Below are 129535 nucleotides of genomic sequence, written 5' to 3'. Positions count from 1 at the left end.
CCATGCCAAATAGACAATCACCCCATTTTCATTCAAAATGTTCATTAGTTAAAGGAGATGATGAATTTAACACTTGTTTTATGTTATTATATATCTTATAATATAAAATGAAAATTTGAAGAAAAATAAGGAATTTATGGAAGAAGAAGAAATTTAAGATTCAATTTTTGTTATAAAGTCATAAAAAGAGTGAGGGTAATATAAAAATTATGAAATTATTCAACCATAACTTAACGGAATTTATTAATGAGGGTATACCATTGAGAAATTTAAGAGACAATTTAAAGTTTATATGCCAATTTGATATATTTTGGGGGTATCTGTGCTTTTAACTAGTTCTCTTTGGGTGTTTCTAATTTTTTTTCTTCTTTTTATTTAGAAATACTTTATGCTTGATTGAAGACATTAATAATCACATAAAATCCATGTAGATAATCAAAATGTTTATGTCAATTGTCTCAATTATTCTATGTATTTAATTATATTTTAACACAATAAAATATAATTTTTCCTTTTTAAGAATAAGTTTGATATATTAACGGTAATTGAAATACTCTAACCTACAAAATGAAGTCACAAGTAAATTTGTATTTCTAATTTCATAATAATATGAATTACATTATACTATTTATTTTCAATGATATTATCCAAATCCCTCAATTAAAAAATTCATATAATTTCTCATACGTATTAAATAGTTCTTGAAATGTTTTTTTATTATAAATAATAAATTTGAAATATTATTATATAAAAATTAGCTAAACAAGGTTACAATTTAACAATTGTAAAAAAAAAATTGTATTGAAATTGTTATGGTGTTAGGTCTATTTTTTTTTGAGGGGATAAAGGTATTAGGTCAATCTAATAAAATGATTTTTTAATATTTATTGATATCCTAATTTTTTTTTTTTTTCTTCCACGGTGTTGTGCAAAAACTTATCTTATTCAAATAAAAAATAATAAAACAAATGCATTATGTATTACAAAAATTAGTTAACATAGATATTGAAAATTAGATTGCAATTAATATTGACTATTATTATAGTGTGAAATAAAATTATTATTTTCTGTATTATTTATTATTGTATGCAAATGAAATGGATTAAGGACTTTTATAGAAATTGAAATATAACTATTTTTCTTAAGTTCATGCTTTTATTTATTTGTTTATCTTTTTATGTTTTCTTTACTAAAAGTTGAAAGAATAGTTTCTTCTGTGCTCACTGCGCGGCTGTGTGTTTATTTTGTGATGGAAGAGTCTAACTCTTGACTCCCGTGGGTGAACCCAAATATTTAGAATCTTAGATAACACAGTCCAGTCATAAAAGAGAACAAAATAATATTTTAATTTTCTGTAAGAGAATATATCCCATATGAGACCTTTGTAGTTTCTATAGGTTTCTGAGAGCTTGTTTGATAGATAAAATAAGATAAACAGAAGAAGAAGAAAAAACATGTATTTGCAATGAGTTGCAAAAATTGAATTTGTTCACTCCACTATGGTCAAAAAAGAGAGAAAGTTCCTTTGCAAGAAACTGATGTGATGATGTATTTCAGAAAACTTATCTACTGATCCAACACTCATATTTTTAAGAGAAATGATATAATTCATGTAAAGCATATTATCTAAAATAGGATCTTTGAAATCTTCAGTAAAAAGTCATATGATTCAAACTGGGCTAACTTTTTTTTGGTTACCAACTGGTCTAACTTAAAAGACTAGAAAAATAGACCTGATACATTGATACCTTGCATAGTATTATGAATCATTTTGGACAATTTAATACGCATCCGTGCCTTGGGTATCACAGCAAGACAGACTTTTTCATTGGGTATTTTGGTAAAGCAGAAATCAAAATACAGTAATACAGTAATTTTGACTTCTAAATACTTAGGAATTGAATGTTGTTGGCTTAACTTAACTACAACTGAAAATCAATCGGACTCAAAACTTTTCACTTTTAACTAACTACCCATTTCACTACATTAATATTTACAAAACAATTGACATCAAGTTCAACAAAGAGTTGAGAAAGAGGAACAATACCATTTTTCTTTAGTCTTCTTTTCACCCATTTGTCCTTCCAATTCATGTTGCAAGGACAAGAACTTTGATAGTGCCTTGACTATTAGCAGTTAACATAGTTGCAGTGTCACTTTTCCAACAAACGGCACTAATGAAGTAGGATCCGGCATCGTCATCGGTATCATCCAGATCAGATGAACCAAATCTATGCCAAGCTGCAGGTTTGGATATTGCCTGGAAATAAAGCCCCAAGATCCAGTTATTAAGAAATGTATAAAGATACACCATATCTCAGAAAATAAGCTTAAGGTTAAGCAAACCTTGTGGTAGACAAAAACTTCATTTGTTTCACTGCCACAAGCAATGTATTCATTGTTAACTGTGAGACCCACAAAGTTCTTCTCGTTCGTATGGCCTCTAAATGTGCGCACCTGAAGACATTCACAAAATCAGAATGCAGTCTACATGTCCCTAAAAAGCATGCTTAAATAAATCTGGGAGTCAAAATTCAATCTTCAAAGTAAATATGAATTTGCTAACCAGGACCCCAAGACTTAATCTGGATGACACCACCACCCAGATAGAATATGCGATTTTAGATATGATGGCGGAACAGTTGTGCTAGCATTATGCATTTGAAGATGAAGATTCCAACTTCTTGCAACAAGAAGGCAACATACGAGGGGGATATTATATGTGAGAGAGAACTTTCAAGATTTCTATGTCCATCTAGGAGGATGCTTATTATTAATACCCCCAAAAAGAGGAAGTTGGGGGGAGAAGCAAGATGGAAACAATGTTTGGTTCACAGACTGATGCAGATACTCAAAAAGCTTCCAGCATGCATGAACTATAAGTTTCTCTCAGGAGTTTTCACATATCCAAGTCAATGGTACTTGTCACGGACTTTGCTTCAGTCTTGCGCATTTAATGCGCAGGACCATCAAGCGGAACACCTTGGGCCGTCAGATTGAGATCGGGATTTTGGATCCGACAGATCAATATCTCACTTGACGGTCATGCGCATGACTGAAGCAATTTCAAATTGTCACTTTGATCACATATAGCAAGTAGTCAAATCACTGCATGACAGCTAGTTCTTGTATCACTATCTTGAATAACAGAAAACGGTCAGTTATGCACATTCTATAACCATATTATGCCTACTCTGCGCAATGATTCCTAATATGGTTAATTATGCAAGTTTTTATAACCGCAGACTTGGATGTATAGCTCCACTATAACATGCTTGACTATCAAACCAAAAATGTTATCCATCTAAAGCCAAAATTATACAAAAAGAACCAAGGGTGTATAAGATGTTGTAATGACAAACTAAATGGACATTTAAAGACAACCACCAAAGTAATCTCTCACAAAAGTAACTTTCTTTTTTCTTTTTGGTGATAATTGCACAAAAGTAACTTACTGGTAAATTTTCCTTTACATCCCATAGTCGCAATGTGCTGTCAGTAGATGCAGAAGCAAGCTCGTTGTTAGACAAGAATTTCACATATGAAACAGCTTTCTTGTGCCCATTAAATACATGGAGTGGACGGCTATAGTTTCTCAAATCATAATAGTGAATGTGATGATCAGCTGAACCAACCTGCATAATGCCAAACTACAGTTGAGTTCACACATGATAATGCCAACTTAATCTTTGGAAGGGGGTGAATTTTAGGGTGACCTCATAGTACATTCATACAAGGGATAATTTTCACAAATTCAACTCATTTTTGGGAAGAAAAGAATTCACCCTGAGGAGTTGCAAAAGATTTGTTAAAGCCAAAGAAATGCATACATACTCAAACCTGTACCGCCACTATGACTGAGCCCAGTTCTCAAACAACCAAATTAATTGCAATGGAACACCAATAATAATACTACTACTACTACTACCACTAATAATAATAGAGAATATGAGTGAATTCGTAAAAACCATATCAGTAAACAATTTTTATATGTTTCCCATTACAATGCATCATTTTTCTGAAAACAACCCCCCCCCCCCCCCCCCCCCCCCCCCACCAAAAAAAAAAAAAAAAAAAAAAAGGGAAGAAGAAGAAGAAGAAAAGAAAACAACCAAAAGAAAGAAAACCAATCCCAGGGAAAGAAAACAAGGCTTTTCTTCTTACAAATGTAGGCAGGAAAAATCTGTTTCAGTGAATCCAAATTCTAGGGTAAATGTGTGAGCATACCGCCACATAAATGTTAGATCCAGGATTATACTTGACACAACAGATATTCGCTTTCATGTCAATGTTGAGTACACTAGCTTCCTGCTTTGTGCACCAGACTTTAACCTGTTTATACAACAATAGATGCACACTGTCAGATAGGCCGAAGGCAGGGCAGAGAAAACAGGAGAAATTTAGCTTACAAGAAACCTCAAAACATAAAGAGAGATCAGAGAAACCAAAAAATCTGTTCTACGCAGGGTCCCACATAGATAATAAGTTAACCATATTTAAAGAAAGAAACAAATTCATCCATGGACAACTTCTTCCTACAGCAACCTTCCTTCGTTCTTCTATCCTCACCCAGCTGACTGGTGTCTTCCATTAATGATGATCCACAGTTTTTCATCATAAGGGTTTTACAAGGCACACTAAAATAATAGCATACATAAGATGCCTGTAGGAATTACAAGATGAAATCCCTAACATTTGAAGCATGGAACAAACGCAGACAGTCAAAGATGACCTACAAAAATCTTGAGCCTCAACAAATTCTTCCATGGCTCTAAAAAATTTAGTAAAGCATGTTACTATGTTAGACAAGGGGTTATTTCAATTATTTTCCTGTAATGCTTATGTATGAAAGGTATCACAAAGCAACCCTAAAGAGAGGGGGAGAAAAAATAAAAAATAAAGAGCAAATTACATATAGAACTTTTTATTATTACGTTTCCACACCCAATGTATCAAATCATATCAACCGTACCACTACCGTTAGGATAAAGGGGTTAAATAATGACTTAGCATCTATTGTATTTTCAAAATTTCCATATTACCCTCCTTTACTTGGCAAGAAGTATGGAATATCTTTTTTCTTTTTAAATCAAGAAGTTAAGGAATTTTGTATGTGGCATTGTGTATTCTGGTTATTTTTAGAATTTTTTTTCAATTTTTCCGTCAGTCATAAGAAGATTCAATTAGGTAAATATGTCCTTTTTAATTCAAAACTAGTGGTGTTAGGCACAAGGAACATTTGTAATAGAAAAAAATTTGGGGGTGTAAACAAAATAGTTTGCAAATCCAAGGGGTAATATATATCATGTGCTCAAGAATAAAAAACTGAGAGTCTGCCACATCAAGGACTGAATGAACATCATGCTACCAAGCTGAACTCTTCCAAGCATATCAATCTTGTTTCTCTTCAAGTGCTAACATGTTGACACATACCAATGCCTTTGCCAGCAACACCCAAAAAAAACCACACAGGGAGTTCAACATATTGCTAAATTTTTTACTGAAATAGTTGAACGATCAAGGATGAGGTCCCCTTTCCTTGGGTGGAACACGTTAAAGCCAACCTTTTATGGGATTTTATGCATTGCAAACTCCAATCTTTACACATCAGTGGATATAGTGGATTAATGAAAGTTTTAAGCCAACTTTACATTAGAGCTGATTCAGTTGAATCTGTTAAACCAATAATATTTTGTGTTTTATTTTCTTTCGGCTGTACATAAGTTTATCAATCACTCGGTCAAACAAGGACATTGATTGTTTGACTAAGAAAATGTTAAAGAGAGTACCTTGCAATCATCACTACCAGACACAAGCATAGATGGCTCAGTGCGTGAAAAATCAACACTCCAAGCTCGTTTTTCATGTTCTTCATATTCCATCACACTCTGCAAAGTCCAATAACAGTATGTAGACATGGCTCAGGGAAAGTATAGGGTTAGACAATTATTAAGAAAACATTTGGTCCTTTCTGCCAAGCACCAAAATCAAGAGAACATTTGGTCAAAAAACATTGGCTGGTTGGACCAACCAGTCCTCAGCAGCCACTCAGTAAGAGCCATTTGTCATTAACTGGAAATCAAGACATAGGCATTAACACCAAGAACTTCTCTGAGGAAGACCCTGTTGTCTTATCCTATTTATTGGGCACAATCTAGACCATCAGCCAGTGATCGCTCAGTCAGAAAGGTCCAACCTCCACTACATTTGTAAAACAATGGAATGAAAGAATCTTGAGGCTCAGAAGAAATTATTATTTACCTGCCGGGTATTTACATCCCAAACAGTTACAATCCCATCATAATCACTACTGGCAATATGGTTCTTAGTGTACTTGTTCCAACTCAAGCAACTGAGTTTGGAACGTGTGGACATCTCCACTATAGGACAGTGGACATCAGCGGGTTCATTCACCACCTGAAGAGCACCCAGACAAGCAATGATCAGACAAAAAGGTAAAATTAAACATTACAGTTGAAATTTTAAGCTTACACACTACAGCCGATGCATAAGACACATCTGCTGGTTTCCAAACTTAAAAGAGTAATTAGCAAAAAAGTATTAAAGATGACCATAATGTAATACAAAAGATAACTGCATTTTCCAAGAAATTTGTTAAAACATGACAGCTTTAACTATCCGATTAGAACAACATGCTTCAAGATTGGAGCCTGCATACATAAGAAGGCTTCAGGCCTCTTATCTACTTTTACATGTTAATAACCAGGACTTCACTGTCATTTGATAACCATCAGCAGTGAGACTGAACATCAGTGAAAGGTCCTGAGATCCAGCCTGGAACACATATTATTTCACCCACCCACCAGAGACTCTAATAAAAAATAGAAGACCACCTGATACTTACTGAGGAAAATTCAAAAACTTTAATGTGTCGGGAAACTCCAGCAGTAGCAAATAACTCATCATCACGGTCAAACTCTATGCTGTGAAAGGCATTTACAGTGTCAATTTATTTCATTACTAAAGAAGGGGTTGGGAAAGGCAGATGATTGGATGAAACCTTAAGTGCACTGGATTTCACCTTACCTGGATACAATATTTGCTGAGTGAAACAGATCCCCATGCCTGACTTCTGCTATGACCCTCAATCGACTGAATCATACAGACAGGGAAAAGGCCCATATTAACAACTTGGCTGTAGAAGATACACCAGTTATCCAGCAATAGAAAGAGCAGGAAAATTTTCTTTAAAACCAAAACCCAGAACATACATAGTCATAATCATGTTTACTTGAATACCTATATCGTGTGAAGGTGGTCAAAACAGATTGGAAATCCTCAAGACCGGCATGATAACCTTCTCTGCTTGTGGTATGTGTGTTCTGTTCCTCCAGTTTATGTGATTGACTACTCCAGAACCGCCGCTTTTGCAGATAACACTCTTGCAGGTCATTGAACTGTTGTGGAGAGGACAGTAAGAAACCAGAGACCAACAGGGTTGTACTTTTCTAATTATGATATATAAAGTACACATATAATTGGTGAATCACCCCAGGTCTCTTCAACAGGCTCTTTAACTTCAGTATCATCTATGACACTCAATTTGAAGTATACATTGATGGGAGACCCTCTAGATTGGCACATGTCCGGTCTTAGTGACACCTCAGTCAATCTGGACAGAGGTGTCATTTAACAAAGTAGTTGAAATTAATTATAATACATAAAATACAGATATACTTGGTGAACCACCTAGATCACTTCATCAGGTGGTCCCTCAAAAATTCAGAAAAGTTTATATACAGTCAATTTGAACCATCCATTACTGCAGGATCATGTGGATTGGCCACATATCCCAGTCTCAGCCACAATCCTTCAGACTTAAGATTCCAAATGTCAAGCTGAAAAAATATAAAGGAGACGGCTCTCATTTGACAGGAGATTAACTATTATTTAGAAGAAACCTGACAGAAGAGGGTGCTGTGGCAGCCAACAAATAGAGCCCTTTGTTCTCTAATAGAACTGCCACAATGAAGATTTTGGTGTCACCTACATATCTTGGTTTCAGATAGAAATCAATAAGGAGCGAAGAGATATCTTCAAGATGACAAGTTGCATGCAATTCGGTTCAATAAATTAGGGGAGACATAAATGCTTTGGCAGTGCCAGATCATAGATATGTTTATCGGGATGAAGACACAATCTGAGGGAGGTGATCAGCCAATAGAGATAATAATTGGTGGGTTGTAACTTGTAAGGGAAGTCTCCCATCCTTCTCTCGTTGGAGTGGAAAACGAGACTCTCGGATCCACATTATGTGCTCCATCTTTTAAGTGGTTACATCTCTTCATCATGAGGTAGGCATAAGTGTCCAGCAAGCAGTAAACAAAACTCCATCACTCACTCATATTTTTTATCCACTACCCCTTCTCTGTCATACATCTGAAGCATCTAGAAAGAGATGGTCCATATAGGTTACCAGCTATCATAATTCATAACTTGGGTGACCAGCTAGAGGTCCCAAAAAGCCAAGACTCCAACATAAACTGTTAAATTATGCCATTTTCTAGAGCTGCTAGTGAAAGGAAGGAACCGCTGCATATTCAAGGACCTCTATCAGGCTAAAACACAGATGTCAAGTAAAACTTTTATTTTTGGCTCTTGTAAATGTTGGGATCCAACAATTCAATAGCATGACATAATGCATGGTTAGGAATGACTAGGAATCTAGGATACCAAATGCATATGAGGAACTTTCTCCACATAAGTATCTGTGTAGGCCATAGCTTACAAACTTCACCACCTGAATGGATTAGACAGCATCATACTGGACATAAATTAGTGAACAGAGGTTGTTTGTATGTCTAGGACACAGATCAGAACTTACTGACTACTTCAGCTGTTTCCATATTTCCTAAGTAAAATGTAATTGTTCCCAAAGAACCCCCAACAAGAAAAGGCAAAAGATTCCATAACCTTGTTTCTCTGCGATAATATCTCACATGAACTAAAATCCTGAATGGCAAGCACCAATAAAAGATTGGCATGTCATCACTCATGGGGCACAGGCTAGGGTATCTTGCAACTCTTTACATATCAGATGAGAGTAACCATGTAGTCTTACAAGCATTTATTTATCAAATATTGCTATTGGAAATCTCTGCACTTTCTGTTGTTACTGATCTGGAATTCTGTTTCTAGAATCCCACCCCAGTAGGATTAACCTATAACTACAAATCTGTCCATCAGATTCTAACCAAACATGAGCCTTGTTTGGATTATAAATCAGAACCTTTAGTGATCTGTTATTATAGATCTTTTCATACTAAACCTGTCACCACAAGTCTGGTTTCATTGGATTTTTTAACCTAGTAAAATTAGGCATCTAGACCATTAGCTGAGCACCAGGCCCGACCAATACACTATCATTATATTGTCTATAATTACACTAAAAGAACCTTATATGTTCACAATTAATTATTTCAACTAGCAAGATTTATGCCACACAAGATTACTGACCTGTGCATGGACCCTCCTTTTTCTAGCCACTGCAGGTCCTGAGTGAGTAACAACATTTTGTGGGTCAGAACCACTAACAAAAGCATCCTTCCTTTGAAGTCCCTGAGAGCTCACTTGAGCTTTTACATCAGCTTTTTTGTTCTGAAAATTTCCTGAACTCATCCCACCTAGTGCACTATGAGCACTTGATATAAGACCAGTGGCATGTTTATCCATCGATGAAGGCCAAGCTTTTTTTGCCATAAGATCATCGTTAAGCATGCGCAATTTCACTGAGTGTCTCTCACTTGCTTGATATAACTCTACTCTATGTCTCTCTACAGCACAAATGTCTTCCTTAATATACTGGAGGTCCTTTTGTACCTACAAAAAGTGCATCAGCCATTAATTCCATACTTTAGTGAAGTTGTTCCTAACTAATAGGTATAAAAATAGCAAATAAATGGCAAGATTATATTGCACATGCAGCAAAGAAGAACACACCAAGAAATGGGTAAACTTTGTGGGCAGAACTTCATACAAGGATTGCCATGGAGTAGAGGCTTAGGTCTTACCCATAAAGAAAAGGAATCATTGGCCATAATTCCGTATACCCATCAATAATTGTTGGTGGCCAAGTCTATCAATCAATTTAAAGGTCACACCCAGTGCATAACACTCCCACATTAGCAGGGTCTGGGGAGGGTCAGATGTCTATCATCAAGTTATCTTCATAAAATGTAATAAATATTATTTTAATGGTCCCTGAAAAGACTGTTAGTTTTAAACTTAAAATCTCATCATCAAGAACAATTCAATAAGAAATATGTCATCTGGTATCCTTCTTTCGGAATACACCTAACAATATTACATTAGCACTGTAAATAAGACTGAACAATAATCTTGAAGAAAGATAAACCATGAATACTTTCAAAAGAGATAATTACAAGTTCACAAGTACAAACCTCATTAAGCTCTTCCAGTTTTTGCTTCCTCAGGCAGTTCAAGAAGTCAAGTAGAATTTGCATATTTGTCTCAGCTTCTTCTTGCTCCATCTTCCTTTTCTTCTCTGTAAGGATAGACAATAGGTTGTCTAGCTCCTTAAGTGGCACTTCACATCCCTGTCTAAGGATCGTCAGAAAGTGTCATCTTTTAAAGTTTACTACACATGCAAGCAAGGTTATGAAAAGAAATACATCAAAATTAGATGTGCTTACATTGATTCTTCAATAAAGATAAGCAACAAGATTTGTTTACTGGCTAAAGCTGGTTCCCCAATGGAGTTTTCTTTTATCATGGTCTACAAGTGAAGCAGGATGTGCAATGCCAACATCCGTGAATTAAACTAGCATCACTTTGTTTCCTGACTAAGTATACATTCAGATACTAAATTTGTACAATTAATCATATCTCAATATGAATTCAATAATTGTATTTCTATCTTGCTAACAACAACATGTGTTGTACATTACCAGTGGTTACCTTCTACCTCTCTCAACTATGTTATAGTAGCTAGAGGAATAGGAATTTAATTTCCTTTTGATAATTGGCCATTCATCATATAGGGGAAGAGTAGTGCAATACTGTTCTATTTGTTCTACTTCTACCACACTTCCCTCTTTTTGCTCCTCTTCTTCTTCTTCTTCTTCAACTGTTATCTCCTCTCCTTTTATCTTGCCCTCTTGCAATCCCCAGACTCTAACTGCACATACATGATTGGCATCCCAAACTTGAGTTCTTCTTTTCTACTCTATTCTTCTTCTTCTTTTTCTCTTCTTCTCTTTTTGCCTCCTCTTTCCTCTTCATTCCAATAACGTTGATTTCATCTCATCTCCTTGCCCTCTATAAACATTGATCTGGCTTCTTCCCTTGATGACACAGTTGTTTCCTTTTAACTCAGAGCTGATCAAGATTTGATAATATTAGGTATTCATCCATATGAGATCCAAAATCTGAATTTTCAAATTGCATAACAAAGAGCTACCACATACCAAGGCCAATACAAGATGTTCAATCCCATCTAAATTTCATCACAACCTCAAAACAACAATGTGTGTTGTAATACATCCTAATTTCATCTTGCTCTATGGTCCTTTCTAACCAAACAGGGCAAATTCCTTCCACAACTCAATTTTCGTAAGACACAACACTTCTTCACTGATTTTATGACCTGCAGACAATATCCCACACCAAAGGGCCCCTACTAGTATTTTCTGGCAAATCCTTTTACAGCAACTAATTGTGAACTACAGATCTTCGAGGAGACTGAGCAGTCATCACTATGATTAGATTCTTTCTATGGTAGTGGCAAAAATAGAAACAGCAAAAGAAATTTCCTTACTTCATCTTGTAAATGCAGCCTTCCACTGAATAAGCCACCAATAAAAATGTATGAACCCTAATATCCTATTTCTATAAGTCACAAGGTAGTATATTTCAACCATAAACTATTGACCTGAAAACAGTAACAGATGAGGAGAAAAAGCAAAGAGAAAGACCAACGCTCCCTACACTTGGATTAGTGTGGTCCCAATGGTTATAAAGAAAAGGCATATACACATAAAAATACTTGTTTCAGGATTTTACATAAAAACAAGAATCCACAGTTATGATAATGAAACAATAATTTGAACCACAATATTAAACATGGTAACTTAAAAATAATAAAACTCATATCAGTGTATATTTCAGCCACAATATATAAAAAAATATCAAATACACCAAACAAGGTTCTGAAAGGTTCTCAGACTTCAATGGATTTTAGTGTTGACATGGCTACAATCTACTATCAAATAACAGTTTAGTGTAAAGAATATACTTCCAGGAACTGGATAGAACTTCAGACTTAAACAGGAACCATGAACTTTGTTCAGCATTGTGGTCCAACTAACTCTTCATTTGCTTAGAGTTGCCTCAGCATAGGCAAACATGATGGAAAGATCCTCATATTCATTGAGCTGATTTCCAGACTATGCACTAGAAAACTATTTGACTAAAATTTTTCTGAATATCTAATATCAGTTGTCCTAGGTCGTGAAATAAAAGCTGACTTTACCTTCATAAGGCTATGGTATCATGATCAAGGTTTCATACAATTTACTGCACATAAAAATATGTTTGAGAAAGCATAAGCACTAGAGCATAACAAGAAGAGTACACATGATCATAATCAACTGATGACATAGAGCTTACAAGTCTTTCTCAAAACTTTCCAGACTCAGAAGTGATAACGACCTGTTGTAATGCCCGACGAAGATGCTCCACAGGGGATGTAGTTTTAGATATTTGACGAGCAGTAGTCTTCTTCAAAAGCTACAAAATAAGTTACAGAGAATAAGTTGCATGCAAGGTATTCAAATCAAACCCCCCCCACCCCCACCCCCAAAAAAAAAAAAAAAAAAAGAGATAGTTTTGCTTAAAGAACAGAGAGTTAAACATTGCTCATATGTAAATAGGCTCCATACCCAGTACCCAAGAAAAAGGATGTAGAGAAAACCCAGTGCAAAAGGTTCCTGCCACTGCTGGGTCCGGGAAGGGCCAAAATGTAACAGCTTTACCCAAGGTTTTGTAGAGAGGTTCCTTCCATACTTCAACCTATGACCACTATGACCACTCTGTAATGATGGAGCAATCTAACCATTGTACGAGGCCCACTCTCATCAATAAAAATGAATTTGGCTGAGTTATAACTAATTAAAGAAAGGATTAGTCTTCTTCTTCCTTTTTTCCCCCTCTTCTTGGGGTAAAAGAAAAGGAAAGTTATCATGCAAATATGTGCACTAACGAGACAAACAACAGAAAAAAAGGGGGGGGGGGGATTACAAACAAAACTGCAGTGTCTTTCTAGGTGTCACTATGCCTGGTAAAGTATATCACTTCACTATTTGCCATTTGGCAATAAATGAGTTAAGTCCACGTGAATATGTGATAGACCCCATATACCACGGTAACATGGGAAGCAAGCAAAGTTGCTCAAACTCTAAGAAATTACCAAAATGCCTTCAAGTGGAGATGAATAATAAATATAAAATGACATCTTTGTAATTTTAAATACTACTTTTTTGGGATAATTACTATTGGCCCCTTGTACTTTTGTTTTATTACTAATCAAACCTCTTTCTTTATGAAATTACTGTTGCCCCCCTCACTTCTAACGGTGTTAAGTGGTTGTTAACATCAAATATGTAATGTCTATTTTGCCCTTCATTAAAATTAAGAAATTAAAAAATATGACATTACCCTCATTTTTAGAAACTATATCCATTTTAAGCTGAACTTGCCACGAATGAGATGTTTGTTGGTCATCTATCACATGGACTTAGCCATGTACTACTCTGTGCAAGATGGGAAAAGTTATATTTCAACAGCCACACAGTGGTCAGGACAGTACCCTATATTTTATACAGCACAGGAACCATTAACCATTCTAAAGAATGCAGCTGAAAGTATTACTATTTGAAAACTATTGCATTCTATCAATAGAAATTTGAACAAATGTCACCAGCTTTGATTTTTTCAAAAATAAAGTTTTGAGACAAAAAATAAGGCCTTTTATCAGATATTCCATTTCGGACAAGACAGAGATCCAAATGAATGGCCTGTTCAGATAGTGTGATCACATGGAACCATTATCTTTAATTCTTTGTAGTGTTAAGTTGGAACCTATTCTCTATATCGGAAACTGAGTTTTCTTTTTCTTTTTAAATTTCTTGAATTATACCAACAATCCCCAAAAATTTTCTGAGTAGTTCTGAATTCATCAAGAACGTTACATGTTAACATAATGTTTCAAGGAAATCCCTGCTGGCACCTTAGCAGTAGAGTTTGCAATGAGTAGCTTCCTTATCCTTCAACTGTATTTGAATTGATTAATCCTTTGCTGTTATGTACACGAACAAGCGGATCCCTCATCTATCAGTTATTTATAATGTTGGAAAAAGGGAAATGCTGGATATGCCCCAGCATCCAACAACAGCCCATAGCGTCTCAGAATTTTTAGGAGCTTTCAGTTCTAACTTCTAACACTTTTTCCTTCAAAGATCTGGGTCCACCGTAGTGTTCGTACGGGAGCCACAAAATGGCCCGAGTTCGAATCACGGAAGGGGAAAACCTCCGAGGCTGCAGCAGGACCACAAACTGTACCAGCGTAGGGTAGCCAGTGCGGGAAAGGAAGGGATGGTAAACTCTTACAGCCCCAATTAGTTAAAGTCACATTGATACTTCATGTGTTTAATTTTGGCAAATTTGGTGCTAATTCAAGCTGAAACAAAATTTAATAATATATACATAGAAAATAAAAATAAAAGAGAAAACAGAAAAATCACCCAACTGTTTAAATTCTTCCCATTAAACCGTCTTACTGATCTGAAATGTTGGCCACTGACCGGTTTTTAAATTCAGATTCAAAAGGGCTGTGATATTGACAATTTGATAAAATAAGAACATAATTGGAATGCAAACAGAGAAGACATTTGAGAGTGATGGAGGAAGGAATCTAACCTTGTCGAGGAGAAAGTTGGGAAAGAGCTGATTGTTGGACAGGTATTGCCCGCAACAAGGACAATCGTTCTTGTTGTGAAGATGAGTGATAATACACATGTAGCAAAAGCTATGACCACATGCGGTGAGAAAAGCGTCTCTGATGATCTGCATGCATATCGGACACAGGAAGTCCTTGTCGAACTCAGCAGACACGCTTGTCTCCGACGCCGCTGCTGTCGCTGTTAATGCCGCTGGTGGTGGTGGAGCTCCTTCACCTCCTCCTATTGCTGCAGTTCCGTCAGCTGCTTCCAACGACACTGCCTCCTCTGACGAAGATTTCGGCTCCGACTTCACTGATGGCACCAGAGCCCCCATTGATGTCTCAGCCATTAAGCTCTCTCACTCTCTGTGTCTCCCCTCGTGACCTTGATCCTCTTGATAAAAAATTGTTCAGGTCGCAGAGTTTCCCTTCAATCCGTCCCCTGAACAGAAATGGTGAGTTGGAGAGCTTCCCTTCAAAGTTAACACCTCGACGAGAAAGAGAGAGAAAGCGCGAGCGTGTTTACATTGCAACACTTGTGGTCGTTTATGGTGGAGAGAAAAAGGAAACAGGAGGGAGAGGAGGAAGAGAGTCTGGAATTTGTGAGGGTGGAAACGCCCCACGTCGGGTACGGGTCTTGATTCGTTTTCTCGAGCCGTCGACCTTCAAACAATCACAACTTTAAAAGCGTATTTATTAATCTTTTCTAATCCTAACCACGTTTCGTAACTCCATTATTAAAGACCTACCTCTCGTTTGGCCCACCTCACGAAATCCCGATCGTCAATGTTTTGGTCAAGGTTTGAACGGTGATGATCACACGAGCTCATCTTTACCATATGCTTTTGATGGTTGCGATTACTTGTAGTGTGCATGTATATCGGAGTTTCTCTCCACAGCAGTTGTTTCGAATCTTTTCCTCAGTCAGGCGTTTCAGCTGTTTGTCGTGTATGTGACCACGTTTGTCAGTCCAAAATTCCGTTTTAACGGATAACGGCATTTATTGTTTTTAAGCGTGACAATTTTGCTCGACCTTCCACGTCGTACGAAAACTGTAATTTATACGGATGAGTGAAGTGAAGTGAAGTGATGTATTATACCTAACAGCCACGTCGGTCAGTGACGGTGGATTCTAGCGTTCACGATCGTGTACGTGGAACAAACCTCCACTCATGAGTCATGACTCATCACTCGTGAATCGTTCAATACAAGCGGAACATTTTTTGGCCAGTAGGGACTGACCCCACAAACTCTCTACAGAAAAGTGGATCCCTCCATTGACAGAACATCTTGCAATTGGGAGCCGTATTAAAATATAATTGTTTAAAAAAATTATATATATCCCGATTCCAGAAGGCTCCTAAGGGCACGACCTTCACAAACAAACGGAGGTCCCTCATGAAAAGTATATTACACCCACCCCACCTCTTTTTTCAAATTAACGGTACCCTCCCTTGAACGACTGCTGGGCACGGTCCGACATGTTGCCGTGTCAAACCCTGGCGACACAGGCGACTTGTCGTCCGATTTTTTGGTGCAAGGTTAACACTTGACACCGAGTCGAACGGCATAGTGAAATGGAGTCTCTGCAGTTCCATTCCTGATAATTGCCATTCCCGTCGGACGATATCCTCAATGATTTGAGAAGCATGAAGGCTCTGAAATTTAGGGATAAGTTGATGTCTTTCTCAATGAAAGGTTGGTTTTTTTTTCTTCTTTTTCCTGAGGTTCCACAACCCCTGTTGGGTGTCGTAGAGAGAATCAACACGTGGCCTCAACACATGGCCTCGGCGGGGTCTTCTTATTGGTGCTACATATGCAGTCGTTTCGTTAGGGTTTGGGGTCGAGAACTCGAGATGCCATAGTCTACCCCGATTGTAATGGAGGATTTGTTGAAGAGATCTGAGAAACCTTCCGTGGCGGCACAAGACGAGTCTCAGGGTCGTCGGTTGCCTGTTGTGGCTATGTACATGCTTGGGAATCGATCAGACTCTTGTTTTTCTGTTTTCATACTGTCCCTCATATCTGAAGAAAGAGAGAGGAAGGAATCGGCGGCACAAGACGAGTCTCGGGGTCGTCGGACTCTTGTGGCTATGTACATGCTTGGGTAGATCGGCTCTTGTTTATTTTCCCTCATCCCCTATGAAGAAAGAGAGAGGAAGGAATCGATCAAACTCTTGTTTTTCTGTTTTGATATTTTCCCTCATATATGAAGAAAGAGAGAGGAAACAAACCTCTCTCTCTCTCTCTCTCTCTCTCTCTCTCTCTCTCTCTCTCTCTCTCTCTCTCTCTCTCTCTCTCTCTCTCTCTCTCTCTCTCTCTCTCTCTCTCTCTCTCTCTCTCTCTCTCTCTCTCTCTCTGTGTTTTGCTCTCGAAAGTTTACTCTTTCCTTTCAGCTCTGCAATAGTGACCTTATGGGTTCGGGAGACGGGAGGGGGAGAGGAAACAACCACCACAGCTGGAGGAATGGTGGTGATCACTCGACTATTCGATCGTGGCGATATATCCCCAATTTATTGTTGGTTTCATGTCGCCCCCAGCAACATGGCAATTTTTTGCAATATAAAATGCAAATAACCATTTGAGAGAACCACAATCACCAATTAGGGTTGGGGAATTAGGGGTTTGGGTTTTTTTTTTTTTTTTGTTTTTTTTTTTTTGGAATTTGTAAAATATTAAACCTTATAATGTAAAATGAGAATATCATAATTACAAATAACCCCACCATTTTAACGGCATTAATTGTTGTTGTTGGATTGGTAAGACATAACTACAAACAGCTTTTTTGGCTTATTAATTAATGATAATGAAATTTCACTATGATCGAGTTTCTATTCCAACTGATCTCTTCGTAATATAGTATTTGTGATTTTTGAAGCATTCAGCGGCTGGATCTTCACATGATCGGGGGTCGTGCCCTTCCCAGTTCTAATTTCCTACATCTTCTTAATGATTTTTAAAAAATAAATTATAGTCCTCTTTCTTATAATTACTTGACCACCCTCCAATTGAGAAATTTGTAATAATAAAGGAATGGTCAGAAGAGTCATATTGTTTTATAGATTTTCACTTGTTCTTATTATTATAATAAATTTCCCCACTTGTTTTGAATAAATTTTCAGTACTAACCAACCAAAAAAAAAAAAAAAAATCAAGTCAAACTTGTTGCTGTGATAGACAAAAGATCAAAGGCACGGAAAAGTTTTTGGAAAATAAAAAACTTATGAATTAATGATAATGAAATTTCACTATGATCGGAGTGATTCGATTCCCAAACATGCTATCATTGAGATATAAGACCTTGAGATCGAAACACTAATAGTGTTGACCCAAATGTTGATTTTTGCCAACTCGCCCAAAACCTTATAGAATGAGTGGTTTTAGTGCTTGACACCAAACAGATCACCTGGATTTCTCTGTCTCTTCTCTTCAATCCTGAATGGGATGGAAATTTTAGAAAGTGGCCTGTAACTGTGTAAATGGACAATTTGAAGAATATGAAGGCAAAAAATTACTTAGGATGGATTAAGAGATCTGAGAAAATAATGATTCAGATGAAAGTTTCCTTGAAACGTAAATCAAACATAAATATTTAGGCGTTTGGTTGGTTGCCAAAGAAATACAATTATTTTGATGAACAGTTAATTTTAATTTTCAATTATATTTGAAAATATCTATTGTTTTTCAATTGAAAAAATAAGATTCATTTTTCTAAGGTGAAATTGCAAAATTTGTTATATTTGGCTACTCTCTTTAGAGGAAATATTCCAATGAATGTCTAATGAGTTATAAAATTCAATCAAATGTAGTACTCTAAACTAGAGGCAGCCAATGGATTTATCCTATCTAATAGATTGGAATATGTCACGTAGTTGAATCCTATAACTCATTGGACTCTCACTAGGAGAACCCCTCGAAGTGGAGGATCCAAACTCAAATTTATTTACCAACTAGAAATGGAAGAAAATATAATCATTACTATATCTCTCTCATCTTGATGAGATTTTTTTTCCAACGTCTCTCTGGATTGATTTTTAAGCTCAAACCATGAGTTCTCTCTGAAATTTGAGGCGTGGTTATCTCTCTGAACCCGGCAACCTAGATTCTCTTTTTCTCTTTGAAGCTTGAAGCATGATTCCGTCTCGGCATGAGAAACTCATCAGATCTCAGGTACCTTATTTGAATTTTGATGTAGATCCTAATTCATTTGTTCTAGTATTTCCATCCTTAGCAACTCCCATGCGAAATAGGGAAGGTTGAAGGAATCTCTCCCGTTGTAAGTTAGTGATGCAAGTTCATCTTCACCAACTCCGCCTTACATGTCACTTCACTTGTTCCTCTTTTTATTTCTATATTGTGACAAAACCAAAGTTTGGTTACATCTATTGTTTTGTCTTTGTTTGTTGGTATAATTTATGTGAAATATATTCATGAGAATATTGTGATGACCTAGAGGCCTTGCAGGAGTTTGAGATAAACTATAGAGGACAACATATGGTGGTTGGGTATCTTGAGAGTAGAGGTGACGAGAACATAGACAAAGAGTGCTCACTTTGCGCCCAAACCAAACCAAACCAAACCAAGGCTTATTGATCACTGGTCAGGTTATGGGATGAGGGTTAGAAAATTGTTTGGTTTTGGGCTGGTTTGGTCCAATGCATTAGTGGACCATTAACTAGAACCACATGAACTGAACTACTACCAAATCGCACCAAACCATAATTGTAATTTTGCTAATGGTCCATATTTGAGCTCGTTATTTCAACCAAAAATCATTAAGCCCAAACCGAATCTTTGAATCCCAAATAAAGGTAATGGATACCCTCAATCAAACTACTAATTCTTACCAATATATTTTAGGTCAATTTGATACGGTATCAATACTTGGTATGATATAAAATAATTTTAACTCATACCAATACCAATATACCACCAACAAGTACTAGAACAATATAAATATGTCACATTAATACCTTACCATATTTATTTGATGAAATATGGTACAATATAAGTAGCATGATTTCGACTTTCCTAAACGACACATGGTATGAATTGACACCCTTAGTCTTAGAGGAGCAAAAATCTCGTGATTGATTCTCGCTTTTGTGTTTAATCCATGTAATTAAGGAGTAATGAGTCTTGATATGATTTCTAGTTCAAAGCTTTGTATTTTCCATTAGTTCATGAGAGTTTTAATTCTAGGATACATTCAACATTTATGAATTTGCTTTGGAAATAAAATAATTTATAAACTTTAAACAAATTTACATTAATTTTGATGTCCAATCAAGAACTTGATAAAATTAATTTCACGCAACTAACGACATAAATGATAAAAAGAATTATCTTGGATTTTTGTTATCTCATCCGGATTTCAATCACTAACTTCATGAATCGGAGATTTATACCTATTTGGTTGTAAAACATACATAGATTCATGAAACATGAATTCGTAGATTTGAAATCCCATTTTATTTGACATTCCTGAACATTAACTCATCCATCTCATTTTTCTTGCAACCAAAAATACCCTAAATTTTACTTTCTATGCTTTTGGGGAGCTGGCTTAATACAATCGGGAAGTGAGTGATTTATTCTGATTAACCAGTTTGGGCAAAAAGCAAGTTAGTTTGCTTTGATTTTTATTAATTCGTTTCCTTTTATAACTCTTTTTCTTATTGCAATTAATATCTTTTCGCTTGTGCCTCTTTATAAAGGGAAACCCTAGAATATTAATTTTGTGGAAAATTTACACTGCTACGCGCCGTACGCTTAAACTTTAAAAGTGTTCTATTCTTATTTACGATGGAGAATCTTATTTAAATGAACAGTCATGATCGACTTATCTGTGGTGTATGTAAGTCAATAGGATGAGAAGAAAAGCACAATTAATTTATTCTCTATTTATTCTCTAATTTTCGTTTTAAACATATAAAGTCATTGTGTAATGGTTTGATTAGGATTTGGAGTTCTCTTTGCCTATTTATTTCCCTCCACTTCTGTTACCACTTTTGTTTGCTTTCTCAAGTCTCCGTTCTCCGCTTCGAAGTAAAAGTTGAATCGTCTGCTGTAGTTTTATTGTTCAAGAAAGAAGAATTCAGTGTAAGAGCCGGTGCTCGTAACTATTGTAATGTATACAGTTTTAATTATATTTTGTTTTCCATTAACATAGCTATCGAGAAGTACAGCTTACGAAGATTTGATTGAATTTTTTTTGCAATATTTCTCTGTGATCAACTTCAATCCTGTTGTTGTTACTAAATAGGTGTCTATCGTATAATTTTCCATGTTTTATATGTTTACTTCACTCTCCGTTCACTATTTTCCAAGGTTTTTTGGTTTTCCGACTTCAGGATGCAGTTGTATTAGCATCTGTATATCATTACTTATACTCTCTGGAACTGCGATAGAGTTTTAATTTATGCTTTCACTTCATATCATTCGGCTCTTCAATAGAAGTCTAAGTTGGTTTTTCATCTTATTTCCATCTCTGCCTGCGGAACGGTAGCATCCTTTTGCTTTAATTGAGAATATCTAGCGACATTGATTTATTATGATTGTTTTCTTGTTTATTGGGAGAATGCGTGTCTCTGGGGTTCTGAAGCTATTTCTACTGGCTGGTGATGTCCTCATTCGACAAACCTCTCCCTAGAAGACATTTAACTACGGATACTGAACCGCTTTCAACTTTGTAACTTTCTGTGAAAAGGCACTTGCTATATTTTCATGACATTTGGTTTAATTTACCCTTAAGAAAACACATATTATTATTATTATTTATTCTTAATAATTCTATTGGGTACTTCTGCTCTAGTTGTTGATAATTTGTGTAGGATCTTGATGCATGACTCTTGAACTTTGATTTTTAGGGACCTCTTTTCCCGTATCTTGACTCTGCTTTTAGGGAGTCTGCAACTTATTTATTGATTTCCTAGATATGGTGTTCTATTTAATGCTGGCTCCTTTTTGTGCTTCCTGCTGATTATTTGTCCTGCTTTTCTCTAAGAATTTTTTGGTTTTATTGTCATAGGTTTATTCTCTGGTTGATCTGTTCTGTCATTGCTTGACTTCTCAATTGTTGTGGCATCAATTAAGGATATGTATTGATGTGTACAATATCTTGTTCTTCATTCATAAGCTTTTTGGTTGGTCTGATCATTTTGTAAACATCTAATAATTTTGTACTGCAATCACTGCATGGTGTTTGAAGTCTGATCTTTTTATTTGAGAACAAATTCCCTTTCTAGCATATTTGATATCTGGCTCTATATTAAAAATTTACTATCCCTTTCTTTTTGGATAGAAGATGGAGAAAGCAGGGATACAGGGCAAAGGAGAAGACACATCTCTGCCTCCTCCACCTCAAAGTATTCCTCCAAATGTTAATCCGGAGAAAGTGGAGCTACCTATAAATGTAAAGACTGAGAAATTGGAACTTACGAAGCGTTCACCCATCACTAGACCTGGTTTTGGAAGTAGTGGACGGCGTATACAACTGCTTACAAACCATTTCAAAGTTAACATGAAAGTCCCAGATGGAGTTTTCTTTCAGTATAGTGTACGCTTATTACATTTTAAATTCGGTATTTTATTTGGGGTTTCTCACAGTTCTTTACAGAATTACAAGTCTGTAATTTTTTTTCAGGTCTCTATCTCCTATGAAGATAAACGGCCTGTTGAAGGGATGGGAATTGGTAGAAAAATTATGGATAGACTCTACCAGACATATAATTCAGAACTTGCGGGGAAGAACTTTGTTTATGATGGAGAGAAAAGCTTGTATACAGTGGGTCCTCTTCCCCAAAACAACTTTGAGTTCACAGTTGTGCTTGAGGATTCTTCAATTAGGCGGTTAGTCTTCTCCCTGTGATAACTGTATCTTAATTTTGTGTTCCTTGTCTGTTTGAGACTGGTGATTTTATGTTATTTTATTTTATGGTAGCAGTAATGGGAGCCCTGGGTTGAATGGCAGTCCCAGTGAGGCTGACCATAAACGATCAAAGCGTTCATATCAGTCCAAGACCTTCAATGTAGAAATCAACTTTGCTACAAAAATTCCTTTGAAGTCAATTGATTTGGCTATCAAAGGAAGTGAAGAGGGTAGCACTCAAGATGCACTGAGAGTGCTTGATATCATTCTTAGACAGCAAGCAGCTAACAGGTGCAGAATCAAACCATATGTTTTTTCCTGCTTTTGGGTTGTTTTTAGTCTGACCTGATGGAATTATTGCTTGTTTGACACAGGGGATGCCTTCTAGTTAGACAATCCTTTTTCCATGATGATGTGAGGAACTTCACACAAGTAGGCGGGGGAGTTAGTGGTTGCCGAGGGTTCCACTCAAGCTTCCGTACCACACAAAGTGGTTTATCCTTGAATATGGGTGTGTCCTGGATTACATAGTTATACCCTTCACATTTATGCTTCTTTTTATTTTATTCTTTCTAATATATTGAGTTTTTTTTTCTTTTGGTCCTTTGGCAGATGTTTCCACAACAATGATATTGACTCCTGGTCCTGTTATTAATTTTTTAACTGCCAACCAGAATGTAAGGGATTATGGCCAGATTGACTGGGCAAAGGTAAAGAACTCTTGATGCTGCCTTCCCAGATTGACTGGGCAAAGGTAAAGAACTCTTTAACATCTCTCATTTCTGTATCCCAGGCCAAAAAAATGTTAAAGAATATGAGGATCAAAACGTTACACAACAATATGGAATTCAAAATTACAGGATTGAGTGAGAAGCCCTGCAACCAGCAACTGTATGATCCTTTCTTCATTGCTTTTAGCTACGAGAAAACTTTTTATTCCTTTAGATTCTTTCTTTTTCTTGGCATTTGGTGGCAAAAACTTCTAATCTTGTTTTGTTCTTTGATCAAAGTTTCACGCTGAAAGTGAGAAATGGAAATGATGAGGACCAGGAGATGGAGGTTACAGTTTATGATTATTTCACGCGAATCCGTAAAATTGAGCTAACATACTCTGAGTACATGCCATGCCTTGATGTTGGTAAATCAAAGCGGCACAATTACCTTCCATTGGAGGTTTGAAAGTGTTTTTTTTTATTTTTTTTATTTTTATTTTTATATATATATATATATTTTTGGTTTTGGGTTTATATATTTGTCCAATGCATTTATGCTTTCTCCGTCTGTAACCTTTTCTCGTTGACCTTTTATTCCAGCTCTGTTCGCTTGTGTCATTGCAAAGATATACGAAGGCACTATCTAGCTTACAGAGATCTGCCTTAGTTGAAAAATCAAGACAAAGGCCTCAGGAACGCATTAAAGTTGTGACTGATGTAGGTTTTCTGTCGCACTTGGGTTCATGCTTTGCTTATTCTTTAGTGTTGTCTCTTTTCTCACACGCATTTTATGGTAGGCTGTGAATAAATACCGATACGATGAAGATCCAGTACTTGCTAGTTGTGGAATTTCCATTGAGAAAAAGCTAACTGCAGTTGATGGTCGTGTTCTTAATGCACCAATGGTGAGTCCCCCCTCCCTTTGTTGATAATCTCTTGTCATATTTTGGTTAATCTGGTGTCCTCTTCCACTTGAATTATCACTTTCATTCTTGTTGTATACCTGTGTTCCAGCTAAAGGTTGGCAATAATGAAGATTGTGTCCCTCGAAATGGACGATGGAACTTTAATAATAAGGTGATGTCTTTGCATTGATTCATTTGTTTTTTTGTGTTACTGTATCAAATAAATATATGTCACTTTGATTCATCTTTCCTACAGAAACTACTGAACCCCACTCAAATTGACCGCTGGATAGCTGTCAACTTCTCTGCCCGTTGTGATATGAGCCTTCTCTCTCGGGAACTTATCAACTGTGGAAGAAATAAAGGGATTGTAAGTTACTTTGTGATTGTTTCAAACAGTTTTAAGTGTAGCAAGGTGCTTCCTTTTATTGTTGCAATTTCTTCTTGTTTTTCAGCAAATTGAGCGTCCATATACATTGATTGAAGAAGAACCCCAGTGGAGGAGGGCTGGCCCTGTTGTAAGGGTTGAAAAGATGTTTGAACAGATTAGGGCTAAGCTTCCTGGGCCACCTCAATTTATTCTATGTGTACTGCCAGAGCGGAAAAATTCTGATATTTATGGTATGTTTGTGTGCTTATTCTGAACATTATACATTCTTTCCATTTGTCTTCTAAAAATTGTTGTTTTCCATTATCAAGGACCTTGGAAGAAGAAAAACCTTCATGAAGTGGGGATTGTTACACAGTGCATTTCCCCCACGAAGCTCAATGATCAGTATCTGACAAATGTTCTTCTGAAAATCAATTCCAAGGTAAACTTGATTGACAAATAATCTCATTCCTGCTTTCACTTTTTCCTCTTTTGAAGTTTCAGGTTATTAATTTATTTGCTTCTGTTTGATTTCATACTACCCTCCCTTTTCAGCTTGGAGGTACAAATTCTTTATTGGCAATTGAGCATTCTCCATGCATTCCATTCATAAAGGACACTCCTACATTGATCTTGGGAATGGATGTTTCCCATGGTTCTCCTGGTCGTTCTGATGTCCCATCCATCGCTGCGGTATTCTTACTATCATGTTGGTTTATATTTTGTATATTATGTTTGGCTCATCCTGATGAATCTGTTGGCTGTTGCTGGTCTCAATATTATGGAATTTTCAGGTTGTTGGTTCCAGATCTTGGCCATTGATATCAAGGTATAGGGCAGCTGTAAGAACTCAATCTCCAAAGGTGGAGATGATTGACTCTCTGTACAAACCACTAGCAAATGGAGATGATGATGGCATTATGAGGTGTTTCTTTCTGTAACAATATCCCTATTATTAATAGCCAAAACTTTACTGTTTTAGTAGTCCTATTTCTAGCCAAAATTAAAAGAGAAATTTGTTTACCCTCTCAAATTTCCTTAGAGACTGTTGTAGATTCATTAGGGCTGTTAACATATTTTGATGCCTTAATTTTTTTCTTAGTGTTGAAAGATGTGCTGTCTAATGGATTGCAGGGAGTTACTGAGGGACTTCTATGAGTCGAGCGGATCACGCAAACCACAGCAGATCATCATTTTTAGGTATGTCTACTGTGTTGGTGAATTTCGATATTACCTGTTTGTTTCTATCCAAATCATTACATTTTAATCTCAAATTTATAGATTTATTTCATTTGACTGAAAATTTTGCTTTCACGGATTGATGTCTGTAAATTTCTGCAAAATAGTATCTACTGTAAAGTTCTGTAAAATAGAAAAGTTAAATGCTTCAAAATTTAGTTTTATTTCTTCTTCACATGATGTTGAATAGAGATTTTGAAGAGAAGACTGAAGTTGGCCAATGGCATAGTTGGGATGTTGTCCCCATCTTCACTCATATTGGTCAAGTCATCAATCATAAATAAGAGAAAAGCAGTAGAATACATGTTAAATCTTTTAAAAAAAATTAAGTGATCGTGGATTCAAGTCTGTAACAGCCTGTCTGCAAAAGCAGGGTTAAAAGCTGCTTGCATTATGACCCTTCTCGGACACTGCAGTGTTGCGAGTCTCGTGCACTGGGTAAACCCTTTATCATATGAGAAAGAATCAAATGGGCTTGTAAAGTATTGAGTTTGTAGGGTTAAAAACTGCATTCACTTTCTATTGAATTTTGAGTTTTATTATCCTTTTGTACTTGGGTCTAATCCGTGATGGTACTCTCTGATCATCTCATCTGGTTTTTGGTTTGACTATTGAACAAGTTTAGTTTGACTTTTGATGGTTTTGAACCAAGTCAGTGGTTTTCAAGGGAGAAGGGAGCATGCATTTACAGTGTTGGTATGACTGTAAAATGGAGTAGTTTGATGGTGGTCTTGAACCAAGTCAGCGGTTTTGAAGGGGAGAAGGGAGCATGCATTTATAGTGTTGCTATAACTGCATTGATGGTTATAGCAGTTTGTGTTCAGAGTTGGATTTCAATGTACTGAGTGGGGCGATAGCAAGGTCCTTGGTATTTGGACAACTGGAAAATATAGAACATCAAATAGGATTTAGATGGATATAAAAGTCTTGAACCCTTTTAGTTACCTCTTCCTCCTTCATAACAAAAAGCATAATGGTCTTTTGGAACTGACTGCACAGCTCCAATTCTCTTCATCTGATTCCCGAACAGCTGCAAACACTTATGGTTTCCCCTCCTTTATTCAGAAACTAAGGCAGTGGAATCACATATGGTGTTTGTGACAGAGTTAGTATATGAGTTGCAGCTCTTGGGGAGACCATAATGCTTTGGGTGCTGGAAGGATTGTCTGTTTGTCCAAAACTTGGTTTTTATGGGCTTAGGAATCGTTAAAAGAGTTACTTGGTATATTTGGGTCAGATAACACAAAATTTGGTGTGTGGTGGGATTCTGAGCTAAATAGTTGAGGTTGCATCTCTTCACGGGACGTTCTGATATATGCGTTGGGTTTTTTTTCAATTGGTATAGCTTGAATATGATTTTATGGTTAGCTATTGGTTTGGTTCTTATGCTTTGAGGGTAGAATATCTGGTCAAATGTTCTTTCACCTGGAAATTTGTGTCCTACAAACTTTTTTGCATTGGGAGTTGTACAACTAAAATTATTATGAATAGTTTTTTAATCCTTATGTTTTTTGTTGTGACTTTTTTTGTGGTACCAAACAAGTTTTGTTGTCTTTGCTTCTCCATCAAGATTGGAGCTTTTTTTCCCTTGCCTTTCCCCTTTCTTTTTTCCTTCTTTCCTTTACCTCCTTTAGTGAATTTGAAATTTGCTCATGTTTTCAGGGATGGAGTGAGTGAATCACAGTTTAACCAAGTTCTGAACATTGAGCTGGAGCAAATCATAAAGGTTTTTCCCTATCAAGCTAGATGTTTTCTTCCTCTCACATTCATTCTGTAGCAAATGTTAAATCCTGCAAATTTTCATCCTGAGGAGATCTTTTGTGGCCATTTTAAGTGGCATATGAATAACCCTACTATGAGAGATCTATTAAATTATGTGCCTGCATGAGAGTTGGCCATGGCTTTGGTCTGTTAAACAAGAGTTGAAATTATTTTGCTTTTGAATGATTTGGATTTTTAATAATCAAGTTTGTCACAGGCACTTGAACATCTGGGTGAGACTAGGCTTCCCAAATTCACCGTGATTGTGGCTCAAAAAAATCATCATACAAAGATCTTCCAAGCTGGTGCCCCTGAAAATGTGCCACCTGGTTAGTATATTCAAAAGATAATGAGGTTAGATATGCAAGTTGTGCAGAAGTTAGTTCACCTTTCACATCTTTGTGTTCTTTCTGTACAGGCACAGTTGTGGATACGAAAGTGGTACATCCGAGGAACTATGACTTCTATATGTGTGCTCAAAATGGAATGATAGTAAGTCTTTCTGTCAATGCATATCTAGCAGAATTATTGTTTTCTATAAAGTATACAAGACTTAAGATTATTTGAAGTGAAAATATCAGTTGTTGTCTTGAAGGAAAAGGATTGAATAAAAAACAAAATTGTTCTGCTTTTAAATATCTCAAAGGCCCCCTCCTTCCCCTAACCATCTGGAAAAAAATGTAAAGAAAAAGAAAAAGGTGACAACATCTTTGTCTTATTTTCATGCAAATGTAGGACACTAACCCGTTTATGGTTTGGATTCTTTCCTTGTCATAGATATAGGGGAGTCCTGAGAGTCTATATCTTCTTCTCTCTTTTTTTTCCCCCCTGCTATATTGGTGATGTTGGAAGAGAAAACAACAGCACACCATTTTACTGGAAGGACATTAGGCAGTGCCTTAACAACTGTTGTCGTTACGTTTTATCTGAAACAATGAAAATCCAAAACCCTTTAAAATTTTATTACCATTCCATTGCTTTTCCCTGATATTTGTGTTTCTGTTGAAACGATTTTAGCCAAGGTAAAGGCATTCACCTTTCACTGAAGTGGTATTCATCATTCTTGTGGAATTATTGGTTGTCTCAAAGATTTTCACGCATGGCTGATGTTTTTCAGTAGACAGTCCAACTTCCAATGTATCTAGATGGGGTGATGACCAAGGGGATGTAATCACAGAACATATTCTAGTGCAACTGTGAAATCTTTGTGTTTAGATCTTCTATAAATTTGATATCAACCTCCTGTTATTTATACAATGTTTAACGCTTCACCAGTAGGCTGTACCTTTAATTTTATTGTTCTTCGGTTTCATTGTATCCCATGACTCAATATCTTTCTTTTTCATTTTATTTTATGATAAAAAACAAAAGGGAACATCACGTCCAGCGCACTACCATGTCTTGCTTGATGAAATTGGTTTCAATGTGGATGATCTGCAAAGCCTAGTTCATTCACTGTCCTACGTGTAAGCTTACCATCATTTTAATCCCAGTATCTTTCTTTACATCCTGTAGATGGCTATGTTAATAAGCCCACCAAATGGTTTAATTATTATTATTCTTGTGGATTAATTCAGGTACCAGAGGAGCACAACTGCTATATCAATTGGTAAGTTCATCCTATTCCATTCTTTTTTATAAGGCCATAGATTCATATTGATACAGCTTAGCCCAGTATATGCAATCAGATACGGTGTCATGATCCTTTCTAGTCATCATCAAGTTCTACAATGTGAACCATGACTAGTGAGGCACTGTTAAACCCTGATGATGACTATCAATTGAAATTTGAATGGCCAATATATGCTTTATGGGATCAAAGCTGATCAGTTTTGTTCTCAAGGCAGAAAAAAAGAAGGAAAAATAGCTGGCAAGGTTAATGTAAAAATTTACTTCCCCTGTATCTGTCGTGTAATTTTCACACTGTCTGATTATTCATTTGGCTTTTGTTTGTTTCTCCAGTGGCGCCAATCTGCTATGCCCATCTCGCTGCTCAACAGATGAGCCAGTTTATCAAGTTTGAGGATTTCTCAGATACTTCCTCAGGACACGGAGGTATAACATCATCAGGGAGTATCCCTGTTCCTGAGCTCCCTAGGTTGCACGATAACATTAAAAGTAGTATGTTCTTCTGCTGATCCATTGGAGAGTGTAGCTAGAGCTGGAGCTGTTCTATTGTTGAGATAATATTACTTTGTAAATGTAGATACTTAGATGATGGTATAGGAGAATGGTTGCCCCCAAGTTGTTCATTTTTGTAATCTGGGTTTTCAGATTTTGGGTGGGGGTCAAACGGTTATATATGTAAATCCTTCCTCTGATAGTTGCTAAATCGTGCAATTTTGAAATGCTAGGAGTTTTAAGTACATCTTAAGCGAAGACACTGAGATCTTTCCCTTCTTATTGGGATATTGAGGTGTTCAATGTTCATATCTGTTGAACCGTGAAGATTTGATAATTAGCTCAGTTAAGCTTTGTAACTTTTGGTTTCTTCAGTGTCTTGTCTCTGCTTTTCATATTAACTTCTCAGTTTGTGTTGCTTGTCAGAGTGTTTGTGCCTTGTTAAAATCACAAGCCAATTTGGGGGGAAATAATTTTATTTTCTCATACCCTAAAGGGAAAGTATTGACTGCTGCTCTTTCTTCTTGTTTAGTTGTGTAAGGCTATGGCACTGGTTAGTTTTTTTTTTATTAATTTGATGAAAAAATAAAATAAAAATTTATCAGTTCAATGAAAGATTATAGAACGCAGGTCGTTTCGTCTTTTAAACACAGATTAAAGAACCATGTAGCAACTCTGCATCTGCTAAAGCAAAGCAAGGCCCCAAACACTCTTGTGATTTTCCTTTCACGCGGGTTGATGTAAAATTCTAACCTCACTTTCTCTTCTCTCTTTTTGTCCCGGGCCCACAACAAATATTGAAACATTTATTTTAATAAATAAAATATTTTAGGTGTTGAATTTTTATTCTATGATCAACTAGTAAACAAAAGCTGGAGTCTTTATTTGAACAAATTTGTTCTATTATCAATGAATCTGAATCATACAATTCCCAATGTCTTAAAAAGGAGTTTAGGTATAAGAAAGTGATTTTATTTTCAAATTTACTATTCTAGATTTAAATATTTACAAAGAAAACCAATCGCTCAACCAACCTTATTCATGTGTTATACATTTAAATGTCATGTTCAGAGAGTTTGAATTATTGTGCGGCTTTACTGATTGAATCCCTTCAGTTTCATCCAGGAAATTCATTGTCATCCTCAAGCTTTGTACCTATGGAAAAATGTCAATGATAAAAACTTAATTTTATCTTATTATTCACAATTAATAAATTTCTAATTTCTAAAAAAAAAAATCAAAAAATTTTTATCAAACCAATGATCAGCCCATCCAGTTAAGCTGTCAATTTGGATTCATCTAAAACATTGATTTGGTAATAATATTGGATCTTTGTCTCACTTGGATTCAGTTTTTTTTTTTAGGGTAATGAAGTCATATTTATAACGGCTAAGCCAAGGAAACAAGAGAACAAAGCGCTTGAATTCAAGGATCAGATATAGGCCATTTTGTAACCATAACTAACTGGGCCCTCTTTACTAGTTGGTCAGCAACATGGTTGCACCTCCTAGAAACATGAAAAAACTTACAATCCAAAAAACCACCACTAAGATGACAAATATCATCTAAAATGGGCTGAATGTCGTGGGCCGCAGAGTGTCTTCTTTGATTAATGGACATAACTAGGTCCAAAGCATCCGATTTCACCTGCACATTGTCCATTCCTTTGGCCAAAGAATAGAGTAGGCCTGATTGCATAGCGAGGGCTTTTGTCATTAGCGCCAAAGAGGCTGCTTCAGGTTCTAATACAGCGAACACGGGTGTGTTGTCACAATCTCTAAGAATGAAGCCCAACACTGTATTTCCGTTTTCTACGATAATAGAGGCATCTGCATTTAGCTTCATATAAGGCCTAGCTGGGGCGTCTCCATACCTGATGGACATTCTCAACATTAGAACTTTGGGCCCTTTGAGAGGTTATAGTAGATGAATGGGACTTTATAGGCTTGAGTCCCCACTTGAATAGGAGTCCATAAGCTGCTTTGAAAAATTAGATCATTTCTAGTAGCCCATAAACCCCAGCAGGTATAAAAGCCCAAACTCACCATGAAACACTTGTCCTTTGTTGAGCCACCTTGAAATGAGAGAAGTTGTTGGAACCAGCAAACAAAACCAAATGACCTATCCTCTGGTAATTTATAACCAAGCATGCTTGCAAACCATGTACTCCTTGCAAATTGGCATTCAAAAAATAGATGTGCAATGGTCTCTTCTTCTTTCCCACATCAACAACACATCGGGTTGACTTAAAAATTATGTCGTTTCATGGCAGCCCCTATTGCTAAACCTTTTGCTAGCATCCTCCATATAAAAATTTTAATCTTTGGAGCAACTCTCATTCACCACATACCCTTCCAAACCGCCTCTGGAATCATAGACCATGAGGGTCATTTGCTCTTCTTGAGTCTCTCTCATCACATAGGGCCTGATAAACAACATTAACAAAAAGAATTCCATTTTTTGCTCCTATCCAAATTAGAGAATCTTGAGAAGGGAATAAGTACAACTGTACTTTGCGAATTGCTTGTATATTTATTGGTTGAAACCAACGATTAAGTAGCATATCATCCCATCTTCTTGATACTGGATCAATTAACTTAGATACCCAATTTAGTGAGCACTCAGACGGTTTAGCTCATTGTATTGTATAGCCATGAGCCGATGGTAACCAATGGTCCAGCCAAATGTCTATATGCTGCCCAGTTTAAACCCTCCAAACTAGATTTTGTTTTCATAATTTTTTGGCCCTCCATAATCCCTCTCCAGGCCCACGAAGCTCGAGTCTTCACAATGGCTTCCAAGAAAGAACAATTAGGAAAATAGATTGCTTTGAAAAAATTAGCCCATGAAGAATTGAGATTTTCCCACAATCTATTAGCAACTTTGGTCGAAAGGACCAAATTTTGAAGTTGTGACTCTTTGAAACCAAGACCACTTTTACATTTGGGTCTACAAATCCTCTCCCACAAAACCCAATGGGTTTTATTTTTCTCACCGAATTCTCCCCAAAAAAAGGTTGCCTATGCATTTTTATGTTGTCATGCAAGGATTTGGGAAGTTTAAAATGAGAACTAGCATATTCTTACAAAAAAAAAAAATGAGAACTAGCATATTGAGGTAGTGCAAAAATCACCGATTTGAGAAGTATATCCTTACTCGCATGTGATAGTAGCTTGACTTTCCACCCTTCCATCTTTTTTGACACTCTATCCATCACCTCTTTGAAAACTTGTTTCTTAGATACTCCAATCACGGATAGCAAACCAAGATATCTTGTTGGTCCAATGGTATAAGAAACCTTGAATATAACTATCTCCTAAATTTGACATGGGTGTTGGGGCTAAAGAAAAGATTGGACTGCTTCAAGTTCACCGCTTGGCCACTAGCTTTACAATATAAGTCCAAACATGCCTTCAAATTGCATACCATATCAAGCTTTAGTTTAGAAAATAATAAACAATCATCTGCAAAAAGCAAGTGAGCTAAACATGGGGCCCTATTCTTTACCTTGATACATTTGATCAATTTTGACTCCTCCGCTGCTTGGATAATTGCACTCAATCCTTCAGCACATAATATAAATAATTCCAGAGACAAAAGATCACATTGTCTAATGTCTCGAGAGGGTATGATTTGGTGATTAATTGTGCTATTAAATAGGAGCTATAAGACACCGATGTGATACAACTCATCACTAAGAAAACCCATCGAGTAGAGAAACCCATCTTCAACAAGATTGCTTTGAGGTATTCCCATTCAATGCGATCATACGTCTTCTTCATGTCCAACTTGGACTTGATATGATTATTAAAAAGCTTAATTGTTTCATGATTATAAATCGAGATTCTATTTTTAATAATTTGAGATATTAAAATAATAATTAATCGAAATAGGGATCAGGTGATCCATTATAAAATTATTAACAATTTCATGCTTTGGGTTGCTTTCTCTTTTTATATATTTCTATTTTATTCCCAATGATGGGTTAGTAAAGTGGTTAAAGGCCCAGCCTTCCTAGAGGAGGTTTTGGGTTCGCACTCATTCGGCAGCATTAATTATATAAAAGCTCCCTTGAGGATGTAATCGTGGTGCAGCTGACCCGGATAAACCTCATATCCAAATAAAAAAAATTGATATTCTATTATTTTAAGTGGGTGAATTTTTAGGTCCAGATTTCCACATTAAGAATTAAAATATTTCATTAAAACTTTTAGGCTAAAATTGCAGTATCAAATTTTTGGAAAACTTTCAATTTGTATTTGAGACATGACATTGTTATGAACTAGTAGGAGTATGAAATATAGAGACTTATTGAGAAAAGGCATATATTTAATTTTTATTACATTATGTGAAAGTTTAAAATGAAAGGACCTACAAAGGGATGAAAACTACCATATTGTTATTTTGTGTAAAAAGCAAGTGAGCTAAACATGGGGTCCTGTGTAAAAATAATAATAATAGACCAACCGAGTCGAACAATGGTCGGTCGGTTTGTTCTAGTCAAGACCGGAGCGAATGGCTAACCCAGAGGTTACTTAGAGTATGAAGAAACTTAATCATTATGGAAGACCTAACCGCTATAGTAAGAGAGATGATCCCACCAAAATCGAGATAGGCGATCGTGCCGATGAAGGAATGTGGAATAACACGGATTAGGAAAGTAAAACCCTAAGATCATACGGTCACAGACAAGACTCAAGGATTAATCCGACGGTTGATAATGATAGGTAAACCCTATATAATCTATAGGTTCACACCCAACAAAGGTAATTGAATCGTTCTTCTTCTATTATATCTCTCAATTAAGCTCTGCAACTAGCCAAGGCTCTGTGGTGTTCCAACTACTGACTCAACCTTCAAAGGTGACTTCCCGACCACCGAGTCGATCCATGTCTGACGTTGTTTTGCAATAATCCGAGGGCTGAACGATTTTTGGACGCATCAGGAAAATTGGAACTGTAGTTGTTCCATTCAGAGTGTGATAAGTAAATCTTGATGATGGATTAGTTGTAGTCTTGTAGACCATTAGTTTTAGATAAAACTCCAATAAGGATAGAAATATATAAACCCTCAAAAGTTTGATTCTAAAAAAAAATCCTACATACATGAATTAAAGAGATCTAATTGGTTCAATCTATTGGATCTAAATTGGTTATTTGTCAAATTTCACAAGAAAGTCCAATTGTTTCTCATTTTATTGTTTTGACAATAATATTATTCTCCATTGACATCAATCAATCGGTACTGATCTAATATGAATTATGGTTATTATAGCCACTCTTTTGAATTGACCATTTATCTATTATTGCATAGATTGTGCAAAACGGTAGGACTAAGTGCAATGGTCAATGAACCAACATTATAGCTTTAGGTCAAGGCAATATAACAACGTTGTTGGGGTAAGGCTACAAGGAAAACTTTCTCCCCTCAAACTCTGGTGTGCATAAGTCTTTGGTATTAGGTTCTTTCTCTCTTTTCTTTTCTTTTCTTTTTTAATATGAATGAAAATTATGAAAAAATTTCTAATACATATATCGAAATGTGTTCATCAACATTGATCGATATGATTACATGACTGTAATAGTCAACCAACTTGATATATCAGACTATGACCTATATATAGTCAAGCAACCCTTGATGATATTGGTATATATCAACCAATATGATATTGATATTGATACCAATACCTAATTCTATTGATTCTTTTTTAGTAGAACTAATTCGTGAATTAACTTAAAGTTTACAATAATCAAAATTACATGAGATCTTCCGACCCCAAAATAAGTAAAATAAAAATTTATAGCAAATTACACTGGCATCCCAAATGGAGGCCTTAAGGCACTGATACCCCACTTTATGTTTTAAAAGCACATAGACTGTAAAATTGGATTTTCATTGGATATATTTGTCAAACTTATCACTGAAAACATTAAATCACCGTTTATTTTAAAAAATATTCCTATAATAAAAAGTGTCTAAAAAGTTTTCAATGACAAATTGGATAAATATATCTAATGAAAACCCGATTTTGGGACCTATGTGCTTTTCAAACATAAAGTGGGGTGTCAGTACTTAAAGGCCTCCATTTTGGGGTGCCAGTGCAATTTGCTCAAAACTTTTTGTGAGATCAAACTAAAATAATCTACCACATTTTCATATCAAGTAGGACAAATATGATGTAAAAAAAAAAGGACACTCAAAGGTATAAAAGCTAGAATATTGATATTTGTTGTAAAAGGATTGGATACAAGTGGTTTAAAGAATGGCAATGGCAGTTATGAAATTGGAAGTGTGGTTGGTCCATTCAAGACAAGTAAATCTGACGATGGATTATTTGTAGACCATTTTATATCTAAGCACTACAATAAGAATTTATTTATTATTAGGGATAATTACTATTGCCCCTTGTACTTTGGTTTTATTACTAATCAAACCTCTTTCTTTATGAAATTACTGTTGGCCCCCTCACTTCTAACGGTGTTAAGTGGTTGTTAACATCAAATATATAATGTCTATTTTGCCTTTCATTAAAATTAAGAAGATAAAAATATGATATTACCCTCATTTTTAGAAACTATATTGAATGTCAATTATATCCTTAAAATCTTATATTTTACAATAAATTTTGGCTTTGGTGGGACCACACACTTTGTACAATGATTAGCATATATTAGGAGATTTTCAATTTCCAACTTTGAATTACATTTGATATTTCCTAATATTTTAGTTTCTATTTTAAGTTTTATTTAATCACATATTTTCTTTATTCGACGATTTCTTTTTAGAGAAGAAAAATCAAGTACGTCTTTTCTTTATTCGGTAGTTTCTTTTTAGAAAAGAAAATTTAATTTAAAGTTAATTTTTCTCCATAGTTAATTAAGGATAATATCACAACTTGCAAAAGAGTAAATAAGTAAAGAGATAATTGTAGGATTATTTTTGGGTTTTTTTAAAAAATATATAGATGCCACATCATCAGTAAACTAACTGAGCTTAACGGAAGGGGGCATTAATAATTTTATACAAAGTTAAAGGCTGAATTAACAATTTTAAAAAGTAGAGGGGATAAAATAGTAATAAATTTAGAGTACAAGAGGGCAACAGTAATTATCCATTATTATTATTATTATTTTTGGTTTGGTATAAAAGAAAAAATATATATAAAACCCTCCAAACTTGATAGACGTGATAACTTAGGTCAACTTTATGTGATCAAAATTGGTAATTAGTCAAATTTCACAAGAAAGTCAAATAAATTCTCCCTTTTAGTTTGACAATAATATATTAAAAAAAAATTGACAATAATTTAATTTGTGGTTGACATCAATCCCATATTGATCTAATATAGAATTAGATTATCAAAGCCATTTTTCTAAATTGGTCATTATATTGATTATTGCATATATTGTGCAAAAGGGTAAACTTTGGTGCAATGGTCGGTAAATCACTATTGTAACTGGAGGTTAAGAAAATACAACAACATTATTGGGGCAAGGTTACATGGAAAATTGTCCCCCTTAGATTTTGTTTGTAATATGGATTGTGCTTTTTTACATATATGAATGAAAATTATGAATTTTTCATTAATAAATGAATCATCAATATTGTGATCAATACAATTACACAACTGTAATAGTCACCCAACCTGATACAACAAAGATTGTAACTGATATGTAATCAAGCAGGTATTGATCGTGTCGCTAACCAATCAAAAATAAAATCCTATACTAATCTAGCAAGCAGAAAGTACGGGGTCGAACTATGGGGAACTAAAAGGCTAAGTTACTAAGATTGAATTTAACAAAACTAAATTTAAACTAAATCTATTAACTAATGTAAAACGTTAACTGTGAATATGTGAAGATCTTTGGGATTTCGAATCCCCAATGCTTTTCCCTAATCGATATAACTCTACACTTCAAAGTAGATTAGGGATGGTCTTCCTAGATATGCCCTATCTTCGCAAGACTATCGTCATTCGCGGAAGCTTGGCACGCTTAGTTCGCTGAGCTATAGAACATCTTTGGCCAAACTCAAACACAATCAACTAGAAGAGATAGAACAATCAAATTAATGAAATAAGCACGGTTCATCTACATCCCAAAGAAAAGGAACTAGCTACTCATTATTACAAAGTTCATAAGAAAAATAAAGATGAAACATAGGGAGAGAGAGAGAGATGTGGTCTTCTTCTTCAGCAATGAGAGATGAGAGCCGCATTCGCCGTCTTCTCTTCTTTGTGGTTGGCTTCTCTTTTATGTCTCCCACACACAATGAATCCCCCCTCTTTATCCGTCGATTTGACCTTTATTCTTTCGGAATTTGGAAAAACTCAAAACTGGAAAGTTGTAGCTATTTTCAATATCGTTTCATAGCATCTTGAAACATCGAAATCCAAACTCATACGAGAGAGATATGCCCAAAATACTGAAGGTAGGTCTGTTTACCCGATTTTCAGATTTATTACCAATTTTGTTCCTTAGACCTCCACCTATTTCCAATTTGGCTAAGATCTCACTTTTCATGATTTCTTGAGCAGCAAGATTGAATGCCATGATTTAAAATCCACCAATATTTAATATATTTGCCAACTTTACTCCATATTATCTCTAATATCCAAAATCTCCTTATTCCTGAAAAATACACAAAAATACTCAATTAGATCTCTTTAATTAAATAAGTATGGGAAATTAAATCAAATAAATAATGGTAAATGCATGCTTATCAGGTATTGATGATATCAACATATATCAACAAATATAATACTAATATTAATGGCAATACCTAAGTCAGTATTGGAGATTTCAAATCCTTGAATTCATGAATCTGATATTTATATCTTTTTTATTGTAAAACATCCATAAATTTATGAAATACAGGGATTTCACTTTTTGCCTAAAAACGTGAATTAAGTCATTACTGAGTATTGGATGAAATTCATGGACTCTACCATAAGTAAGGGTGTCAATCGTACAGTTTCAGAAATTCAATACGGTTTCGGTACAGTACTAACTTTAAATACCGAAAACCAAAACCGTACTGTACCGAATTTATACTGTACGGTTTCGGTATTTGCAAAAATGATTCGATACGGAAAAACAGTTTAAACACGGTATCTAGTGCGGTACACTTTTCGTACAAACAAACCCATGCCACTTTTGTTTTTAGTTCATTAAGATCCTAATGAAATTGCAACCAAACAATTGATAGAATTTGATATTAACAGGAAAAAAAATAAGTAAATCTAAGAAGAGGAGTGAAGGACGAAACAAAAAACTGAAATAGGGAATTATAGATAGGGGAAATGTGAAGTGTTTTCGTTATAAAATTATATAAATATCCCTTAATTTGGTACAATACCAATTCGGTACGGTTTTGGTACATACTAACGGTATGAGTACCTAAAATCGGAACCATATCGAAGAAATTCGGTTTCGGTACGGAATTTTGAATGGTATGGTACGGTGCGGTTTTAGACGGCGCGGTTCGGTACGGTTAAACAGTTTCAATACGCAATTGACACCCTTAACTATAAGTATAAAATTGATGAAATTTGTGGATTCACGTAGAACAATCAACGGAACTCTATGAACTTCAATTGATTTGAAACCAACCAAACAATTAATTTTTTGAACTATGAATCTGTAGATTTGAAATTCTATTCATTCCAAATCTTTGAATTCATGTAACCAAAGAGACCCTCAACTCCCGTGTCTCATTTTTCTTGCAAGCAAACAAATTCTAAATGTTACTTTTTAACCTTTTCTGAGCTGGCTTGATACAAACGGAAAGTGATTGATTTATTCTGATTAACCACTTTCGGCAAAAAGGACAACTTGTTAGTTTGTTTTGATTTTTATTAATTATTGTTCTTTTATAACTCTATTTTTAAATGCAATTAATATATTTTCGCTTGTGCCTCTTTATAAAAGGAGATTACTCAGGGGTTGTATGGTAGCGATCCTGGCACATTTATTTTGTGCCATTTGCTCACTTTGGCACAGAATTCAGCAAAAACATGTATGGTAAACTGGTTCAGCTTTTTGTGTGCTGGTTAAGCAAAAGCTGAACCAGGCATTTGGCACAAAAATTTCTTGTGTCGATAGAAGCAATTCTCTATGATTTTGCGGGCACAAGTGATGCTTGTGACGCTGATCAGGGTTCACTGCCTGCTTTGTATTGGAGGTTGAAGAAGAGCATCAAGTCGGACACACCGATTTCGCGAGAAGAGGAGCCCTTGCATTTGTGACTGCCCTCCTGACCTCTGTTTGTGTATTATGCTCTCAAGGTCCAACTATTGAGCTAGTGTAACCTCCAATTTTGCCCAGATTCCTATTTCTGGAATCCATAATGGAATGCATACTATTAGCAGTTTTTAGGCATAAATTTCCAATGCAGTATGTGTCTACAAGACTACAACTATTGATGGGAAGTTTTTTTTTTTGCCGTAGGAGTTGAACCCATGACCTCTTCACTGAGACGTCAGGTTCCTAACCATCCTACTACTCCTCCATTGAATAACAAGAGTCATAAGACAAATGTGTCTACAACTGTTTTATATTTATCTTTTTAAATATTTTATTAAAAAATGTGCTCATTTTGGCAGAAGTCATAGATACCATACAAGATTATGTGCCGAGATGGGCAGAGAAATGTGCTTATTTGTGTCAAACCATACAAGATTTCAATGCAGATTCTATGCTAAATTTGCCTACTTTAGAAGCATAAAAAGTGAATTATGTGCAGAAGTGGGGAAATTGACACAGAATCGTTACCATACAACCCCTCATTTCCTTCCACTTCTTTGTTATCTTCTCTGTTATCACTTGTTGTAAATATGTAAGGGGCATATTTGTCTTTTTATATTGTGTTAGGACAGTGTCTTATTGATTTGTTTTTTGCTTTTTTTTGGTAAAAGTGTCTTATTGATTTGTTTGAAAGGTCATTCAGATCATTCAGGGTTTTATATATATACAATTTGGGGCTTAGGGTTAATACACGATTCACTCTCATTTCTCTCATTCGTTTTCTTCTTCTGTAGCGTGGTTGGAGCTTTGGTTCTCGTATGACCTAGTTTCTCTTGATCTTATTGGTTGGATCTTACATGGAGGATTAGATGCCTTGGCTTAGATGCATTGAAGACACTGCTGCTGTTGGTGTTCTTGGTCTGCGCATAAAGAGAGAAGGAGCTGATTCGGTTCTTGGTTCACTCCTGTTGTTTTCTGGTTTCAGAAGAAGAATTCAGGGTGAGAACCGGAGCAGTTCTGTTTCTCGTAACAATTTTAATGAGGATACAGTTCTAATTCTATTTTGTTTTCTGGTTTCAGAAGAAGAATTCAGAGTGAACCGGAGCAGTTATGTTTTTCGTAACAATTTTAATGAGATACAGTTCTAATTCTATTTTGTTTTCGACGAGTACAGTTTTAAAAGCAACCGAAAAGCAAGAAACAATTAGTGTGAATGGTATAACTAGTCAATATCATTGTTGTGGAAACATAAGAAAAAAACTCATTATATTAGAAAGAAACAAATATAAAGAAGCATAAATGTGAATTATATAATTATGTAATCCGGAACACACATCCATATTCAACATAAATTACTTTGTGTGGTACGAAAGCTTGAGTAGAAACCTCGGCAACCACTAACTCCCCTGCCTTGTAACTTCACAAGTCATCATGGAACTTGTGTAACTTCACAAGTCATCATGGAAAAAGGATGCTTCCAAATAACTTGTGTAACTTCACACAAGTATCCAGATAATTTGTGTTACATTTGTGTAACTTCACACAAGTAGGCAAGGGAGTTAGTGGTTGCCGAGGTTTTCTTTGCGTACCTCACACAAAGTGGTTTATCCTTGAATATGGGTGTGTCCTGATTACATAGTTATACCATTCACATTTATGCTTCTTTATATTTGCTTCTTTCCAATATATTGAGTTTTTTTCTTTTGGTCGTATGGCAGATTTCACAACAATGATATTGACTCCTGGTCCTCTTATTAATTTTTTAACTGCCAAGACAACCAGAATGTAAGGGGTCACCCCCAGATTGACTGGGCAAAGTTAAAGAACTCTTGATGCTGCCTTCCCAGATTGACTAGGCAAAGGTAAAGAACTCTTTAACATCTCTCTTTTCTGTATCCCCGGCCAAAAGAATATGAGGATCAAAGCAATACACAACAATATGGAATTCAAAATTACATGATTGAGTGAGAAGCCCTGCAACCAGCAACTGTATGTTCCTTTCTTCATTGCTTTTAGCTACGACAAAACTTTTATTCTTTTAGATTCTTTCTTTTCCTTGGCATTTGGTGGCAAAAACTTCTAATCTTGTTTTGTTCTTTGATCAAAGTTTCACGTTGAAAGTGAGAAATGGAAATGATGAAGACCAGGTGATGGAGTTTACAGTTTATGATTATTTTACGCAGTCCATAAAATTAAGCTAACATACTCTGATTACATGCCATGCCTTGATGCTGGTAATCGAAGTGGCCCAATTACCTTCCATTGGAGGTTGGAAATTTTTTTCTTTTCCTATTTGGCTTTGGGTTTATATATTTGTGCAAATGTGCAATGCATTTACGCCTTCTCCTTGTGTAACCTTTTCTTGTTGACCTTTTATTCCAGCTCTGTTCGCTTGTGTCATTGCAAAGATATACAAAGGCACCATCTAGCTTACAGAGATCTGCCTTAGTTGAAAAATCAAGGTAAAGGCCTCAGGAACGCATTCAAGTATTGATAAATGTAGGTTTTCTCTCTCACTTGGATTCATGCTTTGCTTATTCTTTAGTGTTGTATCTTTTCTCACACGCATTTTATGGTAGGCTGTGAATAAATACCGATATGATGAAGATCCAGTACTTGCTAGTTGTGGAATTTCCATTGAGAAAAAGCTAACTGCAGTTCAGGGTCGTGTTCTTAATGCACCAACGGTGAGTTCCCCCCCCCCCCCCCCCGGTGATAATCCCTTCTCATATTTTGGTTAGTCTGGTGTCATCTTCCACTTGAATTATCACCTTCATTCTTGTTGTGTACCTGTGGTTCCAGCTAAAGGTTGGCAATAATGAAGATTGTGTCCCTCGAAATGGACGATGGAACTTTAATAATAAGGTGATTGTCTTTGCATTGATTCATTTGTTTTTTCGTGTTACTGTATCAAATAAATATATGTCACTTTGATTCATCTTTCCTACAGAAACTACTGGACGCGACTCAAATTGATCACTGGATAGCTGTCAACTTCTCTTCCCGTTGTGATATGTGCCATGTCTCTCGGAAACTTACCTACTGTGGAAGAAATAAGGGGATTGTAAGTTACCTTGTGATTGTTCTAACAGTTTAAGTCTAGCAAGGTGCTTCCTTTTATTGTTGCAATTTCTTCTTGCTTTTCAGCATATCAAGCGTCCATATACATTAATTGAAGAAGAACCCCTGGAGGAGGGCTGGCCCTGTTGTAAGGGTTGAAAAGATGTTTGAACAGATTAGAGCTAAGCTTCCTCAGCGGCCTCAATTTATCCTGTGTACTGCCAAAGAAAAAAAATTCTGATATTTATGGTATGTTTGTGTGCTTATTCTAAACGTTATACATTCATTCCATTTGTTTTCTAAAAGTTGTTGGTTTTCCATTATCAAGGACCTTGGAAGAAGAAAAACATTCATGAAGAGGGGATTGTTACATAGTGCATTTCCCCCACTAAGCTCAATGATCAGTATCTGACAAATGTTCTTCTGAAAATCAATTCCAAGGTAAACTTGATTGACAAATGATCTCATTCCTGCTTTCACTTTTTCCTCTTTTGAAGTTTCAGGTTATTAATTTATTTGCTTCTGTTTGATTTTATACTACCCTCGCTTTTCAGCTTGGAGGTACAAATTCTTTTTTGGCAATTGAGCTTTCTCTATGTATTCCATTCGTAAAGGACACTGCTACAATGATCGTGGGATGAATGTTTCCCATGGTTATCCTGGTCATTCTGATGTCCCATCCATCGCTGCGGTATTCTTACTATCATGTTGGTTTATATTTTGTATATTATGTTTGGCTCATCCTGATGATTCTGTTGCTGATCTCAGTATTGTGGAATTCTCAGGCTGTTGGTTCCATATCTTGGCCATTGATATCAAGGTATAGGGCAGCTGTAAGAACTCAATCTCCAAAGGTGGAGATGATTGACTCTTTGTACAAACCACTAGCAAATGGAGATGATGATGGCATTATGAGGTGTTTCTTTCTGTAACAATATCCCTAGTATTAATAGACAAAACTTTACTGTTTTAATAGTCCTATTTCTAGCCAGAATTTAAAGAGAAATTTGTTTACCCCGTCAAATTTCCTTAGATACTGTTGTAGATTCATTAGGGCTGTTGACATATTTTGATGCCTTAATTTTTTTTCATAGTGTTGAAAGATGTGCTGTCTAATGGATTGCAGGGAGTTACTGGATGACTTCTATCTGTTGAGCCATTCGTGCAAACCAGAGCAGGTCATCATTTTTAGGTATGTCTACTGTGTTGGAAGGATTGTCTGTTTGCCCAAGACTTGGTTTTTATGGGCTTAGGAAGCATTAAAAGAGTTACTTGGTATATTTGGGTCTGATAACACAAAATTTGGTGTGTGGTGGGATTCTGAACTAAATAGTTGAGGTTGGATCTCTTCACAGGATGTTCTGATATATGCTTTGGGTTTTTCCAATTGGTATAGCTTGAATATGATTTATGGTTAGCTATTGGTTTGGTTCTTATGCTTTGAGGGTAGAACATCTGGTCAAATGTTCTTTCACCTGGAAATTTATGTCCTACAAACTTTTTTGCATTGGGAGTTATACAACTAAAATTATTATGAATATTTTTTTAATCCTTTCTTATGTTTTTTGTTGTGATTTTTTTTTGTGGGGCCAAACAAGTTTTGTTATGTCTTTGCTTTCTCCATCAAGATTGGGGCTTTTTTTTCCTTGCCTTTCCCCTTTTGTTTTTTCCTTCTTTCCTTTACCTCTTTTAGTGAAATTGAAATTTGCTCATGTTTTCAGGGATGGACTGAGTGAATCGCAGTTTAACCAAGTTCTGAACATTGAGCTGGAGCAAGTCATAAAGGTTTTTCCCTATCAAGCTAGATGTTTTCTTCCTCTCACGTTCATTCTGTAGCAAAGGTTATATCCTGCCAAATTTTCATCCTGATGAGATTGTTTGTGGCCATTTTAAGTGGCATATGAATAACCCTACTATGAGAGATCTATTATATTATGTGCCTGCTTGAGAGTTGGCCATGGCTCTGGTCTGTTAAACAAGAGTTGAAATTTTATTTTGTTTCTGAATGATTTGGATTTTTAATCATCAAGTTTGTCACAGGCATTTCAACATCTGGGTGAGACTAGGCTTCCCAAATTAACTGTGATTGTGGCTCAGACAAATCATCACACAAAGATCTTCCAAGCTGGCGCCCCTGAAAATGTGCCACCCGGTTAGTACATTCAAAAGATAATGAGGTTAGATATGCAAGTTGGGCAAACGTAGTTCACCTTTCACATCTTTGTGTTCTTTCTGTACAGGCACAGTCGCGGATATGAAAGTGGTACATCCGAGGAACTATGACTTCTATATGTGTGCTCAAAATGGAATGATAGTAAGTCTTTCTGTCCATGCATATCTAGCAGAATTATTGTTTTCTATAAAGTATACAAGACTTTAGATTATTTGAAGTGAAAATATCAGTTGTTGTCTTGAAGGAAAAAGATTGAATAAAAAACAAAATTGTTCTGCTTTTAAATATCTCAAAGGCCCCCTCATTCCCCCAACCATCCGGAGAAAAATGTAAAGAAAAAGAAAAAGGTGACAACATCTTTGCCATATTTTCTTTCAAATGTAGGATGCTACCCCTTTTATGGTTTGGATTCTTTCCTTGTCATAGGTATAGGGGAGTCTTGAGAGTACATATCTTCTTTTTCTTTTCCCCCTGCTGTATTGGTGACGTTGGAAGAGAAACCAACAGCACACCCTTTTACTGGAAGGACACCTAGGCAGTGCCTTAAACAACTGTCATTGTTACGTTTTATCTGAAACAATGAAAATTCAAAACCCTTTTAAATTTTATTACCATACCATTGCTTTTCCATGATATTTGTGTTTCTGTTGAAAAGATTTGACCCAATGTAAAGGCATTCACCTCTTATAGAGGTGGTATTCATCCTCCTCGTGGAATTATTGTTAGTCCCTTGGATGAATCTTGGTTGTCTCAAACATTTTCATGCATGACTGATGTTTTTCAGTAGACGATCCAACTTCCAATGTATCTAGATGGGGTGATGACCAAGGGAATGTAATCATAGAACATATTCTAGTGCAACTGTGAAAGCTTTGTGTTTAGATCTTCTATAAATTTGCATCAACCTCCCTTATTTATACAATGTTTAATGCTTCACCAGTAGGCTGTACCTTAATTTTATTGTTCTTTGGTTTCATTGTATCCCATGACTCAATATCTTTCTTTTTCATTTTATTTTATGATAAAAAACAAAAGGGTACATCACGTCCAGCGGACTACCATGTCTTGCTTGATGAAATTGGTTTCAATGTGGATGGTCTGCAAAGCCTTGTTCATTCACTGTCCTACTTGTAAGCTTACCATCATTTTAATCCCAGTATCTTTCTTTATATCCTGTAGATGGCTATGTTAATAAGCCCACCAAATGGTTTAATTATTATTATTCTTGTGGATTAATTCAGGTACCAGAGGAGCACAACTGCTATATCAATTGGTAAGTTCATCCTATTCCATTCTTCTTTATAAGGCCATAGATTCATATTGATACAGCTTAGCCCAGTATATGCAATCAGATACGGTGTCATGATCCTTTCTAGTCATCATCAAGTTCTACAGTGTGAACCATGACTAGTGAGGCACTGTGAAACCCTGATGATGACTATCAATTGAAATTGGAATGGTCAATCTATGCTTCATGGGATCAAAGTTTATCAGTATTGTTCTCAAGGCAGCAAAAGAGAAGGAAAAATAATTGCTAAGGTTAATGTAAATATTTACTTCCCCTGTATCTGTTGTGTAATTATCACACTGTCTGATTATTCATCTGGCTTTTGTTTGTTTCTCCAGTGGCACCAATCTGCTATGCCCGTCTTGCTGCTCGACAAAGATTAGGGATCATCTCCCCAATGGCTTTCCAACCACAAGAACAGAAAAGCTCCCAAGTATCTACACTTAAAGTATTAGTGCTCCCCCGACAGCTTTCCAACCACAAGAATAGAAAAAACTCCTAAGTATCTACACTTCAAAGTATTATTATTTTAGCAACAGAAAAGTTCTAGCTATATTTTCAATGCATCAGCAGAAGAACATAGAGTTTGAACGTCTGGGTGCAACCTAGGGAACTCGGGAAAACGGAAATCCCTAGGTTGCACCCAAATGTTCAAATTCTATGTTCTTCTGCTGATGCATTGAGAGTATGACTAAAACTTTACTATTGTTGAGATAGTAATACTTTGAAGTGTAAATACTTAGATGGTATAGGATAATGGTTGTTCCCAAATTGTTTGTTTTTGTTTTCCTATACCATTTAAGTATTACACTTTAAAAGTACTACTATCTCAACAATAGAAAAGCTCCAATTATACTCCCAATGCATCAGCAAAAGAATATAGAGTTTGAACATTTGATGCATTGGGAGTATAGTTGGAGCTTTTCTGTTGAGATAGTAGTACTTTAAAGTGTAGATACTTAGATGGTATAGAATAACCAAAACAAACAATTTGAGGGCAACCATTATCCTATACCATCTATGTATCTCCACTTCAAAGTATTACTATAGAAAAGTTTTAGTTATACTCTCAATGCATCAGCAGAAGATACTCACTTATTTTAATAGTTTCAAAACTATTACATTGTAAAAAGAAAGCCATTGGGAAGATACTCACATAATAGTAATGAATTTTCCACTATTGAAAAAAGAATTTGGGGGCATTTAAAAAAGGAAAGAATATGGATCATTCAATTCCCAATGTCTTAAAAAAGGAGTTTAGTTATAAGAAAGTAACTTTATTTTCAAATTTACTATTCTAGAATGAAATATTTTCTGGGGGGAGATAGAATTACAAAGAAAACCAATCGCTCAAGCAACCTTATTCATGTGTTGTACATTTATATCATGTCGAGGAGTTGAATTATTGTGCGAATTTTCTGGTTGAATCCTTTCAATTTTATCTAGGAAATTCATTCTCATCCTCTAGCTTTGTACCCATGGAAAATTATCAATGATAAAAATTACAGTAAATTTGTAATCTTATCTTATTATTCACAATTAATAAATTATAATTTCTCAAAGGAAAAAAATCACAAATTTTTTATAAAACCAATGATCAGCCCAACCAGTCAAGCTGTCAATTTGGATCCATCTAAAATGTTGATTCCGGTAATAATATTGAATCTTTGTCTCACTTGGACTTAGATATGATTACTAAAAAGCTTCATTATTTCATGATTATAAATCGAGATTTTAATTTTCAAATATTATTTGAGATATTAAAATAATAACTAATCGAAATAAGGATCAGGTGATCCATTATAAAATTACTAATAATTTCATGAAGAAGGACCCATAAAGGAATGAAAACTACTATATTGTTATTTAGTGTAAAAAGATTGGATTCAAGTGCTTCAAATAATGTCAGTGGCAGTTAAGAAATTGGAACTGTGGTTGGTCCATTCAAAGTGTGACATTTAAATCTTGATGATGGATTAGTTGTAGTCTTGTAGACCATTAGTTTAAGATAAACACTCTAATAAGGAAAGAAATATATAAAACCCTCAAAACTTGGATTTTTTTTTTTCAAAAACAAAAAACAACAAAATTCTTACATACATGAGTTAAAAAGATCTGGTTAGTTCAATCTATCGGATCTAAATTGGTTATTTGTCAAATTTCACAAGAAAGTCCAATTGTTTCTCATTTTCTTGTTTTAACAATGATATTATTCACAGTAGACATCAATTGATTGGTATTGATCTAATATGATTAGTGGTTATAAAGCTTTTTTTTTTTTTTTTGGGTAAACGATGAAGCCACTTTTTTGATTCGGCCATTTATGTATTACTGCATATATTGTGCAAAAGGGCAGGACTTAGTGCAGTGGTCAACAAACCAATATTGTAGCTTGAGGTCAAGACAATATAACAAAGTTGTTGGGGTGAGGCTACGAAGAAAAGTTTTCCCCTTGAACTTTGCTGTGCAGAAGTCTTTAGCATTAGCTTCTTTTTTTTTTTTCTTCATATGAATGAGAATTATGAAAATTTTACAAATACATATATTGAAATGTGTTCATCGACATTGTGATGAATATGATTACACGACAGTAATAGTCCACCAACCTGATATACCAGAGACTGACATATATATATATATATATATATATAAATATATATATATATATATATATATATATATATATATATATATATATATATATATATATATAAAGATATATATATATATATATATATATATATAGTCAAACAAGTATTGATGATATGGGTATGTATCAACCTGGTATATATCAACCAATATGATATTGATACCGGTACCTAATTCGATTGATTTTTTTTTGTAGAATTAGTTTTTTTTTTTTTGGTAAATTAGTATAACTAATTCAATTGACTTAAAGTTTATAATAATCAAAACTAGATCTTTCGACGCCAAAATAAAATAAAAAAAAAAATTTACATGAGATCAAACTAAAATAATTTACCACATATCAAATATCAAATAAGACGAATATATTGTAAAAAGAAAATGACACACAAATGTACAAAAACCAGAATATTGATATTTGTTGTAAAATGATTGGATACAAATAGTTCAAAGAATGGCAATGGCAGATATGGAAATTGGAACTTTGTTTGGTTCATTCAAAGTGTGACAAGTAAATCTGATGATGGATTAGTTGTAGACCATTTTATATATAGCACTCCAATAAGAATAAAAATATATAAAACCCTCAAAACTTGATAGATGAGAGAACTTAGGTCAATCTATATGATCAAAATTGGTAATTAGTCAAATTTCTTAAGAAAGTCCAATAATTTCTCCTTTTCTTAGTTTGACAATAATATCTTAGAACCAAAATAAATAAATAAAATTGATAATAATATCATTTGTGATTGACATTAATTCGATATTGATCTAATATGAAATGTAATTATCAAAGCCATTCTTTTGAATTGGTCATTATATCGATTATTGTATGTATTGTGTGAAGAGTAGACTCTAAATCACTATTGTAACTTGAGGTAAAAAAAAATACAACAACATTACTGGGGCAAGGTTACGAGGAAAATTCTCCCCCTTAGATTTTGCTTGTAAGAAAAACTTTGATATGGATTGTTTTTCTTTTACATATAGTAATGAAGATTATGAATTTTTCACTAATAAATGAATCAAAATGTGTTCATCAATATTCTGACCAATACAATTACACAAATGTAATAGTCAATCAACCTGATACACCAAAGACTGTAACCCATATATAATCAAGCAAGTATTGATGATATCAACTAATATAATACTAATACAGATGGCAATACCTAAGTCAATTGACTTAAAAGTTTACAATAATCAAAACTACATGAGATCATATAAAAAAATAAAAATTAAAATAATCTACTACATGTCAAATATCAAGTAGGACAAGCATGCTTTAATGGACCACTAAACCAAACCCAAATCCCAAAGGTTTACAAAATATAAAAAAAGAGATTAGCATTATAGTATCTCTTTTGTCCACGTGTTATTGAAGGAATGTGTTAGAATTTTTTTTATCAAAATAATGGTTTGAAAATAAATATTTTCCTAAATAATAGGAAGATATAGTTATTTTAAATTTTTTAAAGTTTGTAGTAAATGGCCAACTATATAAGTTATGATATCCCTATCGTGTGGTTATAAATATTTTATTTAGCGTATCAAAACTCTACGTACGGTTTTCTATTAAAGGACAAAAATAGAAATACACAAGGAAAGAAAGAGAGATATTAAAAAAGGAGTTCTTTTTTTCATTCATATTTTTGGGCATCAGACATCAGTTTCTTTGCGAATTTTAATTAAAAAGGAAGACAGAGGAAGGAAAATAAAAAGATCCCACTTTTCTCAACTTTGAATCCGAAGTGAAAATTTCTAATTTAATTTTCAGTTTTTCGTGAGTCGAGAGAAGCGAGAAGCGAACATAGTTAGAAGTTAATTTTTTTTTTCTTTCTTTCAATTTGGTTAGATTCCAGGATTTTCACGCTTTCAATTCATCGGTTTTGGGCTTTGATTTGGAAGTTCTTTGGTTGAAATCCAGTTTTTCTGATATTGTAAATGGAATGTTGGTTGATGAAGTGAAGAATCGATCAAGGTGAGGTGAGGTTATCCTCGGTAGAACTGTTTAAATGCTGTTTTAGAAGGAAGATTTTGAACGAATTTAGATTACTTTTCAGCGTCGCTGTTGGTACTAGTGAGGGATTCGTTTGATCTTGTTCCGAAAGGGAATTTGGTGGGTAATCGCTGTGGTGGGTGATCCAGGGAAGAGGGTTTTTAGTTTAGGATTAGTATTGTATCGATGCCGGATAATTGGCAGGTTCAGGACTCCAATGGTGTGTCCACTTCTTCTAATGCCTCTGCCGAGAACCTGGAAGGTATAATTTGATCTCAATTTCCATTTTTTTCTTTCGGGGTTGATCTATGATTGCATTGATCGTTTTATGTTCCTAATTACTGGTTAGAGCTGCTATGCGTTTATTGTTGAAGCTCCAAATGCCAATTTCTTTTTGAAATGCGGTTGCATGTTTAGTTTTTGATTTGGGTTGATTGATTGTTTGTCCTCTTCTGTTTTTTGTGGTATTTGCATCTCATACTGCTACTACTACACATGGTGATTTTCATTATTGTCATCAGCAGACGCCATGTGGCGCTTGAAAATTCAGCCCGGTGACAATCACGAGGGAGCTGCTGCCTTCTCAGGTCCTTATCCGGATCGTCCCGGTGAACCTGACTGCATATATTACTTGAGAACAGGGTTGTGTGGATTTGGAAACAATTGCCATTTTAACCATCCTGTTTATCATGGGCAGGTAAAGAAGACAGTTTCGCCATTGCTAGTATCACATACTGCAGTTCTTTGTGTATTTCAAGTCTGCCTTCTAAGTGCTTTTTCTCTCTTATTTATATCTTGTCTAGTGAGCAATTAGTTCCATTAAGACTTATTGTTTATTTATATTTTAATGTTTAATGTTGTCTGATGTTCAAGTGATTACCCACTTTGAACTTGCTTAAGTTACTTTGTGCTTTCTAACAGTGATTTAAATGTTCCAACCTGTTATAGTCATTCTGTTCCTGCAGGATGCTCAATACAGAGGTGAACTGCCTGAAAGAGTTGGAGAACCTGATTGCCAGGTATGTTAATTTTTTTCTTCTTTTCCAACTGAGGGTGTTCATGTTCTCCCAGATTTCCAAGTGGTTGGTATGTTATTGAATGTTTTGTTTGTATTATTTGTAAACATATATATGGCTATGGAGCTATGGTTTTAAGACAAGAAATTAATTCAATGTAAAGTCATAATATAATAGGGGAAGAGAAGCGTCTCTGAATCAGGAGCCAGATTAGATAGAACTGACCATTTGCTGGGCTAAGTAGGAATAGACAACCAACCAGTTGGTTCAAGGTTGAAATCCTTAGTTGATGCCGAAAGTGGTTCCTGCACTGAAGCTAACACTGGAAAACACTGTAAATAGACCTCTGCCCCTTTTTGTCATAGTATATTATCAGCAATGTAATGATTCATTTTTTATTAAGAAAGCTGAATTCTAGATTAAGAAACTGTAATTTAACTCACTCTTATAAATTCTGTATTAGATGGAAATGGAGAAAGATACAATTTGGTAGGGTACCTTAGCCCCCAAAAAATAAAATAAATTTGGTAGGTATGGTATAAAGTTTATTTCCTGCATTTTCATTGGGTTGTTTGGAAATGCAAACATGGGTATGGCTCATCATCCGAATTGTCCAGGTAACATAGATGAAGTTTGACGAAGCAGAACAGGAGCACTCATATGCCTACCCTATTTGTAAAAAAAACAACTGTCTTTCATTGAGAAAGGAGCATAAATCCTGGTCCATTTGAAGAAAAAAATGGAACGTTTTTGTCTCCATGTCTTGAATTCTTGATTGAGGGCATAGTCATCCTGTTTGAAGGTGATTGTTGTGTTTGGAAGTAGTTGGCTTTTATTTTCTGGAACTATTTCCTAAACTTTTATTTTATTTTTCCTCTAAAAATTGTTTTTGTTATTGTTTTATTGAATAAGTTATTCTGATGTCATTGAAAAGTAGATTTTACTCATGTCATCAGCCAGCAAGTTGACCTGGACAAGTCCTTGCTTGCTGAATCCTTGGCATGCTGGTCAAGTGTTTGTTTGTTGATTAGGGGTTTGACCCTCACCAGAACCTGATGAATGTCGGAACCTTGGGCACTGGGTATGGCATTATATCAGCCAGCAGGTTTTTCTGGGCAGTTGAACCCCTGGCCTATGACTTGCCCCTTTCTTGGTCTGCCAACTCTCATCCTGAAATATGTAGACACTGAATTACATCATATGATTATTCCAGTTGCAGTGAGATAGATATGATGTGCATTTCTTCTTCAAAATGGTTTGACAGATGACCCCAATTGGGTTCCTATTTTAAGAACCTGCTCATCAAAGATCTGGACATGTCTGGCATATGCTGTAATTCTTTCTCTGTTCTAATATTCTCCTATATAAAGCTTGTGTTGGCAATGAAAAGGAAGAACAAAGATGGTTGTACGTAGTTCATTTGATAAATGGATGTCTATTCAGATATCTCGAGTATAACAGTTGTCCTATACTCTTTGCCCAAATCCTGTTGATAACTCATATGTCCTACACAGCTGAGTGGTTCTCTGGTACCTTTTGGCTTTTCAGGCAATATGATGTGTATCACTTTTACTGGGGTTGTTTCTAGGGTAGATAAGAGTCTTTCAGGATGGTCTAATGTAGAATAATCATGAATCAAGGAATTGGTTTGTTCTATTTTATTCTTTCTTTCAAGTATTTAAAACTGCTTGGGACATGGAGAAAGAGTTTTGTTGCTTCTTATTCCTGAAGATACTTAAATGTAACTGAAATGATTCTTTAGGAAATACAATAATGGTAATCTGTGGCTCTTTGCTTATGTTTTTTGCAGTATTTCCTGAAGACAGGAACATGCAAATTTGGAGCGACGTGTAAATATCACCATCCACGTGAGAGACTAGATGCAGGACAGGTCCCGTTGAATGTTTTAGGTCTACCTATGCGTCAGGTATCTATTTTAGTTCAATATTTCAGTCTTTGTTTGTCACCAGCAGACATGCTAGTGCTTGAATTATCTTATCATCCAATTTTCTCTTAATGAACTATTTCATATCGTTTCATTATGGTCCTTGTTAATTATTGTTTTGTAGGAGGAGAAATCATGTTCATATTACATGCGAACTGGGTCTTGTAAATTTGGACCGGCCTGCAAGTTTAATCATCCCCAGCCTGCACCACTTGGGGCTGTGTTACCTCTAACTGGGCCTGCTGCGTATGGATCTACAGGTTCATCTGTGGCTCCTCCATCAGGCTTACCTTATGTTAGTGGACTTCCAGCATGGTCCTTACCACGGTCACCATATGTTTCTGGTCCACGTGTGCAAGGTTCTCATGCCTACATGCCTGTTGTTCTTTCTTCCCAGGGCATCATGTCTACACCACAAGGATGGAACACATATACGGTCAGTCGCTAATCTCTTCAACTTAACTCGTTGACTTTAAACTTCAATTCCTGATATTAGACTCCATCTTCTGATGAAATTGGTTTCTCTGAAATGCATCTTTGCTTTTATGTTCATCATAGAACCCTGTCTGTCTATCGCTTGCCTCCTCCCATCGATGTCTGATGCGTGCATTTTTTGCATTTTTCCGTATTGTTTGTAATTTCATAATAAGTCAGTTTCATTAGTTATATGGCCTTATTAATTTTAAATTTTTTTTTTTTTTGTTTGGGGATGGTGGCTGTAAAAGAGATTTTGTAATGATTCTTTTCCATAAATGTCTGCTTCTCAATAATTAAAGTCCACATCTTTTTATAGGTATAATTTGAAAGGATAAGCCCAAGTAGTTGGGATAATCATTGGTTAGTTTACTTAAACCTGTAAGCTTGATGCACCATGGCTGTCACCCCAGGCACTTCAAGACTCTTGTCTAACACTTAAAATGAGTATTAAGAGTTAACAAAGTCAAATCCTTTTGCTCATCTGAAAAAAGTTCAACCATTTTCCTTGTCTAGGTAACATGGCAATTATTCCTGATGTAAACTATCACTAGTTTTAATTAGTATAGTGAACTTTAGCTTTTAAAATTTCATATTTCATTCTGGACTAGAAGGAAACATCTGAATTTTAAGTTGGTTAAAAGTTAAATTGAACCATAAACTAAAAGAGTTTTTAGAAATTATATTTGTCTTTAAATGGATGTAGTACTTCATACTTTATGGACTATAGAGTATGAAAGTTTCAGTGAAAAATTATTATTCTTTAATTGAAATAGAAATATTAAATAATAAGTGACAGTACAACATTTCAATGCCTTAGTAAACATAATCCAAGATCGTTTTGGGACAAGTTACAGAAAATTTATCCTGCTGTTTCTGTGTATTATTTTTATTGTCTAATTAATCCTCATCCTTGTCTATTCGTCCTTGTTCTTTTGTAACCTCCAATGTGCATGATATCGAGCACAAATCATCTTACTGGTAGGTCAGGTTTTCTTGCGTTTGCCCAATCATCTCAATTAGGTCCCCTTATTATGACATCTTAACTTTTAGCTTAAACTCCCAATTGATTTAATTTAGTTATTGTATTTTCTTAACTTTGCTATTTAGCCATCTCAATCAAAGTTTAAAGTGTCAGGATTGGCTGACACTGATTTTTCCAATACTTGCCAATACACTACAATAGTGGCCTTACGCATGAGCCAACTAGACTAGCTGTTTTAGATCACTATCCGTACTGTCCAATCTCATCTTCAGAATCACCGTCTTAAGCTGCACTTATTTCACGGATATACTTAAAGATGTCTATGATGGTGCACAGATAATTGTAAGAATGGTTTCTGTATTTTGTTGGGGGGTTGGGGGAGAGCTCGTGAATTCCTGATTGCACTTGGACTACATCAAGGATCATCTTTAAACCTTTTCCTTTTGCCCTTGTCATGGACTCAAGATGAGGTTTCTTGGTGTATGCTGATGATATTGTTTTGGTGGATGGATAAAAGGAAAGATTAGTGCCAGGTTAGAGTTGTGGAGAGTCTGGAGACAACCTTGGAATTAAAAGGTTTTCAGCCAAGTGGAATAAAGATGGAGTGTCTAGTGTTTAACTCTGGTTACACTAAGATGGATAATGATGTGGTATAAGCTTGATGGGAAGGAGATTCTGCAAAGTGATCATTTTAGGTATCTTGGTACCATCATAAATAAAGAAGTTGATATAGAAGATGGCGTTTCACAAAGAATTGAAGTAGGAATGTAGGATGGATGAAGTGAAAACATGCATCCGAAGTGCTGAGTGATTTATGTATTTCTGTAACTTTTATATGGAAAATTTTATAGAACAATCCTAGTGACTGACAACTATGATGTAGGATCTGTAATGTAGTAGTTAAGAAGCTTAATTCAAATGTAGTAGAAAATAAGGATGTTGAGAGGGATGAATTGCAAAAGTTGGAAGGTTAAGGTAAGGAATGATCTCACATTAGAGTTGGTTTGGAATTAGCTAGGATACATGATAAGCTATGAGAAAGTTGTTTGAGGTGACATGACCATGTTCAACCAAGGCATTTGAGACTGATTTAAGGAATTAAAAGAATTACGGGCAGACCTAAAATAACCTTGAGAAAAGTGATGCATGGCTTAGGCCTTGCATCTATTAGGACTTCAAATAAAGTTGACAGGAGGATAAGGATCCATGTAGCTGGTTCCATTTAGTTAGGAATGCTGAGTTATTGTATATTTTTACTTGCTGATGGAAGGGTTGGAGTCACAAAAAGGGGAAGAATGATTTTGTAACCAAGGAATTGCGGAAGGTATAGGGTGTTTGAGGATATTATTTTAAAAAAATTTCTGTCTTGTTTTAATTTGATGAACAATTGCCTCTTTAATTGCTTCCTCTTTATTTATGATTGAATTGAGAAATTGTCACTTATACATTCAGTCTGTGGTAAACTGACCAACCAAAATGCATGAATTGGCACTTGCAACTTGATACATTAATATTCTGTTCATTTCTGATATCATTAAATATCTGATATAATTAATTCCGTACTAATGAAAGTTATTGCTGTTCGTATATGCCCTTCATTTCGGAAAGCATCATAACCTTTTTGTTGTGTTTACACTGTATATCCCTTAGTACATTCTTTTTCCTTGCTTTGCAATTTACCTCCCTCACCTTGTTTGGGTAAACAGTTGGCTTCTGTCTTTCTTGTGAAGATCAATAATGGTTAGGCATCTTTCTGTGGTCTTAACTGCCAATAATATGTTGTTGATCTTTTTGCTTTCCCTGAGAGGTTCCTTTTTTTTTGCATTGGCTATATTACCTTGCTGTTCGTGTTGCCCAACTCCTCCCACCACCATAAGAAGTGCTTTCTTTTATTTCTTCACATTATTCCTTTCATATTACTCTTACATTTTCTTTTCCACACACCAAGAGATTCTTTCAAACTGCCTCTCCAAAAGACAAAGACCCTTTTTCCTTGAGCGATTAATCTTGTCCAATATGTGTTTTAGATCCCTTTCTGAAATAATTTATATGTTGAAATGATGGGAAGTGGTGCTCTGCTATTTGTCTGAGTTGGATAATGTTTTAGTGCTATTGTTTGCTTTGGGGAATGTAAAAATGGTACCAGATTAAGGAAAATAATCCTTAGAATCCGTGATGGAAATGGTGTCATTTGAAAGAAAAGTTCTCTTTGGAATCCATGTAGGGCCTGAAATATGAAATACATGAATAATAAAATCCATATCTATCCAAATAGTTATCTGATGCCCTAATCATCCCACAGCCAAGCTCTCAGATGCATACATTGCAGTTTTTGGTTGAAGTCTCCATGCTCTTAACATGTCTCGGACTTGTAAAATTAAGAACATTCCATACAAAAGCTGGACTCCCTCTGAAATTGCTCACCTTTTGGAATTTAGACAACTGCTGTGGGAATTGATGACCGAGTGGGGGTAAGTCCAAAAGTGGCAAACCTTATAAATATTCTAACCTGTGACATTCTGATGATCTTTTTCCCTACAAATACATTGCCTTTATTCTCTGATGCTGAAAACCTGACGGTTAGATTATGCCATGGGAAAATAATGTATGGTGAAACCTGTGATCCCAATGATTTTTGAATTTATTTTTAATACATCTAGTGAGATTGTCATGCAGGGGTGGGAATTTTTTGGATTCATTGTTGATAGAGATTGTTCACATCATAGGGTTCAAAGAAACAAGTAATAAGTGCATCAACATTGTGTTGATTCATCCAGTTAATTTTCTTGTTTCTTTGTGAATTAGTGGTGATGTTTCTCACTCAAGGTAGTTTTTTTCTCATCTACCTTATTCAAATGCACTCGAATCTCTAAAATATGATCCCTAATCATTGCCACGCATTGTTCCTTGTCAGTGTCTGAGCATCTGGAATACTCAAGATTGTCTTCAGTTTCATTCAATAAAAAGTTCAGATTAGAATTATGTCACAATATGATATTTTAAAACTAAAAATTTAGTCTGTCAACTATATACACTTCTACCCAGTATGTAGTTTTAGGCCCAATCATATGATTCCCATGCAATCTGCTGCAACCTGGAATTAATTCAGTCCATTGTCTATGACTGATCTATCAATAACAGAATCAGAACAGAATCTTCTCTCAGATAATAAAATTCAGATTTAGAAGAATTGTTATAATTCAAATCAGTTGCTCAGATTTGACTAAAATTCAAACCATGTTCAGTAAACCAGGGTAAGAATATTTCATATAATTTCCAAATGGCTAGATCTCTGAGTATATGAGTCTGTCCCACTATCTCTAGGACAATGATGTATCATAATTTCATAGATCAGATTGTAATTTTGATGACAGAAAATTGATGATCAACTGAGAGTGGTTAGCTGAAATAAAATTTGACAATGACAGATCAGTAGAAGCAATAGATCAAGCAGCAATTAGATAGGTAACATTAAATCTCAGAATGCAAGGAAAAATAAGAAATCTGTAATCAGGGTTCAAGTTTCGGTCAAAACTGACTGAGATCTCAGTAAATCTCGGTTTCTTGAGAAAATAGACGAAACTTAGAGGGAAGCAAAACCTGGTTTTTAAGTGACTTAACGTCACTTGACCATAAATCGGGATATCTCACTGGTTTTTGAGAGTTTCGACTCTGGTTTCAACATACACTTGTCCATTTTGATGATTTTGTTGGATTTTGCCAAAAAACCAAGGTTTTCTTCTATTTTAGCATACACTTGTCCATTTTGATGATTCTGTTGGATTTTGCAAAAAACCAAGGTTTTCTTCTATTTTAGTGGATCTTTAACTCGAAGAAGCTAGTTTGGAGGAAGTTTTTGCCATCATACAACTGTGTCCATCTCTTGACATTGTTGTGTGAAAGTACATTAGAACCCATTGTATTTTTCTAAATTGGTAACGTAGTATTCTAGTTTAAAGCAAACAATGGTAGACTTGGGTCAAGAATCATATCAATCATTTTCAGGGATTTTTTTATTTTTTATTTTTGGGGGGAGAAAATAGCTCATCCATTGTGTTTAGAAGCCTTCAATTGGCATGTATACCAAAATCAGATGAAAAACCATCCTAGTCTCACACAAGTTTGGAGCTCCCTTCCCCCCCATCTCCCTATGCTTCTGACATCACCGGTTGGATCCCATCCCATACCAAAACCTTCACAATTGCCTTTGCTTGGAACCTCCTTAGGTCCCCTTGTCCCCTATCCCTTGGGTCCCCCTAGTTTGGTTCAAAGGCCACATCCCCTGCCACTCCTTCACCCTTTGGAGAGCCCTCAACTTGGCCCTCCCTACACAAGCTTTCCTCATCAGTCGCTACATCCCCGCCAATCCCAAATGTATCCTTTGTTGGAATGGTATTGAGGACCTTGACCACCTTTTCTTCACCTATCCCTTCTCTCGATCCATTTGGAGTTTAGCCCTTGCTTCTATTTGGCCTAGATCGAGGCGGTCTTTTGGTTTTGCTCGAGATTGGAAGTGGATTCTAAGAACGTTCTCTGGCTCCACGATTTGCAACCATGTGGGTAAGCTCGTCTTTGCTGTTACTGTTCACCACTTATGGTGGGAGCGCAACATGAGAAGATGGACTTCCAAATGCCGTTCCCGAAGCTTGATTTGGAATGTCATCTATTTTGATGTTCCTGGAGTCTTAAAATTTTCTTTCCAGTTGCCCTCTTGACTGGTTGTTGCCCCCTGTTTTCCCCTTCCTTTTCTCTTTGTATTTCTCTTTGGCCTCGGTTTTTAATATAATTATTTATTCAATAAAAAAAAATTAAAAATTAAAAAAAAAAAAAAAAAACCACCTGTTGAGATGGATGGGGAAAATTCCATGGTTTTGACCGAGGTATGTGAGATCTTGGCCAGATCTCTGTTTCTGACCAGCCATGAAATCAAGATTTTGAATAATGTAATAGAACCAGAAATGCACAGCACATATCATGGGGGAATTCTGGTTGAGGGCCTCTGTTAGGGTTTAGAACAACTAAAGCTTGAGTAGACTTCTAATGGCTGGATCTTGTTAATCCCATATTCAGATCTTGGGTTGTAGAATGAGAACAGAATATCAGGAATAGCTAGAATAATTACTCATGAAGGCAAGTAAGAAGATTGAAGATTAGTAAAGCAATAGAAAAACACCCAGGCTTCACACTGCAAGGTGGTTTTGAAGGATGAAACACAAGGTTTCAGCCTCGATGGGAGGGAGAGCAGCAATAGCCTTTTCATTAACCAGAGTTTATATTGGAAACCCAAAACATACTTAAAACACTAAAGGGGAAAGGCCTATTCTAGTCTGTAACTAATCAACATAAGCTAACCAGGAGACCGAAATAGACGTAACAAACCCTATGTGTAGTCAGCCCATTATAATGAAAACCAATTTGACTAAAGTTCCAACACATGTATAACGCAACTCGTGTATTTCCATCAAAGAAGCCTATTTAACTGATGTAACTGCATCATTCTTGGGTGCTTGTTGTGAATGATCAGCTAGGTACAAGTCTGTGTACAAAACCACCATTTGTGGGCTCTATTTATGTGAACAACTACCTAATTCATGTTTTCTTTTGCCAACCAGGGAACTATGAATCCTTTGCCATCTACAAATGTTCTTGGAGCCAATCTGGTCTATAACTCTAGGACTCAGGGTGAGTCAGGTTCCAGTGGGCAGTTGCACTTTTTATCGACACCCGCCACACATTTCCCTGAGAGACCTGACCAGCCAGAATGCCAGTATTACATGAAGACTGGAAGCTGTAAATTTGGACCCACTTGCAAGTACCATCATCCAAAAGAGAAGATTGCTCCATTGGCTACAAGTACACTGGGTCCTGTTGGCCTTCCCCTTAGACCTGTAGGTTTCTCCCCTCTCAAATCACATTATTGTTACTCCTCTACTTTGTAACTTACTTTATGGTTTTCTTGTAGGGCCAGGCTGTTTGCCAATTCTATAAACTCTATGGAATCTGCAAGTATGGTCCAACTTGCAAATTTGATCACCCATTGGCGGGATTTTATAACTACAGCATGAATGTTCCTGCTTTGTCCATGCCAGATCAAGCTTTCTTGCCTTATCCGAGAAACTCACCCATGGCCCGTTCATCTGAAACTTCTCCGACCAAGTCATCAAGGTTGCCTGACCGGATAACGAAATGTGAGACTACAAGCACCAAACAGCAGAATATAGATTTGAAAGCTTCCGAAGATCCACCACAAGAAGGAAACTCTCCGGTACACAATTCGTCGCCTTCTTCTGAACCACAACATGAACACTCTGATTAAACACACACCCTTTTCTTTTTATTGGGTGTTTTGTTCCACCAAAGGAAAATTTTCGCACATGTCTCCTCTCCCCCACTTTCACCTGCGATTCTGTGGAATGGGTTGGGTTATTTGGATATGAGTGGTGGGTGCTGGCAGGAGGCATGGATAGCTCTTTTTTGGGTGTTGAAATAAAAAGCAGGTGGAATTTGTATGTCTTAATTTATTTTCCTTCATTTCTTAATTTTCTGCTTTCCACAGATGATGTTTATCTGTCTTGACAAGAATCTGTAACTGTTTGTAATGGTGCCAAAAGATGAAGAAATTTGGCATGTTTAGTGGTGCCACCTTTTATTCATATATTTTTCACGAACATGCATTCAATTATAACTAGTAAGGGCAGTGATTTAGTTAGTAGATGGACAAATGCCCTTGCCCACTATGCTTATTGGAACATGGTACAAGAGAGTACCTTGTCTTATACCCAAGACCCAGAAAGAGAAAGGGGTAAGAGAGGGGGAGGAAATAGATTGTCTGAATCTAAGAGGTCATACCTTATAAGCAAGCACTTTGCTTTTGGACCTTTGGTGGCATTTCTTTGTAGTGTGGTGGGATGATATGGGCTTGTAGTTAATGGATTTTGAGGATGTTAAGGTGGTTCCACTGTGAGATTTGTGTCCTGCACCCTAGAGGAGAGGGGATGGTTCTATGCCCTTGATAAGGTGAGGGAGGTGGTTCTTCCATCACCTTATCTATAGTATCTAGTGGCAGAGCTCTCCCATTTTTTGATATTAACACCAATGACAATGAATTAGCTTTGAGCTTTTTAAATTTTGTTCACTTAAGTTGGGCCTTAACTCTTGTGCCCATTTAAATGGTCAATATTCCATGTTGCCCAATCTGATGAACTTGAAATTTTACAAAAAATCCAATCTTAGTTTTTCTATTAACTTTGAATTTGAAAATTACCATTTTACCCATGGGTGAAGGGAAACATAAATTTTTAAATTTTACAAGATTTCATTTAATTTTTTCAAATTTACAGAAGAATTTCCAGTTCACTCAAATACTCATTCATTTGATTGTGTCGTTTGTGAAATTAGGGCAAAGAAGGGAGTTGGATCACTAATCAGTCACAGGAAGAGTGTTAACTTGTTTCAATTCAGGCATCGTTTACAATTCCAACCCCTGCAATTCTTTGTCCTATCTAAGATTATGACATGTGACAGTTAATTATCAAAGGATCATAATTATAATTCAACTAAAAACTGAATCTAATAAATCTATAAAATTTCTTAGAATTTTATTTCAATTTTTTTCTTGAGACTAAACTGAGTTCAAATTATTTCCTAGAACTCTATGAGGGCAGAAAGTATGCATCGGGAGATTTCCTGATGGTTTAGGATTAATATTTCTCATTTAGCTTTTTGTGCTGGGCTGGTTTGCTTTTTATATTTTTTTTTAATTTTCTTTTTAATGTCTTTTAAGAAAGCGAGCTGCCAAAAAAAGGTGTAAATTTTTTTGGAAGAGATGAGTTCTTTTTAATCACATAAACTCATAAACAAATACACAAAATCAAATACAATATTTATTTATAAATAAACACAATAAGACTCATGGAGTGTGGATCATCTCCCCTGACTAGAAACACATAAATGACATAAGCAAGATTTAACTCCCAAAAAATGACACAATCAACAATGAATGGTGGCATTTCCTCCTCTTGAGCACCTAAGGCTGCGTTTGTTTGCTGGAATAAAGGTGGGGTGGGAAAATTCTTGAAAAGAGTGCAGATTTCTTACTTTTCCCTTAAAACCTAAAATTGTTTATTGTTTGGTTGCTTGGGGTGGGAAAGTGAGAGACAAATTTCCTTGAATCAAGAAAACTTGTCTTCTGATGTGACAACTCAACATTCCCACCCCAAGCTATTTTAAAACCCCACATATTTAGTGGGACTTTGTGGGAAAGTTGGGAAAAATAAAAAATAGGACCCACCACTATTACTTTTCCACAAACCCCTTTCCTTTTCTTTTATTCTCCTTCACCCAACTATACATGGGACCTACATTTTTTTTTTTCCCACCCCACCTTAGGATTGGGTTGGCTTGGCTGGTTGAATTTGACTTTTTTTTTTTTTTTTTCGCTTTCTCAAAACGAAAAGAATTTATATTATTTATGCATTTGGTGAAAGTCATACATTAAGAAGCTTTCACACATCAGCTAGTAACAGCTTATCCGTGATTATTGAACTTGGATATTTAATTCCATATGATTGGTTACTCAACTTGGATATCATTGTATAAAGAAGATTTTGCAAAACAACAAGAATGAATTATGTTTAACGTAAAGATCAAGCTTAAGATGTGAGTCAATTGATTACCCAAAAAAAAAAGAAGAAGATGTAAGTCAATTAATTACATGATTTTCCTTCTTGAACTAGTTAAGTTTGATTGCTTTAAAGGGCCTAGAAATTCTTTAGGCTTGGAAATCAGTCCGGACGCTATCTCTTCCAGAATGCTGAGAGGTGGGTGTATGAGTGTGCACCCCCCGCTCTTGTTGGGTAATGGTCCCGGTTTGGCTTGCCTGAGGCCGATCGCTTTGATCGTCTCTTCCAAGCACTTCTCCTTCTCTATGCTCTTTGGATCTACCTCTGCGTCCTTCCCAAGCGTTCTGCCTTCGATCCTGGTTTTCAAGCGGTCGTTCATCTCCTTGTGAAATTCTTTCCGCTCTTCGCGTTCTGCCTCGGGCTTCCTCTTGATCATGGAGGTGGAAGCCTGAGGTGTGACCACTTGCTTTGCTATCGTCCAATGGGTGTTCTGCATTTCCAAGAACCGCAACCACATTTGATTCATCTTTTCCTGTAGATTATCCGGGTTGTGGGGAAGTTTGTCTCCATTCAAACCTTCACGATCCCTTCGGGCCATTGGTGTCAAAGCGGCAAGGTGACCAAAGCGATTGGGGTCCCGGCTATATAACTAGGTGACAAAGCGGTGCCTAGGCGGCAATAAGGCGACAAAAGCGGTTAGGTCAAAAAATTTCAATATAATTACTTTTCAATACAACTACTTTCAATAATAAGCTAAACAAATATTCAATAGTCACATTCATAAAAAAAAAAAAAAAAAGGCATTTAAGAATCATAATTATAAAAAATAATTCAAAAAAAGAATACAAATATAAATTCATCTCATCAAACCATGGTTGTCAAAGCGTTTGCCTAGGCATTTATTGATTCATTGATTCTTGATGTTGAGTATGGCTTATGCTTCACATTTTGTTCCTTGGCGGGGTGTGAGGGTAGTGCCTCCGGAGCAAAAAATAGGTTCTATGTCACTTTGGACCTTGGAGTTCCTTTGCAGATTGGTCATCAATTAAGCGGATAAAAAAAAAAGCGATTGAAAAACCACATTACCACCTTGGCAGCCGCTTAGGCGCGCCTAGGCGGATGCTTTGACAACTATGCTTCGAGCATTACTCCCTTCTAGGATTTCTTCAAGAGTTCCTCCGCCGGAAAGTCGATTGTCACGGAGGCTTTGGGCTATAGCTGTTGCTCTGATCTCGTAACCATGCCTTTCTAAAGCGTTTTCCACAAACGGCACCAAATGATGTGTCCAAAATCTGTCGAGCCCTCCGATCAAAGCATGATCCTACAAAACAACGTCAAGAATGGCCCTCCATGGGGGTCGGAGGCCACCTCCAAAGGCTAAGTCAGCTAATGGACTAATCACATGACTCCTCCAAAGGCTAAGTCAACTAATGGATTAATCACATGACTCTGGTTAATTACAAAGTAAAAAACAATGTAATAGTTAAGGAAATGATTTAGATACCTTGAATGCGAGTAGGTCACTCGTTTATATAGATTTTACCTCTAATTCTCGATCATTGGATGCGTTTAGGATCCTTCTTGATGACCGTTTGATAGTAGGGTTTTACCCTAGATATTCGGGATTGTGGTACTTACCAACCTTAACACGATTCTCCTCTCTTGCTTCAATGGCAGTTACCCTCTTTAGCTTAGTTGTGTATCCTGTAAGATTCAGGATCACGTTCGCTGCTTCTAACCGTGAAACGGCTCTTTCCTTATGGATCATGAGAACTAGGTCAAGACTTGTACCGATCATGTCTCAAACCCGGTCTGATCGGGTTCGGTTTGATTTTCTCCGTATCAACCCCAATTAACTACTCTTAAAGTCGTTAGGGCAAGAATCCGAACCACAGAGTTCCACTTGATGGAGTCATTGAGTCCAGATCGAACTCTTCAATAGGAACTTGAGCGGTAAAAAGCTGTATAAAGGGGACGAAGGGCGAGAGGAAGGAAGGTAGGTAGAAGTTGAGATTTCAGTTCCTAGCGTAATAAGGTGATCGAGAAGAAATTTGGCAGCAACACTCGGGAGTTCTTTTTTCGGTAAATTGATCCTTCAGACGGTGTTTGTTTGCAATCTTTGGCATTAATTCTCTCGAAGGCTTGAAAGATGCATTCTGCCATTCACTCGACCGAATTCCACCATAAGAAGCGTCGGTTGTTGTCGCGAGAGACAACCAGAACCTCGACTGATCATGTGGCTGCACTTCCAACTGATGTCTTTGACTTGATGGTACAAAAGTTAGATAAGCTGAGCTTTCAATGCATGGGAGCGGTTTCTAAATATTGGAGAGCAATGGTTCATGATGCCAAGAAAAGACAACCGTATCAATTTCCTGAGGTCCCCTGTTTAACGATTTCTTCAGAAAAGGTTGATCATCCCACAAGTGCTCATCATCAGCTTCGGCTTTTCAGTCTCAGTCATAAGAAAATTTTGAAGGTAAATTTACTCCAAACCTGTGGTCGATGTTGTGGTTCCTCCTGGGGTTGGCTTGTAATGGAAGGGGAGGTTGGAAGTATCTGTATCTTGAGTCCTTTTAATAGTGATATCATTATTCAACTTCCAAAGCGAAAGGGAGAAACAGCTGTTTTCAGACAATTTATTAGTAAGGCTATATTATTGTCCCTTCCCACATCGAATGAATGTGTGGTGGTTGTGCTTGATATAGGGTTACTATCTTTTTGTCAATTGGGAGATGAGGGTTGGACTGACATACGTAGATGTCATGGCTGGATTGGCAATGATGATTTTGTGGACATTATATTTTTTAAAGGGGAAGTCTATGCAGTTACTTACAATCTACAATTTGTACATGTGGAGTTAGGTAATACTCCAAAGCTTGTGGAGTTAGGTAATATTCCAAACTTCACCTGCTGTGACTTTGAACCTATTGGTAATCGGAGATCTAGATTGAAGACGGTTTATCTGGTAGAACATCTAGGGGAGTTATTGATGGTGATAAGACTTCGGGATTATCAATGCGGCATTACTAAAAGGTTTGAGATATTTAAGTTTGATGAAGAGATTGAAAGTTGGACTTCGGTTGAAAGTGTGGGCCATTACATACTATTTGTAGGCTCAGCCAATGCTGTCATTCTCTCTGTATTGGATTATCCAACCTTCAAAGGGAACTGCATATATTTTACAGAGGCAGATGAGGGTTTAACTGACAGAGGTGTATTTGATCTGGGGGAGAAGAACTTCAAGCCACTCATCGTAGATAATGTTGCATTACCTATTTCTACTTCATTCTGTCACACACCTATTTTGTTATAAAAGGCGTGACAACTTTGATGTACATTCCAGGCATGTATACTAATGTTTGCAAATTTTTTTGAATGATTTGGTTTTAATATAATACAATTATTCTTTTTCAGTGGCACAAGTCATTTGATGATTATCATTCTTTCTTGCCTGTTTATTTATTGATCTCCAACTTGTAACAAAAAAGCTTTGGCTCTAGCATGTAGGGCCTTACAGGTCCCCTAACCTTTTGCTTGCTCTCTTCTTCTTGGTTTAATATCATTTTGCTTCAAAAGGAGAGAAAAAAAAAAAAAAAAAGTTCACGCTCAGAAATGAAGTAATAACATGTGAAGCTTCAAGGTGAACAGTTGAATGGTCCTATGGAAGTGCTGAAGTAGCCATTAGGATTACTGTCTTGCTGCAATAGAATTTGCACTCAAGTCTGATGCTACTTTATTTCCTACTTTCTACGAACTGTATCTAATTCAAATTAATTAGGTAAATGATGTAGCAATGGTTTATCTAAAACAGTAAGTACCAAATAAGTGGTTCCATCCAGGCTTAAGTGTTCTTTCTTTGTATATTCATCTTTGCATGGCTAGCGATGGACACAAGTAAGATTCATAGCATATAGGATCGACTGCCCATTTCACCAGTCAAAAGTATTAGTCCAAGATGAACATGCATTGTGGGCCTTGTGGCTCAAAATGAATTCCAATTTATACAAGTACCACAAAACGAGGCCATGAAGTTTGGTGGACCTGTGTATCTTTGTATCTTCGAAATGGTCCTACTGGGCTGAAGTTTAACTTTCTAAGATGGGTGCTGTATTGGTGAATTTTATCAAGTTCATCTCATCGTCATGATTCAGATCATTCTGATTTGGTTGACCCAGTGGAAGGATCCACTTCTGAAGAACAAACCCCTGATCTGGTATCTGGAATTTAATATTTTATAGAGGTGCTGAAGTACCCGTTAGGATTAGTGTGTCTTGCTGCAATAGAGTTTGCACTAAAGTCTGCTGTTACTTTATTTCCTACTTTCTAGTTTCTACTAACTGTATCTAATTCAAATTAGATAAACTAAACCTTTTCAGAAATCCAATTGGCAATTTTGTGGTCTGCAGATTCTTTCCCATGCTGGCAGAAAGGGAAAACCTCACCCTAGACAAGTTTACATTTTGGATCTGCCACTTTTGGGTTATTATTTCATCTCTATTGTGCATATGTTATTTCCTGCTTTGGTGAAGCTGGATGTACGTTATTGGTTTTCATGAATATTTATGTTTACTCTTGTATAATGTATCACAAGTATGTTCTGGAAACAAAGATTGTCATATATTCTTACATTTATGTTTCTGAGCGGATGCAGACTGTACCTGCTTGTCAAAATCTATACAAGAATTCCTTTACATACCATTGCCTCAGGGAGGAGAAGAACTTGCCGTTTGATGATGCAATTCAGATTTAGGTATGTTCTCTTAGACGATTTCTGATATGGAACGATATCTTTTCATGTTGTGTGAGAATCCACAAGCATATGGTCATTTGTGGATTTTTCTGTTATATTTATTATTTTGATTGCATATTGTTGAGGACTTGGTTGTTGAGTCATGAGTTGACAACCTCATCATCCATGTAATTGTAGTTGATGGATATGAACTGCATTGTGTTGAAAGCACTTGGAATGATATATTTAATTGGTCACATGAGCTGAGTCATGACTACTCCAACAAATATGGATCTTTTGTTTTTTATGAACTTTGGAATTTGGATACAAAGAACTGCTTAGAGTTGTTCTCGCAGAGTGGATTTGCATGAGACTGAAGCTTGCAGTATTCCATGCTGCTGATTCCAGCAATTGATAACCGAGTGTAAGGGGAAAAAATTGTAGAAGTTGTTTACTACTTAGTGATGATGTAATTGCCCGATATTTACTTCCTGTAGTTCTGTTCTGTCGCTATCCTGTATATGGTGGTTTGTTGTTAGGGCTTTCTTTCCTGGTTTTGTTTCTCTGTTTGGTAATTCATTAAGATGAGCATGTGTATTGTATCACTACATTTCATATTTTTATTACCTTTATCCATTGAGTTGAACGTGTCATGGGAGCTTTCTGGTGATTTATCTTTTAAGTTTCTGGTTTTTGGGGATTTATGGAGCATATATGAAGTTGGTACACTAGTATCCAAATTAGTATCTGGCATCCAAAATTGATAAGATATCTGATGACTATGCCTGTAATGAGTTTCTGAATTTGTATACACCAGAAATTGGATATTTAAATTTGAATTCTGTTTTCCCTACTCGGGCAGAGATTATAACTGCATACCTTTTTAAATATATAAGTATTAATAAAATTGATAAATATTATGATCATTTTTTAAATTTTATGGAAATTTGCTCAATATAGAACATATAGTACATACTAAGCCCTAATTTTCTGGAGTTATAATCAGAGGGGATATCTTTAAAGCAGATACATCAGTATCCAAATTTGTGTTCAACTAGTCTGGAAGCCTGAAGCTGTAGTTGTTCATATCCAACAGCTGACCATTGGTATAATTTGAAATGGATCCAACTTTGAAACAGTAACTCTTTGTTGGACTAGATGAACCCATTTGGAAGCCCAGACTGAGATTAATTGGGTCCGAATCTGGTTTTAGTCAAGTAGGATACCTTGGCAATAACTCGGTGTTATTTATGTAATTTGAATTACTTTAGAAAAGGTAGATAATTAGTGTAGCGGTTAAAAGATAGTAGTCGTAGGAGGAGGTTGATATAGTTTACTTTCAAACTTTGTTAGAAAAAAGGGAGGCCTGGTGCCAAAGGCTTCTGCACAAGCAGAGTCTGTGTGGGAGTTTTCCTAAGCAGCCTTACCCAACAATTTTTGCTGAGAAGCTGTTTTGGAGATATGGAAAATCTTGATTTAGAATCTTGAAAAGAGGATTCCAAATCAGGAACTTCAAGATCAGGAGATTGACTGGTCTGTATCAGGCTGTAGCTTGGATTGAAGGTCAATGGCTAATGAGGCTGATGTGGCTCTGCAGTTTAGTGCATTTCTGATGGCTGGTTATGGAGATGTCAGGTTTTCTGATTTTGGGTTCAACGAGGGATGGAAGGAGGGAGAAAATCAAATAGAAATTGAAGGGGGAAGAGAGAAGGGTATGGGGATGCTGGCTACCATTTACCTGGATTGAGGAGCCTTGTCTGGAACTATGGAGTGGCTAGAATGACTTGTGTAGGTTAAAATGCCCAACTGAATAAAGAATGTTTGCTTGTCTTCAGGAGAGACCTTTAATCAAACAGTTGGAGTCTTGGAGATACCTTATCAATGGCTGAGAACACCATTCTAACTGAGAATGGTAAAGAGAATAATCTGGGCGGCAAAGTGAAGAACTTTCATAGTTTAATTAAAGGTGTCTAGTTCCTTTGGTGGATTTTTTTTTTTTGGGGGGGGGGGGAGGTAGGAGAGGTGAGCGTGTTTTTACTCTTAGGTCTTATAATTGGGCTGGCTTGTTACAATCTAATTGAAATAAAATACTGGCATAACTGAATTAAGTAAAGGCCTAGACTGTCCTATCCTTGCTGGGCAGAATTACTAAAATACTCTTTTGCCGCCAAAACTCTGTTTGACTGAAAGTAGAAGAAACCAAAGTATAGGCCTGCTCGAGCCCATTATTGTGCTGCTGGGCAGCAACCCTAGGGTTTGTCTTGTGCTTTGGCTTTCCAATCAGTGTAGGTCTTGGAATATACATTGGATTCCCTACACAAATAGCGCAAGGGGCAACCAAAGGAAGGTTACAACTTCTCATGTCATCAGTTTGCTGAGAACATGATTCACCCTTTAGTTCTTCATATAGCAGTTAGGAAAGAGTAGTGTTTGAATCTTTATGTGTAAGCTACTCATCCCCATGGATAGGAAAAGAATCCTCCTTTCGGTTGGCCTGTGAGAGGAGAAAGCCCAGAATTGTATCATTACATTCCCATGGGCCATAGGGTCTGTATTTTAGTTCCACATCAGAGTTGCTCAATATCGCTTCTTCTATGCTCAAGTGCAGTGGTTCCAAGAGTGTCTTGCACAAAAATAATCCTGCAGTGATCAAAATGAGTTTTCTTCTAACAAAATGCTGAAATCCCAACCAGAGGTATCTATACTGGATTTGAGATTAAACTGATGCCAATGCAAGTGAGATAAAGTATATTTTGAAGAGTTGGAGGTAGAGTATTTTTACGTGGGGGTACTTAGACGGGGGCTCGATATTCAAATCACAAATCCATTTATTCATCTGAATCAGTGTTCAGTGAGATTGGGCTTCAAAATTCCTTTCGTAGAATAGGAGTGAAGACAAGTTGGTCCATATGATTGAATAGGAATGAAAATTTGACAACACCTTAGCCTGATCCCAGCTAAATGAGGTAAGTCGCATGGATCCTTCGACATAATTTTAAAACACATAAGAGGAAACAAAACATGACACTGCAACAAGTCTCCACCCCAGCCCACTGCAACCCCACACAGAACAAAGAAAAAGGCTACTCAGGTCAGCTAAACTGGTCAGACCTATTGTACAGCATGCTAGAGACAAGACCTAGAATATGCATGTCTTTTCTCAGGTTAGCTAAACTAGTCCTTCCCCTTAACCAGATCTATTCAACACCATTGTAGAGACAATACCTAGACTAATGCATGTCTTTTCTCAAGACTTAATCTTGAATTTAAGGTACTTTCAAACTAGCTCTAATATGCTCATTCCTTACCTTGTCTTTCCTGATTTTCTCACTCATCCATCTCAACATCCTCATCTCTGCTTTTCTTAGCTCTCTATGACACTTCTTAGTTTCTGAAGACTGTATAACATATGTCATAACTGGTCTTTTTACTATCTTATAAAATTTTCCTTTAAGCTTTAAAGGAACCCATCAATCACAAAACTCTCCAATTGCCTTTGACCCGACTTTAATCCTTTGTGAGACATTATCTTCTGTATCACCTTCATACTGATAATTGTTCCTAGGCACCTAAAGTAGCTACTTTGTGGGATTTCCTTCCCCTTGTTTTTCAGTCCCCTCATTATAAGTCTCCGAGTTGCTTCATGCCATATATTTTGTCTTTGTTCTACTTATCTTTAGGCTTTTCTTGTTCCTAGTTTTGATGTCCATAACTCCAATTTGGCATTAATTCCATCCTTTATCTCATCTACCAAAACAATGCTATTATCAAAAAGCCTGCACTAAGGCACCTCATCTTGGATGTTTGTTAACTCATCCATTATGAAGGCAAATAAATAACGGCTTACTGTTGAGCCTTGGTAACCCAATTGTAATTGGAAATCCACTGCTTTGACTCCACACAGTTCTTAGACTAGTCACCAGTCACTACCATCCCCATGATACATGTCTTTTAAGTCTACATAGTCAGGTGCTACGTATCTTCTTCCTAGCACCTACCAGATTAGATCTCTAGGAACTGTATCATAAACTTTTTTAAGATCAATAAAACATGGAGGTCTTTTGCACTCTTTTTAAATCTTTTGATAAGTCTTCTTAGTAAATAGATAGTGATGCAGGACAACTAGTATGGAACAAGGACCAAGTGAGCCAGCAATGGACCAGGCCAGCTCAAGCCAGCCCATTCAGTTCAGATGGTCTTTTAGAAGACCAAAAAGAGGCCAAAACACTGTTCACGTGAACATTGTCACAGCACACTATAAGTGTTAGCATTGGGTGTTTGCAGCCCCCTCTCTCTCCTCCCCCCCCCCCTCTTCTCTTCTTCTTATGAGCGTTCTTCTCCTTTCCCTTCTTCAAGTTTAATTCTTCTTAGATTTCCCCTTCTTTCCCCTTTCTTCTCTATTCCACCCCTCATTAGATAGCTTCTGCAGTGGATCTTCCCTGCATCAAGTGAAATTGGTTCTCTGAGATAGTGGTGTCTGTTTTTAGGCATGTTTCAATAACTCTCTCCCATAATTCCTTGGTATGATTCATTAGTTTTATGCCTCTGTGGTTGTTCCATATTTGGATATCTCCTTTATTATAGTTGTCTCAAAACTTTTCCTCCATTCATTTGGCAATCTTGTGGTGCTCATAATCCCATTAATCAGCTTAGTTAACCAATATAGGCCTCAGATCCATAATGAATCCATGCTTTCCTGTTCCCTTTCAACAGTATTGATTTGACCAGTCAGCACCTCATATGGTGTTCAGAAATTGCGCTTTCCATCCACTATTTGGACCTGCTTTTTGTAATCCTTTTTGTAATCATTCCCCGTCCCCCCCCCCCCCCCAAACCACCCTTCAGTTGGGATGTTGCTTGCGGGATGGGTGTGCAGCCCTGTGTGACATGGAGCACCCCATTTCCATCAATTGGCAATGGGATATGTGACTTGGTGACTGTCCAAGAACGCCAGAATTGGTGTCAATCAGGTTAAATGAGGTTAAAACTTTGTAATCAACCTCCTATCCAGTTACCTCTTGTAGTTTAGACTCTCTTTCTCAGATTGTATGGTCCATTAGTGTATGATGCCTTTGTTGGGCTCCACCCCCAACTGCAACTTCGTTGGTATTGTTATTGGGCTTTATCTACAGAATTTTAGCTGTTAGCTAAATAGAGAACAGCTGGTTCAAGTTAAGCTTCAATGTGTGGAATCGATAATACTCATCTAGAAGCTAAGAATTCTGTCATTTACTTTGCATTTTAAGTTTCGTATCATTGCATCTTCCTTTTGCATGCTGAAAAAGTATCTGGTTCATTGGTTTTGGTGTCATTGAAAAAGAATTACTTATTGAAAGAGTCTGATATGTGTGATATAGATATTCCGAATCTACAGATGGTTTGACAGTCGGCTGTGGAAATTTTAATCTGGTTCATTTGAATTTCTAAATTCAGAATATAATCACTGCAATCAAGAGAGATTGATTTTAGTTGAAAATTTTGTGTAATATTTCAGTATGTTGTTCACTTTGGGGGAGAAGAACTTCAAACCATTTATCTTAGATGATGTTGTAATCCCTATTTCTACTTCATTTTGTCCCACACCTATTTTATTATAAAAGGCATGATAACTTTGATGTACATTTCAAACATGTATACTGGTGTTTGCAAAAGTTTTTGAATGATTTGGTTTTAATATAATACAGTTACTCTTTTTCAGTAGCACAAGTCATTTGATGATTATCATCTTTCTTGCCTATTTATCTATTGATCTCCAACTTGTAAAGAAAAAGCTTTGGCTCTAGCATGTAGGGCCTTACAGGTCCCCTAACCTTTGTGCTTACTCTCTTCTTCCTGGTTTAAATCATTTTGCTTCAAAAGGAGAGAAAAAGAAAAAGAGTTCATGCTCAGAAATGAAGTAAATTGTAATAACATGTTAAGCTTTATGGTGAACAGTTGAATGGTCCTATGGAAGTGCTGAAGTAGCCATTAGCATTAGTGTCTTGCTGCAATAGAATCTGCACTCAAATCTGCTGCTACTTTATTTCCTACTTTCTACCAACTGTATCTAATTCAAATTAATTAGGTTAATGAAGTAGCAACGATTTATCTAAAACAACAAGTACCAAATAAGTGGTTCCATCCAGGCTTAAGTGTTCTTTCTCTGTATTTTCATCTTTGCATGGCTAGCAATGGACACAAGTAAGATTTATAGCATATAGGATCAACTGCCCATTTCAGCAGTCAAAAGTATCAGTCCAAGATAAACATGCATTGTGGCTCAAAATGAGTTCCAATTTATACAAGTACCACAAAACAAGGCCATGAAGTTTGATGGACCTGTGTATCTTTGTATCTTTGAAATGGTCCTACCGGGCTGAAGTTTAACTTCTAAGATGGGTGCTGTATTGGTAAATTTTATCAAGTTCAGCCATCGTCATGATTCAGATCATTCTGATTTGGTTGACCTAGTAGAAGGATCCACTTCTGAGGAACAAACCCCTGATTTAGTATCAATCCTAAACCATGTTCCTTTGTGCCTTGTATTTATCAACTTAATGCTGTCTTATTTGTTTGTGTCCCACTTTGAGAATTTTCATGACTATATATATATTCTATTTTGTGAATAGTAGAGGAAAGATAAGCAAGGGAGAAAAGGACAATATACCCATCTGTGTGGCTTCGTGTGGTACATCGCCATTCCTCGCACCCGTAGGTGGCTTCGTGTGGTACATCGCCACTTCCCACTAGCATCTCCACAACTTCTTCACAAGAGTTGCCCCAGTCCTGTGGAACTTCTTCTGGTCCAAAATACCCATCTGTGTAGTACTACACATTTCACAAAAATGAATGAATTCTGACAAACTCAGTAAGGAAACACATCTTATATATATAGATCATCATCATAATATCATGATAAACAATATAATTAAAGGACAATATGCAACGTATAGATGCAACTAGAATCTAATTGTGCAAGTCTCTAGTATGGCAGACATGCTTTAAGATATAACACCACCCCTCCTCTGGGTAGGTGTAGTCACTCTGATACCTCACGGACTGGTTACCTTTATTAGGATTCCGGGCAAGGGGTTCAGTCCTCATCAAGGGAGCCATCCAACTCTCCTCCACTGACTTCCCGAAGTGTCGAGCTATCTATCTCCTTCTACCGTCAGTGGGTGCTACAAGCGCACTCCAAACATCTGCAAGAGGCTTCATGACATACATCTCCGTCTCTCACTGACGCCGCCACAACCTTTTCACAAGAGTCGCTCTAGTCATATGGAACTTCTCCAGATCTAGTATATGCATCTGTATAATATAATTTAACACACAAAAGGAATGAGTTCTGATGAACTCAGTAAGGAAACACATCTCACATACATATTGACAGTGTATCAAGGTAAGCACATATATAAAGAATGATATGCAAATATATGTATGCAGCTATAAATCTAATTATGCAAGTCTCTATATGGCGGGACATGCTTTAAGATATAACACCAGCCCTCCTCTGGGTAGGTCTAGTCACTCTGATTCCTCACGGACTTGTTACCGCTGTTGGGATCCCAGGTAAGGGGTTTAGGCCTTGTCAATCAACCATGGCTGGGGTTTAGTTCCACACTCTCTCACCACGACCATTGGCATGAATACTAGTGCATGTCGGGGTTTCTAATCCAATGCAGGGTCATATAGTAACATACTACATGTAGTCCTAATACTTCCCCTATGGCACCAACCAACCAGGGGCGGGTCCACGTTGGGACCAAAGGGGGCCATGGCCCCCCCGGATTTTTTGTAATTGTAAATATCCTTGGTTTTTTCCTTATTTCTCTATCTTTAAATGTGAAATACCACTATTTGGCCCCTCCAAAAATTAAAAATAAAATTTAAGATAAAGATGATGGGTACAAATGTCATTCATAATCTCTATCTAATGGTTGTCATTAAATCCCTAGTTTTAAGGAATAAAAGGTTAAATTCTAATTAAAAATTAACTTAAAAACTAACTCACGATCCATGAATTTATCTTTATATATTCTCTCCTATTTTCATTTCTATTTATTCTCTCATGAATCTCCTCTTTTATTCCTATTTTTTCTCTTTTTTTTCTCACACGATCACAAATATTAAGTAGTTAACAAACTTGAAATTTCCTAAATCTTCTCCACACGGTATTCACCCTCTTTCTCAAATTATTCCTTCTCTCTCTCACACTCACGAATTTTCTATTAATTTACCTAATTTTTAATGTAGACTCTACATTAAAATATAATAATATATTCCGAGATGGGACCTACAGTGGGTCCCACATTGACCCACATACATTCGGCCCCCTCCATTTCAACCCGGCCCGCCCCCGCAACCAACCGCTTTAGTATCCTCTCTACCTAGGAATAAGAACCCTCACGATCGGCTACCATTGTTGGACTCCATTCCCAACCCTACGACCCTCCACATATTGTTGGGGCGGATGCCCTCACGACCCTCATAACTCCCGGCCACTCTTGAATGTCCAGAGCCCAAACTCTAACATATGCAACCCTACCAATACATGATCAATAGTGGACCATTGAATCTCCGACGGAGCCATGATAGAATGAGACAGTCATATCACGTCATCATAGGTCATTAACTTAATACCCACCGAAAGGGTAGTAACAGTGTGGGACGAACCATGCAACTAGACTCCTAGGTACATCATCCAGAACCGATAGTGTAGGGGCACGAGGCGGTCTTATACCACCGCCCCGATATCCCAAGCAATGGATATCCAGATGGATACCCTCACCATAGTTACAACACATCATAACTCATCATTTCACATGCGGCATTCAACATCATAAAGTAATGGACAGATCCACAATATATATATATATATATATATATATATATATATATATATATATATATATATATATATATATATATATATATATATATATATATATATATATATATATATATATATATTCAACACACGGGGTGCCTCATCAATCAACCATAGCTGGGGTTTAGGTCCATAGTTTCTCACCACGACCATTGGCATGAGTACTAGCGCATGTCAAGGTTTCTAATCCAATGCGGGGACAGCATAAGTAATCGATACATCACCATGGCACCAACCAACGCCAGATCCTCTCTACCTAGGAATAAGAATCCTCACGGACTGGCTATGTCACACCCCACCCGCCGGTATCGGTTCCGGTCGACAACTCATGGGTGCAATCCATCACACAATCCACGGTTTACCATCAATAATAATAAATGCAAGCAATAATAATAAAGAGCAAGAGCAAATTCAAATAATTCAAAGTGAAAGGTAATACAAGAGTCCAAATACTCTAAGAATGAATCAAAGAAAAGAATCAACGTAATATGTTCCAAAATTGATTGAGTTTAACGGAAGCGAAAAAAATTAAACTAATTCAATTTGATTATTTATGTTTTCTCTTGAGCTAGGGTCTTCTGTTTTAATTTAGCAACAAAGGGAGCCATCCAACTCTCCTCCACTGACTTCCCAGAGTGTGAGCTATCTATCTCCCACGCGTGGGTGCTACAAGGCACTCCAAACATCTGCAATAGGCTCATGACATACATCTGTCTCCCACGGGCACGCCTCTTCACAGGAGTCGCTCCAGTCATATGGAACTTCTCCAGATCTAGTATATGCATCTGGATAATATAATTTAACACACAAAAGGAATGAGTTCTGATGAACTCAGTAAGGAAACACATCTCACATACATATTGACAGTGTATCAAGGTAAGCACATATATAAAGAATGATATGCAAATATATGTATGCAGCTATAAATCTAATTATGCAAGTCTCTATATGGCGGACATGCTTTAAGATATAACACCAGCCCTCCTCTGGGTAGGTCTAGTCACTCTGATTCCTCATGGACTTGTTACCGCTGTTGGGATCCCAGGTAAGGGGTTTAGGCCTTGTCAATCAACCATGGCTGGGGTTTAGTTCCACACTCTCTCACCACGACCATTGGCATGAATACTAGTGCATGTCGGGGTTTCTAATCCAATGCAGGGTCATATAGTAACATACTACATGTAGTCCTAATACTTCCCCTATGGCACCAACCAACTCAGTTTAGTATCCTTCTCTACCTAGGAATAAGAACCCTCACGGACTGGCTACCATTGTTGGACTCCATTCCCTAACCCTATGGTCCTCCACATATTGTTGGGGCGGATGCCCTCATGACCCCTCATAACTCCCGGCCACTCCTTGAATGTCCATGAGCCCAAACTCTAACATATGCAACCCTACCAATACATGATCAATAGTGGACCATTGAATCTCCGCACGGACTGCCTACTGCTATAGAATGAGACAAAGTCATGTCATCGTCATCATGGGTCATTCAACTTAATACCTCTACCGAAAGGGTAGTAACATGTGTGGGTACGTAACCATGCAATTCTAGACTCCCTAGGTACATCATCCAGCAACCTGATAGTGCTAGGGGCATCAGTAGGCAGTGTCTTATACCACCGCCCCTGATATCCCAAGCAATGGATATCCAGTATGGATACCCTCCACCATAGTTACAACACATCATAACTCATCATTTCACATGCAGTCATTCAACATCATAAAGTAATGGACATGATCCACAATATATATATATATTCAACTATAAATCATTTAATCATCCTATTACAGCAAGTTATAAGAACAATTGTGAAATCCCCCGGATTTTTAACACGTTAGCCCATGTTTTTAGGACCTCAAATTCGGGCTTCGAGTCGACAACAACTATAGGCCATTCGAGTGAAGCCCGAAGGTTCGGAAGTGGACCCAATGCAAGTGGATGACCCTAGTGATGACTTGACATCTCTTCTAGAATTTAAGAGGAGAGAGAAGATTAGTCACGACGGTTTTAAAAGGCGATATTGGCACATCCAGAAAACAATGATGGAAAACCCAAATGATGTGGTAATTTCACCCAAACGTAGATCATTGAAAGGCCTTTCTATCAAGCCATAAATCACTGGAATCGGACCTCGGTTGGCCCCTCAACCAGGGCAGGTCGATTGGGCCGATTGTACGGCTGGTCGACCGCCCCTTGCCCAGTTTGAGGCAGAATCGGGTTTTTACTGTTTAAAACCCTATTTTATGTTTCCCATTCTCTTATACTCGCATTTTATAATGCTAGTGCGAGGCTGAGGTAAAAGGAGGAGGAGAAACCAAGGGAAGGAGGGGGATTCTAACCATTTGGAAGCGTGCTGACACCCAAATCATATCGAAATCGTTAGAAAAGGTAAGAATCCTTAAACCCTCTTCTTTAAGCCTGGTTTTGTGAGTTTCTTCACAATAAATGTTAAATTTGGGTAGTTGATGCATGTTAGGTATAATGAATGCTTGTATCTAGTTATATTTACGCTTCCTTATAGTTTAAAAGTGGTTTGTGCGAATTGTTGCAGAAGATTTCGCATTTTGACTCTCTGAGATGCCTGCGGGCGATTTAGAGAGCCAAATTTGGGGCCTTTTGATCAAGAAGAATTGGATCAAATTGAAGGCAAATTGAAGGTACCCTTAGGACCCTATTGTTGCCAATTATACATTCCCGAAATTTCGTTTCGATTCGACTTCGAATTGGTGGCGAATATTGAATTTCGCCAAAACTAAGTTGAGAATGGCGAGTTTGAACCTAGCTGTCAGATTGGGGTTTTGTGGGATGATTTTGGGAACTCTTTTGAAACCCAGTTGAATTCTAATTTGTGTATATTAATCTTCTTGTATGATTAGAAATTTTTGTGAGTTTATCCATCGACACTTGTGAGCGAATTTGTGACTTTGAAGAACATAAATCAAGTTGGAAGGTGAGGAATGACTAACCATGTTTGAATTATTAAATGTTATTTTTATTCGATTGGTAATGTAAATTGCTTTACATTGATGATTATCATGATATGCTTGTGTGTGACTTTGCGCGAACGGAAGGTAAGGTTTGATGTTGGATATTACTCTTTATTTTGAATCTTATATTGTTGATATGAAATCAATATGAGATGTATGAGATGAATGATGTTGAATGAGATTATTCTTCTTATTTTATTTTTATCAACTAGGGTTGTGGGTTCGCCCATTACCCTAGTTACCTTAAGTGATTGCATTTAGATTAAATTGCATGAATGATAGATGTCTAGAAGTGTTGGACTAGGAATCTCTATAAGTACAACTACCCTTCCGGCAGGTGTATTAAAGCCGGTTAACCCATGATGCTAGTGGCTGGGTCCTGAGTGTCAAGCAGGCCCACTGTAATAACCCCCGTAATTCTAACCGAAATCCGTATTGTAGGTCCGATAACCCGAAGGTCAAGCCGGAATAAGTTGTGGAGTATCCGGATTGAAGTCCATGATCCATAGCTTGAACCCATGGATCTGGATTTTGTTAATGAAGAACCTGCTTTGTTGGGAAGCTAGATCTCTGGAGAAGTTGATGGAACTTTTGGAGATGTCCGAAATGAATGTAAGACCTCCCACATGTGTTAATTAGGGTTAAGTGTGATTGGGATTCAACCCCTTGAGCAAAGCACCCTTGTATAGCAATGTACTAGGGGGTGGTTGCTTAAGGCGGTTGATTGAACCACCCTAAGCGACCGTCAGGTCCTGGTTACGGGATTTTGCCCTAATTTGCCCCTAGACCTCTATAAATAGCAACCCTTACCCTATTAACGTATTATTATATTCGAGATTTTTCTTTGGGTGGTTAGAAGGCAATGGAGACACTCTGGAAGGTGAGCAAAGCGAGGTTTGAGATGTGGAGATATTACCATGCTGTGTTGTGAATCTGTTTAAGGTATGTGAATCTCCATTCACCCTTTTCTTTTCCTTCACTCTAGGATTGGTGTAGATCCATTCCCTATCGTGGGTGGTAACCCAATCTTGTTAATTGTTTTCCCTTTTCAATGATGTGAATTAGATCCTGTCCAAAAACGAATCCCCACATTTGTTTAAAGGATAGATCTAATCAAGGGGAATGATTTGGGTGATAGACCTTTGTTAATTTTAGGGTTTTGAGTCACTCCTTGGTTATAGACTTGTTAGGTTTGAAATTCAGATTGAGATCATCCAAAAACCGGATTGAAATCGGATGATCAAAAGCCTGAGTTTCGGATTGGATACAGTCTGCTTTTGAGGCGGTCACTAGTGGCGGTCGCTTGAGCCAAACAACCGGCTGGGTCACAGTAGCTATGTGACTTTTGGATTTTACTCGATTTGACTTTCTTACATGATCTTGTAACCCTATATTCAAGTGTCCTCTATTTTTGCTAAAAGTTTTATAATTGTGTTTGGATTGCATTTTAAAGGTCTTTTACTTAATTACAGGTAAGGACATACATTCTTGTTTAAATGCAATTACACATACATGATGAATCAGTTGTTTTCTTTACTATTCTTTAATCATGTATCTTACTATAATTGTACAAACCATGTTGATCTTATTGTATACTTGTTGTTTGTGATGTTCTGTTATGTACTTTATCTTTTATGATATTGCACAACTGGTTATGGTATAATAGAGAATGATGTAGTGTAGTTGTGATGGAAAGGGTATTCCATTGGGATATCTTGGCTGGAGATATCAAAGGGTTGTGGTATGGGACACATGCTCACTGATGCCTCTAGCACAATCATGACTATTGGGTGACATACCTAGGGAGTCTAGAATTACATGGCTAGGTACCCCACATGCTATTACCCTTTCGGTAAGGGAATTGAAGCCGGGTGACCCGTGACAATGGTAACGTGACTTTGTTTCATCCTACAGCGGTAACCAGTCTGTGCAGAGATTCAGTGGTCCATTGTTGGTCATGCAATGGTAGGGTTGCATATGTTAGGGTTGGGCTTATGAACGTCCAAGGAGCGGACCGGGTGTCATGAGGAGTCATGAGAGCATCCGCCCCAATAATATGTGGATGACCATAGGGTTAGGGAGTGGAGTTTAACAACGGTAGCCAGTCCATGAGGGTTCTTATTCCTAGGTTGCGAAGAATACTGAACCGAGTTGGTTGGTGCCATAGGGAAGTATCTGGACTTCATATAGTGTGTTACCAGTATGACTTGCATTGGATTAGAAACCCCGACATGCGTCAGTACTCATGCCAATGGTCGTGGTAAGAGAGTGTTTACTTAAACCCCAGCCATGGATTGTGCCAGGATTCCAATAGAGGTAGCCAGTCCATGAGAGATCAGAGTGACTAGACCTACCCAGAGGAGGGCTGGTGTATATCTTAAAGCATGTCAACTGTTAGAGACTTGCATAGTTAGATCTTAGTAGCATACATACTATTTCATATCATTCATTACATATATGCATTGCTGAATGTGTTGACATATATATGAGAATTGTCTGTTCCTTTCTGAGTTCGTCAGAGCTCATTCCTTTCATTGTATGTACTATATGAACTGTACATATGGTTGCACAACGTTAGAAATTGGAGAGGATTCGTATGATCGAGCCTTTTCTTATGAAGCAGATGTGGCACAGACAGTGGTACATGAACCTGCAGTGCATGAAGCCTCATGTGGATGCTTGGAGTGCACTTATAGCACCCATTGACGGATGAAGGAGGCAGATTGCCAAGATCGTATGGAGAAGGATTGGAGGACTCCTTTCCTTGTTATTCACGAGAAATATTATTTAGATCTAGAAAAAGAAACTGGAAAGAAGATTATTTAGTTTGTTTATTTTGCTTCCGCTGAACTCGATTTATTTTTTATTCATGATTCTTTCCTTTGATTCTTTCATTGATTTTATTGGAGTATTTGGACTCCTGTAACCTTTTGATTAATTATTGAACTTGTTCTTGCTCTTGATTATCTATACTTGCATTTATTATTATTAATGGGTAAGACCGTGGATCCTGTGACGGATCGCACCCACGGGTTGTCAGGCGGGGTAACCGAGACCGGCGGGTGGGGTGTGACACCCATTATCATCATAGTGCAGTAGGGTTGCATATAATAGATAAGGGCTCTTGGGCGCTCAAGATCGGTAATCAACCCGTGAGAGGACATAAAGAACATCTATCTATTATATGTGGATCACCACTAGGTTAAGGAATGGAATGCCTCCCGTTGAGTATTCCATTCATAGGTGGGAAGGTATCGAACCAAAAGGGCACTAGGCATGAGTGGAGATATCCGGACCATATGTAGTACAATATCATATGACTTTGCATCAGGCCTAGGATTATCCTTGACATGCGCCAAATCTCATACCAAACAATGATGTGAGAAGTGGTGACCTAAACCCCTACCATGGCTTGACAGAACTTTACTCAACAACCGTGGAGAACCCAATAGACGTCTCTTGTTGAGGGAGAGTGACTGAGACCACCCAAAGGAGATTGGTGTTTAAACTTAATACGTGCCTACCATAGAGACTACATAATAGAGTTAGGAACATCATATCATAATCATACATCATTTTATTTATATTATTAATAACATGCTTATCTTATATTTATGATGTAGAAATGATTGATGAATGCATGACATGTGTTGGGAAATGCCAAGTCAGCATTGCCACATCAGCCTCCATTGGTTTTGATGATAACAAACATGAATTACTAATGGCTATATTGAGTTGTGTTTGTTTAGTTCAATATGAGAGCAAGTGGACCAAACCCAACTCATTAGATCAAACTCACCGGATGTCTCAAGTCAAGGCCAAGACCAAGCGAAGATGGACATGAAGTCTAAGTCAAGATGCATGAAGAATGAAGTACAAGAAGACTCAAGAACATCAATGATCATCAACTCAAGCTCAAGCAAGAAGACTTAGCAAATTAGGACTTGGGACACATTCACATACACTCATATGTAATCACATTTAATTCATATGCATATCATGTCACTACACTAACCTAGGAGATAGTAGGAAAGTGTATGAGGCTTAGGGTTGACCAAAAAGACCAAAAACCCAAGTTAAGTCCAAGTCCTAAACTTGACAGGCCATTGTGCTGCAGATGGACGTCCATCTGGTCACAGTAGGCCTGACGGCACTCCGTTTGACCAGACGGTCGTCCGTCTGGTTTGAAGTATGCCTCAACGGCTACTTTTTAACAGATTTTTTCCAAATGGAGCTTCGTATGATTCAGACGGACGTTCGTTTGGACTGAAATCTAGACTAAAATTCTATCTGTTTTCTAACCGTTGAGGATTGGGCTAAGGCACTCAAAGGCCATCTATATAAGCCCAATTCACCCCATTGGAGAGGGTAGAACCTCACATTTGAGCAACTACTCTTCAAAGTAATCTCAAGCACTCAAATCACAAGAAAGCAATTGTGCTTTGCCTCTCATCCTTTCTCAACCTTGAAGAATATACCAAGGTGTTAAGTAAGCTTGTGGAAGTCAAGCTTGAGGTGATTGAAGGCATTGGTGGTGCATTTATTCTAAAATTGAGCATACAACTCTCATTGCATCACACTAAAACAAGAGGTAAAGTGTCACACCTCTTGTTAGGTAACATCCTTCTCTTGTAATTGTTCAATTCTAGTATAGGTAGATTAGAATTGGTTTTGGGTGCTCTTGCCTGTGAACAAAGATTGTTTTGGTGCTCTTGCCCGTGAACAAAGATTGAAGAGGGTGCTCTTGCCCTAGGATAAACAAAGATTGTAAAGGGTATTGTTGCCTCGTAACAAAGATGGTAAGGGTTTGATTCTCTTCCCATTATATTGAAAAAGAATCACTAGTGGAAATCTCTTTTAAGGCTAGTAGACTTGTAAAGTCGAACCACTATAAATTATTGTGTTGTGGTTGTTTGTTATTGTTTAATTTCATTTGAATTTTCAATTTATCTTGAAATTGCAATCAAATCGAAAAATTGGGACAATCCACTAGTTGCAACCAATTCACCCCCCTCTAGGTTGCACCATCAACATGGATGTTAGTTAACCTCACTGAGTTCTATGAACTCACTCCTTTATTTGTGTATATTCTTTAGACTTTTCTTCAGGTTATAAGAACCCCACTCCCATGGAGGATCCATTATCGGGAGATTACCATGAGGGCATGGTCGGTGAAAATGTGGACACACATGATGCTTCATGCTCGTGTCAGGATTGTTCTTATGGAGTTGCCTTCCATTAGAGATTTCCTTAGAGATATTCCACTGCAAACGATTTACCTTTCTTTTAACTCTGATGTCTATTTGATTACTCTAGTTAACTTTAACTTTAGTTGTGGGATGATTGTAACCAATATTTCAGGTTTTGGAATTTAATACTTGAACTTGATTTATTCTTGTCATTTTAATTTCATTATGTTAAATGTTGTATGGATTTGTCGTTGAACCTAGGTCTTGCGGTGTATCACCCCTATGGGTATTTGGGTATGACCGGATCCGACAAGGTGGGGTGTGACAACAATGATGCATGTAAGTAATTAATCAATTAATCAAAGAACATATCATCGCATATATATAAGAGTGTGTCCTTACTTGTAGATATGTAAAAGCTTACTAAAGTTTTGGTAGACCTCACTCACAACTGTCTCAGTATACCTTAGAGATCACCTAAAGATAGGTTACAAAGTTACATTAAGGACAAGAGTCAAATCAAAACAACTACCAACTTCATAGAGCTATTATGAACCAGCCAGTCTCTTGGAGCGGTTGGTTGGCCAACTGACTGACATAAGCGACCGCCCCTGGCCCAAACTAACTTTGAAGTTCGAAATTTCGACTTTTGATCAAATTTTTATCTGATTTTGGGATTATCTAAATCGAAATTTCGTCCTTAAGGAGCTTACAACACAAGCACGAAACAAAACCCTAAAATTCTAATGATTATATATTCACATCATCTTCTTCAATCAGATCTATCCTTTATATGGACGCAAGGATCCGTTTTCGGACCTTATCTAACCAAGATCACTGATGGGGAATAGAACCATCACAATTAACTCACTACCAACACATTAAAGATGAAGGATCCACACCATTCAAAGAGATGAAGAAAGAAAATAGAGAGTGAGATTAACTTATCTCCAATATATTCACTAAATTGACGAAGTATTGGATCTTCTTCACCAATCACCCTTCTCTCACCTTCCACCACGTGTTCTCTGCCTCCTAAGTGTCCTTAACCGTGATCCCAAACATAATAATGAGTAAAAATGTCAAGATTGGCTATATATAGAAGACTGGGGCAAAATAGGGTTTAAACCCCACAACCGCCTTAATCAACCCCCTAGTACTTTCCAGTACTTGGTTGTTTTGCTCAAGGGGTTGATCCCCAACTCAAAGCTAACCCTATACAACATGTGGGGGGAGTTCTTACATTGATTCTAGACATCTTCAAACACACATTGACTCCGACTGGTTATCTACTTTCCCAGTCCATCAGGGTTTCTACAGGTTCTTCTTTGCATTCCCAATAAGGCAGGTTCTTCTTTGGTAGAATCCATATCCATGGGCTTAGGGTATGGATCATGGACTTCAATCCGGATATTCCACAACTTATTCCGGCTGGACCTTTGGGTACTCGGACCTGTAATATGGACCCTGGGTTAGAATTACGGGAGTTGTTACAAGCTACCTCTGTTGGACTCCATTCCCTAACCATATGGTCATCCACATATTGTTGGGGCCGATGCTCTCATGCCCCCTCATGACTCCCCACCCTTATTAGATATTCATGAGCCCAACCCTAACATATGCAACCCTACCAATGCATGATCAACAGTTGACCACTGAGTCTCTGCACGTACTAGGTACTACTGTAGGATGAAACAGAGTCACGTCATTGCTATCATAGGTCATTTGGCTTCAATTCCCCTACCGAAAGGGTACTAGCATGCATGGGTACCTAGCCATGCATTCTAGACCTACCAAGTATGTCATCCAATAACCATAATAGTGTTGGCGGCATCAGAGCAATGTCCCATACCATAGCCCCTGATGTCCCAAGCCATGGATACCCATCACAATACCCTCGATCATAGTTACACCACATCCTCATTCACCATTACATTAATCAGGCATTCAACATCATATAACAATTGAAGTACACATAATCACCATCCACAATCATATAATTATCATGAATCATTTAGACTACTGTTACAACAGGTTATATGTACAATAATGCATACAAATTAACAAACAATTCATCATGGATCATATCATTACATATATGCAAGGATGTGAACTTACCTGTAGAAGTGTAGAAGATTACTAAAGTGCAGTTAGACCTCACCCACAACAATTCAAGAGAGCTTCAAAGATCACCTAATATAGGGTTACAAAGTTATGTTAAGAACATAAGTCAAACAAAGCAACAACCAAACTGACTAGGCTTCCATGACCAGACAGTCTCTTATGGTAGTTGGTTAGGCCAATCAACCGCCCTAAACGACCGCCCCTATTCCAAACAGCAACTCAAGTTTGAAATTTCGACTTTTGGTCTCCTGATTTTAATCCGATTTTAAGATGATCTCAATCCAAATTTCCTCTTTAAGAAGCTAACAATTCTAACACAATCCAAAACCCTTGAAATTTAATGGTTTAATAATCACATCATCTCCTTCAATCAAATCAATCCTTTGTTTGGACGTAAGGATCTGTTTTCAGACATGATCCAATTAAGATCATCGATGGAATGATAGAACCATCAAAATTAACCATCTAGAGAACTATGGAAGAAAGATTCACACTATTTAAAGAGAAGAAAACTAGATGGAGAGAGTGTAAGATCGTCTTACTTTCGATTGACGCACTAAATGGATAAAGGATTGAAGCTTCCTTGCAACCCTATCGGCTCCCGGAGTGTGATCCACGCCCGAAGATCGGATCGGGATCAACCTCCCACATAAACAATAACATAATCATGAACAATCATAATAAAAGTGCGGAAGATAAACCATAGATCCAATAAAGAAAGAATGAATCATAAATGAATCGAATAATAGATATAATCGAGGTCAAACGGATAAGTAAAGTGATGCAAAATCCCACTCTACAACCAGGGAAAAGTAGCCAAAAGAAAAACCGGACAAAACTAATCCCGTAGCAAGTACATGGGAACTAAATTGTTCTCCACTTTATGACAACATCCTTATAAGTGTAAATCTCATAAATGGCACAGGACGCCCACTCAATGGCGGACTAAGCATCGACGAAGCAAACCACCGCGGGACTTCGGGTAAGTGGAACCGCAATCACCTTCCGAGATATGCCTCTTCGCGCGCTCTCAAGGGACCGCAAGTACCGGACGCAGGATAGTCTAACAAACATTGTACAATAAAGGAATGAGTTTCAAAGAAACTCGGAAAGCGTTAAAATCCATAATAACATAAATGGCGGGATTCGAACAAACATAAATGCAAATGATATGAGACAAACAATGAATGAATGAATCTAACCATGAGCTGGTCTCTATGGCGGACATGCTAAGTCATAGCACCGACTTCTTTAGGAAAGTCCACTCACATCCTCAACCCTTTAAGATATCTTGGATTCTCTCACGGATCATTTCACCGGTCTTGAGCAGCCGATTGGTAATGGGTCCTTCATCCCCGGACAAACCATGGCGGGGGTTAAGTCAACACACTCTCTCCAACCATTTGGTATAAGCGGCGCATGTCGGGGTAAAACCTAGCCAAATGCAAGTCTTCTACTTAGTTACATCAAGTCGGATCCGGATACGCCATTCCCGCCCGACGATCCTTTCCGGTATCCTTCACACAGAGTCCCATAGTCCCGACTACGGACTCATCAACCCTATTGATCATCCACATATGGTAAACGGGAAGCTCTCACGCCTCTCACGGGTTGGTTACCGGCTTAAGCGCCCGTGAGCCCAAGCTAACCATATGCAACCCTACCAATAAATGGCCCCCACAATGTGATTCCTGTCCTCTCACGGGTTGGTTACCGGTCTCGAGGCCCATGAATCCCCATTGCTACCACGGGTCGTCGGTCTCAATACCCCTCCGATTAGGGTCGACATAACAGGACATCCTAGCCAAACACTACTAGACAATCCTAGATATGTCATCCAACGGTTTAGGAAGGTGTCCGGAGGGCATCTCGGAAACATCCCATAATATTCCCGTAGTAGTCCAAGGACGAAGTGTCAAAGGACACCTCTCCTTTCCAAACCATACTTAAGCATACACATGCATCAATTCATATCATCACATATATGATAACTTCATATATGGAAAGAAATCAATAATTACAATCACTTGTATATAATTGGTAAGTAAATCACCACATGAATCAATTTAATATGAATAAGTAATGCTACGTAATCAAAGTTATGCAACGTAGTATATCATTGTAAGAATCTAATTTAGGAAACATGTCAATGATATTCAAATATAGAAACTAGATTCATGCTATCTATGTAATTAAGGAAATAACCATCCTTACCTTTTATAACTGCAAGGAATCCTAAGAAATCAAGTAAGATCTTGGCAAACTTGAGAAGGAGGTCCTAAACAAGTATATACAACATATTAGGAAAGATCCCTAACAGAAAAGATACCAAAACATCCAACACGGACCAATTCGGAGTTCTGTACTCATTGGTCGAGTGGATTGGTGATGTCGTCTGGTCGATCGACCAATCGATCGACCAATGAGACGATAGCCTAAAAAAACAGAGTTTTAAGATATGAAATCCGAATTTGGTGGTTCAAAAGGGTACTAATCAAGGGGTAAACTACATCGGTAGTATTCTAACATATAGGGGACTTCAAAACACCAATCAAATCAAGACATCAAGATCCAAATTAGGAAATAAAAAGTTACCATAATTAGATCAACCATGGATCTTGATGAATTCGAAATAGAAATCAAAGACAAGAACAATAGGAGAATGGATCATGGCTTCGGTAAAGGTATCTGAAAAACATACTTAGATCTTCAAGAAAAAGGCTTAGAAGCATAATCTAAATAAGGAAATAAAACCTACCATATATGTAACTACCATGCTTCATGAGGAACACATAGTATGGTAGAAGAGAACAACTAGAGATTGACGGATCATGGATCATGGAAAGAAAACACAAATAACTACTAACATGACAATATAGAAGATCCAAGAGATCGAACAAATCGAAGTTTAACAAGATTAGATCATGGTGATCAGATCCTCAAAAGCTTGCAATGATCATGGTTAAGATCATTGCAGCCTCAAATCCTTAGGATGACAGAGAACATGTTCGAGAGATGTTTGCAACAGAGAATGCAGATTCCACGCTCAACTCAAAAGGAAAGAAAAACAAAGATGGAGGAGAAGAAGAGAGAGTAGACATACCGATGCAAAAAGGAAGAGTTGACGAAGATCCCAGAAAACACCAAGGATGCAAGGAGATGACGCAGAGGTCGGCGCGAGAGTTTGGAGGCAGCAAAACGAAGGGACCGAGATTGGACAAAAGAGCAAGAAAAACCTAATGCCAAAGAAACACATGGGAGGGATTGGTCGACGGCGACCAATCACAAGGAAACCAAAACAGGGAATGAAGGCCCATAAACCAACCTAAAGGGGTTTGACACATGTCAAGGACTACCTAATAGGTAGAAATCCTTCAAACCAAGATGAGAGCACCCAAGTCCATCAACTAACCGATCTCATCAAGATCGTCCATAAATAGAACTCATCAACAACTTCATGGTTCAAAGCGACACCAAGTCCTCCGGGATGGCCCAAAGTGATTTTACTTTACTGGTCTCGGACCTACAAATAACAAGGTTCTGATCAAGGTTAGGGCTGGGTTTTACAGTATTCACCTTGGAACACATGTTCACTGCCTTCTAACTGTCCACAGCAGCCTCCACGAATATAATAATATGAAAATAAGACGTGGTTGGCTATTTATAAAAGTCTGGAGCAAAATAGAGTTTTATTCCTGTAAGCAAACATGGCCAGTCGCTTAGGGCGGTTGGTTGGGTCAATCAACCGCCCCTAGTACGGTTTAGTACTTGGGTGCTTTGCTCATCCGGTTGATCCCCAACCCTAACCAAACCCTAAACAACAAGCGAGGGGTGTTCTTACCTTGATCCCAGACATCTTCAAACTTTACTTGACTATGGCTAGTGATCCATTTTCCCAATCCATCAGGGTTTCCACTGGATCTTCTTCGGGTTATCAGGAAGGCAGGTTCTTCATTGGCTAAATCCAGATCCATGGGCTCAGAATATGGATCATGAGCTTCAATACAGATAGCCCATAACTTATTCTGGTCGGAACCTCGAGTACTCGGACATGCAATACGGATCCCGGGTTAGAATTACGGGGGTTGTTACAGCAATTGTATGCAATAGGAAGACATGACAGCAAGAAAAGAAAAGGATGAACAATTGACTTTGAAACCTCAGCACAAAGGGGAAGAAAAAGCTTTTGACTTGGAGCAGGGCTTTGACTTTGACTCGGCGTCCCCTGTCTTCAACAAAACATGAATATTACTTGTCGTATGGACCAGCTGGATTTGAAAATTGAGGAACCCTAGGGCAGTTTCACCATTTTCCAGAAAAGAAGAACATCCGAGTCTCTCCCATTTGTTGACTATGTGGACAATTTGAACTACTTTCTAGAAACAACTCTAGCCAACTGTGCTCAACCTGAAGTGGTGTTGGAGAGGTTCAAATTAGGCATTGAAGCTAGATACAACAACAACATGCAATCTCAGGCTCTCAGCCAACTCAACCCATTCTGCAAGAGCCCGAGACTCTAGCTATGCATCCTGTACCTGCACAACCTGATATGAATCAAGTCTTGGAACAAGTTAATGAAGCCCCTCAAGTCTCCCCCTACCATATCTACTCTGATTTCTTTGATTTTTGTATTGTGTTCTTCATTTGAGTGCTTGCTATAATACATTGTAGAGTTAAAAAGATTGTCTTCAAGTGTAGAAATAGGTTTAGTGCTCAATATTGAGACTAAACTTGATCTTGTTGCTGCTGTGGGACTGTCTATACCAAATTTTAATAGTAGTTTAGCTTATCCCTATTTGCTAAATTATAGGAGCAGTAATCTGATTTTTAAAGGAAGTTTAGCCATGTGGAGCATTTTGATCTTCTTGTTTATTGTCATATTTGTTCTGCCTCTCATAGAAATCTTGAGTTGCATATTAACTCATGTGCTTCTTACATGCTTGTATGATTTATCATAGAGTCATCTCAATTTTAACCATGAAAATTATATCTTGGAATGTGAGAGGATTGAATGGAAATTTTACAATGCAATGTATTAAAAAAGTAGTGAAAAAACATTGTTCGGATATGACCTTCCTCTATGAAACTAAATGCTCTGACCACTTTACTCTCATACCAAAGAAGATTAGAAACTTTCGGTTATCAGCTTTTTCCAATAGCTTTGGAACCCGAGGGTTGAAGGGAGGGGTGTGTGTTCTATCCAAACCATCCTTGCCCCTCACCCACATTGACCCCTCCTTCATTGCAATCTAGATCTCCTCTCTAAAGAGAGATTGGATCACAATTTTCATCCAACAAACCTTTCATTATCATTAGGGATTTCAACGAAGTCCTCAAACAGGACTACAAAATGGGTAACACCTTCAAACCAACACCATCCCTTAACTCCTTCTTGGAGCTGACCAAGACCCTTGACCTTCATGAATTCGAGCTAATGGTGCCTATTTCACTTGGTCTAACAAACAACCCCCCCCTCCAGCTGGTTAAGGAGAGGATTGATCATCTTTTTGGCTGCCCCTTATGGATTGCCCTTCACCCCAATGCCAAACTCAAAGCTCTACCAGCTGTAGGCTCTGACCATAACCGAATCTTTCTATCTTCTAACCCTGCAATCCCTATGGGAAGAGTAAATTTCCACTTCCAAAATGTTTGGTATCAACACCCTGATTTTAATGATGTGATCCACTCCGCATGACTTAATATGGGACCTGCCTCTATGGAATCTAAGCTTGCCAACCTCTCTAGAATCTTACAACAATGGAATAGAAATTCCTTTGGAAGAATTGACAACATGTTTGATAATCTTTCGGCAGAAATTGATGCCCTTGAATCCTCCCCCTGCCCAAATCATGAGCTCGTTGCATCCAAACTATGAAATCCCCCAGATTTCTAACCCTTTAACCATGATTTCAGGACCACGAACCTGAAACCCAAGTTGGCAACAACTGTTGGCCATTCGAGTCGAGCCCGAAGATTCGAATATGGGCCCAATGCTTGTAGATGAACCTTGTGAGGACTCGACCTCTCTCCTAGAGTTTAGGAGGAGAGAGTAGGTCAACCACGATGGTGTTAAAAGACGATTTTGGCACGTCCGTAGATCAACGATGGAGAGTCCGATTGACGAGGTAAATATACCCAAACGTAGATAATCGAAAGACCTTTCATTCAAGTTGGGAATCATCGAAATCGGACCCCGAATGGGGGGGCAAACATAGACTGGTCAATTGGTCGGCTGAACAGCTGGTTCGATCGCCCATTGCCCAATTCGAGGCAATTTTGGGAATTTGGATTTAGAAACCCTATTTTATGTTTCAACTCACCTATAAATGCATTTTCTAATGCTAGAGTGGGGTTGAGGTTTGGGGAAGAGGAGAAACCAAGGAGAAGAGTAGATTCCATCCACCCGAAGGTGCGTTGAGACTTGAATCGTTGTGAGAACGTTGAAAAAGATTAGAGTTCTTCAAACCCTCTTCTTTAAACATAGGTTTGTGAGGTTTTCTTCACAATAAATGTTGGATTTCGGTAGTTGAAGCATGTTAGGTGCAATGAATGCTCATAAATAGTTGTATTTTTGCTTCCCTCTAGTTTGGGAGTAGTTTGTGCGAATCATTGCAAATGATTTCGCGTTTGGCTCTCAGAGACGCCCGCAGGCACTCTCGAGAGCCCAATTTGGGGCTTTTTGATTTAGGATGAATTGGGTCAAATTTATGGTACCTTTAGGACCCTATTTCTACCAATTAGATGTTCCCAAAGTTTCATTTTGATTCAACTTCGAATCGGTGGTGAAATGGTGACTTTTCGCCGAAACTAGGTTGAGAACTACAGGTTTGAACCCATATGACAGATTGGGGCTTTGTAGGTGATTTTGGGAACTCTTTTGAAATCCATTTGCCTTCTAATTAATATCCATTAATTCTCTTACATGATTAAGATTATTGTGAGTATAACCAGCGACTCTTGTGGGCGAATTTGTGACTTTAAGGAACGAAATCAAGTTGGAAGGTGAGGAATAACTAACCATGTCTTGTATGTTTAAGTATTATTATTTTCATTCTATTAGTAATATTTATTGCTTTAGTTGATATCTATCATGATGCTTGTGTGTGACTTTGCATGAATGGAAGGTAAAGTTTTATGATTGTGTATTATTCTCCCTTTTGAATCTTATATTATCGATATGAGAATGATATGAGAATGTATGATATTGAATGAAATTATTCCTCTTATTCTATTTTACCAACTAGGGTTGTGGGTTCACCCATTACCCTAGTGACCTTATATTATTGCATCTAGACCGAAGTACATGAATACTAGGTGTCTAGAAGTGTTGGGCTAGGTATCCCTATGAATATTACTACCCTTCCGGTAGGGGTATTGAAGTTAGTTAACTCGTGATGCCAATGGTTGAGTCCTGTGAGCACCAAATAGGCTCATAACCATCATAGAATAGGAGGGTTGCATATAATAGATAAGGGCTCTTGAGCACTCAAGACGGTAACCAACCCGTGAGAGGACATGGAGAGCATCATGTCCGTTATATGCGGATGACCATCGGGTTAAGGAATGGCATCCAACAGATGCCTCTAGTTGAGGATATCATTTATAGGTGAGAAGGTTATGGAACCAAAAGGGCACTAAGCATAAGGGGAGATATCTGGACCATATGTAGTGCGAGACCGTATGACTATGCATTGGGCCTAGAGTTTTCCTTGACACGCATCAGATCTCATGCCAGAGGTGATGTGAGAGAGTGGTGACTTATATCCACAGCCATGGATTGGTGTGACTTTACCCAATAGCTGCGGAGAACCCAATAGACGTCTTTTGTTGAGGGAGAGTGACCGAGACTACCCAGAAGAGACTGGTGTCTAACCTAATGCATGTTCACCATAGAGACTTCATGATAGAGTTAGGAGCATAAGATCATAACCATTTACTTATCATATCATTGTCATTAATTACATTATTATCTTATATGTGTGATAAGGAAATTGTGATTGAATGCATGACATAAATATTTAGTTAACCTCACTGAGTTCTGTAGAACTCACTCCTTTATGTGTGCATGTTTCTTTAGACTTTTCTATAGGTTATGAGGACCCCCACTCCCATGGAGGATCCATTGCCGGTAGATTTCCATGAGGGCATGATTGGAGATGATGTGGACGCGCATGATGTTTCATGCTCGTGTTAGGATTGTTCTTATGGAATCGCCTTCCATTAGAAATTTCCTAAAGTTATTCCACCGCAAACAAACTATTTTCCTTCTTCAAACTCTGATGTCTATTTGATCAACTTTAGTTGTGGGATGATTGTAATCAATATTTTAGATTTCATAACTTTATACTTGAATGTGATTCATTATTGTCCTTTTAATTATGCTATATCACATGTTGTATGGAATTGTCATTGAACCTAAGTCCCGCAATGTATCACCCCCACGGGTATTCAGGTATGACCGGATCCAACTGGGTGGGGTGTGACACAAACTGTTCAGCTTTCGATGGGCTCTGCAGGCTGAAGAATCCTTTTGGTTTCAGAAATCTAGACATAAGTATATCTTGGATGGGGATAGAAACAGTAGGTTCTATCACTTGACATCTGAGATCCACTATCATAAAGCTTGATTTGGAATGCCATCTTTTTTGATATTTCTTCTAGGCTCATTTTCATGCCCCATCCCCCAGTTTCTGACTCACCAAGGGATAGGTTGATTGTTAGTTCCTAGAGTCTTAATTCTTCTTTTCAGTTGCCCTCTTGACTAGTTGTTGCCCCCCCCCCTTCTCCCGGTTTTCCCTTTCCTATTCTCTTTGTATTTCTCTTTGCCCTTGGTTTTTTAATATAATTATTTATTCAATAAAAATAAATAAATTAAAAACCACATGTTGAGATGGATGGGGAAGATTCCATGGTTTTTACCGAGTTACGTGAGATCTTGGTCAGATCTCTGTTTCTGACCAGCCATGAAATCAAGATTTTGAATAATGTAATAGAACCAGAAATGCACAACACATATCATGGGGGAATTCTGGTTGAGGGCCTCTGTTAGGGTTTAGAACAACTATAGCTTGAGTAGACTTCTAATGGCTGGATCTTGTTAATCCCATATTCAGATCTTGGGTTGTATAACAAGAACAGAATATGAGGAATAGCTAGAAATAATTACTTATGAAGGTAAGTAAAAAGATTGAAGACTAGTAAAGCAATAGAAAAACACACAGGCTTCACACTGCAAGGTGGTTTGGAAGGATGAAACACAAGGTTTCAGCCTCTCTGGGAGGGAGAGCAGCAATAGCCTTTTCATTAACCAGAGTTTATATTGGAAACCCAAAACATACTTAAAACACTAAAGGGGAAAGGCCTATTCTAGTCTGTAACTAATCAACATAAGCTAACCAGGAGACCAAAATAAATGTAACAAACCCTATGTGTAGTCAGCCCATTATAATGAAAACCAATTTGACTAAAGTTCCAACACATGTATAACGCAACTCGTGTATTTCCATCAAAGAAGCCTATTTAATTGATGTAACTGCATCATTCTTGGGTGCTTGTTGTGAATGATCAGCTAGGTACAAGTTTGTGTACAAAACCACCATTCGTGGGCTCTATTTATGTGAACAACTACCTAATTCATGTTTTCTTTTGCCAACCAGGGAACTATGAATCCTTTGCCATCTACAAATGTTCTTGGAGCCAATCTGGTATATAACTCTAGGACTCAGGGTGAGTCAGGTTCCAGTGGGCAGTTGCACTTTTTATCAACACCCGCCACACATTTCCCTGAGAGACCTGACCAGCCAGAATGCCAGTATTACATGAAGACTGGAAGCTGTAAATTTGACCCACTTGCAAGTACCATCATCCAAAAGAGAAGATTGCTCCATTGGCTACAAGTACACTGGGTCCTGTTGGCCTTCCCCTTAGACCTGTAGGTTTCTCCCCTCTCAAATCACATTATTGTTACTCCTCTACTTTGTAACTTACTTTATGGTTTTCTTGTAGGGCCAGGCTGTTTGCCAATTCTATAAACTCATATGGAATCTGCAAGTATGGTCCAACTTGCAAATTTGATCACCCATTGGCGGGATTTTATAACTACAGCATGAATGTTCCTGCTTTGTCCATGCCAGATCAAGCTTTCTTGCCTTATCCGAGAAACTCACCCATGGCCCGTTCATCTGAAACTTCTCCGACCAAGTCATCAAGGTTGCCTGACCGGATAACGAAATGCGAGACTACAAGCACCAAACAGCAGAATATAGATTTGAAAGCTTCTGAAGATCCACCACAAGAAGGAAACCCTCCGGTACACAATTCGTCGCCTTCTTCTGAACCACAACATGAACACTCTGATTAAACACACCCTTTTCTTTTTATTGGGTGTTTTGTTCCACCAAAGGAAAATTTTCGCACATGTCTCCTCTCCCCCACTTTCACCTGCGATTCTGTGGAATGGGTTGGGCTATTTGGATATGAGTGGTGGGTGCTGGCAGGAGGCATGGATAGCTCTTTTTTGGGTGTTGAAATAAAAAGCAGGTGGAATTTGTATGTTTTAATTTATTTTCCTTCATTTCTTAATTTTCTGCTTTCCACAGATGTTTATCTGTCTTGACAGAAATCTGTAACTGTTTGTAATGGTGCCAAAAGATGAAGAAATTTGGCATGTTTAGTGGTGCCACCTTTCATTCATATATTTTTCACGAACATGCATTCAATTATAACTAGTAAGGGCAGTGATTTACTTAGTAGATGGACAAATGCCCTTGCCTCTATGCTTATTGGAACATGGTACAAGAGTACCTTGTCTTATGCCCAAGACCCAGAAAGGGGTAAGAGAGGGGGAGGAAATAGATTGTCTGAATCTAAGAGGTCATACCTTATAAGCATGCACTTTGCTTTTGGACCTTTGGTGGCATTTCTTTGTAGTGTGGTGGGATGATATGGGCTCGTAGTTAATGGGTTTTGAGGATGTTAAGGTGGTTCCACTCTGAGATTTGTGTCCTGCACCCTAGAGGAGGGAGAGGATGGTTCTATGCCCTTGATAAGGTGAGGGAGGTGGTTCTTCCATCACCTTATCTATAGTATCTAGTGGCAGAGCTCTCCCCTTTCTCCCTCCCATTTTTTGAAACTTCCTTAGAGAGACCCCTCTCATAGTTGATTCCGTTAGTTTATCAATGCTTGATCCCTCCAATTGAAGAAACCTTTTAATGGAGACAACAAGTAGAAAGGTTATGGTCAATAACTAGCTTTTTGGGTATTAGATAAATTTGTAAAAACCAAGGTGTACAATTCATCACTACCAAGACGAGAAAACGATCTGGGGTTTTATGAATTGAATTCTTCCTATGAGGCTTGATTTTTTTAATTTTTGTTTTTTAAATACCTCCTCTCATGTTAAATATTGGCTCCGCCCCAAATGAATTAAAACCAATGAAAAAATAAATTAGCTTTGAAATTTTTTCATTTTGCCCACCTTAAGTTTGTCCCAAACTCATGTATGCTAATTTAAGTGGTCAATATTAAATGTTGCCCAATCTGATGAACTTGAAATATTACAAAAAATTCAATGTTAGTTTTTCTATTAATTTTGGAATTTTGAAATTACCATTTTTTTTCCATGTGTGAAGGGAAATGTAAAAGTTTTTATTTTACAAAACTTCATATAATTTTTTAAAATTTACAAAAGAACTCCCTGATCACTCGATTCATTTGATTATGTTGTTTGTGAAATTGGGGCAAAGAAGGGAGTTGAATCACTGAATCAGTGATGGGAAGAGGGTTAACTCACTTCAATTGGAGTTTTTCTAAGGGTTCTCATCCCTGCAATTTCTTTTAATTCCTATCTAGGATTACGTGACGTGATGGGTTAATTAACCAAAGGTCAAAATTAGAACTCAACTAAGAATTGAATCTAATAAATTCCTAAAATTTCTTAGAATTTTGTCTCTCTGCTTTTTTAGAGGCTAAAGTGAGTTTAAATTATTCCCTAGGACTCTAGGCGGGCAGAAAGTATGCATCGTGAGATTTTCTGATGGTTTAGGATTAATATTCCTCAGTTAACTTGTTGTGTTAGGCTGGTTTGCTTTCAACTTTTGCTTTTTATATTTTTTTTAATTTCCTTTTTTTCATAAGAAAGCTAGCTGCAAAAAAAAGTTGTAAAATTTTGAAAAAGATAAGTTCTTTTTAATCACGTAAACTCATAAGGTAGATACACAAAACCAAATACAATATTTATCTTATAAATAAATACGATGTGATTCATGCAGAGTGTGGATCGGATCGTCTCCCTTGACAAAGACCACGTAAATGACATAAGGTTTAACCAAATAAAATGACACAACCAAGAATGGGTGATTGGGCGGTGGCATTTTCTCCTCTTGATGAAACTAGTAACTTGTTGAGTTGGGTTGGGTTGGTTGGATTTGACTTTTAGTTTTTTTTTTTTTTTCTTCTTCTTTTCTTTTTTCTTCTTTCTTCTCTTTTTCTTTTTTTTTTCTTTTTTTTTCATCTGCTTTATTAAAACGAAAGATATTGATATTATTTATGCATTTGGTGGTGAAAGTTATACATTAAGAAGCTTTCACACATTATTGAGGGATCACTCACATGTAATTTCATATGATTTGTTACTTAACTTGGATATCATTATATAAAGATGATGTTGAACACATCAAGATCTATGTTTAACGTAAAGATCAAGCTTAAGATGTGAGTCAATTAATTACATGATTTTCCTTCTAAAACTAGTTAACTTTGATTGCTTTAGGGCCTATTTGGTTACATGAATTTAGAGATTTCAAATCTCTGGATTCATGAATTTGAGAAATTATACCGGTTTGGTTGTGATAATCTTTAGATTCTTGAAATCTGAATACTCATGTAACCAAACAAGCCCTTAGAAAGTTTTGAAATTTTACGAAAACATTAGAGTGTATGTCACACTTGACACATGTGACCCTTGAAAGTAAATTCTTTAGACTTCACATGTGACCAAAAAAAAAATCTCTAGAAAGTTCTGAAATTTTTTTGTTTTAAGCCAATAATTCCAAATAGAGTTTGATTAAGTGTTTGACTCACAAGAGCTCTAGCAAACGAATTGGATTTTTTTTTTTTTGGGTAATAATTGACAATCAAAATTACATATTATGTGATATACATAGGTAGATTAGACCACTAGACCATGAATGGCTAATGAGTTTCTAATATTTTATAGGGAGGCTTCTCTAAGCAATCACGTCACTCTCATCTTTTTACCCCTGATTTATTAATCATTATTTTGTTTTCTTTGTAAGCATTACCAAAATTTTATTCTTCTCTTTTGACAACTTATAAATACAAAAAAAAATTATTAAAAAAAAAAGACCTTTTAAGGGTGTCAAAACTAATCACACCAGCCAAACTTGACCACTAAAACCACTAACGAACACTATAGGTTGAATAACAATGGGTGCTTACTATAAAAACCCATTAGCGCCAAGCCAAAGTAAATTGAAAATGGTGACATCGTGTGAAACAAAATTAGATTTTCTTGTTTACCATCTATAGTGTATCTTTTCTCACGTTACATTATTAAATATATATTTATTAATATCCAATTTTTATAATAAAAAAATATCACTAAAAATCATTTTTACCAAAAAAAATGCGAATTTATCGATGATAACACCATAAACCACCAAATCCATTGCCTTATAGTTGCATCCATAATTAAAACAACCATACAAAAGGAGAAGATTATATAATTCTAAGAAATAATTATAGTTTATTAGGCTCCTTCCCCTGTTAAGATTTGTGGATTATGACTCACTTCCTGTCGTCAAAGGATTCAAATTATTAATATTAATATTAATTAAAAGAAATGTCGACTGGTCCCACTCTTGTCTCACCTTGACTCCAATTTATGATGAGTTTGGGTCCTTTATCTGTTAGGGTAGTGCCGGAGAGATTTATGCTCTCCTTACATTTTCCAATTATTTATTAAGAGTGAGGCAGTTAACTTACCTCGAGTATTCACAAAATGAATTATAGGTGGGACCTTAGCAAATCCCGTGTGGGTCTCTTACATGTAGGGTAGGTGTGAGTAGACCTGTAAATGGATAGTCGAAATCTGTTTCCAAATTCACATTTTATTCATTTAAGGGTGTCCATACCTAGAAAATTTTCTTACCGAAAAATGTATGTATCTATCTTATAAGCAAACGGATTCAGATTCGAATAATTGCTTGTCAAATCATATCGAATCAAGTAATATAAAAATCCGGATACAAAAGTATTCAACATTTTTTCCTCTGAAAATGGATGATAATCGGATTCAGAAACCGATAATCTGTAACCGGATAATTATTAGATAATAGAAATCAGAAACTATCCGATATTATTTTCTCTTAAAAAGGATTGATGATCGGAAAGTGAAAACCGGTAAGTAATAATCAAAAATTGGAAATCAGAAATAAAAAAAATTTAAAAAAATGACAATCGCCAATCAATAATCGGATTGGATTATTATTGTCGGATATCCGGCAAAGTTCCAGATTCATATTCGGATGCCTTCTCTAAATTTCCACGGATGTGATGATATTATAATTTTTTTATCAGAGGTTCATCTATGCTGCACACGTTGACTATATCCTCAAGAAACATTTTATAATTTATATAGTCAGAGCTTTGCCACTGGCTCTAAAGGATTCGAATTCTGACCTTCTACATCGAAGCGTTAGTCTTTGCCGATTAATGATAGTCTTTCCCATTCACATCTGAGATGACTCACCAATCACCATACGTTGTGGATCACCCAACACCTTAGCTTTCTCTCTCTGCACGTGGCTGAAACCTAACAGAGGCGGCCAACGTCTGCTATGCGTCAGTAGCGTGATCGTCTTCCCCTCTTTATCAAAACTGTCCTTTTCCGTCTTTTTAAACCAAAGCCGCCTGTTTCTTGCCGTCTCTTCTTCTCGTGTTTGTGCCGTCGGTATCATTAGTCCACCAGACTGGACTAACCCACAGCGCATTTTAACATCTTGCGCCGCGAGTTTTTGTGACGTTTTTCCAATTTGACTATTATTTAAAATTACCCAGGGAAAAAAAATCTCATTGAGAGTCAAAAACCATCCAGTGACAAAAGAAAATGTCACGAACCTGGTGACAACAAATTTTGCTAAAAATAGGAAAAAAAGAAAAACACAAAAGGGCAAGAGGTAAAGATCCTGTGAGATCCTTGATACGGTCTTCCGTTACGTCGGTCGTTCTCTGTCTCTCTCTCTTATCGAGTATTGCTTTTTTGTTGTTATTATATATATCCGTTTCTTCTTCAGTTCGCTTCATCGTTCGCATTTCTTTATTTTCCCATTCATTTATTGGCGCCAATGAAAGTTCAGAAAATCGGGAGAGAGATGTGTATTGCGAGTGAGATTTCCGTGGAAGAAGAGCTGATCTCTGAAGCTAAGGTTCCATCCATTGTTGCAGAGAACGAGAGAGAAGGAGAAGATATGTTCGTTCCGCCTCTCAACTTCGCTATGGTCGACAATGGTGTCTTCAGGTCTGGTTTTCCAGATACCGCCAATTTCTCCTTCTTACAAACCCTTGGCCTTCGTTCTATCATGTGAGTGCTTGTAGGCATTTTTTAACTTTGAACGCCTTTATCCTTCATGTTCTTCCCTCAATTGTTTCATTTCCTCTGGTTTCAGAATCCAGGTTGGTTTGTTTTTGATAATTTTAATGGTCTAGGGTTTTTGCTGTGCTTTTGTGTAGATGTCTTTGTCCCGAGCCTTATCCGGACTCTAATACTGAGTTTCTTAAGTCGAACGGAATTCAGCTTTTTCAGTTTGGGATCGAAGGATATAAGGTATTCTTTTTCTGCATTAGATAGGTATCTTACAACTTAGTTTTCCTTATGTAGCGAATTTCGATTTGGAAGTTTTCATTTGAAATTCATGCAGTTTAGATAAGATGCTGCGTTTCACCATTTGATTTGCTGGAGTATGGTTAGAGATTCCCTTTTTTGGTAACTCAATAGTTAGAGAAATTTAAGAATTGGAAGAATTAGGTACTAATGGACAGAAAATTGGAGCTTAGTCGATCATGATCCAGGTTGCTTATATTTTTTGCTTCGAGTCTGGTGGACGAAGGAGCCATAGTAATATAGGTCTAGGGAATTGATGCGCTATGAGTCTGATTTATCTAGTGAACATCCGTGATTCAACGAAATGCAAATACTGAGGAATCATAGTACATTGCTAGAATGGTGTTTATGGAGTTTTTTAAATGCTGCTGCAGATATCTATTTGTTTGTGCTACATCCTGAATCTGTGTTCACTGCTCCAAATTGATTTTTCTTGACTGTTTCCCCTCAAACCTCAGATTGATGGACTGCTATGCATTTCTGCTTGTCTGTTCTCTGATATTCTAATCTGATACGATGTTTCTTGTCTGCAACTTTTCTTTTTTATTTTTCTATTTTTTTCCTTTGATTATATGATTTCGTGATCTCCTCCAATTTTACAAAAGGTAAATAGCTATTAGCTAATCATATGAAAGGGTCTTATGACAATAACTTCCGAAAAGTTCTAAATTGTTGCAAAATGGAAAAATTATGTTTCTTTACCCTTCCCTCGGAGAAAGGGGTGGGTTGGGTTGGGGGGGGGGAGGCGAAGAATGATCAGTCACTAATTCCTATTACATCTATGTGTTTACTTCACCCTTTGAATCTCATTGATTTTTCTGAGGTTTACATTGGGGATAAATTTAGTGCTTTTGCTCTGCATACATGCCCCAGCATATCTCATGCAGGAAATCATATTTTATTTATCCGAAAGACTCATTTTTTTTCCGGTGCTATTAAAAGTATCATGTTAAGCCAAGTGTTATCTTTCTTAGTTAATATCAATGGTTGATTTAATAAATTAGAAGAAATTGTGTCCACAATTTTTTGCAGCTATACTTGCAATTTCTTTTTCTTGATCTACAACCATAGTTATACTTCTTTAATTTTGAGTTCTTTGTCAAGTTATAAAATTTATACAAAAAGACGCTGACCCTTGAACTCGATAGATTGTTGTTTTCAGTCACGCCATCCACTGTAAGCATCATTTTTCCACCATCTTTCCTCACATAATTTTTTATGTCTGCATGGGTTGAGATTGTGGCTTCGAAGTTGTTTTCCCTTGATGTGGTTTGTCCAAACGTTCCTCCAGTTAATATCAAGCATGTCCCTTCTAAATCAACAATATTTAAAGGTATTGAGGAATTGGAACAATATTAGCGTACCAATCACGATTTGAATCTGAATTGACTTTGACCATTTCAGTCTGTTCAATGTAGAGTGGGCTATAGTGGATTGGGCAATCCTGTCCAACTGATCCAGATCACCCTCTCTGGTGTATTAGATCAATTGCATGGTGGACATGTGTTGTGCATCTTATAATTTAGAAAAAATGAATAAATAAAGAACAGCCTCGGAAAGTACCAAGGGAGAGGCAATGGGGCTGGAGGTGCAGAGGTTGAGTCAAAGCTGGAAATTAGGGTATCCAGAGAGGGAAAGGGTGAGTGGCAAGAGTAGTGCCTATCTACGGACAAATGATAAGGGTTGAGGAAGAGTTATAGTCATAGGCATCAATTGACCGATCTCTGCCACTCACAAGTTGACTTTAGATTTTCTTCATTAGCTTCCCGTGATTTATAGTGCAACCAATCTAAAGAAAGACGTCCCAATCTGCACGGCATTGTATAATATAAGCCCTTCCTCCATCAGGAGATATCTTGTTCCTACCTATACTTGACTATAATCTTCTCCATATATTTACCTTATTTAATCCTCAAGTAGGAGTCTGCATTATGTGAGATTAAGCCCCATTCTTAGCACATCTAGAAGCTGATATTTAGTGAGACAAGCTCACTGTCAGCATCTGCTTTTCAAGTTTAACCGGCTCAAGGGATCCATTACTCAATCGTTGTGTGAAACCACCTTGAATGCTTCAACTGAGAGTTGAACCCATGATCTGCATCATGAGGCAATGTTATGTACTGGAACAACAGGTTCTTGAGCTACTATTTTTAGTGATGCTCAATATGATATTGAAACATCACTCATGGTAATGCTGTTTTTCCAGGGTAGATATTCCTAACTTTTTCTTGGCACTATCATAGCTGGAAGATGACTGTTATTCCTAACCTTTTCTTTGCACTATCATAGCCTCTGTCTTGGTACAGCATATGCACATATCTCCCTTTTCACTTCTCTTTTTCGTTTTCTTGTAAACATGCTATTCTTCCTTCTACTTCCTCCATGGTGCTTCTAACCACTGAGCCCTTTTACTTGTTAAATCAGGGGATGTAATTTTGACATAAGAATACCTCCTGGAGATATCTATTCCATGTACTAGTATGTTCCTTTTTCTTCACAAAGAAGCATATTATGTGTTAATATGTCTCTCTTTCGTTCATACATCTAAGAAATGTAGTTTACTATTTTGATTCACCCAAAAATAAAATATGGTTTGTATCTGTAGAGAAGCAAACACAGTTGCTGACTCTCTAGCCAGGTTGGGTAGGTCCGTTGCAGAGAGGACTTATGTACCCATTTCCACTCCCTGGCTTCTGGACACTCGTGTCCAAGATGCCAGGAGTCATCTCTGCTCTTCTCAATAAATTTTCCTTTTACCAAAAAAATCAAATATGGTTCACTGTTTTGTGTGTCATCATGATTTGCTTTTTCTAGTTTCTTTAAATTTTGCTCCATTATAGTTCCTGGATGGTGTATTAGGGGCCACTTCACACTTGATGAATTCTGAAGATAGCAATTTGTCAGTTGGACTTGGCAATTCTTTTGCTGTTTGTCGATTTTGTCCCCCCAAGAAGTATATTTTCAGCGAGTTACTTAGAATTACTTTTATCTGTTGGTACAACAAAACAAATTCTAAATGAGGCAAAACTATAACTGCATACATATTTTCTCCTTTTCTGTCCCAAATTTGTCTTGTCATGATCAGATGGACAAGTCTAAAGTCATAATTTTTACCAGTATCTTGATTTATGATGGATCTCCAATTCCAGACCTGATCTTGTTAATCAGTGTTGAAACTAACCCACTCTGCCCAATGAAGCAGACAATTACTTAATTATCTTTGCTATATTTGGTAAATGTTGGTCCTACTTGGTTTATGCCGGTTGGCACACCAAACTCTGTATGGATTTATTCCTGTCATACCAAACTCTAATCAATGCATGCTGACAAGGTGTCCTTGGTGACCTGCCATCCTTACACATGATGAATTCAGTAATTTAGGTTACTACTTTTATCTAATCAATGCGTTTCTATATATAAAGGTGATTGTCAATGGGAAGTTTCTAGTTGGACGCAGGATTGTTCAACCCGGAGATCTAGTACGAGATTTTGATCTCGACCGCTTGTTTTTCAATGGTCGAGGTTGAAAATTTCAACCAGGATCTCGGCTGAACTTGTCCACTGTGCATTTAATGCGCAGGAGTGAAGCTCGATCCTTGGACCTGTAGGGTAGTCATCTTTGTGCTTGTGCTGAAATGTCTTTTCAAAAAATTGCTTTTCTTTTTAAAAATCAATTTTTTTTTACAGGATTTTTTTTTTTTTTTTTTTTTTTTTTTTTTTTTGGTGGTTGGTTTTTGTTTTTTGGTGGTGGGATCTTTGTGCTTGTGCTGAAATGTCTTTTCAAAAAATTGCTTTTCTTTTTTGAAAACTCAATTTATGTACACAGAATTTGTTTTGCGTAATTTATCATGTTCCTGATGGCTACATTCTGTATGCAGGAACCTTTTGTAAACATTCCAGAGGACATGATTCGTGAAGCTCTCAAAGTTGTTCTTGGTATAAATATATGCTAGATCATTTACTAAATTTATAGCCAATCAGAGTTTGATATCCAACTTGCTAATATTGAACCTGTGTGCTATACAGACGTTAGGAATCATCCAGTTTTAATTCATTGCAAGCGAGGAAAGGTAAAGCACCTTATATGTCTTCCCTTCCCCCCCCCCCCCCCCCCCCAAAAAAAAAAAAAAAAAAAAAAAAAAGCCAGACAAAAGACACAACCTTAAAAAGATGTGTATGTATTTATGATATTATTTTTTGTTCCTTTCAGCATCGAACCGGTTGTCTGGTGGGATGCTTAAGAAAGTTGCAACGATGGTGCCTGTCTTCCATCTTTGATGAGTACCAGCGATTTGCTGCTGCTAAAGCTAGGGTTTCAGATCAGAGGTTTATGGAGTTGTTTGACGTTTCCAGCATTAAGCACCTGCCAACAACATTCATGTGTTCCAACTCAAAGTCAGAAAGCTTCACTTCACAGGGAAGAGGTCGGAAATGTTATCCAAAGTATTAATGGATTATGAGAATTAACGAGATCTCCAAGATGGGGTTGATAAGACTATCCCTTTTCAAATGCGGATTGTAAGATGTCTTGTTATAGGTGCTCTTTCCCCATCTACCATTCTACCCCTTTGTTCTTTGTTCTTTTATTCATTGTTTGTTAACAATCTATTGGGATATTGTTGTAGGGTTCTCTCTTCTCATGTATTGAGTCCAGCCTTTTTTTTTTTTTTTTTTTAACCTATGACCTCTTCACCTCGTCATTAAGAGGGGTCATTACCAATTGAGCAATCCTTCAATGGTATGTCTTACTAGATTTATGTTGGTCTCCTCTTGTAGCCAATCATTTGTTTTACCTTCTAGAACCCTAGGCTTTGTAATATGTAAATCAATGTGAAACCTTAGTTCACAACAATGTGTGAACTGAGTAGTATGTAATTCAACTCAGTTGGTATATAATGAGCCTAACTGAGTTAGCATGTAATTTTTACCCAAGAAAAAGTAGTATATAAGTGAAAAAGTTATTATTGACTTACCCAAAAGAAAAGAAAGGGAAAAAAAAAAAAGTTATTCTTGATATGGAATTGGGTTTGGCGTATTTCTGTGAAACTTTCTAGTCCAAACTCTGTTTTTAGTTTACAGTTGATAGCCTGAATAACATTTGGAAAGTTAATCTAACAATTATGTTAGTTTGAAACTCTGGCTTTAAAATTCTTCTTTCTGTTATCATCAACCCAATGGTGGTAGACCACTCCATCTGTTTAATGTGAAAAACAGATGAGCATAGGAGAGATTAAACCTAAAACTGCCAACTTGGATGAGAGCAGGCTTTAGACAACTAGACCACCATCCTCAGTGAATCAGTGTTAACAAAGTTCTGAATCTCACTACTTTATTTAAAACACTATCATCACTATAAACAAAAGACATGTAAATTTCCTATTTGACCCAAAAAACACAAAAGCATATCAATGACTTGAACTTATAAAACCCTTAGAAATACCCAAAAATCAAGCGACCCATGACAAGTGCAGTCTTTTCTTTGTTTTGAGGACTATAATTTGGTGACAGATTCCTTGACTAAGATTGCTCATTGGGTCAAAGTCCCAAAAGTAAGGCAAATTTCCAAATACTAGTTTTTAACTTTAATAAATTAGATACTCTACCCAAATAGAAAAACTTAAATTAGATATCGATGTTTATATTTTTTTCTTCTAAAATGATTTTTTTTCATAAAAAATAAAACATTTTTACTAACTACATGGTTCGACATTCTTATTATTGATTTCTAGTTGATCCACCGGATCTAAGCTTCTTAAGTTTTCCCCCGCTATAGCCCCTTTATTATGTATTTGCCGTTTTAAGTAAATTACTTATTCATCTAAAGAAACATCCAATTTATCACTTGAAAATTAGATATTGTCCGGTTGAAATTCCTCTGCAATCCTGAGCTTTTCTTAACATTAACGCCTTTCGCATAACCACAAGACTCAAGTGATCCAAAACTCCAATTCCCTCTAAAATCTCTTGCCTTAGAGGCTACCAGTATTACCTAATGAAGCCCAGTCTTCTGTTAGATCAGATAATCAGAAGGAAACTGAAGAGCCGCACGTCAAACTTATATTGAAAATTGAAACCATTGCTAACCGTGGTTTCAATTTCTCGTTGTCAACTGTCAATTGCCCACCAGGAGTTGCAATTTGCAATACAGATACATTCGAATTGATCAATCAATGCTGCTTGGTCATAAAATCCACCATCGGAACAGTAATTCAATATGAAATTGGGCTTAGTTTTAGATTTGATAACCCAAATGGGTTCACCATGATGGGAAGATTTTTCCCTCAAGAAATGCTTGAGAAGAAATTAAAAAACCATCAACAATCAGGTTTTACACTGACTGATGCAATCGTTCTCTTCAGGAAAATCATGCAATTAACAAATCTAATTAAAATAGTGTTTGGCTTTCGTTTTCCCTAATTTTCAGATGCCGTGCCGATATCTTTCCCATGTTACGAATCGAATCGATAGGGGATGGCATAAGATCTCAAGAGTCGTCCAGAAAAAAGAAGTTCAAAGCAAAAGACTAAACAAGAACATCTTCGCAGAAATAATGCGAGAAAGCATGAACGGCATACAATGAACGTCTAGCAAGGAAGAAAGAGGAGAACAGAAAGGAAGACTGAACAAGAACCTTGCGGAAATCCGTCAAAAGCAATTAACCTTTGGAAAATGGCTGAAAAGCAACAGAAATCTGGGATATATTTGGAAATGATTCATCAACAGAATCTGAATGGGCCAGGACTCCTTTCGGCTTCCATTTGTATTCAACTGATTATCCAGATGAACTACAAATTTAATAAAAAAACTGATAAAAGCGCACATTTCAATCGCTAAGAACGATGGATCAGACTCCTGGCTTGGGTTCTCCGAAGAGAAACAATAGCTTAGTCTCATCAGAGTCGAGCAGTTGGGGAAAGAATCATCACCTCCATGGGTTCCACGGAATCTCATTAACAAATCACGAAAAAAAAAAAAAACGAGAAAACAAGAGAAAAATATAGGATTTCTCCAGATCTGCTCCACAAGGACAGAACGAATGACATTGATGGTAAAGAAAAACAGACTATGTAGACGAGCAACAATCAGATCGCCAACCAAGAATAGGGCGACTGAAACGATATCTCGCCCATTTAATTTTCCTCCGATTCGCATAAACAAGAGACACATATGTCAAAGCTCTCGTCATAGAATCGACTCAGAGGATTCGATTATGATTTACAGTCAAAGACCCTAACATTTGCTAGATGAATCGATAAAGCATCTAGTTACACCACTAAAACCCTAGCCGACGAAAGAAAAACTCGCAATAACCTCACCAAACCCAAACCTCACATCACAGAAGCAAAGGAAGACTCAAGGGTTCAGAATCTCCATTGCTTCCCCCAAGCTTGCTTCTGCCATATGATGTTAAGAATTAGGTTAAACTCCACGGAACTATTTTGCAAGAAATGTCTGTTAGTATTTATAGACAGATCGATGACCTAACTTGCCCTCTACTCCTCCTCTCCAGTCACTGGACGATGGTGGACACGAATTTGGAAGCGGAGTTCCTGGGAATCGGTATCGATCTCCTCCGATTCGATCTCATTCAAATGTGTATATGTGAATCTTTGACCGTGCGTGGCACTGTGGCTTTGAATTCGAGTATTCTATTTTTATCTCTTTTTTGTTGGGTAAAAATTTGATGATATTCTAAAATATAAAGATATATTAAATACAAAGAAAATAATTATGATAAAATTAATTTAGGTTTTTTATTAAGTTATGTGCATTACAGATTTATAGTAAAATAACATATTATTTGATAAAAAAAAAAAAAATTTACAAAGGAAATACAATATGTGATTATTGAACGTAATTAAGGTGATCTTGATATGAAAAGATGCATTATTGTGATATTTAGTTAATATGATAACGTGAATCTCCAATATTGTACGTTGAGGTAATTGAAATCTTCATTTGTAAGTCACTTTGTAAGATTTCTTTGGGGGTGATGGATATCTATAATTAATACTTTATTTACCCCCCCTCCGAATGTCCATCAATATATAATGTAACATGATAAAACTTTATTAAGAAAAAACCCTGTGAAAAAAAAAAATTGCCAGAAAAATCCAGTGAGACAAAATCTTGGTGAAGGAAAAATAGGGCAATATGTATTTTATTCTCCCTGGTATTGGCTGGTAATAACATTATTGAATATCTTTAAGTTTGCACATCTCAATCTCATGTATCAATTTCTCAAAATTTGAAATAAACAGTGTCTCAATAAATAAATTTGTCAAATTATCATTTTAATGAATTAATTGAATATCGATTTCACCACTTTGTTGAAGACCATAAGCGGAGAAGAATTTTGGTGAAATAGCATGTGTTGAAAACTAAATTTGCTTAATTATCTCTTTACCCAATAAGAAAAGTAAGCAATCCTGACTTGTGAAATCTCTTAAAATCTTAACTCGATAACCCATTGTTTAATGTCTACAAACTTGGAGCTCAAGTAGAAGGCAACTTTGGATCATTTTAGTGGAGCTTGGAGGTTCGAAAATCGAACCATGCAGTTGGATGAACAAGAATAAGATCTAGCCACCATAATGGAATTTAAAATGAGAGAGAAAGTCAGTCAATAAAGTATAAGAAGAAGATTTTGGCATGCACAAAAATCAATGTTAGAGGACTCTAAGGGGTGTTTGGGTAGGCGGAGAATACTCAAAAAAAACAGGAGCAAAAAAGGGGGGGAACGGCAAAACGGCGGGGGGGGAGGACGCCCCCCCCAACCGGGAAGGGACGGCCCCGGGATCTGTCGAGTGAACGGATATGAAGCCTAAAGTATTTAGGTAAACTATATCATTGATTGGGCAATGATTAAAGGTTTCTACCCTCCAAAGCCAGTCGAAATCAACCTTTGCATGAAGTAGATAGAGGGGGGTTGATTGGAGTCAGTTGCATTGTTTAACTGACTACCCCTACCCAGAATCGGGGCAATTTTGAAAATTCGTCTTTAAAACCATATTTTATGGTTCTCTCACCTCATGGCGAGACGTGTTCATGTTCGGACTGTGCCTACGAAGTCCAGCCCTTTTGAGGTCGTGGAGATGTTATGGAAGCAAGTAGTCGCCTTAGTTGCCTCACTTATGTGCTTTACGAGGAGGGGGAGAGACCAAACCCAAAACGAGACGCCCCGAAACAAAAAAACCAAGGAAACAAAGAGAGGAAAGAAACAAAACAAACACGAACAAAGAGCGGAAGCAAGGAAGCAGGAGACAGAAAGACCCGAGGAACACCCCACGGACGGAACGGATCCAGGGAGAGAACAGACACCAAATGTAACAGAGGGAAGAGAACCGAGTGGAAGAAGAGTGTCACAAGAAACAGCAAGGAAGCAGGAAAAAGCTACACACAAAGTCCAAGAAGCAAAGAGCCCACCACAACACCAAGGAATAAAAGGAAAGAAACCCCCAAAGAAAAAAAAAGAGGGAGAGCGCAAGGAGGATCCCAACCAAGAGCAAGAAAGGAACAAAGAGAACCCGGAATGCCCCAGGGAGGAGAAACACGCCAGGACCACACAAAGAGGGGAGGGCCAGAGGAGACCGGAAAGGAACCACCAAACGGAGGACGAAGCAGGCCGGAGAGAAAGGAGGGGCAGGGGACAAAAAAAAGGCACGCCAGCCAGAGACAGGACCAGAAACCCGCAAACAAGCAGACCACCAACAGAAAAAAACAGGGAGGAGAGACGAACGCAAAGAACCAAAACGAGACACAGCAAAAAGGAGGAGAGGAGAACAGGGCGCGCAGACAACGGTTTCAACAACAATAACAAAGAGGGAGTATAGCGACGTAACCAGATTTGTAGTTGCCCAAAGCAATGATGGCAGTAAAAAACCAGGCTCAATCCCTAGATTGGCCAAGCCATGGTTTGATTTGGTATATTATGAGACAATCTGCCAGACTAGGTATACTTTTATCAAGTTTATGTTTATTAGTAGATCTTGTAATGAGAGGGTTGATTATGTTTTTTTTTTTGAAAGGCGAGAAAACAATAAACAGATTGTGGGGAAGGTTTGCAAATAGGCCTTTGGGACCTTCCGCGGTTTGCCCACAATGGATGTTGGCCATGGATGGTGTGATTCGGCATCTTCGCCACAAGGGTTGATTATGTTTTAAGTTGTACAAACTTTGTAAGGTCTAGCGGCAGCCTCCTTCAGCCCTCTTCATGTACTCTTTATTTTTTCCAGCCTTTAGCATTACGCTATAGAGCCTAACATAATCCTTAAGTTGATTAACAAAAAAAAAAAAAAAAGAAGAAAGTAAAGAAAAAGAAAAAAAATACTTTTAAAAGATGCATGCTAGCATACCAAATTTGTTTGGCCAAAATGTAAATTATTTTCTTTGCGTTTGATAAATTGACAAAATGCAAATTCATGCACCACGAGAATCCAACTCATGCTAATATAGTCTCCAAAAAAATGATATGAATTTCTCCAATTAATACTATATTGTCATTCAAAATGTGTGTCACAATAGAACCCTTTCCCACTTAGTCTATGCTAATAACCTTTTAAAAGTGAAGCGACTATAAGTTTATCGAAAAAAACAAAAAAAGGAAATACTATAAGAAACAACGAAGCTAAAATTTGATAGGCAACATAATATTTGTAAGAGAAGGAAGAAGGAAGTTTTCATATTAGGTTTTGCTACTCCAAGGCTTCAAATAAATTACTAAACAATTATAACTCAAATATATAGAGTTAGGCAAGCAACCAATTTGCTTGTCTAAGGACATGGTAGAAAGTCATGCAAGGTGCATGGTTATTGCCATTATATTTTCTTTTATTTATTAAAATATTTTTTTTAATATATAAACAAGTATATGCTAGCATCCATATTAATTAAATGTAAAGTTATTATTATTCTTTTTTTAAACATATATTTTTATATATTTGGGATAAAGGTGTTACATAGCATACGGAGTCAAACCTACGACTTTTCACAAGGAAGCGTTGATTTTATCAACTCAACAATCCTGCATTGGTGAAATGCAACAAGATAATACTAAAAAATAAATAAAAATTTTATTCAAAAAGGGCAAGAAAAGTTAATGTATGTGAAAATGAAATAGATAGATGTAGATTATTCCTTGTGAAAGAAAAATGACATAACCATAGGAGTGCTATTGTGATTGCATATCTTCTCATTATTTTTTTCTTCTGATGATGAAACTATATGGGTTCTTTTTGTTTTTGTAAATCCAAAATTATATGTGTTAATTAATTAGTTTTGCAAATGGGGGAAGAAATTGGAGAGAAAGGATAAACATATGAAAGTGTTGGTTCCCATATATCATATTCTGGAACGAAAAATGGAAATCAGATCAATTCATTTTTAGGGTTTCGTTGGAATCGCTTGTGAGATTCTAGATCCGAAACACCCGTTCCAGGGTATTAGACCGTTCTCGATGGAGAATTTAATCCGAGTGTGAATAACCGATTTCTAGGGTTTTTCACGGGGATGAGCTTGGACTGGGGAGAACCAGAGAAGCAGTGAAAGAGAAGTGTCTAGAAGAACTAAACATTTGGATCTGTTTGCTCTGTAGGGTTACGAACTACTGGGGGCGCCTTAAAATCGCCACCTTTATCCAGAACCCCTTCGCTGCTTCCTCTCACTCATCATCTCTACTAGATTTTCAACTGGTGAGTACACCTGTCTTTTCTCCACTCCATTCCATTCCAATCTGGTGCAACCTGTTCAGTCTAATCAACATTTGGGTCTCTCTTCAAGTTCCTAAATTCCCACAAATCTATCGTCGATTATTTATGGTATTATTTTCTGTTTAGGAGAGAGATTGGGATGGGGAAATCGGGAGGAAGGAAGAAGAAGGGTGGTAACGGAGGTGGAAGTGGTAACGCAGTCACGGGTGATCTTCCTGTACCAGGGGCTAATGGTGTGGTTGATTTGGATTCATCAATTTTCTTGAAACGAGCTCACGAGCTCAAGGAAGAAGGGAACAAGCGATTCCAGGCCAAAGACTATGTGGGTGCTCTTGAACAGTATGACAACGCTATTCGCCTCACTCCCAAGTCTCACCCGGACCGCGCCGTCTTCCTCAGCAACCGTGCTGCTTGCTTGATGCAAATGAAGCCAATCGATTATGAAACCGTCATCGCTGATTGCTCTCTTGCTCTACAGGTTCAGCCTCGATTTGGGCGAGCCCTTCTCCGTCGTGCCAAGGCTTTTGAGGCTCTGGGTAAGTACGAAATGGCTATGCAGGATGTGCAGTCCATATTGGGTTCTGATCCCAATCACCGTGACGCTCTGGAGATTGCACGTCGATTGCGGGTTGCGCTCGGTCCTCGTCAGGAAGCCCAGCAGGATCTCCAAAGTCGTCCTTCTCCTGCTGCCCTTGGTGCCTCTGCTGTTCGCGGTGCTCCAATTGCTGGCCTCGGTCCTTGCTTGCCTGCCCGACCTGCTCCTAAGAAGTCTACGGCATTGGGGGTGGGAGCGGCTTCGCCTGGTAACGAAGCTGAGAAGGCCCAGCTCCTGGTTCCTGAAGGTGGTGCCGAGTTGAAAACCCAGCCGCAGAAAGTTATGTTGAAGCCTTCGAAGGGTTCTTCTGAATCCGCTCCTTATCCGGTTAAGAACAACTCAAAGGTTCAATCTTCTTATTCGCCATCCTCATTGTCGTTACCCATTAATGGACAGGCCTCGCAATCGGTTGCAATCCGATGGAGGCCTTTGAAATTTGTCTATGATCATGATATCAGGCTTGCCCAAATGCCTGCTAATTGCAATTTCAGAGTGTTGAGGGAGATTGTGAGCACACGGTTTCCGTCCTCTAAATCAGTTCTGATCAAATACAAGGACGCTGATGGTGATCTGGTGACCATCACCTGTACTGGTGAACTCAGGTTAGCCGAGTCTGCTGCGGATAACTTTCCAGTGAAGGAAGAAGCAGAGAAAGCCAATGAGTTGGGGATGCTGAGGTTGCATATTGTCGAGGTGAATCCTGAGCAGGAACCACAGCTCGTGGAAGAAGAGGAAGAGAAGCCTGTGGAGAAAGAGGTGTCCAAGGGAGATGAAACTGGGTCTCGTTCTTCAGCTGGTGATTCTGTGGAGGAAGTTGTGGATAATGAGGCCGTAAACACCGAGCAAGATACTCTGAAGCAGAAGTCTGGAGTTGCGGATGATACTGAGTGCAAAGAGGTTGAGATAGATGATTGGTTATTTGAGTTTGCCCAGTTGTTCCGGACCCATGTAGGTATTGACCCCGATGCCCATGTTGATTTACACGAGCTTGGGATGGAGCTCTGTTCGGAGGCTCTTGAGGAGACAGTGACAAGTGAGGAGGCTCAACACCTCTTTGACATGGCTGCTTCTAAGTTCCAAGAAGTAGCTGCCCTGGCTTTCTTCAATTGGGGTAACGTTCACATGTGTGCAGCAAGAAAGAGGATTCCGTTGGATGATTTGGCAGCAAAGGAATTGGTGACTGCCCAGCTTCAGTCAGCTTATGATTGGGTACGGGAAAAGTATTCTTTAGCTGGGCAGAAATATGAAGAGGCTCTTCGGATCAAACCAGACTTCTATGAGGGGTTGCTTGCATTGGGACAACAACATTTTGAGACTGCAAAGCTTCACTGGTCATTTGCTTTAGCAAATAAGACTGATCTCTCTTGTTGGGATTCTTCAGAGACAATCAAGCTATTTGATGATGCTGAAGAGAAGATGAAAGCTGCAACTGAAATGTGGGAGAAGTTAGAGGAACAGAGGGCTCTTGAGCTCAAGGATCCAAGTGCCAACAAGAAGGATGACCTCTTGAAAAGAAGGAAGAAACAAGGATCAAATGTTGATGGTGGGCCATCTGGGAATACGGCGGAGGTTACTGCAGATGAAGCAGCAGAACAAGCAGCTGTGATGAGATCTCAGATACATCTCTTCTGGGGCAACATGCTTTTTGAGCGATCTCAGGTTGAGTTTAAACTTGGGTTTGATGGTTGGAAGAAGAATTTGGATACAGCTGTAGAAAGGTTTAAGCTTGCTGGGGCCTCTGAAGCTGATATTGCAGTGGTGCTGAAGAATCATGCATCTAATGCTGATGGGGTTGAAGGGGAAGACAAAAAGGTATCAAACCCAAGTGTGATTGCTGGTACTGAATCAGATAGCAAGGATGAGGCCGAGCATATAGAAACATGACTTGAAATGAAGTGTGCAGCCTGCTCCTTGGTTTCGATGGATTGCCTCCATGTTTGTTCCTTAACTTACCAATCTGTGATTTTGAAATGGACAAATAAAGAGATGAGCCCCTTTTTGCAGTTTTCAGTTAATCGTCTTGACGGGGTTCTTAATCTAATTTCTTCCTATGAAGTAGAGGAATTGTGTGTCAACGGCACACAGGTGTGTTTTTACTCAAACGATTTTGTACTTGAGTACTTTGCAATGGCTTTTAACATTTCAAGTGCTCAAATGTTTGATTTTAATGTTGATGCTATTTATTTTTATTTTACATTATATCTTTTGACCTCAGTTGCTTATAATTTGATTTAGTTCCATCTTTGTGTTTAAAGAAGTTTATTGATGATGCTTCATATCCGTTGTGACATTGCACCTATTATTGGTTTTTTTTCCTCTCTAATTCATTCCCTTTAATTGAAAATTTTCTTGAATGGTGGGAGTAGCACTGCCAAACCCATTATTTGGCATTTTATATGCTTCAACATAAGTTTTGTATGGAGCGAGTAAATCCGCTTTGAAGAGTAAATGGCTTGGTACATTCTATGTGGATGACATTGGTTTAAGTTTCGAAACCAAATCAACCAGCAGAATGCTACCAAACCTATGTTGGCTGGAGTAGGTAATGAAGAAAAACATATGCTCTAAAATCCACCAATTTCTGATGGCTAATGACTTGGATATGAAAGTGGACTCGAAATTAGAAGGATATGTGACTATGAGATCTTGCAAAAGCAGTTGTCTGGAACCCAAACAAGGATTTAGTGTAGGTCTCCTTGCAAATGTTAAGCCCTCCAAATCTCTGCTGAATCACTTTGCTGAATCGAAGTGCTAGCTGCAGAGATGCTGAAGTTTGAAATTGCAGCCTACTGGAAATTGTCAAGGCAGAGAAGCAGAGCCATGGGGGGGGGGGGATTGAATGAAGTACATAAACAGTTCTTGAATTGATTTGGAGATTGAATCTGGTCTTAAAAGGTGTTCTCCAGGTGCAGCTTTGCAATCGATGAGAAATAACACTAGTGGAGCTCAACCCCAAGGGGGGTTTTTTGGTTGGAAAGACCATCACCTTGCAAGAAATAGGTCATGAATCCATCTCTTCTTAGGTCATAACTATCAAAGATGAAAAAACAGTAGAACTTGATGGAGAATAGAAGATAGAATGAAAGAAAAAAGAGATAAAGATAGGAGGAAGTAGTACAGGCTAGGGTATCGGCATTTAATCCATAAATGTCTCATTAGGACCCAAAATCTTTGCACAAAGCAATAATATCAATCTTCATTAATCGTGGGGTGGCTTCTAAAAGCTTTGCATTCGGATAGAGAGCAGTATTTTTGCCCCTTAAGGTGCAAGAAACTTGAAACTTAACTTGACAATGTTCAATATTAGAAACTAGGATTCGTAAAGTTAGTAATCAAATAGAGTCTTAGTGTAGTAGCAGACTTCCTTTTCTATACCCTACCTGAGGTTCTTGACAAATGACAAGTGTCAATCATGTGGTCCCAATTTCATATGTACAATTAGTCAGTTATGTACTCAAAGAATGATATGAAAAGTGAAAATTCTAATCCCCATGATCTGGGTCTGGGAGGCACAACAATCTCCAAGTCCAAGTGGGTTGGCCGAGCTCAAGGCTGGTTGTACTTATGGCCCATTGGGTTTTCCCACCAATTGATAAAGTGAATCTGCGCTATTCTTATGCTTAAGGCTAATATAATGCTTGGCAAACATCCAAAATATTGTATAGATTAATCAAACAAGAAGGGGATAACATGAGGAACAAGTATGTCAGGTTTGATTGTGAGGAACAATTAGAAAAGTTTCTCTAAATCTTTGCGGGTGTAGAAAATGTAGTTTAAATGGAGAAAGTATTGAAAGTCTTCCCATAGAAAATGTAGATCAACTTGTAATTATCTTCCCTTGTTGGAAGGCATCTCCTTTGGTTTCTCTTTCTCTTTCCCTCTCTCTGTCTCTCTCAATTTGGTGATTAAAATTGAAGTAATTTTCTTAATTCCCATGTGAATCTTTTATGCCTTTGACGGGATTGATTTACCTCTACTCCACACAACAACAACAACAATAAGCCTTGTCCCAACTAAATGGGGTTGGCTACATGGATTCTTGCCTTCCAATCAGTTTTGTTTGAGGCCATGCTAGATACAAGGCCTAAGCTATGCATATCCTTTCTCACCACTTCTCTTAAGGCTATCTTAGGTCCACCCTTAGCTCTTCTAGTTCCTTCAATTTGGATTATATCATTTCTCCATACAAGGGCATTTATAGGTCTCCGTTGAACATGTCGTGCCACCTCGAATGACTTTCTCGAAGTTTATCACTTATGAGAGCAACTCGCAAACCAACTCTAATATGATCATTCCTTATCTTATCCTTCCTAGTTTTACCACTCATCCATCTTAGCATCCTCATTTCTGCTACATTGAACTTATCTATATGATTCTTTTTAACTGCCCAACACTCTCAACCGTACATCATAGCTGGTCGAACGAAGGTCCTATAGAATTTTCGCTTAAGCTTTAATGGAATACTTTGATCACAATAGACCCCGGACACATCTCTCCACTTCATCCACCCTATTTTAATTCTTTGGGAAACATCATCCTCTATATTTTCCTCTACTCCGTGTTCTTTGTAAATAATCCCAGAACCCAAACCAGTGCTGTGTGAAGAGTGGAGAAAGAGAGGGATTAAAGAAGGGAAAGTGAACAATGGCAGAATTTTCTGTGTGATAGAAAGTATATTCTGCCAACCCAGCCAATTTATATTTATATTAAGCCTAAACAGAATTCCAAAAGCAATGTAACACTTACCTAGTTAAGTCTATAGCCTAAACAGGAAACATACTTAAACTAGCAAATTAGCAAGTACAAACTAAGCAATAAAGAAAGCCATGGTACAGTGACTCCTTTTCAAGTTGCATATAAAAACAAGAGACAGATTAACGAGGGAAAATGAGCAATGGCAGAATTTGTTGTGTGATAGAATATGTATTCTGCTACCCCAGCCAAGGTATATTTATATTAAGCCTAAACAGAATTACAAACAAAAGCAATATAAACTTCCCTAGTAAGTCTATAGCCTAAACAGGAAACATACTTAGACTAGCAAACTATCATGTATAAACAAAGCAATAAAGAAAACCATGATCCGGCGACTCTCCTTATCAAGTTGCTTATAGAAACAATATTTTAAACATTATGGATTAGCTACCAATTAGGCACACATACGTGACAAATGAACCCTAGGGTAATGAGAGCTTTTAAGGGAAGTGAAAGAATAGTCTTAGTAGCAGATAGAAGGAGAACGTTAGGTGTCAGAAACTTTGAGTTGTCTACTTTCTAAGTGTGATTTTTGAGTTTCCTCATTTCTTTAGGTTCCTTCTGGTTAAAGAAGCTCTTTTACATTTTACACCCCCCCCCAAAAAAAAAAAAAAAAAAAAAAGAGCTCCTTTACAGGAGTTGTCTCAAAAGCAAAAAGGTCATCTTTGAATGACTAGTATGTAAGAAAAACCTATTCACTAAGCTGGACAGGTTAGTGAATGGTTCCTATTTCTGCCACATGGCAAATCAGATTTTTCTGGAAACTTGTTCACTGGTGAATCCCAAGGTTCAGTTTTAATGTTGTCCAGTTTCAGCTCAAACAAAGTTGATATGTAGTAAAATAAGGTGTTGACTAACTGAGAGAGTGCACCGCTGCATGGGAATGCTTGGTCCATCGAATGGATGCATGTAATACGTATAATGGTATATGGATGTGTGAAATTTGATGCACCCAAGTGGTTGGAATTGTCACCCTGCCCTGTCATGTGGCACAACTTGGTGTACTGTAACAGTCCAGAGATACTTCGTCCATACTTTATTCATGAATCAATTTCCAGATGCTACTTTTCTGATTAAAGAATGGTTCTGTTGCAGTGTTGCTAGCCATGGAGGATGTTAATCCTATCGCATGGCTAGATTCTTTTCCTTCAACCTCCTGTTCAAGTATGATTCCTTGTCATAAATGATTGAAAAATTGACTAGAGCTGTTCTAGTGGTTGAAATCAACACCTCTAAGTGAAGAGGTCGTGGGTTCAACTCTGCTGATGCATATTAATATCCCCATCCCCCGGCTTAATAAAGCCCCTTTGTAAAAAAAAAAAAAAAAAAAAAAAAATTTCAATCCTACCAATGAAATGATGAAGAAATACAAAACTACTTAACCATGTGTTTATTTTCGTGAAATATTTTTTCCAAGTTGAATAAAATAGGGTTATTTATTTATTTATTTATTTTTTTTATAAATTTATTTTTTCTGGCACAGGGGGTGGGGAGGGGGAGGGGATCTAAGTGTTGTAAATGATTGGTTTGGCAGTAATTACCACTCTGTAGGGGTTGGATGTGTTTTTTTGTTCATGGTTATCCCCAAAGGATTCAAAATTTTCAAGTTTTCATGAAATAAGTAATGGTAGCTGTACTGATAGGGAAGATCCCCACAGCAGAACCTGATTCAGTTTTGATTGGAATAACACTAAGCGGGAATGAATTATTTGTCATGGTCAAGTGGTTAGGCATGATTCAATATTATGAGTGAGAGGAAACCCATTCAGTTCAGGTGGAACTTGTTCTCATTAAAGTTGCCTTTTTGAAGAAGAGTGATGCAGATTAGTCACATAAAGGGCTTATCTTATTGGAAATAAGCCTTGGGTGCTGTTATGTATCTAATAATAGTTAGATTCGATATCTGTGGTTTAAGGTATGCCTTTCCTAGGTAGTTGATAAGTATTTTAGTTTTCTAGCTGAGTTTGTTGTCTCTGGAAGCCTTCCCCCTTTGGAATTCTTCCTTTATTTTGAATTGTGTAATCAATGGAGGCTCAGTATGTGTGAGCTTTCAATCAATTGAATTTTGAAAAAGGATCTCTTGTCCAAACTCCAACTGGGAGTAGGTGAGACTCCTACATCAGACCAAAGTCAGAGTCAGAGATGCTGAAGTTTGAAAATGCAGACTGCAGGAATTGTCAAGGCAGAGAAGCAGTGTCCCCGGGGGGGGGAGGTGTTCAAGGCTTCCCTTGGGTTGAATGAGGTACACTAACAGTTCGTGAATTGATTTGGAGATTTAATCTGGTCTTAAAGGTGTTCTCCAGGTGCAGCTTTGCAATTGATGAGAAACAAGACCAGTGGAGCTCAACCCCAACAACACCTTGCAAGAAATCTGTTCTTAGGTCTTAACCATCAAAACGGAAAAACAGTAGAGCTTGATGGAGAATAGAAAATAGAATTAAAGTTAAAAAAGAGAGATAAAGATAGGAGAAAGGGGTACAGGATATTGGCAGTTAATGCCCTTCATGGTCTCATTATGACACACAATCTTTGCACAAAGCAATAATATCAATCTTCATTAATCGTGGGGTGGCTTTTAAAAGCCTTGCATATGGATAGGGAGCAATACTTTTGCCCTTGAAGATGCAAGAAACTAGAAGGTTAACTTGACAATGTTCAATATTAGAAGATTCATAGAATTAGTAATTAAATGAAGTCTTGGAGTAGCAGCAGACCTCTTTTTCTAGACCCTACCGGAGTCTGGAGGTTCTTGTCAAGTGTCAAAATCATGTGGTCCCTATTTCATATGTACCATCAGCCAGTTATCTACTCAAAAAATGAAATGAGAAGTGAAAATTCTAACCCCCATGATCTGGGTCTGAGAAACACAACAATCTCCGAGTACTAGTCGGTTGGCCGGCTCAAGGCTGGTTCTCCTTATGTCCCATTGGGTCTTCCCACCAATTGATAAAGTGAATCTGCGCTATTATTATGCTTGAGGCTAGCATAATGCTTGCCGAACATCAGAAATATTATATAGACTGATCAAACAAGAAGGAAATAACATAAGGAACAAGTATGTCAAGTTTGGTTGTGAGGAACCATTAGAAAGTTCCTCTAAATCTTTGGGGGTGTAGAAGAAAAGGTAGTTTAAATGGAGAAAGTATTGAAAGTTTTCCCATCGAAACATAGATCAACTTGTACTTAATCTTTCCCTGTTGGAGGTCATCTCCTCTGGCCTCTCTCTCTCACAATTTAGCAAAAAAATTGAAGTAATTTTCTTAATTCCCATGTGAATCTTTTATGCCTTGATGGATTGATTTACCTCTACTCCATGTTCTTTGTAAATAATCCCAGAACCCATTCCGGTGCTGTGTAAAGGGTGGAGAAAGAGAGGCATTAGAGAAGGGAATATGAACAATGGCAGAATTTGCTGTGTGATGGAATGTATATTTTGCCACCCTGGGCAATGTATATTTATATTGAGCCCAAACAGAATTACAAAAGCAATATAACACTTACCTGTTTAAGTCTATGGCCTAAAGAGGAAACATACTTAAGACTAGCAAACTAGCAAGTAAAAGCAAAGTTAAAAAGGAAACCATAATATGGCGACTCTCCTTTTCTAGTTGCATATAGATACAATCTTCTACACGTTATGGATTAGCTACCAATGAGGCACGCATAGGTGACAAGTGAACCCTAGGCTAATGAGAGCTTTGAAGTTAAGTGAAAGAATGGTCTAAATGGTGGATAGAAAGAGAACTGTAGGTGTAAGAAAATTTTTGTTGTCTACTTTCATAGTGTGATTTTGGAGTTTCCTGATTTCTGTAAGTTCCTTTTGGTTAAAGAAGCTCCTTTACTGGAGTTGTCTCAAAAACGACGGGGTAATCTTTGAATGACTAGTATGTGAGAAAAACTATTGACTAACTGGACCGATTTTATCAGTGGTTCCTAGTTCTGCCACATGGCAAATCAGATGTTGCTGGAAATTTGTGAACCGGAAAATCCCAAGGTTCAGTTTTAATTTTGTCCAGTTCCACCTCAAACGAAGTTGGCATGTAGTAAAATAGGGTGTTGATTAATTGAGAGAGTGCACCACTGCCTGCAAATGGTTGGACCATTGAATGGATGCATGCAACACATACAATGGTATATGGATGTGTGAAATTTGACGCATTCCAGTGGTTGGAGTTGTCACATTTCCCTGCCATATCTTGCAACTTGGTGTACTGTAATGGTCCAGGGATACTTCGTCCATAATTCGTTCATGAATCAATTTCCAGGTGCTACTTTTCTGATTAAAGAATGGTTCTGTTGCTACACATGGAGGATGTAAATTGCATCATATGGCTAGATTCTTTTCCTTCACCCTCCTATGAAATGATGAAGAAATCCAAGACTACTTTTGTAACCTTTATTTTCCGGGAATGTTTTCTCCAGGTTGAATGAAATATATATATATATATATTGTTTTAATCTTTTCTGTTGTTTTTCCGGCCTGGGGTTGGGGGTGGGTGTTGTCTGAGTGTTGTAAGTGGTTGGTTTGGCAGTACTTACCACTCCTTAGAGGTTGGAAGTGTTTTCTTGTTCATAGTTATCCTCAAAGGATTCATAATTTTCAAGTTTTCATGAAATAAGTAATGATAGGGAAGATCCCCTCAGCAGAACCTGATTCAGTTTAGATTGGAGTAACTTGAAGCTGGAATGAATTATTTGTCATGGTCTAAGTGGTTAGGCATGATTTAGTATTCTGAATGAGAGGAAGCCCTTTCAGTTCAGGTGGAGCTTGTTCTCATAAGTTACCTTTTTGAAGAAGCGTGATGCAGATGAGTCAAATAAAAGGGTTTAATTTTATTGGAAACAATCCTTGGGTTCGGTTATGTATCCAATGATACTTAGATTCCATGTGTGTGGTTTAAGGATGGCATACCTTTCCTAGGTAGTTGATAAATACTTTTAGTTTTCTAGCTGAGTCTGTCACTTTGTTGTCTCCGGAAGCCTTCTCCCCTTTGGAATTCATCTCTTTGTTTTGAATTGTGTAATCAATTAAGGCTCTGTATGTTTGAGCTTCCAATCAAATTGAATTTTTAAGAAGTACTTCTTGTCCGAACTCCAAGTGGGCTTAGGTGAGACTCCTACAGCAGGATCAAAGTGGGAGTCCTATTGCGACCTCAGTGGGATCCAACTGTTGGACAACTAGTGGGATTCTAAGTTGCCACTTATCCTGATGCAGATGCACAGATGCACTTGACTGGTTGGAAAACCAAACCCGAACTAGTCCAAGGTTTTTGGTCCATCAAGGTCTGGAACTAGTTCACTAATAAGTTGATTGAGTCTTTTAATTGTTTGGGTAGATTATGTAGGAGCTTCTTAGGTGGTTTTCTTTTCTAGAATTTTGCAACATGGAACTCCCCTCATTGAAGTGTTTTTTTCTTTTCTTTTCCCGAGTGAGTTTACTCACTGAAGCTTTAATTGCTCCAAATCAGTAATAAGTGGTTGATGGATCTGGAGTTCCTTAATTATGCCCTTACAGCTGCTGAAATTTCGAAGGAGATTTATTCCGCAGTTGGAAATCAAACTCTTATAAAGATCGTAGGTTTGGTTATATTCTAGTCATGAAAGGAGGTCCTTTTCAGATCATCCTAAGCCCCTTCTGCGGTATAATAAAAATAGCATTGGCTGTGATGGCAGGGTCTATGCTATCCAGAACCAATTCTATGGAGTTTTCACTCATCCATTCTTCGCAGGCTGCAATGATGGATCCTTGATACTGTAGCATCTTACCTTGTTCAGGGATGTAAACTAGACTTGTTTGGGCTCATAACAAGTAGTTCGAGACACCATTAAGCTTGATATTGGTAATTTGAACATGAATATTGTTCAACTGGAGGCTTGGGATCAGCCATTATGCTGAAAGCAGCATGTATAATAGCCAGCTGCAGTAAAGCTGATCTGAGATATCAAAATCTACCAGGATTAGTTCGAATACAGAGCACTAATGATCCAGGCTTCAATATGATTGGGGGTCTTTTGGAGATGGGGAAATTATTCCCGACAGATTTGGATAAATAGTTGACTGGATCAGAAGTAATTAGAGTAGTACACTTTTGAGAAAACTCCCAAAAAAGGTTGTCACAGGAGATGGTGGGAAAATTTTAATTGAAGAAATTCAAACCAGCAATAAGTTTTCACATGTGGATTGAGTGCAGTATGAGAGCAATCAAACTTCAGAAGATCATCACATCAGCTGGATGGATAAGTATCAATTGTGGAACTCATAAATATAGATTAAGAAAGTCAGATTTAGTAATTGTATGCATCAAGTTCTAGGATATTATTTTTGGAAGTAGTCATTTTCTTAATCCTAAATATCGTGCGATCAATTACTGGGGCACAGTGCAGTAATTAGCAGCAGAGGTGCTGCATCCACGAAGAGAAACTTGGTTACTTGTTTTTTCTGGCTCTGATTCCATGTGACAGTAACACATTCGGGTTTGAGGGGTTGGGTCGGGTTGGGTTGTACATGTGCCATGTGCCCTTGTTTCATGCTTGTTTTAAGAGTGTGATTCCAGGTGAGATAAATACAGATTTATTAATCTTCTATTAGAGAAATGTTGTGTTTGATGCTCACGCTGCAGTCAAGTAGAATCCTCATTAGGCCATACTACTAGGGGACTTCAAAACATTCCAAGAGCTCTGCTTCCATGTCTTCTGTTCTGTGTTTAAGCTCTTGTGTTTGTCATTGAGGGGGTTTTTTGTCCATGCCTCCTTTCTGTTATTAACCTTCTGCTCTGCTCCTAGCTGAATGGCGTTATTCTGGCTGATAATTGCAGATCCTACACTGAGACCAAAATTTTACTCTCCCTATTGTGATCTTCATCTAATGCTGTTAGCCTTACAGTATCTGGATATTGCCATCTCTAATTCACAGTTTGACGTCAATATGCTCAATAAGAGTTTGGAGAACAGAATACTAGTTGAATAGCACTTGTGATATCTACATGTCCTGTGTCATCCTAAAAAAATTCAAGTAAAAGGTACAACAAAACCTGGAACCATCACTGGTGAGGTGTCCAATTTGTGTTTTAGGAGATGTTTCAATTGAGTTGCCTGTAATTTTGTTTTGAATTATGAAAGCAGAATGTCTAGTGGTGTTGAAAGTTAACTGGTTGGACATTTACATCTTGAGCTTCACAATAACTGAAATCATAACCCAGGCATGGTGAATTGGAATGCCTCATATTCAATTGTGGAAAATCAAACTGAATCCGCATTAGAATGTGGATTCCAATCTCTGTAGTTCAAGCTTAAACCCCATGAAAAAAAAATCAGTATGAGAGTTATGTGTTATGCATTATTCATAAGTGTCTCCCAGGATATCTGTAAGTGAGACTAGGGGGTTGTATGGTAACCTAACCATTCTGTGCCAAAATTCTCACTTCAGCACAGAATCCACTTTTTATGCTTCTGTGCTGAAGTGGGCAAATTTGGCACAGAATCGTTGCCATAATCTTGTATGGTTGGACACAGATGGGCACGTTTCTCTGGCCCAACTTGGCATAGAATCTTGTATGTTATATACTACTTCTGTGCCAAAATGGGCACATTTTTTTAATAAAATATTTAAAAAGATAAATATAAAATAATTTAAAATACGTAAATATACTGGTTCAATTCATACACAAGTGCTCACATAAAATCAGTGTGGTTAGATCCTAATTTATCACTTTTTTTTTAAATCCTAGTTCATCATTGAATCAAAAGAACCTTGGTGGATTTGAACCACCATCTCTTGAAACATGTTCATGTTCCAAGTGCTCTACCAATTGAGCTAGAGATCCACAAAAGAACATGGAAAATTTTAATTAATTCTAGCAACATCAACTTAATTAAGTTAATCAAAGAACATGGAAAAATTCTTCTAGCACCAAATAGAGAGGGCCTTTCTAGCAGCCGAGATGGCTTGTCAAACTCATTTGCAAGTCATGTCCAAGCAAACAATTGTCAGCAAGTTGTTAAGCCCCTAGTTGATGAATAATGATGCAGTTTCATGACCATGGCATCAATAAGCAGAATTTATTAAACCAGAAATGCATTCTGAGGTACTCAACAGTCAACATAGTGGTTACATCATCCAAGGGTTGCAAGTAATCTTGAAGAAAAGCAGGAAAATTAACAAAGAAAAACACAAGTAATGATGACAATGTAGCAACTAGCATCACCCTTAAGAGTAACTATGAAATGTATCTTGGCAATATTCTAGACAAGTGTAATAT

The 129535-nt window shown here is 37.3% G+C and overlaps 7 protein-coding genes, 2 non-coding genes and 1 pseudogene across 15 annotated transcripts; 7 read left to right on the top strand and 3 right to left on the bottom strand.

The window, feature by feature from the left end:
- Positions 1–1036: 1036 nt before the first annotated feature.
- On the bottom strand, positions 1037–15626 carry COP1 (Transducin/WD40 repeat-like superfamily protein). 2 transcript variants are annotated; one of them, XM_089167777.1, is made up of 13 exons: positions 14956–15626; positions 12691–12768; positions 10422–10577; positions 9478–9840; positions 7261–7418; positions 7048–7113; positions 6866–6944; positions 6262–6417; positions 5790–5888; positions 4228–4332; positions 3456–3635; positions 2347–2457; positions 1038–2260 (listed from the first exon to the last, which is right to left on the bottom strand). In XM_089167777.1, the coding sequence occupies exons 1-13, from the start codon at positions 15325–15327 to the stop codon at positions 2090–2092; spliced, it is 2094 nt and encodes a 697-aa protein (XP_089023903.1). In that variant the 5' UTR covers positions 15328–15626; the 3' UTR covers positions 1038–2089. The 2 variants fall into 2 exon arrangements, with proteins under 2 accessions (XP_089023905.1, XP_089023903.1); XM_089167779.1 differs by lacking the exon at positions 14956–15626 and having other exon boundaries at positions 1037–2260; positions 12649–12737.
- Positions 15627–20957: 5331 nt separating this feature from the next.
- On the top strand, positions 20958–30376 carry LOC149004101 (protein argonaute 16-like). Of its 2 annotated transcripts, none has more exons than XM_089168168.1 (23): positions 20958–21079; positions 22284–22535; positions 22623–22828; positions 22923–23138; positions 23222–23358; positions 23460–23557; positions 23641–23738; positions 23858–24020; positions 24161–24277; positions 24358–24465; positions 24575–24637; positions 24722–24835; positions 24921–25086; positions 25165–25277; positions 25391–25528; positions 25630–25760; positions 25970–26035; positions 27737–27800; positions 28053–28164; positions 28254–28327; positions 29207–29301; positions 29413–29444; positions 29798–30376. In XM_089168168.1, the coding sequence occupies exons 2-23, from the start codon at positions 22284–22286 to the stop codon at positions 29971–29973; spliced, it is 2739 nt and encodes a 912-aa protein (XP_089024294.1). In that variant the 5' UTR covers positions 20958–21079; the 3' UTR covers positions 29974–30376. The 2 variants fall into 2 exon arrangements, with proteins under 2 accessions (XP_089024294.1, XP_089024293.1); XM_089168167.1 differs by having other exon boundaries at positions 22281–22535.
- A 10554-nt stretch (positions 30377–40930) lies between these two features.
- LOC149004100 (protein argonaute 16-like) lies at positions 40931–47338 on the top strand (annotated as a pseudogene). The gene is made up of 18 exons (XR_016175613.1): positions 40931–41202; positions 41284–42192; positions 42311–42471; positions 42586–42702; positions 42783–42890; positions 43006–43068; positions 43154–43267; positions 43351–43512; positions 43592–43704; positions 43818–43954; positions 44049–44179; positions 44390–44455; positions 44985–45048; positions 45304–45415; positions 45504–45577; positions 46472–46566; positions 46678–46709; positions 47063–47338. The product of XR_016175613.1 is annotated as a protein argonaute 16-like (transcript).
- A 3684-nt stretch (positions 47339–51022) lies between these two features.
- On the top strand, positions 51023–62783 carry LOC149004099 (zinc finger CCCH domain-containing protein ZFN-like). Of its 3 annotated transcripts, none has more exons than XM_089167790.1 (7): positions 51023–51631; positions 51891–52066; positions 52335–52388; positions 54196–54312; positions 54455–54766; positions 61402–61677; positions 61752–62783. In XM_089167790.1, exons 1-7 carry the CDS (start codon positions 51556–51558, stop codon positions 62103–62105), a joined length of 1365 nt encoding a protein of 454 aa, XP_089023916.1. In that variant the 5' UTR covers positions 51023–51555; the 3' UTR covers positions 62106–62783. The 3 variants fall into 3 exon arrangements, with proteins under 3 accessions (XP_089023916.1, XP_089023917.1, XP_089023918.1); XM_089167791.1 differs by having other exon boundaries at positions 51894–52066; positions 61752–62781; XM_089167792.1 differs by lacking the exon at positions 51891–52066.
- Positions 62784–66318: 3535 nt separating this feature from the next.
- LOC149004097 (putative F-box protein At5g55150) lies at positions 66319–99775 on the top strand. 2 transcript variants are annotated; one of them, XM_089167788.1, is made up of 3 exons: positions 66319–69163; positions 97975–98249; positions 98324–99775. In XM_089167788.1, the coding sequence occupies exon 1, from the start codon at positions 66560–66562 to the stop codon at positions 67724–67726; it is 1167 nt and encodes a 388-aa protein (XP_089023914.1). In that variant the 5' UTR covers positions 66319–66559; the 3' UTR covers positions 67727–69163; positions 97975–98249; positions 98324–99775. The 2 variants fall into 2 exon arrangements, with proteins under 2 accessions (XP_089023914.1, XP_089023915.1); XM_089167789.1 differs by lacking the exons at positions 97975–98249; positions 98324–99775 and adding an exon at positions 96396–96664.
- Positions 97981–98678, top strand: LOC149004098 (uncharacterized). Its single transcript, XM_089168536.1, has 2 exons — positions 97981–98228; positions 98324–98678. The coding sequence occupies exons 1-2, from the start codon at positions 97981–97983 to the stop codon at positions 98676–98678; spliced, it is 603 nt and encodes a 200-aa protein (XP_089024662.1).
- Positions 99776–103619: 3844 nt separating the features above from the next.
- Positions 103620–109182, top strand: LOC149004096 (inositol diphosphatase DSP4-like). Its single transcript, XM_089167870.1, has 5 exons — positions 103620–103919; positions 104069–104162; positions 108098–108155; positions 108246–108289; positions 108430–109182. The coding sequence occupies exons 1-5, from the start codon at positions 103684–103686 to the stop codon at positions 108667–108669; spliced, it is 672 nt and encodes a 223-aa protein (XP_089023996.1). The 5' UTR covers positions 103620–103683; the 3' UTR covers positions 108670–109182.
- Positions 109183–111058: 1876 nt separating this feature from the next.
- On the bottom strand, positions 111059–111151 carry LOC149004095 (small nucleolar RNA Z103). Its single transcript, XR_016170047.1, has one exon. It is a non-coding gene; the product is annotated as a small nucleolar RNA Z103 (small nucleolar RNA).
- A 133-nt stretch (positions 111152–111284) lies between these two features.
- Positions 111285–111408, bottom strand: LOC149004094 (small nucleolar RNA snoR111). Its single transcript, XR_016170077.1, has one exon. It is a non-coding gene; the product is annotated as a small nucleolar RNA snoR111 (small nucleolar RNA).
- A 4153-nt stretch (positions 111409–115561) lies between these two features.
- On the top strand, positions 115562–119251 carry PHOX2 (Octicosapeptide/Phox/Bem1p (PB1) domain-containing protein / tetratricopeptide repeat (TPR)-containing protein). The gene is made up of 2 exons (XM_089167869.1): positions 115562–115909; positions 116054–119251. Exon 2 carries the CDS (start codon positions 116067–116069, stop codon positions 118404–118406), a length of 2340 nt encoding a protein of 779 aa, XP_089023995.1. The 5' UTR covers positions 115562–115909; positions 116054–116066; the 3' UTR covers positions 118407–119251.
- The last annotated feature ends 10284 nt before the right edge of the window (positions 119252–129535 follow it).

Source organism: Hakea prostrata, chromosome 9, assembly GCF_041222555.1.
Source record: "Hakea prostrata isolate BN-2017 chromosome 9, UWA_Hpros_2, whole genome shotgun sequence".
NCBI lineage: Eukaryota > Viridiplantae > Streptophyta > Magnoliopsida > Proteales > Proteaceae > Hakea > Hakea prostrata.
This window is presented reverse-complemented; position numbering and strand designations above follow the sequence as displayed.

What these genes read in the sequence shown, in the direction of transcription:
- PHOX2 (XM_089167869.1), top strand. Translation starts at nt 116,067, where the DNA reads ATGGGGAAATCGGGAGGAAGGAAGAAGAAGGGTGGTAACGGAGGTGGA.
- LOC149004098 (XM_089168536.1), top strand. Translation starts at nt 97,981, where the DNA reads ATGAATCCTTTGCCATCTACAAATGTTCTTGGAGCCAATCTGGTATAT. An exon ending in CTACAAGTACACTGGGTCCT is followed by an intron (nt 98,229 to 98,323) that starts GTTGGCCTTCCC and finishes GTTTTCTTGTAG; the next exon opens with GGCCAGGCTGTTTGCCAATT.
- LOC149004099 (XM_089167790.1), top strand. Translation starts at nt 51,556, where the DNA reads ATGCCGGATAATTGGCAGGTTCAGGACTCCAATGGTGTGTCCACTTCT. An exon ending in CTCTGCCGAGAACCTGGAAG is followed by an intron (nt 51,632 to 51,890) that starts GTATAATTTGAT and finishes TATTGTCATCAG; the next exon opens with CAGACGCCATGTGGCGCTTG. An exon ending in ATCCTGTTTATCATGGGCAG is followed by an intron (nt 52,067 to 52,334) that starts GTAAAGAAGACA and finishes CTGTTCCTGCAG; the next exon opens with GATGCTCAATACAGAGGTGA.
- LOC149004097 (XM_089167788.1), top strand. Translation starts at nt 66,560, where the DNA reads ATGCATTCTGCCATTCACTCGACCGAATTCCACCATAAGAAGCGTCGG.
- LOC149004096 (XM_089167870.1), top strand. Translation starts at nt 103,684, where the DNA reads ATGAAAGTTCAGAAAATCGGGAGAGAGATGTGTATTGCGAGTGAGATT. An exon ending in CTTGGCCTTCGTTCTATCAT is followed by an intron (nt 103,920 to 104,068) that starts GTGAGTGCTTGT and finishes GCTTTTGTGTAG; the next exon opens with ATGTCTTTGTCCCGAGCCTT. An exon ending in AGCTCTCAAAGTTGTTCTTG is followed by an intron (nt 108,156 to 108,245) that starts GTATAAATATAT and finishes TGTGCTATACAG; the next exon opens with ACGTTAGGAATCATCCAGTT.
- COP1 (XM_089167777.1), bottom strand. Translation starts at nt 15,327, where the DNA reads ATGGCTGAGACATCAATGGGGGCTCTGGTGCCATCAGTGAAGTCGGAG. An exon ending in CCAACTTTCTCCTCGACAAG is followed by an intron (nt 12,769 to 14,955) that starts GTTAGATTCCTT and finishes CTTATTTTGTAG; the next exon opens with CTTTTGAAGAAGACTACTGC. An exon ending in AAAGGAGGGTCCATGCACAG is followed by an intron (nt 7,419 to 9,477) that starts GTCAGTAATCTT and finishes TCTCCACAACAG; the next exon opens with TTCAATGACCTGCAAGAGTG.
- LOC149004101 (XM_089168168.1), top strand. Translation starts at nt 22,284, where the DNA reads ATGGAGAAAGCAGGGATACAGGGCAAAGGAGAAGACACATCTCTGCCT. An exon ending in TGGTTTATCCTTGAATATGG is followed by an intron (nt 23,359 to 23,459) that starts GTGTGTCCTGGA and finishes GTCCTTTGGCAG; the next exon opens with ATGTTTCCACAACAATGATA. An exon ending in GCCAGATTGACTGGGCAAAG is followed by an intron (nt 23,558 to 23,640) that starts GTAAAGAACTCT and finishes TCTGTATCCCAG; the next exon opens with GCCAAAAAAATGTTAAAGAA.